The 101,571-nt window shown below is 37.7% G+C and overlaps 4 protein-coding genes across 7 annotated transcripts; 2 read left to right on the top strand and 2 right to left on the bottom strand.

Annotated features, from left to right (window-relative positions):
* Positions 1-2,325: 2,325 nt before the first annotated feature.
* qrfprb (pyroglutamylated RFamide peptide receptor b) lies at positions 2,326-10,283 on the bottom strand. 2 transcript variants are annotated; one of them, XM_085416611.1, is made up of 6 exons: positions 9,912-10,283; positions 8,543-8,701; positions 7,269-7,330; positions 6,531-6,766; positions 4,482-4,579; positions 2,326-4,352 (listed from the first exon to the last, which is right to left on the bottom strand). In XM_085416611.1, exons 1-6 carry the CDS (start codon positions 10,276-10,278, stop codon positions 3,955-3,957), a joined length of 1,320 nt encoding a protein of 439 aa, XP_085272737.1. In that variant the 5' UTR covers positions 10,279-10,283; the 3' UTR covers positions 2,326-3,954. The 2 variants fall into 2 exon arrangements, with proteins under 2 accessions (XP_085272737.1, XP_085272739.1); XM_085416613.1 differs by lacking the exon at positions 8,543-8,701.
* A 65-nt stretch (positions 10,284-10,348) lies between these two features.
* Positions 10,349-32,608, top strand: tbata (thymus, brain and testes associated). Of its 2 annotated transcripts, none has more exons than XM_085416615.1 (9): positions 10,349-10,485; positions 22,575-22,793; positions 25,814-25,978; positions 26,096-26,184; positions 26,452-26,601; positions 26,967-27,048; positions 28,116-28,281; positions 28,371-28,411; positions 29,005-32,608. In XM_085416615.1, exons 2-9 carry the CDS (start codon positions 22,601-22,603, stop codon positions 29,091-29,093), a joined length of 975 nt encoding a protein of 324 aa, XP_085272741.1. In that variant the 5' UTR covers positions 10,349-10,485; positions 22,575-22,600; the 3' UTR covers positions 29,094-32,608. The 2 variants fall into 2 exon arrangements, with proteins under 2 accessions (XP_085272741.1, XP_085272740.1); XM_085416614.1 differs by lacking the exon at positions 10,349-10,485 and adding an exon at positions 14,849-14,985.
* Positions 32,609-39,057: 6,449 nt separating this feature from the next.
* Positions 39,058-42,152, top strand: star2 (steroidogenic acute regulatory protein 2). The gene is made up of 7 exons (XM_085416618.1): positions 39,058-39,158; positions 39,271-39,378; positions 39,458-39,591; positions 39,721-39,879; positions 40,150-40,334; positions 41,321-41,414; positions 41,969-42,152. The coding sequence occupies exons 1-7, from the start codon at positions 39,095-39,097 to the stop codon at positions 42,059-42,061; spliced, it is 837 nt and encodes a 278-aa protein (XP_085272744.1). The 5' UTR covers positions 39,058-39,094; the 3' UTR covers positions 42,062-42,152.
* A 411-nt stretch (positions 42,153-42,563) lies between these two features.
* On the bottom strand, positions 42,564-99,770 carry adamts14 (ADAM metallopeptidase with thrombospondin type 1 motif, 14). 2 transcript variants are annotated; one of them, XM_085416617.1, is made up of 22 exons: positions 99,093-99,770; positions 98,260-98,681; positions 84,156-84,312; positions 80,067-80,263; positions 70,582-70,665; positions 64,616-64,763; positions 62,355-62,460; positions 56,898-57,041; positions 56,639-56,771; positions 56,289-56,402; positions 55,942-56,090; positions 52,880-53,052; positions 52,546-52,679; positions 51,617-51,740; positions 51,292-51,372; positions 48,980-49,143; positions 48,727-48,892; positions 46,907-47,039; positions 46,510-46,717; positions 46,265-46,394; positions 45,489-45,596; positions 42,564-45,381 (listed from the first exon to the last, which is right to left on the bottom strand). In XM_085416617.1, the coding sequence occupies exons 1-22, from the start codon at positions 99,169-99,171 to the stop codon at positions 44,819-44,821; spliced, it is 3,717 nt and encodes a 1,238-aa protein (XP_085272743.1). In that variant the 5' UTR covers positions 99,172-99,770; the 3' UTR covers positions 42,564-44,818. The 2 variants fall into 2 exon arrangements, with proteins under 2 accessions (XP_085272743.1, XP_085272742.1); XM_085416616.1 differs by having other exon boundaries at positions 64,607-64,763.
* Positions 99,771-101,571: the final 1,801 nt, after the last annotated feature.

Raw genomic sequence — 101,571 nt, forward strand, 5'->3', positions numbered from 1 at the left:
TTTTCACGGATGGCTGGATGTTAAACTCAATTGTTACACCTGGTAGAGCAGAACGCTGATCATTTTATTAAAGATGAAAGACTTTAGACAGTTTTTCAACTCTCAGTAATGCCACAGTGATTGTTTGATATATGGACCTGCAGCGGAGTTTAGGCCCAGACACGGCTAGTGACGTCAGACTTAAAGACCGGATTGCTCAAGACCACTTTAAATTTTAACATTTGAAATTGCTCAGACTCTTTGGAAGCAAAAACTGGAAAAGATGAAGTGGCACAAGACTTTTTTGCAGTACTGTATCAAAAGTGAGTTTTGCTGTCAAAAGGAATTCTGACTCTAAAAAAATATCCAGAGACCTGGAATTTACAGAAAGAGCTCTTTAATGCACAAGAAATAATTCATGAAATAAGCAGTAATCGATCCGGTCTTCTCGTACACAAATATAGCCTGCTCATGCTTAAGTGATAACATGTCGCAGTGAATTCCCGTTCACTCCTTTAAGCTTCGTCTGGTAACATCCTTCAGTCCAGTCACGGTCTTTTAAATGAACGATGGGTTGATTGTCAATGAAATCTTTAAATCCTGCACAGTTGTAAAAAGTAAAGTCAAGCTATTGTTACCAGCACAGACTACTTACCACAGAGCGCTTTAGTAACCATAGAGAGGAATATTTTACTACATCAAGAGCATAAAATACTACTGCTTATGTGAGCTTTCTCTCCAAGAGCTAAGATTTGACAGACATTTATAGCCTTTTACTTCAAAGCCATAAACTACAGGATAATAAGATATAAAGTGGAAATACTACTGAAAATGAACAGCATATTTCTGATCTCCAAAGAAAAACAGCAGGGGCTTTCTCCTGATTTACTCTTTTATCAATCAGAGCATTGCTCAGTGCTGTGTAAATTTGTAAATCAAGAGGTCCCATGACACAAAGACAGTGCTGTTTCAACAGCTGAAATGATTCAAAAAGGCTGCAGAACACATCAAAATTAAAGCATCATTAGGGCCCAGCTGTTTAAACTAAACATAGCTTTAAGCACACACGAAGCATCATCCAATTACATTTGATAATCCGGGCAATCACAATCAGTCAAAAATCAGAAAAATACTAAAACTGATGCAAAGCCTGAACTTCATGCTCAGAGAACACAAAAGGCACATGCTATGCACCTTTAGGCGGCTATCAATGGGATTCACCAATAATTCATGTAATCTGAGTTTGATAAAAGATTAAAAGGAGCTGAAATCATGTGTTGCTGTATGCTGCTGTAGGAGTCTTTCCTCAGAGTTTAATAAGCGTCTCCAGTTTCACAGATTTAACTACAGCTGACACGTTTGCAAGTGGCTGCAAGGAATAAACACAATTTGAGCTCCTATTAAAACTTTTCTGAAACCCTGATTTGATTCTGGTGAGCACGCTCATATGTAGCATGAAACTTGTGTTTAGGATCGTGGATTGTGCGCATCCTGTCATGCAAAGGTTGTGTGTGTTAGATAGTAGAAACGGGCAGTTTTATATCCAACATGTTGTCAGCAATGAGATAAGAAGGCTGTCTGATTGTTCAGTACCACTGAGGCGGAGAGATGCTGCTTATTTACAGTAGTGCACTCTATTGCAAATTTTAGCATGATTCATGAAAACTCAAAATGCATGCTAAAAGTAGCATATTGATAATATTTTTAAAGCTTCCACAGTTTCACAACAGTACACCGGTAAGTACCGGTAACAGCCATGGTTTAAGAGAAGCTAAGCTCCTCCCCTACCCGGGGCTGCACTAAAGACTAAGCCTGGTCTCGTTGCAGACCCTGTCTATATACAATACCATTATCTTCCGCGCTGACAGGGATTATTTAAGGCTTTGGAATGAAATACTTAAAAACGTGCAAAGCAAATCTAGGCCAAATATAGATAACCTAGAAATATATATATATATATGTATTTTCCCTTAAGCACAATTGATGAGCTCCAAGACAGAAAGTTTAACACCAAAATGAACAGGTACTTAAACTTTAACACTAAAGACATCAGAGTCGCAAAAATATTACACAGACCGACTTTACAAACTCTTCTGTTTGTGTTTTTATAAGAAGTCCACAGTCACAACTTGTACCTCGCTTACTCGCTCGAGTATATCCAGCAGGTTTAGGCTGTTTCACTCTTTTGAACATCTCATTCTTCCACAGTCGGTGATAAAATAAAAGGCAGACAGACTTTCTGTCATGATAACACCTCATTTTGTTTACATTCATTGTTCAGCATTCAGTATGCATTTCTAAAACTCTTCAGACGGTCAACAGAACAACCACTGATCACTTTCTTTGTGTTCGCGTTTGCATTGCTTTTTGCACAAAAAACATCAGCGACTACAGCCTTCACACATTACATTGTGAATAAATGTGGAGTATGTTTTACCCTCTAAATGTTTTACTCTGTCTGCATCACTTATAAATGGAGTCGATTTGGCTTGTAGTCCAAAGCACTTTGAGTCATTAAGAAAGCCTTAAATTTATGACCACCCACTTCCATTCCAATTTTCATTGATGTTGTCAGATGGACAGCCATTTAGGAAATTAAATATGACTGTATGTTTTGTTAAAATACGCTTTGCAAGCTTATTCAAGTGCTATTGTTCATATTTTCATCTATATTCCTGAAAGCAGAATTCTGTTTAGTAGTGGCTGGATAAGATAGAAGATTTAAAATGGCTCACAGAGGGAGACGTGGTGGACAACAGAAGAGAGAACCTTTTAGATTAGGGCAATTATAATGGATCATGGTGTAAACAATGGCCAGTGAGAGACTGAACTAGGGATACAGCCCAGTCTGACTGTTCCACAGTTAGAACAGTTGTGTAAACTGTGATTCATTCTGTAAAAGCATCAAAGCAAACCTTTCCTGCTGTGTTTCTGTGACTTTGTTCCTGTAGGATGCTGGTTTCTACAAAGAGGGGCAGATCTGTGTTTAACACGTTGTGCAGATTTCTTCCAGTTATTAAGACATAAGGATGTACAACTTCAAATGCTGACATAATGTGTTGTGCATGTGTTGGGTTTGCCATGTTTGTGTGTTCTGATTGACGCACCCGTTGTTGTGAGCTCAGACGAAGATTATTTTTGTATGCAGCAGCAACCTTGCAAAGCAGTGTATTAAGACAGCCGACAGTGTGAAGAGGTTTGAAAATTAGTATTCATCCCTTCATGTATTGTGAGATTTAATCTTATTAAACTGTACAGTGGCTATATTTACTTTCTTATGATTTCACCTGCTCAGCTTATGATTAAATAGTCCAAAATAGGCTTACACACATTCTGTGATATAATAAAAATTTGTATCTAAAGGATGGTGACTCATGGAAAGAGGTTAATCTCTGATCTTAAAGGTTTTCAACTGAATTAACCTGAAACGAGGTGTTTTTGCTGACTTGAATGCAAATGCAAACTTAATGCGAATTTAGCTGTCGGTGAAAGATTAGGCATCTCTTCTAAAAGCATAGCTCTGCAACGTCCTCTACATTTTCATTTCCAAACAGTTCCTGCTGTGCCGTAATACAATTTCAGATCATTTGGGGTGACATTGAACACTCATGCATCATTATGCTTTCACGAAGAACTGCTGAATGTCCTCCAGATTTTAGAGACAAGCGGAAATGATTTCTCAGTAGGGTCTGATCACCCTATACTCAGTTTATAGTTAAAGTGTCTCTTTGTGATATTCATTAACAATCTTTCTTCTGCGCTCCTGACCAGCATGGGAATACATTCCCTAACTCCTTGCTCTGCAGAGATAAATTATCAAGCTGTTGGACTTTTGCATCTTTCAGCCACATCAGTGAAACCTGAAATCACATTTGATGGCCTTGCAGCTGCTGGCCCCAAGTGAAAATAATTGACAGCAAGCGTGGCAATCCAAGGTAAGCAGTTAAAACACCTCAGATCCGGGACAGTTCCTTCTCATTTTACTTGAGAGGAGCTGTTTGCAGGGAGCTCCGTTTGAATGGTGGAGATTTTCTCTCCCATTATTTCCAGGGAGCTCTCTCCGTGTGATGACGTCGAAGGGCCCTTCTCTGCTGAGTGCGGCTCCAGGCTATTGCCTTCGTCTGGCTCCAGGAAGGCTTCTCTACTTTGGGGTTTGATGAACTGCACACTCAGTCTAGGCGCCGCCACAGCGCCACTCTGCTGGGTAGGCTTTCGAACGCAGTGGGAGAGGGTGGAAAAGCAACTCTTCTTGAAGTTCTCGTTCATGAAGGCGTAGACGATGGGATTGTTGAAGCTGTTGAAGAACCCGATGGCCTGAACAGTGGCGATGATCATGTTGAGTGTGACTCCGTCGTATTTGTTCTCCAGGTCATCTGGAGGACAGGATAATTACACATAAAGAGGATTGAGGCTTTTAATAAATGGAAATGTGCACTTAAGCAAGATCTTTTTTTATTTACTCCTGAAACCACAGACCCCTTAATGCACCAGGCAATGCTTACAGTATTCAAACAGCATGTGGACTGTGTGGAAGGGTGCCCAGCAAATTGTGAATAGCAGAACAATGGTGATCATCATTTTCACAGCCCTTTTCTTTTTCCTGTAGAAGGTTAAAAAAAAAATCAAAAAATCAAAATCGTTATATAAAAAAATGTAAACTACACAAATGTAACACATGTCTTATTGCAGGGAAAAAGCAGGTGTGACCAGGAACATTAATCATGGCACTCTTCTTGCATTGGAATGTACCAGAGAGATGCAACAGTGAGTCACTGTGGAAGTGAGTCTGTATTTGTGTGAATTTCTTCAAAAGACGTAATCACCTTTAGCAGCAGTACCTCGAAGAAGCTGTTTTCTGAACTCTCACATCTTTGTGGAGAAATTCTAGCCTATTCTTCTTTACAACGTTGTTTGAGTTCATTGAGGATTTTGGATATTTGTTCCTGCACAGCTCCCTTAAGGTCCCACCACAGCATTCCAGTAAGGTAGAGGTCTGAACTTTGTGCATTTGTGACACCTTGAGTAATTTCTATTCTCAGCAAAACTGTTGGAGATTTGCTTCTGTGCTCGGGATCATCGTACTGTTGTATGACCCAGTTTTGGCCAAGCTTTAGCTGTCGGATAAATGGCCTCAAATTTGACTCCAGAATACTTTGGTATACAGAGGATTTCATGGTTGACTTGATGTCTGTAAGGTTTTCTGATCCTGTAGCTGTAAAAAAAAGTCCAAATCAACCCTCCATCACTGTTTTTGAAAGTTGGTATGATGTGTTTGTTCTGATACGCTCTGTTTGCTTTTTGCCAAATGTGGTGTTGTGCATTACAGCCAAACATCTGTGCTTTCTCCTCTGTGCAAAGGACATTATTTAGAAATTTGTGCTTTCTTTAGATGAAATCTTGGAAACACTAACCTAACTTATTTTTAGAAAGATGAGTTTTTCTCCTGGCAACGCTTCTACCAAGCCATATTTATCCAATCTCTTTCTAATTCTACTGTCATGAACATTAACATTTAACATGCTAACTGAGATGTAGCTCCTTGATCTTTTCTAGTTTCCCTGAGCATTGCACAGTCTGACCTCGGGTTTCATTTGCTGTAAAGAAATCGGCACTGTGTTGACACACCTAAATACTTTAGAACACCAAACTGCCAAAACCTCAACTTTTATAAGGTGCTCGAACATAGCTGATAGTCAGTTAATCAAGTGTATTTGATTAGCAGTACTTGGCTGCTGCTTGATCTCTTAATTCTGATGGAAGCTTTAAAGTTTTACTTAGAGTCCTATAAAAGCTTTCTTTTTCACAATACAATAAATCTTTAATGAACTCAGCCAGTATCACATATTGCAGGTCCAAACTATGCTACCTGGTGGCAAAAGTATCTTAAGTGCAGTGCCCTAACGATTCTCCTGGCCCTAAATGTATAAACATATACCCATTTCAGTCTCTGCCTTTCACATGTTCTCTCCACAAGAGCAACAACATTGCTCAAATGACTAATAGTTTATGTCCAGGAGAGTAGAGTGGAGTACAGCGGAGAGCAGGTGTTGCATCTTCTTGCAAACCACCTGTTAATGTTAGTTTCAGTCAGTAAAGATAATGTTCTGTCCTTCCCTTGAATCTAACTGTAATTTCTTTGGATTGCTGTCAGTCTTGCACTGATATTAATAGCGTAAAATGAACAACTAACATGGCATGCAAGTAGATGTCACCTAATCTCCTTATTTTTTAAATACAGGTGTTCTTTTTCTTCTTCTTTCTTTGCTTAACTGTTGAATTAACCAAAAAAATAAAAAATAAAATAAAAGTTTATAGTTTAAATTATTATTATTATTTTTTGAAGAGCAGGTTCATTTCTTTTTGTAAAGATGACTAGACCATGCAGCAAGGGCAATAATGCAACAACAGTGCCCCCATTCTTGACCTTCCACCCTCAACTATTGACAGTTCAGTTCTGTTAATTGGAATGCAAACAAGGCCAAACTGAAACGAAATGTCATCTACAAATAAATATGGCGGTTAAATATCTCCATCAGACTTGTCTAACCCACCTTGATATCTTACTGATCTCCCTGTGGTTCATGGTGCTGAGGACTGAGGCATCACCCACCCTCTTGCGGATCCACAACTCTATGCCAATGCATGTGTAGAGGAATAGCATGGCTGCCAAAGGGAGCAGGAAAAGGGCCACCATGATGAAGGTGGTGTACGCCTGCCTGTGAGTCACCGAGCTCCAGCTCTCCTGACAACACACATGGTAGTGATCGTACAAGAAGTCGTACTTCACCTGAGATATGGAAAAAGAAAAGCTTTTAGTCATGGAAGAACGGTCAAGACAGCTGAAGTAGGTCTGACTGACAGGGTGGTTTTTATCCAATGCTTTACTACATTTGATTCACACTGATGCATTTTTTTTCTGACAGGTTTGGTGTGCCAAGGAGGCCATCTGATAGTAGTAGGCTTCCCTGAGAGGACATAGCATATGGTATAATCATGTTATGCCATCCCACCAACTAAAAATGATTACTTTTACAGCTTTAATAAAACCAAACCCCAAACACAAGATTAAAATTAGGGTAGTTTAAAATTTTAATTAAATCTCAATTAAAAAGCATCTATTCACAACATTTGTGGCTCTGCTGTGAGTGAATTTAGAGCCTGATTCAGGTGGAAAGTTAAGATAAAGCCAACATGTCTTTTCATCTGTTGTGTTCAGAGGGATTACCAGGAATGTGAACCTTCTTCAAGCTAAAAAAGGCAATCTTATGTGTTTTTTGAAGGGCACTTACCTTTAACTGTTGCACAAACAGCATTGGTGAGCCCACTATCACTGAGGCAATCCATACAAGTCCTGCAAGAAACAAACAAGTATTTAATACCATCAAATAGAAAACCTATAACTTTAATACTGTGTCTGCTAAGGCATTTCAAGGAGAGCAACTTTTTAGTGACAAACAGCAGTCGCAGTAGCCCTATAATTAAATACCTCTCTTACGTAATTCATAATCTGTCAATCGTGTGCAATCTCTGTGAGATACCTGCATTTTTCTTTCTTCTTTATTCCAATAATGCAAAGCCCAACCCATAACACCAGACATTGTATGGCATAATGTATTGACTTTTTTAGACATGGTTTAAATTTAAAAGGAGTATTTCTTAAAGAGGGTGGGTGGGGTGGGGTGGGGGGGTTGTTACTTAATCCCACTTACAGACCTGTGACCAATTTAGAATAACCAATTAAGAACAAAATAATGGCAGGCAATACTTAACCTTCACCACTGAATACTTGTGGGAATTTATTTCCCCTAGAAACTATTTAAATTAAACAGTCAGGATGTGATTGGTGTACATACTTTCAGGTTTAACTCAATAGGTTTAAGGAAGGATTTGTATTAACTGTTGCTGAATTACAGATATTTTTATACCCTGTCCCACAGGGTACCCATTTTTAGATATATAGCCTAAGGATTATTTTTTTAATACTTGGATGAAAACTCTTTACAGTCAATGACTGCCAGAGATCTAGAACCCATGGACATCACCAAATCCTGCATTTCCTTCCTTAAGATGCTCTGCTGGGACTTTGCTGCAGCCATCTTCAGTTGCTGCCTGTTTGTGCTTCTTTCTGCCTTTAGTTTTGTCTAAAGTAACTAAACACAATGTCCTTTTGAGTTGAGATAAGGTGAGCCCTCTGCCAATTGAAGAATATCCCATTTTCTGCCTTCATAAGCTCCTGGGTTGCTTTTGCAGTGTACTTTGGATCATTATCCATTTGCGCTACAAAGTGCTGTTTGATCAATTTTTCAGCATCTGGCTGAATCTGAGAAGAGTGTAACTAAAAAGATTTCACACGCATGTTTGCTCGAGAGTAACACTTGCTTTATTTGAATCTCTGATAAGTGTCTTGTCAATTTGGCATGCAGAATTCTGAGCTTTGCAGTGTAGGCAACACGCACATGTAAAACCCCATGTATTTCTATCTGTGAATCAGCATTGCTGCGATATTTCTCACATAACAGAGGATGCATAAGTACAACATGCCACTCTGGTAAACAATCAATACCTAGCATCTTGTATGCTCTTCTGGACGAATACTGCCTCCTCATTTTCAGTGGGAATACAATACCCTGGTATCTCTCAATAGCAATGCAGGTCATTGTTAGGATGCCTGTCACTATGGCTGTAGTCTGTATGAATGGAACAGTCTTGCAAACCAGAACCCCTGCAAGTAAAAAAAATAAAAATATAATAATGAATATAATGCAGCATGCAGAAGAAACATTTTACAAATTATGATGACTATTTATTAAAATGACAAGCTCAGACCTGGCTATGTTCTTGCTATGATAGGTTGTTTGTCAGCTTTTAACAATATTTCTGCAGGTCAGTGTTAAAAACTGTTTAATATATCAGCTCCCACTTAGTAACCACATGCTGATTTTTAACATCAAGCCCAAGAGGTAATGATTCATATAGTGTTTTTAGAGGTTGTAGATTTAATGCTTCATATCACTGAGAGTTAATACAGTTATGTACAAGCCTTAAGATACTATAAGACATTGAAATAACACCCTATCACACTGTGAGGAGACAGCACTTTAAAGACTCTGCAAATAGAATCACCCCTTTTAAAAATAAAAAGCAACAACAACAAATTGTTCTAGTTATATCCATTATCCAGTATTCATTATATTCAGTATCCATTGCATTAAATAAATGTTGATATGAGCATGAGCTTTCATTATCTATGCTGTAACAGAAGTGGACATAACAAGAAAACAGTCTGTAATTTTAGAATAAAACATTATAAGTGTGTTAATTTAATTATTTAAATGTTCACATCGACAGCCACTTATCCACAAATACTTCAGTGCATGGTTTGGGGGACTAAATATGATCAACTGGCAGTCTGGAGCCAGCGGTGCTTCACTTGCCTCCCGCTGTGACTCCCTTCAGGTTTCTGACTCATAACCATCTGGGTTTTTTTTTTTTTTAGCCTTTAAGAGACAGGAGGTCTTTATCTGCCATTTAAAGGCATTAGCTCATGGTGGGGTTCCAAGAATCTCTTTAAAAGTTCATTCCTCCGAGGATGTTTTTCCCACCCTGTACTGACTCTCTCTGGTGCCTGAAATGTGCACATTTCTTTTTTTAATGTGCTGCTGTACTAGATTTCATTCATTGCATTTTTGAAGCTGTACTGTGGCTTATAGAAAGGGACATCTTTCTGAGGTGCAGCATGTGTCATTATTATTCAGCTTGTGCGCTTAGTTAAAGTCATGGATAATCCGAGGTGTAACCTAATGGCACATTGTATCCCCTCACAGCAGCAGTCTCGCGATTTAATATTTAAATCTTATTCTTATCGAGAAAACGATCCTCGTGCCTGACGTACTGCTAAAAAGTTGGTGGCTTAATATAAGTTCATAACTCACCGCCGAACCATTCAGAGGAGATGTTCTGCAGCAAAGTAAACGGTATGCAGAAGAAAGTGATGAGCAGGTCGCTGACCGCCAGAGAGCAAATAAAAATATCTGTCGCCGTCTGTATCGTCCGTTTCTTCACAATTATGTAGATGACCAAACTATTTCCAGCGAGAGCCAAGACGAAAATAACCACATACATGATCACGAAGGTGGTTTTGGCGCTGTACGGTAACTCGGGGATGTAGACGAGCGGCTGGATGTTGTAGGCGTTGATAAAGTCCCGACGGCTCAGGTTGTAGTACTGGAGCATCTCCTGCAGCACTTCAGGAGTTATTTTAGTGGAGCCCTGCCCCGAATTTGTCGAAGCTGCGGCCATCCTGAACTGTGTCCTCAACCTTGAGACGAACTTGGCTGCACGGGGAAAGTAAAATAAAGAAATCAATCAGCGGGAGCTCTCAGCGGAAAGCTGCTTTTTTAACCTACAGGTGCGCATCTGGGTGTTGCTGCCTCGCCTCGTTCATCCACCAGACCCCGATGCTGTTGCTGCTGCTGCAGTTATGTAGTGCTCCGTGTGCGCGTACGGGTGAGTGTGTGCGCCCGCCCTGGTCAGAGGACAAAGTGACAGGCCAATGGACGAAGTTGTACCATAGGCTCTCTAAATGCCTCTATCCTCAGATTAGATCGTTTAGTCCTGTTAAACTATAAATACACGCAGTTTAAAACAATTAACCCGTCTATAACTTTCTCTTTTTAGTTAACACTCCATGCAGGGTGCTAATTAAGAAAATTAACTGGACATTTTTCAAACCATTTTGGCAACTCCATGAAGCAAACTAGTACAGTCATTTGCAATTCAGTGAAACCCCATATTTGCTTGAAAATAGTTCAAAGCCAACACATTCATTGAGAAAAACTGTATTGCTTTGGAAATTTGATGTCAGAAAAAGATTTCAAAAAACTTTAACACGGTCTTGCATCACATGCATGTGTTTTTCTTCACAACATAGTAAAGGCGTTTGGGGATGGAGCAAACCATTTGTTGCTTCTGGAGTCTTTTAAAAGTAAATACGTCTCACCACTCACAAAGACTGCCTGAGAAAATAGCAGCCATAAGACTGCAAAGAAGACCAGCATATATTACTTACGTTACAAGCCATTAAAAATAATGGACAGTTACAAAAAATCTCTGGAAGCAAGGAAAAGAGACAAAAACATTGTTGAATAGCTGTTATCAGTGAGCTCTTCAGACAGCAGTGCATAGGAGACAAACATAGCTGAGTGGAAACAACAGTATCTCCTAAAGCACACTTCTGAGGAGTGTTGTCTGTAAACACAGTTTACCACTGCATTCACAATTGTAATCTCTACTCAAGATTGACTGAGGGGAAGTGATAAGACATTCTAATGGATCAAAATTTAAAATTCATGCTTCCTCCAGGCTAAAGAGGGAGCAGGACTGTCATTAGACACTTCCTGAGCCAGTAAGTTAGGGTGCATCAGTGCGGATGACACTTGTACATCCCAGAATGTCCCATTAATAGCGAAAAATAAATACAGATGTGGGAGCAATATGTGCTGCTATCTAGCTAACATCTTTTCATGGAAGGTCAGGCTTATTTCAGCAAGACAACCTTTTGGACATAAAACAGCAATCTAGCTCACAGACCACAATACTGTCTGCGAACATCAAGGGCATGAGTGTCTATGGACTATGATGCTTGCAGAAAGCATTGTGAGCAGTACTGAGTTTAGGGAGGAGGTGAAAGAGAGCCAGGCGAGTTGGAGGTACTGCATGCTCTGTTGAGAAAGGGAATGAAGCCAGGAGAAGCAAAACAAAATGTGTTTGTGAAGGTGAAGATGCAACCAGGTAGCAAGGAGGTGGATGAGTTTAAATACCTGTGGTTAACCATCCAAGTGTACAAGAGTAGTAAAGAAGAGAGTGAAGGCAGGGTGGAGTGGATGGAGATGACTGTCAGGGGCGATTTGTGACAGACATATAGCAGCAAGAGTGAAAGGGAAGGTTTACAAGATAATAATGAGACCTGATGTATGGTGGCACTAATAGAAAGACAGGAGGCAAAGCTGGGGGTAGCAAAACTAAAGTTCATTTTTAGTTTTTTTGTGACCAGAAAGGACAGAGACAAAATTTAGATGATTTGGACATGTGCAAAGGAGGATAAAGGGGTTTAGTGTTCAAAGGATGTTGAATATGAAACTGACAGGCTGGAGAGAAAAAGGAAGGCCACAGAGAAAATTCATGGATGTTGTGAAGGAGGACATGCTGAGGGCTGGTGCGACAGAAGAGGATCCAAGGGTGAGATGGAGGCAGATTATCTGCTGTGGGAACAGCTGAAAGAAGAAGAAGTCTGGTACAAAACTGCCATAACTAACAGACATGTCAACCATAATAGTCGCCTTATAAAGTGAAAGAGGAACAAGGCATCTCCAAACTGTGAATGAGTCATATATCAAGCAAGAATGGAAAAACATTTTTACTTCATAATTACAGCAATTTCTCTCCCCAGTTACCAAATGGGAGTATTCTTGAAATAAGAGGCCATGTAATACAGTAGTAAGCATGCACCCATCGCAACTTTCCTAATATATCTATATCATGAGTATATATTTAAATAATAATAATTTCTTGGGTTTAACATTTTATATGCTATTGGGCTATTTTCAGTTCAATATGGATTTGAATGATTTTACATGTGATTCAGTGTTTTTGGAAATAGTGTAACTGCTGCCAGGAGGACTTTATTTTGTCTTTAGTCAAAAGGAAAAAAAATCTGCAGCATGATTTGAGATCCACAATTTGCTTCAATACTAAAATGATTGTTACAGCCTGACTTTTCACTGTAAAGTCATATAAAAAGAGATTTGAATGACAATGTACAAGATTGTTTGTGATTTTCAATTAAACCCATTAAGTTACCCATATGGAAAAGATATATATAAATCTTATAAAGTTTGTATCTGTCTTGTGTGAAACTTGTATGTAAAGCATATAAGAGTGAAAACAGATATAAGATCCCTTGAAAAATTATATAATGAAACTTGTATGTTTTGGATACTTACGAAAACAATGTATGAAAGTAATGAGAAAGTGGCCACTTTCATGAGTAAATCATGTAAGCCTTATATGATTTACTCATGAAAGTGGCCACTTTCATGAGTAATCACATATAAGTTTTTACTATTTCTTTTCCATATGGGTACAGCAGATTGTGCGTTAAGTCTGGATTTCAAACCAAATGTATTTTGTTGTCACCCGCTGACTCCACCCCACGCTGTGTAAAAAGCGCATCTACTCTTTTTGCTTTTATCCAATTAAACTGCCCCATAACTGCTCCTGTAATTTCAGAGCTGCATTCATCAGCCATCACTGCTGAGTTTTGATGAGCCTGCTCATCATTTTAACAAGAAATCTGCACTACTTGGCAATTTTCAAGTCTCAGTGTAAGGAAGAATATGAGTTTTTATTCTTTTTTTCACTTGCTGAGCTGTGTTATAGTGGTCTGCACAACATGAAATATTAGAAATACCTTATACATTCGTGGGGTTAGGCCAGTTGGTGAAAATAAATTTGGATGGTACATTTAGAGGCCTATGGTATATGACGTAAAATAGTACTTGAATCCGGTGGTACTAATGATCATCATCATCATCTTAGATTGTTATTATTTTTTTCAGCATGCCAACATGCTAATTATATGCACTGATGACAATGTCATTTATTTTTATTAAAAAATACTGGACAACTAGCAAGCGAACAATAATGACGCTAATCAAAAATGGTGTTATTGCTGGTGGTGTTAGGGGAAAAAAAACTGCTTCCACACTAGTCATCCATGTAGTCGTGCTGTTTACAAGATAAAGCTGACAAAATATAAGCCCGGCATAATTTAAATCCCCAGATGGTAATGATTTTGTTTTATTCATAGAAAAGCAGAGATGCAAGCACCAATAAATAGTCTGATTAAAAAAAACACATCCATGCACGGTGGAGTAATGGTGAAGGCTAAAATGAAAGCGTTGGGTACATGTGGCAAGCTGAGCTTAGAAAGACTAAACTAAAAATACAGTGCAGGTGCTCCTCTACATTCAGCACAACACAAAAACCTGTGTTTTACTACGTGTGAGTAAGAAACAGGGCTTGTTCAAAAGGATGAGCAGTGGATTGTAAATTTTTTAGATGTTAGTAAGCTTTCTGGGGTTTATGCTAACCCAGTGCTACAAATATTACAGCTACAAGCATGTATTTGTTTTACATAACAATCACATAGGTGGCTATGACTGGCAGATATAAAAATGCCTTACCTGAGCTCCTTCTTTAATTTGTAAAGAAACAGCCTTGAGATCAGGGTCTTGGTTCAAGTGTTCAATGCATACAAATATTACATTTGTCTTGTTTTGTTGTGATGGTGAAAAATACCTCATGCTTTACACGCATTTCCTAGAAGTACACGTTTATCTTTAATAACAATCTTTTTTACAACCTTGAACACAAAGTTCGAAAATGCAGAAAATACATAAGGGTTATCAAGATGACTGGTCTCTAGGAATCAAAGACTTTCAAAGACCACTGACAGAGCTGTCTGTTTGCAATCTGTGCTTTTGCTTTTACAGAGTTCCTTTCTTGCCCATCTACTGTCCCTGGGTGTTTAAAGTAAGGGCAGAGCTTCACAAACTTCACAGCATAGTGTAACTCTGCCTTTTATAATCTCCACCATCCAATAATGCCACAGAAAAACATAAACACAGTAAGAAGAGATTGTTTAAAAGAACTGAACGAAATTTATTACAATAAATTATTTGGCAACTAGACACTGATGAAGCAGAATAGAGAATCCCGACAGCAGTAGGAAGTAAAACATGGGGTGGTGATGAAACGGGTAGAAAACTCTAAGCAACCAGATTGGGAGGCGGTTCACAGGAATGAGACACTAAAATCCAAAGTGACAGAACAGCACAGAGAACAGAGACCGATTGACTCTCAGATGATAGGCAAGAAAACTAGTCGACCAGAGTGATGAATTAAACAATGTGGGAAGGTAAAAGCGATGAAATGGAATAGAGGCAGGTAAGTGAAAGCAAACATTCCTTGTTCATTTTGTGCAAAAGTTGTTATATTAATCCTGCATGCCTGTTACGCCTTTTCCCAACCTTGATCTACCGTGGTCACATAGTGCTCATTGTTCTGTCAGCGGTTTGCCCCCCTGTGACACTAACCAATCATACGCGCCATTGTTGACAGATTTTCTAAACATGCTAAGACCACATGCCAAGAAAATCTAAATTCTTGGGCTGTACTTCTGTGATTGACCGTAACAAGCCTTTCCCACCTTCCTTGAGCCAACATTGTCATAACTCACTGTCCAGCTCAGCCACTTGTGTCTTTTTTTAATGCTTTCTTGGCTGCCTCTGTTTCCTGCTGAGGAGCTGGGAATTGCAGCAAAAGTCCACATCCACTGTTGTTGTGGGGATGCTAGTGTGTTTTTTAAATTTTTTTTTAACTTTTTGCTTTACTTAAATAAACTTTCAAATCTCTGATTGGATAAGATTTGATATGTTTTCTATGTTTCATTGTAATTCAAATGTGGCTTTATGAGATTTGCAATTTATTCCATTCATTTAATTCGTATTTTACACAGCTTCACAACATTTTATTTGAAATTCGGTTTGTAATTTAAGTGTGGTTAAAGTTTTTTCATTAAAAAAAAAAACTTAGCTATTTTGAATCTCTTGTGGTTAGATCAACCTTGGTACAACTCTTCTGTCGTCTGCCTGCTTGCCTGCATCCCCTGCACAGCTTTCTCTGATTGTCCCCAACCCCCCTCAGTTTAAATGATCCACTTCAAAGATAAATACCATCCTTCACTCTTCTACTGGATCATTCTCAGTAAAACCTGTATTTTGTTGTACAGTTATTTTATTTTCAACTTTAATTTATATATTTTATCTTATTCTTCCCAGTTAAATTTACCCTTCATTCTAATTTGTGTTGTACAGTTATTTCATTTTTAACCTTAATTTATATTTTATTCCTTCCTAGTTAAATTTACCCTTTTTAATTTTTCATATTTATTTCCTATCTTATTCATAGCCTTTTCCTTTTTTGTTTTCTTTAGGTCACGAGCAGTTGTCCAAGCATTTCACTACATATCGTACTGTGTATGACTGTGTACGTGACAAATAAAAATTTGAATTTGAATTTGAATTTGAATCTTATCTGACTTTTTTGGTGCTGAAAAAGAAATAGGGAATTGTAATGTAAAGAATTTTTTTTTAAACTAAAACACAATCAGCTGCCAGGAAACTAGTATACTTTAATGCAATACTTTTGTCCACATTGAAATATCCCTGAAATTCTAGATGGATTTTGTTGATGGATGGATGCAATTTTCTTTTTTTACAGATCTTTGTGGTTTCAAGACAATGTCATCTAATCACTTGATGACTTTTTCTCTGGCATTACTCTGATCTGCTCACACGTTTCTCTTATTAAATTAGCTTTAAATGAACTGAAATGAAATTTTTTGGTTCTTATTTGTTTCATCTAACACCATTTTTAGTTTCACTATAGTAAGCTTAGTCTCCTCAGGGAACACCACTCAGTACTTTTGTTATTTTTGTAGACTGACACACACAGAATTCATACTACTAACACATTCTTAGATTAGCTTTACTTAAAAGCTTCACTGTGAACAGGGTATTTATCGGACACTGGTTGCCTGTTGCGTCCTGTCTTATTTGTCTTATTTCCAGGGTGAAGACCTTTAAAGTTTTTTGTTTGGCATTGCAAACTTCCTACAACAACGTTTGCAGGAACTAGCTCAGCAGGCTTTTGCTACTTTGATGATCAAGGAACTCTCTGAGTTTCTGTTGTGTTCATTAAATAAAAAATAAATAAATTACATTTTCTGGAAAAATGAGTAGAATTGATTAGACAGCTTATTAAATGCATGAAACCTGAAAACACTGCATCTTATCTAAATTCTCATCAAGTCGTTTTTTACATTACACTTTCAAATTTCATTGCTTTTGAAATTTTCTCCCTTTCATCACACAGTCGGTGCAGACTTGTCAGCTGTACATCCTTTTATGCTCATCCTGTGAGCTATTGTGCTAAGATCTGACAAGGGTAGTTCACTCATTGTCATGGTTAATCACATTATTTTATTGTATGATACCTTGGTGCCACTGGATTTTAACATGTCTCACACTCATACAGTAAGACAAATGGTGGGGGTCTAGTAAGGAAGTTGGGGGAAGCAGACAGCTCCACAGGAAGAATCTTTTGTCTCTTCGAGGACTCTGGTAGGTAGCAAGGGAGTGTGAACCTTAAGGTGTGAAACAGCTGTGTACTGATTTATTTATGATTCTAGATTTAGAGCAGAAGTTTTTTGCACTGCATTTTAAAATGAAAACAATAGCATTTATTTACAATTAAAGACACAGAGCAGAAAGTGTGTTACTGTTTTACATCCACAGACACACAAGAAAAGAAGCAGGCAACATGAGGTCAAGTTATGGCAATTTTATTTGTGTATTTCAGTACATGTATTTAGATTAGAGTTTAAAAAAAAAAAAAAAAACGTCCCAAGAAGAAGGATGGGGTGAAAGAAAGGTGGAGAGAGGAGGAAGAAACTATTGATCTCCTCAAACTTGATGCTGCTGGGTCAGTTCTTTCTCTTCTTCTGCTGTTGTAGCTTATCTGCTTCAAGGTTGAATGAGTTGTGCATTCATTTGATGCTCATTTGCATACTTTGGTTATAACGAGTGGTTGTTTGAGTTACTGATGACTTCCTATCAGCCCCAAGCAGTCTGTCCACACTCATCTGAGCTTTGGCCCAGAGTCAACCGTCTGGGAAAACCCCAGTAAATCAGCAGTTTCTGAAATATTCAGACCAGTTTGTATGGTACAGACATCCATGTTCAAAGTCACTTAAATTGCTTTCTTCCACATTCTGATGCTCGGTTTGAACTTCAGCAGGTCATCTTGACAATGTCTACATGCCTAAATACATTGAATTGCTGCAGTGTGATTGGCTGATAAGATGCTTAATGAGTAGTTCAGTAGATCAGGTGTATCTGACAAGTGAATATATATGCAAGTGAAAAAAAATCATTCACTGAGGACAGCAACTTAATTTGTTTAACTGAAGGCACAGGAGAAAAGGTAATTTTAGAAAATTAGATTTTGATGCACAGCATGCTGTAAACAAGAGGTGCAAAAATAGATATTCTGAGTCTTCGGGTATGACGGTGCATGGCACAAAACATCCACGAGTTACAGGTGTGTGAATAGAAGAAAGGAAGGGCTACAGAAATGATCATCTAGGAGATCAAATAGAAGGAGATCAGTGTAATTTTTCTTCACATTTTCAACAAAAATGCTAACACTCATATTAGTTCTTACATGTTATGTTTTTCCTCCGCCGGCACAGCTGCATGTGCAGGTCAACAGAAAATGACTACACCCGCTGTTGGTTAAGAGGTCAGTATAAAAACACAGTTGGACAAGACAAATTTCTACCAAGGTGAAATGAATCAGCTGAAATAGAGAAAACATATAATTTCCCCCCTTCACTTATTTTTGCACTTTAAAAGAAAGACATATTTAGAAGTATTTCGTGTTTAGTCTAGACAATATTGGGCCCTTATGAGGAGATGATAAAATGCAGACTGATTTTTAAATTATTATTGGTGACTGTCAAGCCTTTGAGTCGCCGAGCAGCTGAATAGGGGAATAATGTTGACGCGCCCGCTGTTTAAAACGTAAGTCAAAGTTCCAGGTTAAAACTCCTTTATTTGTTATCAAATCCTTAAAATCCGTAGAAAAACAGTGATCAAAAACATTCTAAGCTTGAGCGGTCAGCAAAACTCGACTTCCCCCATCACCCACTCATTCACAAAAATACCCTCGGGACGTGAACAGGTGATATAGCAACCACTATCACTATTACCAACACCACGTGACCCAAAGCTACGCCTAACCACAACAGTTATCTTTCAAGGTTCAGTAGAAAAACACAACTGTCCTATTCAAACCAGACAGGGATTAAACAAATACTGATTAATGATTCATTTCTAATCTTGTCTGACTGGATTTTTAACTGACTTGTTGAATATTTATGTAAAAATAACTTTGAGCTCTCTTGACGACTTTACCAACCAGATGATGATTGATGTCTCTCTACAGTTCTGTGAAAAAGTATTTGCCCCCTTTCCTGAGTTTCCTGAGTCATTTATTAAGGGAAAAAAAATTGCCCCCTAAATGTCATAACTGGTTGTGACACCGTTGGTAGGAGTAAAGTGTGTGTGATAAGTGGCAATAACTCTAATTTTGCTTTGGAGGAATTTCATCCGACAGAAAGAAAACCAAATCAGGAAGGGGGAAATATTTGCTCACAGTACTGCATAAAGTCAGTACATGCAATAAAATACTGCATAGTTTGCAAATCAGCCAAAAAAAAAAAAAAGAAATAAAAAATTCAATCTATGAATCTATACCTGGGACTCTTTATATTTGAAGTACAGTATCCCAAGACGTCTCTTTAGAAAAATTGTTTACCTTTTCCACTTTGAAAAAGATCAACTCCTTCCTTCCACATTCCTTATTAAGTTCCATCCTTGTTCCAAGAGTCAGCTTAACTCTTTAACATTAGCATTTTTGTACTACGTGCTTATTTAAATTACTCTACGCAATATTTCTTTATGGCAGCCAAAGCATGCAGGCATGCAGTTGGGGATTCACGCCACGAAGTTAACCATAAACTCTTTTTACCCACCGATAGAAATGAGATTTCTGATTAGATTTTTGAGTCCTAGTTTGGTGTACACCCTCGTTCAACTATTTCAAGGACAGACTTACATAAAAAAAAGATGTCTCAGCAAGTATTGGAGGCCTGTGATGATGAATGCCCTTACCTTCAGAGAGGGATATCTAGTTTTTATTAAGTTCCATCCACCAACCAGACAGGAGATTAACCCATAGAACTGCATCTCTATCTGACGGAAAGCAAACACAAAACCTATACATTAGACAGCAGTGATGTGTCGCATTGTGCTGAGTGATTTGTTGCAGTGGTGGACATTTTATTTGGGATTACATTTTTGTTATACTCAGCCATAAGTTGGCCATATAATTTTTTAATTAATTAATAAATTTAATTTTTAATGTTTCTATAATAGTTACTGCAACTGTATGTTCAAGCTGTGCCAAATTACAGTTATTTACTTGCATTTTTACTGGCATTCCTCAACATAAAAAAATGTTTTAGTGGTTGAATGTTATGCTCGATTAATTTCTGACTTCTCACAGAAATTCAGTGGGCCAGCTCAAATTTGTGCATAAAAAAGTAAATTTGTTTTCTTATTTGTCTGATAACTAAGAATAGTTTTCGGTTTTAAACAATTCTCATGAATGCTTTCTAAAAAAAACCTGGTGTTTTCTTGTTTTTATAACAGGTAGTCTAAAAAATTTTATTGCCAGATTAAGTTCAAAGCACTTTAACTTAATCTGGCAGTAAAATGCAGCTTATACTAAAGCAACAGTAATAGGAACCAAAAATAAATCATTCATTATAACACAACACAATATAGATCGGTAACATTCCCGTAACATGAATTAGGTTTGTAACATGAACATGAACACACCCATCTGAAAGACGAATGTTTCTGCATTTTAACAGTAAGTCAATCTAAAATTGCAAATGGTTTTCTCATCTGCAACACATAATATCATTAAATGCTCCAGAGAATCAATATGTCTGTATGCACGCGTGCAGGCCATTTCTGCTGTCAACTGGTGACCTAAATACTGCTAGGATATAAGTGGTAATATAAATAAATATGGTCAATATAAAAACATTTCCATTGTGTATGAAAAGCATACTCATTCACTATTTGTCTTTTGCCTTATATTCTAAATAAATGAGGATCGCTTGATCAAGGTTCACACCTGCTTTACTGTGAAAACGTCCTACACTCTCTGTATCCTTCCTATTCTATTTTATCTAACTCAATCTTGAAAAGGACATCAAACAGCACCTTGACCCTGCTTCTGGATCATGTGGTTGACCCTGAGTCCAGGAAGAAGCTTAGACATATTTTCAACTGCCTTTGTTGAAATGCTGCCCTGTGTAACCTGGCGAGAATAAAAGGTTGCTGTATTTCTCTTAAAGTTCTTGCAGTGGTATGAATCACTAATGTTTCTGAATACCCCTACACATTGTCTGTGTTCAGTGAAGCGTATCCAAATACAGTTTGCACTGACAGTTGAGATATGGATTGGGTTATATCACATTTCTTCAACTGTTTATTGAAAAGTGAGGCTGCAAAATGACTACTCCATTGATGGATCATTCTCAAGACCTGACAATATATTCACCTAAGTAGTTTAAATTAAGCTAATACAAAGCAAAGCACACAGAGCTATGACCTCACCTACAAACAACAAGAGGAAGGAATAATAAGCATTGTGCACATTGTGTATTGCCTTGAGGTTCACTCTACCTTACTTCTACCTCTAAAAGACGTGTCATATATACAAGAGACTGTGAATTTAAAAGAAGGCTGCTAATTATTTATGGCTATGCAAGATGTTCAGCACTAATAGACCGCACTGGCTGAGAATGAGTTTTATTTTCCAAGAAATAAAACAAAAATGCAAGATTTTAGGAGGGACTGATTGCTGAAAACTCTCATAGCTGTCTAATATTGGCAATAAGCAGTGCCCATGGGATGCCTCTCTAGCTACTGTAAAATAATCTGATGCTCGTCTTATTAGATGCAACAGATTTGCCTGCAGGGGAGAACTGTGCAGTAGAACTGCTAATAAAATATTATTAGAGAAATGAAAGATAATTTAACTTAAAGAAATGCAAGTGGTTTGTCTTTCATGTTGGATCTTTAATGTAACTGTCATGTAACAAGTTGCTATTGTTCCATTTGCAAAACTAAGAGTTTTAGTTTTAGTAATAGTCCTGCAGTCAGATTTCCTGCTGCGCCTACATCTGGTCACATGACCCTTGGCTTGCAGTTCTTTATTTACGAGTGTTGAGAAGGTTGTATACGTCGCAATCTGAATCTAAAGCGAATAGGTTTTTTTTGCTAGAACAATACAGCAAGACCACATTAAAACAGTCAAAGGTAGGAAAGTAAATTCAATTTTGTGGTAAAAACTAAGCGGTGCTTTTTTTTTCTTTTTTTTCTTTGAGATTTGCATAAATCACTGCAGAATAGCATGAATATATTCTGCTTTGCATATGAAAACGGTGTCTGAATGAAGTGGCTCAGTGTCGCAGTGCTCAGACACCTTTGTTTAGTTTAGGTTTCTTGGCAACAAAAACACCACATAGCACTGCAGACCTTAGGCTGTAAGCTGGTGCCTGTTTTCAGAGGTAGGGTGCTTCTTCTGAGCAATTTTCTGGCTAAAGTTGTAATTATTTTCATGTTATACATTTAAGGGCGTGGGAGGTGGGTTTCAAAGGAAAGTTTGGGTTCTAATGGTCTTAGTTCTTGATTTTTGTTTATTTATTTATTTATGTTTAGCATGTATGTTCATAACTTTGCAATCAAAGTAGTTTTGAATGCTGGGGTTTTGACATTCTGTCACCTTATTTCAAAATAGGACTTAACTCAACAACTGTTCCTTCATTCATACAGACTGAGACAAAGCTTTCAGCCCAGACATGTCGAGAGCACACAGCCTGGAATCGAGGGGGATGACAGCTGAAGGGAAATTTGCTCAGATTAACCATTTTCCATTCACTCCTGAATTTACCAATACGCTTACAAAAAGCAGTCCATGTTTTGGTGCCTTGAGTCACCACTCATTCTTCTCCCGGCACAACCCTCATCCACACAGGATGAGGCATATTCAAGGTGAGCAAACAGCTGGGCAAGCGGAAGATATCTATTTATTTTATTAAATGTATTATTTTCAAATAAAGCCCAAGATATGTTTTTTTACATGTGTGTTTGAGGTGCTATAAATAAGAAGCGTCTTTAAGAAGTAAACATAAGACAATACTCTAGCTCCCATCTTGATTCAAATGATCTAACTGTAACACACAAAAATCTCAGCTAAAACTGGGCCTGATGCAGCTCAGGTTCTTGAAGGTTCTTATGTATGTCTCATATTATGTTGTATTTATGTTGTTGCCTTGCAATCACCTGCCAACAGACTAAATTGCAGGTGATTTAGTATTTATGGACTTAAAACAGTTAAACACCTTATGATAAAATCATTTAATTGTAATTAAATATTAAGTATTCATGCTAAGTATTCTGAAATAAAAATGACAACAAGGTACTTCAGTAAAACATGGAGTCTTTGAATCTATTAGCAGTTGTTCAGCAGGAACCAAACACAGGCCCTGGTAAATGACTTCAGCATTTATCAAATAGTTGTGTCTCTTTTTCCTTGGCCAGAGCTGTTGAGGTAAGTCTCTATAAAACAGAATTGGCTCGTCTCCTTTCCTAAGAGCTTCGCTTTAATGCTCTATGAAGGTAAGTGACTTTGGCAAGTGGGGTGAGAGTGGGTCAGACAGGCTGGCAGGTAAGTGGTTATGTCAGGTTGGGAAGAGTGGGTCAGGCTGGTCTGTGGGTATGTCTTACAGCAGCATCCAACAGGATGGATGGAACACAGGGGTGCCTGTCTGGGATTTTCTAAGCCACACCCACCACTGCAAGAGAGGATGGGTTGGGCGTGACTGTGAAAGACAATCACAATAATAATAAAATAATTTAACAAATATGGAATATACAAGTTTTTGATGTAACAATGTCAAATTGTGATTGTTTTCCCCTTGTCAGTATTATTTGTGTTTAGCGACTATATCAAAATTTTAATATAGGATAACTTAGTGTATAAATGTACATAAGGGACCTCATGTGAATTAGTCCAGTCTACAAAATTACCTACATGCCATTTTATATATGCATTTTTGTAGGTGCATGTTGCTGTTAAGCATAGGTAATTAGGCGTTTTGTACTGCGGTACTGCTCAAAATGTTATACAAACTTATTACGTAATGTTGTGGTAAGTTTCGACTTTTAATGATTTGTTCATTATATCTGGTTAAATGTCCCTAAGCATTTAAACATTTAATTTAGACATTTAATCATCCAGATTTTTGTGCACTTAATTCAAGTTTATTAACATTATCAAATATGTATGTTGTGCAATCATTTCACCCCGAATGAATGATTCAAAGAAATCACTTAAAGTCCTTACCAATTTATGCCTGTGATCAGTGGATGTAATCTGACCACAACTGTGCATGGGTGCACCGTATATTCAAATTTTGCATGCCATGTTTTCATTATTGGAGTGGACAGTATCTGGTTGATGAGTCAGTGGACAATTAGACAATGGACAATTGACTTGCCACTTTTAGCATACATAGGTGTAAATGCCTTTTATGGCACAGTGTGTATTTTTGTCAGGTCTTTCCATTGCAAAGTAAAGAGCCCTAATGGGACTGTTGTTGTGATCCATATAAATAAAACTGAATTCTATCTATCTATCTATCTATCTATCTATCTATCTATCTATCTATCTATCTATCTATCTATCTATCTATCTATCTATCTATCTATCTATCTATCTATCTATCTATCTATCTATCTATCTATCTATCTATCTATCTATCTATCTATCTATCTATCTATCTATCTATCTATCTTTAAATTTGTTTCCATTGAGAGGCAGCTTTTATTAAAGCTGCCCTGATAATTGGACACACTATATATAATTTGTCAGTGATATTTAGCGTAATGCTTTGCACTGTTTATGCAAACAAGAAGTAAACAACTTATTGAAGAAATCATAGCAAATAACTGTTTAACTGAATCAAATTAAGTGTGTCCAAGAAAGTATCCATCCATCACTGAAATTCAGTTAAAGTAAGGAGTAATAAAGTCTATGAAGGTAGGAGACTGTGCTGGAATAATTGCTCAAAGATATTTTCACCCAGGAGACTGGAGTTTGTATTTGTTAACTAAAGTCAGTGCTGGCTTATTATTTTCATCTTTTTCCACTTTGATCCAGGTTGTTAGGTTTGGGAAAAAGAAAAAAAAAAAACACATCCAAATTTAGGTTCAGTAAAACCCTTTCCCGTGTCTACCATGTGTTAGAAAGCCTGGCAGAAAGTGCTGAAGGCAAACTTCTCCCACAACATGTTAGAAGTGTGTAGTGGTTTGTGAGGCTCTTTCATAAGCTCGTGTTCATAAGTAAAATTTAGTTGCATCATAAATACAAATGTAATATGATTAAAACAAACAAAACTATACCAAATGATATTTTTTGTGTCTTGCAAGTTAGCTATAGTACATCAGCGTTTTTAGAGTGTATCTCCTACAAACCTTTAAATGTTTTGTTAACATCTTATCCTGCTGTCCTCAATTAGCATTTTCGCTTTGTCATTACCAAATGCTTTTCAACTTGAGACTGCAAAGTCTCTTTGCTGCATTAATTTAGAGGTTATTATCTAATCTACCTGGGACACACTGAATAACAATCTGTTTGCGTACTAATTAATTCTGACTCGAGGTGATTACCTGTCAGAGCTAATTAAAGTTAATATATGAGCTAAAGCCATTAACAAGGTCTTCATTCTTGAAGTCTTCCTTCTTTCACAACCTGCTCTATATGAAATATTTCAAGCAGCTGTTTGGGCACCTGGAATGCTAATATGTAACATGAATAGACAAATTTACTGCACTACTGGTAGAAAAGAAGGTTACATCCCTGAGGTTCCCATGAACTCATCACGTTTATTCTCAGCAGGGATTCTGCTGGCTCCAGTTTTTTTTTTAAATTGTACTGCTTCGATGGATTTGTGCCTCTAAAGCACTTTTCTGTGAGCAGGGTGAATACTGAGCATTTCTCATTCCCACAGGATTCACAGGCAGACCAATTTGCATGGTAAGAGATGATTGGTGTGTCACGTCGTCGTTATTTCCTCATCCACTTCTCAAGAGCCACATAAACAGGAAAGCAGCAGAGCCAGCTTTTCAGCTTGCTCAAAATCTTTATGGAGTCTGCGGAGACAAAACTAAATCAGGTATGTCTACTAACATATATGACACCTAAATGTCTTTATGTCTTTTCTAATGGCCCCCAAAGAAGCCAATTTTGAGTAATGGCTTTAATCGTTTTGTAATTGTTTCTTTTTTCACAGCACTATTGTCAGATGCCTGGAGAGATGAACTCAAAGAAATGGCTGCAAAAATCAGTCTAACTTCCCAAACACAAAAGAACAAAAGAGAGGTATTAATAATTGAATTCTCATGTATTTTTACAGTACTTGACACACAGTAAAAAATCCTTTGTTTGATTATGGCTATCCAGTGCCTGATGGTAAAGGGAATTTAGAGATTGGATGTGACAGTATATGGACAGTATACTTATTAATACCTTCACATTTTTACATTATTTTTTACATATTTTCTAATTTAAGTTAATTTTGTAGAGTTCTTCAGTTTCTTTCTAACTCAAGAAGATTTCATACTGGAAAAATGTATCCATGTACTGCAGGAACAACCAGAGGAAAAGTTTGTCCGACGAAAGACTCAATATTCAGCTCAGACTGGCAGACTTATTCCTCCATCCTCCAAGTCCTACCTGTGCAAATCTCAATACCAGCGCATGAGCCATCCTCAACCCTTCCATGATCAAGAACTTATGGTAAAATACTGGTTAACTGATCCTGAGTTGTACTGTATAATATGAGGTGTTTTTGGGTTAAAACAAACAAACAAACAAACAAACAAACAAACAAACAAACAAACAAACAAACAAACAAACAAACAAACAAACAAACAAACAAACAAACAAACAAACAAACAAACAAACAAAAAGGGTTAAAAAGGCAAGATCCAACATCACAGAGGGTACAGCTTTTGGTCAAAGTTCCACTTAATTAGATATCTGAAAAATATCCTCTGGCAAAACACTGTCACCAAGTTTCTTGAGAAGTTCACTAATAAGTTCAATAAAACTTCATGTGATCTCTGAGCTACTGTTGTGACGGTCTGTCGCTTTCTTGTCAGGTTTTGGAGATACTTTGTCAGATCCTGCAGACAGACTCTCTCTCCACAGTGCAGCAGTGGCTTCTTCTTTCAGGCCAAAGAGGTAAAAATCCTCATTCCACACACACAGCAGAGATATGCACACTACCATTTCCAGTTATAAATAAGCGTTCTTTAAACCATTTCCTAATACATGCACTTTCAAGAGTCTGGCACTGCATCCCCCTCCTACTTTTTTAGCAATTAATTTGTCACTTTGGATTTTTTCTATGCACACTGGCCACTTTTTTAGGTTGCTCCTTTAACTGCTTAGTAATGCCAATATCTCATCATCAGAGTTGGGCAATTTATTTAACATTGAACATGGTATGGTTGTTGGTGCCAGACGGGCTGGTCTGAATATTTCACAAACTGCTGTACTCCAATAATTTCAATAATCACATGACCCTCTATGAGCATTTACTTGATGAGAGGGGCAAAAAGCTTGTTTTAACAGGAATATACTTCTGACAGAACGAGATCAAGGGAGGGGCTGCCATCCACTGTGACCGGTGGGGGGTGAGGGGAAAGAGAGCAGAGAGAGACAGGATGACAGACACACTGTAGGAGAGCTAGAGATGAATAATTACTAATGTTTAAATACAGTAGTGGAGGGAAAGTTAGTTGGGAAGAAATGCTCAGTGTACATTTGGAAGCCTCTCTGGTGGACTAGGGCTATTGCAGCATAGCAAAGGGATTGTTTAGAGTCACATGATCCAGCCTGATGATCAGCTTTAAAAACCTTTCAAATGCCGTTGAAAAAGATTGTAACACAGAACCACCTGGTGCTTAAAGGTACATACATTGTTTTTCTTCGATTCAATTTACTTTTTTTGATATAGTGTTACATCACAACAATAATTGCCCCAAGGAATTTTATATTATATGGTAAGGACCATACAATAATGAAGAGAAAACCCCAACAATTAGACGACCTCGTGTGAGTAAGCACTTGGCCACAATGGGAAGGAGAAAACTCCCTTTAAACAGGAAGAAACCTCAGACAGAACCAGGCTCAGGGTGGGGCAGGAGACAGCACAAAAATAATGGTTATAGAATTACCTTAATTCACTTTTACGGTAAATATTTAAATTTTGTTTTTACTCTTGTTGTACTGTTGATCAACTGCAGAAAAAGATCTGGTGATGGGGATGATCAGACAAGCTCTGGACGGTGTCGACCTCTCTGTCCATAACCAGCGGAACTTCCAGCAGCTACAGCCGTTTCATCCAGGAGCGTCTCCGTCTGTGTATGCAGCATCATTTGAGCAGCCATGGGGAAAACCACACAGGAGGAGGTTAGAGTGAAGTGTCAGATTTTGCCCTTTTTTGGCACAGAAATGTTTCAAGCTAAATGTGTTTTAATCTTGTTTATTCACTTCCACAGTTCACACCAAGTCAATCAAACTGCCATTGATGAAAAACCAGGTAATTTGATTATGCTTGACTTTCTCTGTTACGTATGTATTTTTAAAAATGATTTTAACATGTAAAGTTTTGCACAGTTTAATTTTTCTTGTCTTTCGGAGTATATTTAATATACAGCTTGGCCTTTACATTTTACAAAGCCACCCTAAGCCACACTGTTTATGTCTGTCCTTGGCTTGAATGGCAGCTCTTCTCTGAGCTTCTTTTGCTGGCATGAGTTTTTTGGACTGACATCCTCAGCCAGCCTCTTCTTATAAATGCTCCTTTTCCTCCAGTGATTTTGTCTTGATTGACTTAGGCTTCTTTAAATGATTCCTTTTTGTGAAAGTTAAAAAATAATGCCCTATTTAAAGCAGAACTAACGGAAAGGCATTTGCGGAAATAAGTAATGCATTTTAGAAGGGATCCAATTATTCATATTAATATTGAGCAGCTCAAATAAGAGCAAATTTAAAATCTGCTGTGAGTCAGAACCAATAAATTCAGAAAACAGCTGTGTAACATAATTAGTTTCCACTTTTTTTGATATGTGGATCTGTAGTATGTGGAAAATTACTCTCTTAGCATGAATCTGACATGAGTGTTCTTTGCAGAGCGGATTGGTGATGCAGAAGTCCTGGCAGTCCATTCAGAGGCCGAAAGTGTTCAGGTTCCTTCACTTCAGGAGGGGGATAATGCATAGAGCTCAATAATCTTCCTAGAAACTAGCTATATTGTATTATTTCTGTGCTATGAGAAATGTAGCCTAATACCTAGTTAGCTTATCTTTATTTTCATTTGTTAATCAATAGGATTATATGCTGTAGATGTGATTGTGCAGTGTAATAATTGTGGATACTGTTACATAATTGCTTATTAGCTTTCAAAGGTATCATGGTTAGAAACTGATTGAAGCAACATTTAATAAATAATATATATATAAATTTAGTAATCTGAAGATTTGATCAGTTTTTCCTATTTTACTTTTCAAATAAAGCAATAAAAAAGGAAATGTCTGTGTAAAGAATAACAATTATGTTTACTTTTGGCAGGGTGGCAAACCTCGATAAATGGAGATATAGCAGAAATTATCTTCTTCTTTTTGAAAAAAGTCAAAGAGCTTACCCTAGCTATCCTGATTTTATATATAAAACATATAAACATATAGGAGTGGCCAGACAAAATAATGTGAGTTTTAACTTATACTAAAAGCTTCAGTCTTATTTTAGTATCTTACTGTATATATTTCTACTGCAGCATGGAAGAGAATCAAGAGCAGAACAATGAAGACTGTTAGAGAAACAAACAATGAAAATCAAGCCAGAGTCAGGTTCTGCTTAACAGATGAAGTAAGAAACAAGCAACAGCTCATGAATAAATCAGTTCATTTATGAAAAATAAAAGTACCTATTTGATAAGTGTGCCTGTAATTTTATATATACCAAAATATTTATTGCTGCATTAATGTGCAAAGATCTTTTACAACTACTCCTATGACTAAGTCATTATTATCATAATTTTAGCCCTTAATATATATTACGCTACATAATGTACTGCATTCCTTTTAAATTATCCGCTAATGTGTAGGCCAATACATTTAAGTGATATACAAAACTATCAACTGTTTTTATTTTATTTTTTTGCAGCAAAAAAAAAAGAAAAAGGCAATCGAGTCATAAACTGGTCAACAAAAATTATGACATATAGATATGATAGTGAATACTTTTAACAGTTTATGCTATGTAAGATTTTCTGTCCTGAACCAGCCTTTCTTCTATATCTCTTCTTTTAAAACTAACATAGATGCCATGCTTTTCCTTTTCAACCAAGGACTTTGAAGAAAGTAAATTTCAGAAGCTCTAAGAAGTCAGAGTTTTCACATTCACCATTGCAGCTCAGTGCCGCTGCTTTCTCTCTTCTTTGTGTCTACCAAACACTACATGCGCAAGAATATTGCCCCCTAAGGCATTATTGACGCTGTGTGGTGAATGCCTGCATTTTGTCATGTTTACAAGTTTTTGTGTGTAATGAAGCCCATTATAAAATCTTTCATAATGTTTTCTGAAACCATTAGCAACCAACAAAGTACTCCCTGTTGCCTTAATTTTGTTTTTCATCTGTTATAAACCTAACTGTAACAGCACAGGGAAAAAAACAACAACAAAAAGTTAAGAAAAGAAGAAAATAGATCCCCAACCTGCAAAGCCTTTTTTTTTTTTTTTTAGTTTATGCAGCTAACAGATTAAATGTTTTTTCAATTTAGGTTTCATATTGCTTCCAGAATTACTTCAAAGATCAATTTGTGTAATTAAGTCACTCCGACATGTGATTTAACCTTTAATTTAATCCTCGAAGACAATGGCATTACTAACACCTTATCTGACCAGTGTGGACCAACCTAACAAAGTGGCTGATGAGTGTATGTCTATTTATATATTTAACAATAAGGAGCAGACAGTGTGTTCCAACCTTAGGGAGATCATAGTTATTGGAGTTTAGCCTGCCTGTTTGTCAAAACTGTGATTCAGGAATGAAAGTGTTGCTTCCTTCATGATTGTGTTAAACTGGAAAAGCTCTTTACCCTCTCAAGGATGCTCTGGGGTAGGTGAGAATTAGCTCAACCATATGATGTATAGACTTCAAGAAGTCACCTTTGTGAGGATGATTCAAGAGTAGGAGGCATAGGGCACATTACAGGTTTTTTGGTCCCTGTACGCCTGAAGTGAGAGTTTGGTCTTCAATAACAGCAATAACTCACATCTGTTACGAACTAACACTGGATTCCATCAGGACTGCCTTTGTTCAGAAATTAACTTTTGGAGGCAGCCAAGGGGCAGAAGAAAAATAATTGTGTTTTGAAAACACACCAGAGCAGTTTGCAGCTCAGTGTAAAGTCACAGTGATTAAAAACTCTTGATTAATAAGTAGTGACAATTTGATGGTCAAATAGTTCAAATAAAAACAAAAAACAAAGCAAAACCCCCCCTGCAGTTTCAGTACTTAGTAGGTTAAAAAGACCAATTTTTAACCTACCTGTTACGGCCGGGCGGCCGGTGTGTTTGCAAAGTGGACATGGAAGAAAGAAAAACTAAGTGTAACACAAACCGAGCCATTTATTAGGCTGAATACAAGAAAAGAAAACAAGACAAGGCGAACAGGGGCATAACCAAAACTAAACTAAACTGGGGACAGCTAAACTAAACATAAAAACGAGAACATGAAGCTGAACAGGTACATGTAAAACTTTAGCGTGAAGTAATCTAAACATGAACCTGAACAGCAGCTAAGAAAATCCTGAGACCTAAGGTCACATGAAGCAAGTTGGACAGATAAAGCAACACTGAACAGAAGGAGACAGAGGACTTAAATACACAGGAGGGTAATGAGGGAAGTGGAAACACCTGGAGAAACACCGCTGATACAAATGAACCTGACACCACAGGGAAGTAAAACTAAACACACTGAACATAGAAACACTACTCTTCAAAATGGGACTTTGACAAGACAACACAAGCTTGACAACATGGAACATGTAGACACGAATAAGACTACAGACTGGGGAGACACAAGGAGAGACACGAGACACGAGCAGTGACATAAATCTGCATCAACACTTTAAATTATGTAGCATGATGAGAATTTCTACTATTGCTAAACACAGACTCAAGGACACTTTTGCATGCTGTCAAAGTGATTTATTACATTGCTCATCTCTACAGAGTCTCTGACTATGCTCCAGAGGATGGTCACTTTCTGCTCCAAACCGAGTGCCACATTAAAATAAGGTTCAACAAATTCACAAGTAGATTAAAAGATCATTTATAATATTTTTATTATAAATTCCCAAAACAATTTGTAGATTTCTTTTTACAGAGTAAGTAAAAAAGCTGGCCAGCTGAAAGGGAGAAGTCAGTTCAGTCAACATCTGTATTACTGTACATTTTTCAGTAACCTGCCCTATAGTCATTGAGTTATATTTCAGTCTAAACCTGACTAAAAATCCTTAATGCCATTCCTGGGGCCAAGTCCCTGGCTGAATTTTTAGCCATATTGATCTTTTGCTACATATGATTGACAGCAGTAGGCTGGAGATTAAGTGCATGTTTAAATTCAAAAATAACAGCTGGGATATTTGCATTCTCTTTTTGGCAGAAAAAGAAAGGCTCTAACAAAATCCTGTACAATCACACTTATTGCTTAAAAATTGCTAAAGCGGTATCTTATATAATACAATATACAATATAATATTCATATTGTACGAACTTGATAATTATGTATATTGTAATAATGTGATATTATGTTGTTCAAATGTGAAACGTATATTGTTAGAACAATAAACTTTTTCTTCTATTTTTCTTTTGCCTGGGTGGCAGCTCTATGCTGGAAGCATGTAAATATAATAATAACCACTGCAGCCAAGAAGAGTGCCTGACGAGCCCAGTTGTAAGTAAGCTATTAAGACTCGACTGTACGCTGTGTTCGTGTTTTCCTCCGAAACAACAAGTTCCTTTGGAGCAGCCTTTCAACACCTCTCTCTGTCTCTCGCTAGCAAAGTTGACCCAGACAAAGTAAAGCTAGTTTTCGGCTACAAGCCCGACACGAACCCGATATATTAGCCAGAGGTCCCTTTAGGGTTTTATGCCTTTACAGTTCGGAGCCGCTGACCTGTTTTATATACGCACGGAATAGTTTTCTATATGAGATCGCTGCAAAAAGTGCAGCCTTACCTAATGTCTACCCTACTGTTACTCATTTTATATTAAGATTTAAAAATCTAGTTGGTATTGCTATGGCGAATAACCTTCAGTAAAAGTAATAAATCACACAGCAATAGTACATTAATGTAGTTGTAAAAAGTATGATAGCATATTAAGTAATCCAAAGTATTCAGAATACGTTACTCCCATTGAGTAACATAATGGAATACGTTACAAAATACATTTTGGGGCATGTATTCTGTAGTGGAATACACTCATTCCCCAGTGCAAATGGAAACACTGCAAAAGCGAACCAAATGTTCCTCAAGGTAAATGAAATGGTATGTTATATAGAATATGGTATATTCTTGAGTGGAACAGTCGGTTTATCTAATTTCAACCCATGTAAGCTGGTTTTCAGTTACTGAAGACAAAACTGAACAGAGTATCTCAAGGGAGGAACCGCAGTATTTGTTCCACATTTTAGTCACTGATTTCAAAATATTTCAAAGTATTTTCCTCTTAAATTTGTTATAAATATTAGGAACAATTTTTCTGTTAAAAATTATTAGTTTGTCCAAATGTTTCGGAGCCTCTAAAAATGGAAGACAGTGTATAAAAACATTTGTAATTCCTAAAAAGTACATTTAAAATCTTTGTTAAACCCCTTATTAAAGCTGGAAGTCGCACTTCGTTCGCAGCCTAATATTTTCAAAATCTTCTGCAGTGATGCACAATGGAAAAATGAAAGAGAAAAAAAACCTAACTGTATATGAGTTTCATGAAAAGGAGACGTGTCTCTTTGTGGATGTATCCTGACTGAAACAGACCAGCCATAACCACGCAGAACAGTGGCTTCAAAATTATTTCAAAGCAATTCTAATGGGATCAAAAAATGGAACACATGAATGTAAGAAGACACTCAGAAAATCTAACTTCAGCTTCCTTTTATTATATTAAAATTCGAGAGCTAGGAAAGTGGAACAAAGGCTTCAAAATAAACAGTGCAACTAATGTTTGCATAAATCACTGCTATAAAGCCATACCAATATGTTGCCATAGTTACCACTGGTGAGTCTTGTTTTGTTCTTATCAAGCTGTTTTTGTGCCATAATGTTCTGTTTTCTAAAATTTACCTTTGTTCTTCAATATGCATGACAAGACAAAAAATAGAAAAAACTAACAAAAAAACCCTTTGACCTGAGGATTGAAAGTACTGGTTGGTTGGTAAGTACAGGTCTTATGTGCAGACTGACCATTTATGTATCTATCATGAAAATACGTGTGTAAAATAATAAACTGTGCCAAAAGAGACCTTTGAGCATCGCTTCATGGTCAAAAAGTATCTGAATGACATAGTTTTCTGGCATAGCACACAAATTGTGATGAAGGCCAATCTTGAAAACAAAGTTTTTGGATGTTTTCGGAGGTCATCCATGCAATTTACAACCACATACCTTACGTTTCTTCCCTGGCGGTGTGACTGCAGTTTGAGGTTGCTGGCCTGGTCAACGGGAGAAGTTCAGCATTTACGTCATGAATCCTTCTCACAAGGACACCTGTTGGCTTGGAGTGATAAGAGGCAGCTGTTTACTGGTGCTCTATCAGCAACACTGCAAGGCAGCATTGAGAAGAGAGGGAGGCACTGGGCCTTCTGCCAAATATTTTACAGATATGAAAGCAATTCACTCACACACATCCACACAGAATCCACAGAGACCTCACCAGTGTAACTCATATCATAAGATGAGAGACAGATGCAGCCCCCCTCTAATATGAGATTATGAAGTTCCCACTTTTTTCCAAATGCATTTGCTTTTAACTCTGTAGGAAACGGACATCTTTCTTATTAATTTTATTGTATTTTTAATAATTTTATTGTATTTTTAATTTTGCTAGTAGTTTTGATCTGTGTTGTTCAGCACTTTGGTCTGCCTGGTGTGTTCTTAAAGTGCTATACAAATAAACGATGATGGTGATGATGATGAAATGAAATAATCTCATATTGCATATCACTTAAGCCAAGTCCACTGCATGTGCTCATGCATAGTTATGGTTAATTGCATTTTGCACTTAAAAATATGTATTTTAATGTAAATTATTTGTGGACTAGTCGTGGTGGTTAGTGGTCACAGAAAACTGGCAGGCACAGGAACTTCCACGCCAACCTTTGGGGTCACTGTCTGATGATGAAATTTATGTCATAGGGAGTGGTCTCGCCATCTCGTGGACACGGAAAGCGTTGGAGATCTTTTTGGAGAGCAGATTTTTCCTCCCATCACTGTCATGAACACCATTGTTGTTCTAGTTGTGGATTCAAAAACCATCAACAGCACCATTAGTTAAGTTGAGAGAGGATTAAGTTGATAAAAGCTGCCCTACTTTTGTGACCTCCTCTTGCATACCATTATGTTCAAATCATCTTTGTTGATTGGACCACTTGTGGTTTATCAGCGTGACATTTGTCCTTACAAGGCAGCTATAATCCTTGTGTTTCAGGGACACATTTTAGTGCTCTGGCCAAAGTGAGCTTCGATTTTTTTTTCTTTTACATTCTCTCTAGTCCATTAAAACTTAAACCACCTCTCAAGCATCCCATAGCTATACGCCTTGCCAATTATCCCCAAGGACTTGCACTTTAACTGCATGAGCCAACTTAATCCCAATAAGAAGAGATCATTTGGAAGACTTCAACCTGATTTATTAAGAGACTGAATTGGACTGATGAACCAGTGAACATAACAGATCAGGTAATAATGGTCTGCAGTTCTTTCCATCTTCATTACTTTCCTTACAAAACAGTATTTTATGCCATTTCTATTTTTTTTTTATCCACTTTTAGAAGTTGTGTCAAAATTAGACAATTTTCTAAGTCTGGTTCTAAAAGACTGACAACTAAGTACAACATTATAAATTAAAGTTAAAATGAGAGCTCTTTCAGTAATTCACAAAAACATGCTACCTAACTACTGGCAAAAGCCACATTTTCTCAGAAGACGTTATGGATAGCCAAATGAATGGACTACGGAAGAGACTGAGAAGACCCTCAGTCACAAATCATGTTTGTGTGACGGTATCGCACCTTGGTTGCAAGCTATTAGCCATACAAGAAGAATGAAGAAAACAGCAGGGTAGACTGAAGAAACCTATTATTTGTGTATTCGTCATTGTTGTTAATGCATACATGCATGCACTGGATAGAACTCAACAAAATTAGAAACATACTGTATTATGTTCTTGTGAATGAGCCATAGTCCAGATATGGCTGTGCAAAAAAACCCCCCAACATTTATATAAATACAAACAAGTAGACACTCTTTCAAGAGATTAACTTGTGTTTCGTCTCTTGCACAGAAAAAAACAAAAACAAAATTTTACATAACAAGTCAGTTGTTATGTATTCATAGTGCAGACTGATAGGGAATTGGCCTTTATTTCTCTTTTCTAAGAGAATGTGTTCAGGAACGAATGAACCTGTAAATGAACAAAAACAAAAAAAATCAAGCGGTGCCTGACACGACATGTACAATCTCACTTTTCAGTCTCTATGACATCTAATTACATTTCATCTTACTTTATAGGGCAGAATTTCCACAGTGACAGCAGAGGCCTTCAGGTGCATTATCTTATGTAAAATCTTATAATCTTATCTTTAATCTTATAATAAAGTTTTATAGTAAAGAAGATTTGGAGCGACACGAGAACCAGTAAATCTATATTTTTATGTTGTAATGTTTTACAGTTCAGTTTATGCATTTCTACACTAAAATATATGCATCAGGCTTATTAGAACATTATTAAGCCATGGACATATATTTATATATATATAAGTATATATCTTTTCACATTATCCACTGCTATTCAGTGCAACAGTCGTCCTTACAACAGAGATCTAATCTTTGTCTTTCAGGGTCACATTTCACGGCTCCAACTGAATGAACTGAAATTTCTACGTCCTCTCAAGTATCCTGCAATAGTAGGTCTTGCCAATTATTATAAAGGGCTTGCACTGAGAATCGCTTTTTGGTACTTGTCCTGATTTCTACTAAATTACTAAAGCATTTTTTAAATTTCCCGGATGTGTCATAGAAAACAGATTGATACCTGGGGCTTTTCATTTAAAATTTCATCATCTTTGTGCTACTAAATATTATTGTGGGATTTGTTTTTGTGATGTTGAAATAACACAAAATCAGTTTGTGCAGCTTGTAGAAAAGCATTTATTGTTAACTCGAGTTTAAGCTGTCAGCACACTATTTATTCTCCATAATAGAAGTCTTTTTTTCAATAAATAAAGTATGACATCATGACTGCTGACAATTTAATCTTGTTATCTCTTCATGATGGCACCTGTTAGTGTGTGGGATATCTTCAAAGTTTCTTAAAAGTCGATGTGTTAAAAGCAGGAAAAATGGGAAAGTGTAGGGATTTGAGCGAGTGTGACAAAGGCCAAACTGTGATGTTTAGGTGACTGAGTGAGCATTTGCAAAACTACAGCTCTTGTGGGGTGTTCACAGTCTTTGCCCTCCCAGGAGTGAAGGCTGGCCCATATGGTCTGATCCAACAGACAGAAGATTGCAAGATGATGAGGGGAAACCTCGGGTCCTGCCATACGTGTGGATGTTACTTTGACATGTGTAAGCATTGTTGCAGATAATGTACACCCTTTCGTGGAAATGGTATACCCTGATGGCTGTGGCCTCTTTCAGCAGGATAATGCAATCTGTCACAAAGCAAAAACGGTTCAGGAATGGTTTGAGGATCACAGAAACAAGTTTGAGGTGTTAACTTGGCCTCCAAATTTTCCAACTTTCAATTCAGTTGACCATCTGTGGGATGTGCTAGACAAATAAATGGAAACACAGAGGCTTCACCTCACAACTTACAGGACTTAAAGTATGTGTTTTGCCAGATACCACTGCACATCTTCAGGGGTCTAGTAGAGTCCATGGCTCGATGTGTCAGGGCTGTTTTGAGTTCAATAAGAAAGAGCAGTGTATATTATATATATGGTTAAACTGTTTTTACTGTTAAGTTATATAGATTTTTTGTTTGTTTTAATAAAATAACTCACTAAGGCTACCTTTATTCACTTACAGGTAAAAGAGTGGCTGATTATTCATCAAAGATGAATTGATTCTAAGAGTTGACTTCATTCTGAGTATTTTGAGGTTTTTTTTTTAAATAATCTTTTTATTATCCAATTTATTATCCAATTATCTGAAAGGTTATTAAAAATGCATCATGCACATATGCAATTTCAAGATGACTGAAAAATAAGTTTAATAAACCATGAGTCCTATTTAAAATGCCTCATTTAACTTCCTAAGACCCAAACTCTTCCACGGCATGCATTTTTAATTTCTCTTTGATATTTGGGCTGATTGGGACCTGATTAATGTAAAAACAAAGAATTACCAGATTTTTTTTAACCTGATTTTTGTTTCTAAGAAAAATAAGAGCCACATATGAGGATATTTGTTTAAAATTTCGATAGATCAGTGGCAGTATGATGTCCTCATAAGTGGATATCAGGCCCTTGTAGAGCAAAATTGAGTATTTTGGTCTAAATAACCCAAAATGTGATGTCCACATATGTGGGCGCCAGGTCCTAGGAGGTTAAGCTTATTTTATTCTTATTTAGGCTTATGCATTTAACCAGTGTTCTCTAAATGTGACAGTTTTGATCATGCACTGCTTTTGTCATTGCAAATCTAAATAGGACTGCTTTCCAATTTCCAAAATCTTGCCTCAACATATTTAAGATTAAGTATTGGATACATTAAATAACTGGGTTGTCCTGTGTGGGGTTTTTCTTTCAGAGAATTTCCTCTCTGTATCACACCCAAACCCTTGTCTTAGTTAACAGTCTCAAATGTGGCCTTCAGGACAGAATTCAGAACAGGTCCTATCTTCTTCTCTGGCCCTTATCTCACTGGAGTGTCCTTCGCAGACCATATAAAGATCAGAGACACACTTTACTTTGCTGTCACTGCCAAAGACAGACATGCTGCCTGCTGTTGTAAAGCTCTGCTGTGGAATTTCCTACCCACATATAAAGAACATAGCAGGTAAACCTTCCACAACCCACAGAAGGACTTTCTCCTTTTTATTCCTATTCATGCAAACAATGCATTCTCAGTAAGTCTCCTAAGCTGTTTTATTTTTCATTCAATCATGCAGGACTTCAACGCACTGCCATGGCAGTGATAGGTCAGGAGATCACACACCTGCAGCAGTGGGGACAAATCGAGAACCACGAGAGACAGCAAACTGGTTTAAATCATAATGGTAAAATATAACTGTGTTATTTTCATTAAATGTTTTAGATTGCGTTTCCCAAAATATTACAAACAGCTGTCTTTTGCAGAGGCCAAGCCAAAAGATATAAAACCTGTGCCAGCAAAAGAAGATCAGCTGTACGTACAACATGGACAAGAAGCAATGAGGAAGGCTCTCTCTGTTTTGGAGGAGAAAGAAGGATGGAAGTTGGAGGTTGCTGAGGTAACATCTAATTAATAAAAATGCCATTAAAGCACTTTCATCAAAGTTCATCAAAGGTCACCGCACTCTGAAAAAATCTTGCTTTAAGTAAACAGTGGATCACAAACCTGTGTTTTTTTTCCTCTTTAGAGTAATGGCGATATGATCTGTAGCAAAGTGATTCCAGGGGGCAGGAAAGTCTTTAGGCTGGAGGCAGTGTTGGACGCCAGTGTGGATGAGCTCTATAACATCCTGTTTGTCAGAGTTGAAGAAATACACCAGTGGAACCCAAGCATACAGCAAATCAAAGTGAGCAACTCACCTTTCAACAACTTGGAAACTGGATCAACTGCAAAACTTTAAGCTATAAAAATACCAGAGTTTAAACATACACAAATACTATTTAAGCTATATTCAAAGTTTTCCAACATGTCCTGTCTGCAAATTAGTCTTTATAACCAACCTATAGTTGTCATGCTGCATATTCACATCAACAAATGCATTTTCCGACTGCTACAAAAAATCTATACACAGGTTTTGCAAACGAAAAGCAAATGCTGTTGGTTTCGTGTGTTGTAGGTTCTAAAACGTATTGGTCTACAAACAATTGTCATCCACGAAGTTTCAACTGGGACAGCAGGAAATGTGATTGGAAAGAGGGATTTCCTGAGTGTCAGACACACCTGCAAACAAAGGTCCAGCGTTTATATTGGAGGAGCAGCAGTTCAGCTGGAGTCATTACCCCCTCAGGCAGGCTTTGTAAGGTACGTCTGCAGACGAGGCACTAATCATTCATTGTCATATCTAAAGTGATACTCAACAGCTTAATTGAACTTTTTCTTATATAAAGAGTCTGAGTTAATCTTAGTCATCCATGAAGGGAGATAAAATAACACAAATGGGTGGGAAATTGTCTTGATGCGCTCTGACGTTTTAATTTTTCCATACAACCTCAGCTAATTTCAGGGGAGAAAAAAATATGAGGAGAGCTAAAGTTAATTTTCATAGCCAATTATATATTAAATGCTGCTGGGATGTGTTTTAGGGAAGCTATGCGGCAGTGATGCCAAACTAAATATTAATACAAGCATGATTACTTGTCTACAGTGATCAGTGATAGAGTGATGTTTAGTAGGTATAACATGTTCCACAAAAATAATAGCTTGGGTTAACTGGGAAAGTCATTAGAGCTGACATCATTATGTATTAAGTAGTGAACAGAATTTAAAGTTTGCTAATTATAAAATGTAGGAGTCACCAGTAGGTGAATTTCATTTGGAGGAGATCATGGCTATTTGTAGCAAGTTTTATTCCAATTGCTGAGATATTTTATTATGTACGGTAATCTTAAATGATCAACAGATGGGTCAAAGTTGGTGGGAAGAGCAAGGTAAATCTTAGTTTAATACATTAAAATACATTTCTGTCTGAGGGCAACCAACTCCTCCAAACCAAACTATGCACATAGATACATCTTAGGCCCCTGAAGGTTGTTATATATATCATATTTTATCATACTATTGCCAATCAAACCACCTAGCAACAGGCTAAAAATGCCTTTTTTTTTTCTTTTTCTTTTTTAGCATTTATGCACCTTTAATAGCTTATAAAAGAAATTTGAATTCCCTGGCCAACAGCATGAAAAGGCCAAAGAACCACATGCATTGTATGATTACTGATAATTAAAATAAAGACAGGCGAGGCTAAAAGAAATTTGAAAACTAAAACACATTTTTTTGCGTGAGTACAGAGCTGAGCATGGACCAACCTGCATCATCATACAGGCCCTGGATGAAGATTCAACGAAAAGTCGCTTCACGTGGCTTCTTAATATGGACGTAAAGGTAAATTCATTAATTAATAAATGTAAATCTGCACATGCAAAATAATGCAGGGTTCTATTATACATTACACGTATACAAACTGGCCATTTCACACTGTATATGTTAAACAACTCATGAACAAAAACAATGTACACATTTCCTCTGTTTCTGTAAAAGTGAAGTAAATGAGAAGATTTTTCTTATTGCATTTCTCAGGTTTTCCTTTTTAAATCCTGTCATTAAATGTAATGCACTGTGTACAAGTCAAAATCTCAGTGTTTGCTTTATCAACTGCATCTCATAGTGTTTTAGAGCTGATCGAGAGTGCTCTTCCCTCATAGAGATGGTTGAGCTAAGAACAGCAAGAAAAGGCCATGAGATGTGGTTCAAAGCTTGGGAAAATAAGTGGACTCTGTGTTAATATTATTCAAAAGCGAACAATATCTACATATGAACAATGCATAATTATTGTACAGCAGCAGACCACCTACCTGCACCTCACTCTCTCTTTTTGTTGTTGACTGACAGTCAACAAATACCATTCAGGCGTCTAATAAATGTCACTTTATTCTCAGGGCTGGCTGCCAAAGTCTATTGTCAATCAGGCTTTGCCTCGGGTGCAGCTGGATTTCACCAGACACCTTCGCAGACGTCTCAGCCTTGGCTGACTCATTCACTCGGTCTGTGTGACACCCACACCACAGTACCACCTTGTCATTGCTCACAGAAGAAGATGGGGGGCACAGTGAATGCCTGGTTACTCGGCGAAATGCTACAGTTTTAAGGAGATAGGAAATGCAGCGTCCTATTTTTACACAGCAGAGCTGGCAGAGATGAGTGCCAGCCTGGCAGAAGAAGACTGGCAATTATTGTCACATTGTGCCACTCAAACCTCATTAAGATTTGATTAAGAGGCATCACTTGTCTCTTGATACACCCTGTATATGACTGGACGTAGTTAATAAAGTGCTTGAATGTGTTTCAGTGCCAGTGATTTATTTCTAAGAGTTAGATCAGGCAGAATGAATGTGTGAACTGGATGTTTTTGATTGAAACACACTTGGTCATGATGAATGCGCACCACTCAGGGGAGTAAAAAAGATCAAAGTAAAATATAACTGCAGTAAATGGATATGAGCAGAGAAAAGAGCAAAAGCAACATCTTTCAAATGTGTTTTACTTTGTTCACCATACCACTTAAAAATTCAATAAATATTAACATTAAAGCTTTCATTTAGGTACGTATATACAAGAATTATACAAAAAAAATAATGACGTTATGAACCGCAATGCAGGACTGGTGTAACAGTACGCCCAACCACAGTGTGTAGACAGCATGGCCTGTATTTTGCAATTGCAACACAACTTTTCATAACTTGAAATTTACACTATATACATTATTATCTGAAAAACATCAGTTACAAAAAAAATATATATCATAATGCGTTATATTCTGAAAAGCATTTTAAAGCATTAATTGACTGACGTCCACAAAAACAGACAGCGGGCATGCTACAGTGGGGATGGCTTGCAAACGGTCATGATTTTTCCTGTCAGTGAGGATAATCAGCGGTATGTCGGACACCAAAAAAGAGCACCAGGGATAGAGAAGCCACTGAGCTCCCTGCCAGGAGTGATGGCATGAGGTTTGGAGGGTACCTCCAGGATAACTGTAGAATTCAAGAGTGCTTGATTGTGATCAGTTAGTAAGGTAATACGATTATACCATTGTCTTGGATGTATATTTAATAAGCATATTCAATTTGTTAAAAAACAAACAAACATCAAGCTAGGAGGAAAAACAGCTAGAAATGTAAGAACATCCGACAATCTGACAGTTGGTTAAATAATAATTTGGTGTAATGACTCTCTGAATTTAGCTTCTATCTTTAAATACTTGTTTTTAATCATTTAAGTTCATTTGCTTTTAGATCATGTCATGTATTTTAATTCCAATTCACTCTTTACCTGAATTACCTGAATGCAGTTTTTACCAGACTGGTTGAGCCGAGATTAGCAGCTCATAACAGATCGAGGGTAAGCGACATGACCACATGGCTAATTAGCATATCTTATATATGCACATTTATCAAGCTATTGCTCTTTTGTTATTAATGGAGCTAAATTGACACTCATAATCTCTGTACCGACACAAATTGAGTTTTTTAAAGTAAAAAAAAATGTTCAGTAGATGCTTAGTTGTATTTCCCTGCAACGTTTGACTAGGCCTTTAGCTAGCAACTTAGTCACAACAGTAGCTGAGGTGTCAACTGATCATCACCTAGTGGTGAGTTGGATCCTGTGGCAAGGGAGGATGCTTCACAGGCCCGGCATTCCAAGATGTTTAGTGAGGGTGCGCTCAGAATATCTGCTAGAGGCCCTAATATATGACATCTTCCTTTCCCACTCAAACTTTGACAACGTTCAAAGGAGGCAGGGGACTTTAGTCCGAACAGACTGTTCCACATCTCCTTTGCCAAGGTGGCTTTACAGAGCTGTGGCTGCAAGTCGGTTTGACACCTGTTGTGGCAACAATGGGGATAAAGGGAGCTGTCAATTTCAAGAAGGAGCCCTATCAGGATGGGTTATCATCTGGGACTCCAAATGAGCTCGAGTAGGGGGCCAGGGAGGTTTGTGATTAAACTACTTCTTCTGCAACCCGAACTTAGAAGAGTGGAAGAATATGGATGGATACTGTATCAATAAATGGAATTAGCATGGTATTTGATAGAATACGCCAGGTTAATACATAAGACTTTTTTTGCCAGGGCTTTTTGAGTTTAGACCAATAACTATTATGTACAACATAACAGCTAACCTGCCAGTCCTGTAGCTACTTCTTGCATTTCATATGTGGGTAAAGCTGTCATAAAATGGCATCTGGCAGAGAGAATGACACTACACAGGGATAAGGATTTTTTTGTCTTTAAAAAATGTAGCTCTATATTATAAATACAGTATAAGGTTTATAATTATTCTGGTGGCACACTCCAGACCCCATAGCTGGCACGTGCACCTCCAAAACCATAGTCTATGACCTCCTTATGTTCACGAGTTTAATAGTAGTTCTAATGCACTTGAAAAAACAACAGGCTTGCACAACTGTACACAGATAAAAACATGAATGTAGCAATGCAGTCATCACATTTTGAAGTCATTTTAGTTTACAGCACCTTTGTTTAAACTTTTTTTTCCCATTTCATATTTGAAGCACACACGGCCGAGCGACGCCGTGCACCAGATCGCTCTGAAGTTTTGATGAGGTAACCACCACTGGGCTGGTCTAAGTTCACTATCATGGACAGAAAAATAATAATAATAATAAAAAAAAAAAGAAAAACTTTGAGTAAATCACATACTGCAAAGGGTGTGCTGATGTTTGAGACCATTTCACCGAACAGCACATTCACAACACTGTTCACTGTTCATTTCTGAGCCGACAAGTTTCTGTGACTGGAGTCCCTCTCTGATCCTAAAGTGTCCCTTCTTGATCTTGCAGCAGCTGGGCCTAAAGTGCTGTTTGGGCTGTGCTCTTTAGAGGCACCTCCACTTGAGTCTGCTGTAGGCCGTGGCGGCCCCGGAGGTAGAACTGGCCCAGCATCTGAATCTCTCTTTCCAGCAGTGAGAAAGGATTCGCTGGTGGGATGCTGGGGCGGAGCAGCATTTGTCTGTGGTGAAGTTTGAGAAGTGGCAGCTGTAGTTGGCACCGGGGTAGTGAAAAGACGCCGTCGAGTGATGGCTTTAGTGGTTTTTGGCGGGGTCTGGGTTGTGGTGACATGAGGTGGCTTGGAAGAGGCAGGATGAGAAAGAGCTGAGATGTCAGGTTCAGCTAAGGCTACTGGGGTGTGAAAGTCAGGAACATGGGTAGTGAGGCTTTCTTTCTTGTCACAAGACTCACAGCAAAGCTTATAATATCCAGGGATGGAACAATACCGGGAAAGGACTTCCATTTGGCAGAAAATCGATTTATCCCCCAGACATGGCTCATCTAGTAATAACAGGACAGAGAACATCACTAAAAACTGCGGTGAAATGAATATTTCTACTTCTACTCTGTTTATATTGATTTCAGAAAAAAATTGCATTGTAGCTTACTTGAAGAGATTTTTTGGACAGGGTTTTCTGGAACTCTTAGATAGACAGCTTCGTCTTTTATTGTAGAGTTTTCCATTATTTGTTCGTCGAGAGAAGACCCTGGATGTCCTGGAGAGTGTAACAGCAAAAAACAAAACAAAACTGGGGTTAAAAAGAAGCCATGACAGAAAAAGCTTCTGGGAATCTGTTTCTTTTACAGGAAAACAGAACTTTGTTGTTCACAGGACACGGAGTGCAAACTGGAATTCTTTGTGTTCCTTTGTGTATTTTCAAAGCACATAGTTTTCCACTTACTACCAATGCAAGGAAAAAGAAAAGAACTGAAAGAACTGGAGGCACTCAGCTCTTTGAAGAGGAAGCAAAATGAGAAAGGCTGAGGAAGGGCACTGGTGCAGAAATATTTAAGGTCTTAAAGAAGTGTCTTTGTGTGCACAGGATATTTAATACAAAGAGCATTAACAGAAAATGTATTCAGTCCTGAAAAAAAGTGTTTGCCTATGTGGGTCTCAAGGGTCTTATGCAGCAATCTTGTAACCATTAGTGAGACAAAGTTGTTTTTGGAAGATTTCTGCTCAGTTCACGAGGCAAATCTTGTGTTACACTACACTTCTCTAAAATCTACTGCAAGGATTATGATAACATGTGCAAGACTCATAATGCCTTTACTTGTCACAAGTCAGAAGCAGAAGCAGTGTCCTTTTAATGGTGTATGTGAGACTAGTAGCAAGGTGGCCAAATCTCTCCTCTATTAGCACGTACATGCATGTGCATCTCACCTGAACATGGTCCCAATTTGCAAATGAGGATTGTTTCCGGTTTCTCGCCCTCGCATTCTCCAATGGTGTTGTCACTGGTCTTGCATACCACCTGCCTCTGCTGAATGCCTTCGCCACAGGTCACTGAGCACTGCGACACACCCAACGCACACAAACACACACACAAATATGTTTTATTTTCATCAGCTTTCATCGAGAACACTGAGAAGAAGAAGAAGAAGAAGAAGAAGAAGATCCTGTCTCACCTGAGACCATGCCCCTGTCCTCCACTGGGCAGGACATACAGTATGGTTGCAGGCTTTCCTTATCTCTGGACGTTCATCAGTGCAGTGTTTGCTGTGGACCACTTTGTTGGTACCATTGTGAAGCGCCTGCATGCACTGCACCACCCTGGTTTGGTACCCGAGTTTTCCACAGGTCTTACTGCAAGGACTCCACTCTTCTACCACCCACCTATCAAGAGAGCATTGTGTTTGAATAAAACTATCCCTCTCATTCCAAAATTAAATAACCTTTCTACACTAGTTTTTACATCCTCACTAAAATGGTAAAAGTCATGTCAGAGTGGACATACGGTATGAAAGCAATTTTAAAAGTGCTCATGCTGATAGAGCTGCAGTGCTGTAGTTTAAAGTCACTCACGTGGGCTGGCTGCAGTCTTGGGTGTTGCAGCGTTTTCGGATGGGTTTGGGCTTTTTGCTGGTTTCACAAAAGTTACGATGCACCAAACGGCTGTCACTCTTCCTCCTGCATCCATATTTGGTGTACTGTATGCCTAATGGATATAAAATTACACAAGGAATGTACCAGCAAGACTATAGATCATATACCATGTGACCTCCATAACTTTGTAAAAAATAATTTTATATAGAGTCCCAAATTTTCAGAGATTCAAAAGTAATTGGACAAAGAAATTCAACTTGTAAAAAATCGAATTTGACGTTCTTGTTCTTAAATGTGTAGCCAGTAGTTTGCAGCTTGTTGTAAACCGTCTGCATTGATTTCTTGATTGTAGTCTTTCACAATGATACCTCCTTAAGGTGCTCTTAGTTCTTCTCCTGCAGAGAAATAATTCTGCAATCATGCATTTTTGTTGTTTTCTGCAGTCTTTCAAGCCTTTTGGTGATGCTGAGTTGGCTAGTGCATTCATTCTTGTAAAGACTAGAGTCTCGATTTAGACAATCCCAAAGTTTTTGCTCTCTGTCTGAGGGGTTCATTTTAGTTTTCCAATCTAATGATGACCTCCTTTACTTGCATCAATGTCTCTTTGGACCTCATATTAAGAGTTTCAGCAGCTAAAGAAGTTCAACAAGTTCAACACTCAGAATCAACTCCAGATCCAGAACACGGAAACAGGCTTCATCTGGCCATGACGCTTCTTATCAGTCAGTTGTACAATTAGCTTAGAGCCTGTGAAAATAGGGGACTGTGTATAAAACTAGTGGTAATAATAAACAGTTATTATTGAATTAAAGCTGAATATCTCCACTTCAATCACATCTTGATCGCTTGATTTAAAATTGCCTGTATGGATGCACAGAGGCAAAAACACAAATATATAGTAGAGTCCAAAAGTCTGAGACTACACAGAAAAGCTGTCAAAGCTTAAAATAATCAAAAAATGTGAAGTTGAATGATTCTGGACTCTTTGTTGGTAACTATATCATCCCATCAGTGCATTTAGATAACACTTAGGCGTGTTTGATCAGTGCATCAAAAGTAAACCCTCTAGCAGCAGTTTGCTTTTTAGAAATATCAAGTTTTAAGCTTAAAAACCTGCTTATTAAGAGACATTTTGGTGGGAGGAAACATGAAATCAGAGCTAAGTAAAAGCTTCAGAAACTAAAGTCTCAATCTAAGTAAGGTGGGGCTTTCTCACAGTCAAATCTAGGCTTGATGCAAAGTTTTCTAAGAGAGCACTGCATGACAGTCTACGCCACTTTGAAGAAACTGGATCACTTTATCTAAAGCAAAGGTCAGGCAGACCAAAAGAGATCACAGCACGAGGAAATCAATGCATCCAGCTTTGTTCCCTAAGAAAGAAAAGCAGCTGAAGAAACGAAGACTTCAGTCAACTTCAATCAAAGTGGTCTAAATTAAAAGGCCAAAGACTGAACTAATCGTCTGCAAAGACAATAAATGCTTGGACTTATATTTCTGTTATTTTTTCATGTCTCCCCCCCAAAACAGATATTCATAATTCATAATTAATTCATTCACAATTGTGTGTTTTAAGTTGGAACATCAGAAGCAAATTAAATGCAAAAATATAAGAAATAAAACTCAGGTGGAACGGGTTTATTATTGTTATATAATTATGGTATATAGTAAGCTATTAAAACCTTGAACTGTTGTGAGTCGTTTTATTTCTTTAACTCATTAATTTCTGTAGTTGCCCAGATTTATCTTTACTTTTGTTTGAGCCTACGCAAAAAACCCGCAGCTTCAGAACATTCACTGACCTCCCCCACAGGGTTTGGAGCACTGAGACCAGCTTTTTAGTGCCCACTCATATGTGTCCAATTCGGCGAGAAGAACATTATTGTTGGTAATAAGTGGTAGCAGGTCCTCATGTATGATGTACTTATATGTTAAGCTAACTTTTGCATCTTCTTCCTGAGGAATGATCTGCAGCAAAGTGAACAAACGTTATTAGAATAAACAGAAATTTGGAAGGACAAGCTGAAGCTCGGAAAATTTACTTGATACACTCACCAGGACTATGATCCCTTCATGCAGAGGGCCAGTTGTTTTCAATGTCTCCCTCTCACCCTCAATGGAATACTCCCACTGTAAACCATTTTCAATGAAGGTCTTTGATTTGGCATCTTCACTTTTTTCATTCAGTATGAAGTTTCCAGTTACTTGATTCTTCACAGCTGTCAGTAATGAAGAAACAGATATTTTATGGAGGCAGAGGGAAGTCCAAGGGAAGGGATGTACAAATTCAAAGTTGGGATTAATCCATTCCCATCACAGAAAGTTTGCTCTAAGCAGAGAATGTGTCAATATGCCATTGTGGCTTTCTGACACCAGTTCTTCCAACTTGTGTTTTGTTTTGTCAGAGGAGAGACGAGTGGCCCAAAAAGGAAGATGGTTGGCTTGGCTGAAAGCTGTTTGAACCTGACTCATCAGTCACCCCAAAGCTCATACTAGGATAAAAAAAATGATTACTCTGTTATTTTGTCTCCATAACTGAAGACATTTCAGAGTGTCCTCCTTTTTCACATAGAGCTTCACACTGTAAACTGCATGCAAGCAATTTGAAAGTCATTCGCTTTGAAGTAAGGCATAAAAAAAACATCTGCTGTTTTCACATCACTGGAGTTGCACCTACGATGTGACCTGTCAGCTGTGCTAATTGCACTTTATATTTCACTATAAGAAATACACTTTTTCCTGCCAAAGTTTATCTATAAGTAGTGTCTGATCCTCCTCTTAACATATATTAATGTCAGTAGAGCTGAGTCTCCTGCCATTCTCTTTAATGTCATATTTCATTTTAAAATGTACATTTCGAAACATCAAATGGGCTTTTAAAACTCCAAAATTTGCTCTTCAAAGTTTGAAGTTTGCTCTTTCAAAAATGTGGAGTCAAGATCTTTAATCTCTAAGGCAGTCGATGTCAAAACATTGTTTATAAAAATGTAAAAAAAAAACCAAAACTTTAAAGAGAAACATCTCAAACTCCTCCTGAGGTTCACTAAACATAGTCCCTAAAAATGGATAAACATGCTATTTCATGTGGTAGGCTACAGAAGCAGAGGGCAAAACAGAAGCAGGATATTTACAAATGGGGAAACAACAGTAAAACCAACTCCCTAACTATGCTCTCATTACACTTGTGCCACCAAAACATATCTGAGTCACAAGATCACCAGCACATGAACTATGGGGTGTCCTGTTGTGTCTGGTACCAGGAAGTTGGAAGCAGATGCTTGACTAGACAGAGAATCCAAAGAGTCTGAGGCTGGTACAGCATCATTGGCTTCTTATTGTGTTTTCTGAGCAGTTCCTGAGCAATTTGTGGTGGGGTGTGCATGCTATAGGAAGCTATATGAATTATTATTATAACATTTTGTAGTTCCTGATGCATAAGTGTTATTAAACTTGCACAAACAAAAATAAAGTCCTTCTTCTTTTAGGGGTCGCTACGCCAGATCATCTTCCTCTATCTCATCGTAGCATTCTCTTCTGACACATCAGCACGTTGCATATCTTCTTTTACTGCATCCATGAATCTTCTTTGTGCTCTTTGCTCTTTTACTCCTGTGTGACAGCTCCATATATTCACACCCTTCCTCTGCACATGTCCATACAATCTCAGCCTTGCCTCTTTAACTTCACCTCCAACCACTCAACCTGAGCTGTTCCTTTGGTGCACTTATTTCTAATCCCATCTCTCCAAGTCACTCCCAGTGAAAATTCTCCTATTCTCACACATCACGCCTGACACTCATTTCCACCCAGTCCACCCACCCTACGCTCTTTTTTCCACCTCTCTTGTGTACTGTCCATTGCACTGTATGTTTAAACCCACGTATTTAAACTTATCCACCTTCACTACATCTGTTCCTTGCAGTTTCATTGTTACTCTTGCCTCTTTCTCCTTCATATGCATGTATTCTGTTTTGCTTCTGCTGACTTTCTTTCCTCTTCTGTCCAGCACATACCTCCACCTCTCTAGGCTCATCCACCTGCACACCGCTCTCACTATAGATCGTGAAGTTGTCTGCAAAACCTATAAAATCCCTATAAAGTTTCTATAAGATGCTATTAGGTCATATTATTCCTAATAATTCCCCCCTTATTCACTTAATCACTATTCTGTAAATTTTACTTCCATCAAAGAAACCTCAGATACTTTCTGTGAGCTGACTCTGAAATCTCTTTCTTATTAAGAAAATATGTTGCAATCTGGTTTACAAACCCCTTGACTTCTAATTCTGTTCACAAACCAGCCCTATTATTTTCAGTCAAAAGCATCAGATGTTTCCACACATGACAAAAATGTGGGACGCACTCACCAATTATATGAGGGGAGGTCTCGTTCTCCTCAATGACTATGTGGCGGGCCCCTATTGGGATGTCAAACATTTTCAGCATTCCTAACAAGGCAAAAAGAAAGAGCACAGTTTAGCCCGGCACTTTAAACAAGTTGTATTTTTGGGGGGCTTTAAAGAAGCCAATTATTTCTAAATCAAGATAATAAGACAGGGTTTTGATTGATGATAAAGGCTGGTACATAGGTAGACTGTGGCTAAAATATAGAAGAACTAGTCATTAAATTCATTCTTAGCTAAGGGTTAACATCCATTTCACGGCTGTCCTGCCCCTGCAGTTGATAGTTACCGTTCTTTTTAGGGGTCTTGGTGAGTGTCAGCTTCACAGTGCGGCAGTGAGAGTTGTCTCCTTCACAAACTCCACATTTATCCTCTTGCTTGTAAGACCCAACTTCCTTGTCACAGCCTACATGCTGTAAGGAGAAAAGGCACAGCCAGTCAATCACATCAGTGGAACACTGTGACTGACTTTTACAGAGACGCAGATTGTTTTGCTGGGAGAATGATGCCACGGAAGGACAAAGCACATGTCTGATTTGGACGGTGCCTTGTAAAATATACTGCATATTGGAAACATGTCTAGACATAACAAAAGAGTAACCAAAACACTGACTGTCTTCTCTACAACGCTGCCACACTGGGCCTAAGGTGAAAATGGAGCCAAAATAAATACCATGTCAAGGGGCAAAAGGTGATGTATTCTATTCAATTCACTTACACTTCAGTAATTAAATATCTATATATAATTTTAAACAACATTGCCATCATTAAAATAGAATCTACTAAAGGTCACAGCAGTGTGACCTCTGGTGTAAAGCAATGCATAGATAGTGCATTAATAAAACATAGGATTTATTTTGAGGTGTGAAAACAGAATAAAATTGCTCTTATATATAGCTTTTAATTTCTTTATTTTAAAATTGATAGTGTACTTTAGAAACTATTGTTAAAAAAGGCAAAATACTCTCAAAAATTTGCCAATTATGAATTTCAAACCCTAAGACAAAATCTATTCCATTTAATTTAAAATGTAAACAGCTTACTGCTAATTGTATCTTGGATGACCGACCTTCCCAGTGCAAAATGATATAAATGCAAAGTCTGAAGACTTAAGGTCACTGACTTTTTTGTGTGTTGTAGTATAAACCACAAGACGTGCCTGATTATCTCATTATGTCTTAAATATGTCAAAGTTTATGTTTTTGAGCAAACGCTTACCAGGCACTCTCCTCGAGCGCAAACACTGAATGGGTCTAAGTAGCTGCATCTTGTCCCATCATGCATCACCTGGTTCATAGATACCACCTCTCCCGTTTCCTTTGACTGACAGCTCAGCTCACATTTACGGGCCTCTGAAAGCACATGAAAACACATTCATACACACCCTGATTATCAAATGTGATAAAGACATCCGCAAGCTCTGACAGTCTGATAACACCTCCATGACTCTTAATGTTCCTGTGAAAAGCTGCTAATGCAACTACCATCTGTCCTCTTGCTGCTGTGCAGAAAACTTTCAAGCTCACCAATGAAGCGGAGAGCCAGCTCTTACCATCTGGGTGCTCATAAGGCAGCCAGGTGTGCTTGATGTTTTTATGGTATTTGTTGCTTCTCTGGACGCACTGCTGAGCACGGAAGTCCTCGTAAGGGCCTGCACACTCCTCTGTGTTGCACATCTGGTAGTCAAACGCAGACCCGGGGCAATCTCTACCACCGTAGGCAGGTCTGATCAAGGACAAAAACATGATGCTGTTGAGCAAACTTCCTTCATAATGTTCCCAAAGATTCAAATGTCATTTTTTTTTGGGCTGTAATTGAACAAGACTAAAATTAGTCTGTAACTGAAGAAGCTTCTTATATGAGAGGAAACATCTTCAAGCAACTTAAAGAATTCCAGACGCTTTTCTGTCCAAGCTCCTTAGGCTAAAATCATTTGTAAGTGTATTACTATTAAATATTTGAAACCTGATCCATCCTCCTAGCTTTAAAAAAAGAATATGGATATTTAAAAAAGCCTAAAGAATATGTTTGAATTCTGTAATTGAAATTGTAATACACCAAAGCTGTATGCAAATTTTTGACCTAGAATAGACACTTTGCTTTTGTTTGTTTTTTTCAAGTCAAACAATACAAATAAAATCACTTTAGCCAAGAAACATTAAAAAGAAACGTGTTGAAATCTTTAAAACATTTTTAAAAAAATTAAAAATGTTCCAGGCACAAACGTTTAGGAACCCAAAAGGTGAATACTTAGCATAACATGCTCTGTCGCTGATATCACAGCACACAACTACAAAATGTTATAATAATAATTCATATAGCTTGCTATAGCATGCACACCCCACCACAAATTGCTCAGGAACTGCTCAAAAAAAACACAATAAGAAGCCAATGATGCTGTACCATGTTGTTCTGAACACACAACATGCTAAAAATCACTTTTCTGTTTGACTTTCTGGAAGGACTGCAGGAAACTTTCCAGTTTCCAGTGCAATTGGCTGTCGCACATCAGTGGGATTGACTTACAAATCCTCAGCCAGGTCCACAAAGTTAATTTATTTTCATTTCATCTAAACATAATAAGTAATAGTGCACTGACTTTTAATGAAAGACAGATTTTCACATCTTAAGTTAACAAGATATTATTTTCTCAAGGGTATCCAGATGTTTGCATACAACTAACCATTAACACTTCAGTGCTATTTGTACAGTTATTGTCTTTTATTGTAAAAGTTTAATTTGCCAGAGGTTTGAGTTACTGATGTCAGAACACCTGTAAGAACACCTCCAATTCATTCAATGAGCCCCAATGAGCCAGAACTATATCTAAGGGGACAACAATGTCAGAAATCTCTAACTGAAACATCATGCTGTAAATAATGTCACGATTTACACCAGTACCTTTCCTGCAATGGAAAATCAAACTGTCTGCTGTGCTAATCAATCCCATATATCAGCAGACTACATTATGGCCTACATACTATTTGTCACGGTATGTTGTTGTGCAGTTCATGCAAGAAATCAATCTGCTTTACTGACAAGCTCTGATTAAAGCACTGAGTGACAACTTTTCTACCAGTTGAGTATAAGAAAAAAAGAAAGTAAATTTTTTGAAGTTGAAGCTGTCTTGTTATTATCTGCAATTTCCTTTAGTTTTTACCTTTTGCTTTTGTATCATGCGAATCACATGTTGCACTCTCGAAAAAGGATCATCCATGTAAACTTTTTGAGTTTACATGGATGATTTAATTTACTCCCAAACTCCAGATTTAAAATTCCAGACTAGTTCCTATGTAATTTACACAAAAGGCCAACACAGAGTGCATTACGCGTGAACAGGTCATCTGATTTTAGCCTTAAAGTTGGTTAGGAATGTGTCTTTATTACAGTTAATGAAAGAACATCAACAAAAGAATCTGCACACTTAAATCTTATCTAAAATTAAAACACATTGCAGAGCAGATCAAATCTGTCCACTGAGAAAATTGCACCTCAATTTCACTGTTAAAAGTTTCATTGCTTTAATGACAATAATGATTTTGATTCTGATTCTGAGATCTCAGTAAAATGAAAACCTAAATGGAATGCAGTCACTGATTATGTCAGCTAACCTCAGCTGGAAAAATCAGTGTTTCTGTTGGGTAATGAGTAAATACATTATTTCTAATAACCAGCTGGGGGCAAAGAGCTCTGGCTGCAAAAAGAAATAAGGTGGCAGTGACTGCTACTGTATGTTAGATATGCTCTATGGTCTCAGCAAACACTAGTTTGATTTACCGAAAGTTAGATTTTTTTAATATAACAGGTTGCGTACAAGCTTTGTTCATTCTGTAAGTCATGATCCCATTTAAATAAAATATACAATAAAATAGGGCATGAGAGCCTGTTTTAGGGTTTGGCTGCCTTGTCTTTTACAAGCTGATACTGCATTAGCATCGAGTATGTGTAATTCCTTTCTTTGTTTCTGATTAAAAACAAACAAACAAAGAAAATCCTAAAACGGTAATGGCCAGAATGTGAAAGCTGACACTTCAAAATTTAACTTCAACAAACAACGCGTAGTATTAGAGATGCAATCATAATTATTGTAAGTTTTTTACTCTAGTTAAAATGACTTACATCCTCCTTAAAATCATTTTCATTATCTTTTGTGTCTCCTTTCCTGTAAAATGCACCACTTAACTTCTGTACTACTTAAAATTACTTACATTATAATATTTCTTCTTTCCTGTAAACAGCTGTTGTTGTTAAAGTTACACTGTTAAAATACAATGAAATCACATTTAATTCTATTACACCATCATAACACCTCACTTTGACCTTTCTCTTCATTAATAGTATAAACGCAGTATGAGGTTTTTATAGTTTTATAAATAAATTAATGAAACCAAATCTAAGTCAAGCTTAACAAACCCAGGACTGGATTAAAAAAACGTCCCTGAAGCTCTTCATTTACACTTATATAGTACATTAACATCTTTTAGATGAATACTGATACTGATGATACTGTGTGATCAAATACTATTTTTTCACTATCTGTATAGCTGTTTTATTTTCTGTTTTTTTCTTAGTTTTGCTACATAGATTCAGCTTCCTTGTTGCTGTAGCACTCACGGAGGATTGTTGCACAGTCTGCTGCGGGAGCGAATTCCACCTCCACATGTTCTGGAGCAAGAGCCAAACTTTGACCAGGAACTCCAACTTCCATCATGGCCCTGAGGCTCCTGGCTGGTTCGCCAGATGCAATGACCCTTGAAGCACCACTGAAAATCAGTGTCCATTAAAAATGAGAGACAGGTGGAAAGGAAGAAGAAAAGAAAGGTCAACAAACTGATGACATTTGGCTTCTCTGAAAATATTGCTCCGAAACTTTATTTCCGCTTCCTATTTTTAGAGAGTTCCACTTAGCAATTATTGTAAAGAAAAAATAAAATTACAGATGATTCAGAGACATTTCCTACCTTTCCTGGTGCACACTCTGTTCCATCCACAGGAGGACCTTTTTTAGTTTTACAAAAGTACTGGTTGTCAGGGTGGCTGCACCACAGCTGCTTGCAGGGGTCGTAGGTTCGAAACTAAATGAGCAATTAAACAGCAAATCTGAGCACTAATTCTTTTTGGAAACATAGATAAGCAAACACAGTTTTTCCCTGTTAAAAAACAGAACTTACTCCTTTGCAGCATTAAAAAATACTGATTAAAAATTGTTGACTATTCTAATTATTTTAATTATGTGGTTATTATATGGTAGAATAAATAAATAATTCAAATGAATAAATATATATATATTGGGGCCACAAAGCTTACTTACAGCAGTGCACATTTTATAACCAACACCAAAATCAAAGCGGCACTGTTCATCCATTGAATAATTTATTCCAGGGAGCTCAGGAAGCTTGGGCCACTTATGTTCAAAGGGATCATCCAGCAAGCAGTCATAGGAGCTGAGGAAGCAATAAGAATAATAAGGACATAAATGTTATATGCAATGCGAGGTCAGGAGCAGACCACATATGAAAAGAGAAGGAACAAATTAATTTACACAACAGCTGTGCAAAGAGCAAACATACTGGATGTATCTGTTGAGCTCCTGCTTGCTGCAACGTGACCAGTGATAGCGGTGAAAAGCTGCTTGGACAAGTGGTGCCATGATGCTACCCATGCTGGTCTCATCAGCACAACGATTCCCTTGGCCATCATGCTCCATACCCAACCTGAAGGGCAAAAGCACAGAAGAGCATAGATTGTGATCACGGCAAGAGATAAAGTCACAGCAAACAATATTTTCTGAATTCTTTCTGTTGTTATGCACTACGAATACAACAGGATTGTGTAGGAGTAAGCAGAGTTGTGTACTGCACCTCTGCACTTTCTAAACACTGATTGAAATTTGGAAACTGTCAGCTATCATAATTCTTTTAGTTCTTTTCAAAATTACAAGCTTGTTCGATTTTATCTAAGTCACAGCAGGTTCCCCAGCAATACGCGTGTGATATTTGAAGCAGTTCGGATAACAGCTGTCAGTATAGATGAAGAACAAACACAGAAACATCAATTTATAAAACATTAACGTCTACAAATTAAACAATTTAAAAAATAACTTCAAGTACTCTTTAATTATTATTTACATGGAATAAAATCTGAATTCACTTGTCTATATGCTAATTATGAAGGTACAGGTAGCAGACAGCAAATATAGATTTGCATGGAGAATGGCAAGAGCAACAGGCTCTTTCCCAAAGGTAGAAAAAAAAATCAGCCTACACACACATTACTGAGTCACTACTATCACACTAATGCTACAGCACTTATTAAACTGTTACATACTGTTGACATTTGATAGCATTAAAAACATCTTACTATTTTATCCTAAAAATTGATGACTTTTCCCAAAATGAAAATATTAAAAATGCCATAACATACAAGTTATACAAGTTTTTGTGAATTGACAATATTATGGGTTAAATTTGACTTGAACTGTATCCATTCAGATGGATTTTAGATCTATCACCGTGTGTCTGCTTAAGAAACTTTTGTGGTTTTAGGAAATCTCGATACTGTGTTGTCTCTGTCTCCGTGTGGGGTTTTTTTTCTTTTTTTTTCCTGTGATTTTTGATGTTTTATTTTGTTTGGTGGAATACCTCAAGGGGAACCTTGACACTGTCTGTATTCCCACAACCACTGCATAGGTCCCCATAGAGGTTATAGTTAGGTTTATTTTATGTTTTTAAGTTTTGGGTAAAACAGGACATGATATTTTGTGATAGTAGATGTTTTCCCAACTAAAACAAATGCTGTAAAATCAAAAAATTATGGTCTCCCTGCTGTAAATGAATTCATTAATCATCTGTTTATTAACGTCAGATGGAATATTTATACGTCTGAATAGATTTGCAGTTCAAAATGCGGAACAAACACTTTTTATGAGAGAATTCTTGACCCAGCAAAGCTGACTGGGACAATACTGTGAAGAATTAAAATGTGAACAGTATGTAAGAGTTAAATCATACAAGTGTAAAAATGTCACTTTGCTATTTTATTGCACCAGAATCTCTAACCAATAATCTCCTAGAAGCTCTGCTGCCTGGAAACTATAAAACAGCCATATTGTTTATACGCTTTGATTATTGTATAAAGTTATGGGGGTGGCTGCCAGTGGTAGATAAAAATTTATCATAAAAACAATCAAAATGTTGTCTTTTAACATTATGCAACAAAGAAAAACTATTTTCTAAAATGTTGAAATATTTCTTTGAGCGATAAGTTAGTGGCTTAACTGATAGAAACTGGACAGATAATGCTTTACAAAAACAGGCATGGTCAAAGCAGGCTAAATGCTGGACAAGTGAGATTAGAGGAGAGTGCATGTGCAGGTGGTTATCAGCATCGGACTTATGATTCCCTTAGACATTTTTATGGAAGCTGTGCTTTTTAAATGTTAAATTTTTTTACTGTTGTTTATTTGATATAGAGTAATTGCAAGCCTCATTAAAGCTGCGCTCCAGGAACACCAACCTCCAGTAAGAAAGTACAGAAGCTCGATTAACAGGGGAGGTAAGCTCTAAATTGAACTATCAAGTTGGTGAAGCTTTGTGGACACTGTATTTGAATGCCAACAAAATAATTGCCTTCTTTTCTTCTTTTTCACGAGTTATTGAAACACTGAAAATGCAGCATCACAGCAGGATATCCACATGTAGTTTAAGACAAGTGGACAAAACCAAAGGAACAGTCTTCAGCTGTTAGTTAAGAATACATCAGTTGTGTCTTGCTCCCAACAAATAACTGAAATACTGCCTTTAAGGGGTTTGAAAATAATACCTAATAATATATCATGGCAATATTACTGCTGTCAGTGACAACAATATTTTTTGATATATAATATATTCTTTCATTTAACTTCTATTACCTTTATTAAAGAGTCACAAAAAGCTTAAGCTGGTCCCTGTGTGCACTGGTCATAAGGAAGAGAATATAGTGGAGAGGTTGCCAGTCTTTTACAGAGCGCAAACTCATATTCACACCTACTGGAAATGTGTAGCTTTCATTTCAGCTAGCTCTCATGTGTTTGGATTGAGGAGGCCACAAATAAGCCCACACAGCCATGAAGACACAAACAGGTCGCAGATGATTAGATGTGATCTTATCCCATGATGACTGCTGTGAGGTCAGCAGGTGTTTGAATCGCAGAAAAACAACGATGCTGTAAAACTAACTAAGGTCAAACTAAAAAAGAGGCAAACTTGGACTCAAAACAAGAGGTTGTTTTTAAACATATCTGATAAAAGGCTTTGCCGTGTAATAAATCCATGCCCAATATGCAAAAAATAAATGTATTTCAGACGAAATGCTGCTCAGATCTGACTGCTTCTGGCAGGAAAATACAAAGAAAAACAAAAGAGAAAAAAGAAATCAAGTGGGTTTCACTTTCTACAGGTGTTGTTTTGCAAAGCAACGATAATTGCACCTGCAATTAACTGGTGCAATTAAAAACTCTGCAGGGTGCAATGACACCAATCCAACTACCTCTGACTATGTCTGTTGCAGAATAGTTCTGCATTCATAGGCTCGTGCCTCACGCCTCAACCACTTACTGAAGCAGAATATAAAACTTCAATCAATCATTTTCGATAAAAGAAACAGGCAAAATATATTCAAACCATTCTCGTCTAAATTGTTTGAATTTTTTAAAAAACAACTTGACATTCTGAGTCATGATGAATAATTGAGTAAAACAATCACATTTTAATATCAAACACTAACAGTGTAAAATATATGATGTATATATTGCTCGGTTTTAACATGTTTTCTAATGGGTAGGTTATGAAAAAGCAAAGAAGACTTTCATCCTGAGCTTTCTTGTCATGCGTTGTTGCATGCAGAGTCCTGTATATCCTGTTGGTTGATGAGTCAGCTGTGGAGAGGGTTTCAGGAGATTTTTGACAGAGTCAGTCCATCTGCTGAAAATATATCATGTGACAATCTAAACTGTCTGGTTTTAAATTTAAAAAATAAATAAATTATAAATAAATTTTAAAAAAGATCCTGGCACTCAAACTATTAAAATTATTTTAAAAAGCATTGCACATTATTATTATAGCATCTGTGTTCCCCCGTTTTATTAAGTTTTTCAGTCACTGACACAGTTATAAATGCTGTGAATGCAGTTCGCTCCCCTAATTCACATTAAGGACCTTTTTCGTTTTTTGCTCGTCTATTTTTTTGTTAAGCTACATGACACTGACCTACGAATAAATCAAATATGAAAAAACCTTGTGTCCTTGGGCACTTTGTTACTAGCAGCCAGTTACAAAAATACATGATTTTTCCCCCTTTTTGTTTTTTTAGCTGAATCTACAAAAATGCCAAAAGTGACACAGTGTGACAGGCATAAAGTTTCTGGATTTTTTGCACCAAGAGGTTCCCAAAGAACTATTAACTGAAAACTTGGCATATTTCAGCATGGTGTGCAGTGAGTCCTTAAAAAATTTGAAGAAACTGGACAAGTGGAAGACTAAAGAGGAAGTGGCAACAGAGGAACATAAAGTCGTTTTTCTCAGAAATAGGAAGAAATCCAGCAAATAGATGACACAGGACCTGTCCCAGTGGTGTGATGGATGGGAAGAATCCTAAACCATGAAATAATTGCCAGAACATATATGGATATTCACTCAAAATTATTTCGGCCAAATCTTTCAAATGGTGTCACTGCACACACATTTCGAATTCATTTCAATCGCACAAATGCAGAAATAATTAGTTGCAGTATTTTATCTGATTTATTATGAGAATGTCGTGCCTGACCATTTGTCTTTGGTGCTTAACTTAAATGTACCACAAGCATTTATCCTGTTTTGCCTTCACAAGTCATAGTATGATTTGTCTATCACATAAAAGTGGTGAGCATACTGCATGCCTCGACTGTACATTTAATTCAATTAGATGTGAGGCTCAAATGAGCACAGACCGTTTAGATATTACATTCCTATTTCTTGAATACTATATTCAGCCACAGCTTCCACCTGGTGCATCTCTATTTTCTATAGTTCTATAATATGACAACCTGCCCAAGTATCTTTGTCACTAGTTTGCTTGCAGTTATTTTTATTCATTAAATCAAGCAAAAAAGCTTGTTTTCTTCACTATTTTTTTTATACCCTTTAGATAAATAGAGATTTATTGAACTGAGAAACACTCAAATAAACGCTCAAGTTAAAAAATATAAATATCCCCATTCCAAAATGTCATGTGACAAGCTCATTGGTGAGTGTCAAGTGTCAAGAACCATCTGTGAAAGACAGTGGAGGCTCTGTCGTGGTTTGGCATTTTAATCTGTGGTGTTGGGGAGTCTCTATCTAAAATTTATGGAATTATGAACACAGAAAAAAATGTATTCACTGTGTTCTTACAAGAGTTTGTCTAAAAGAGTCTGTTTTGAACAATAAAGGTGGTAATGCCAAATACTAATCTTAAAGCTCATTAAAGCTGTACTAACTTTCCATGAGTCTGCGTTTTTTCACGTGTTTCAATAAGTCAGTGCACCTATTTTCCATTTTCCCTCCAACATATTATGAGGGGTTACTAAAGACTTTTGTATAGCACTATAACTGTTAATAAGCAGCTCCATACATTTATTGAATACATTCAGCCTGTTGCTACAGTAACTTTTAGCCTGTTGCTACCTTAGCAACCATTGACCTTGACAGCAGGAGTAGATGTATTGATCGCATAATGGTTAAAGTATATACTGGTTAACCACAGGTTAACTTAAGCACAAAAAATGAATTCTTCCCGTTCTCATGTTTTGTGTCTACACAAAAGGCACAGAAAGCACAATGTTAAAAAAAATACTGCTTTCATATTTATGTGTAAAACGCAGCTGGAGATCAGATTAAATGCTTTTTCACAACAACAGATCACTGTTTATGTTCACAAACTACAATCACACAAAAACTATTAACTTAAATGCACACAGAAAGATGTTGTGAGTGGCCCTGCTGGGCATTCATCATGATGCCATTACTCACACATGGCCGGTTTCATGAGCAACCACAAAGGCAGAGGAGAAGCCATCCTCATGGTTCAGAGTGCAGCTCCTCAGTGGGTGGCACATCCCCGTCACTGGAGCATACCCTGAGCGACACAAAAGACCACACAGCCCTGATAATCAAGAATGAAAGTGGTGACATTCTCATGAAGTGCAACGAAGTGGAAAAAGATTTCTAAATATGGAGTAATTGCATTCATTGTGAAGGTTTTAATCTCTTTTTGGTGAGCAGCTGGCTGTCACACTGGCTCTTGAGTGTGTGTGAGTTATAAAGAGAGTGATGGTGATTGCTCAGCTTCTTTCAATGAAAAAAAAAGCCCCACATATCTGTGTGTTTACATTGTGATTTATCAGAGTAGGCTACATTCACACAGTGGCACTTTCATTCATTTAAGGTGAACGAACCGAGGTAAAATACTTCTAGCAAATCCCTCAATAGCAGCAGTAGCTCTACACAGCTTGCATATCAAACATAAAGAAACTCCCAAAGCAGTTTCAGAAGCCTGCCATCATTATTACCCAGCAGACACCTGGTTGGTACCACAACATTTCACACAGCTCACGAGGACGACAAACTTTTAAGCAAAGCACAGACATCAAACATAACTCGATCAAGAGGTGTGCAGCAATTCAGCTTAGTGCGAATCAGCTTGGATCAGAAGCACGCCCATTCTGGCCTTCTTTTTTGCCACAGCTTTCAGATAATTTCCATGCTTTCTAACCATCAGAAGACTGTTTTTTTGGCATGCAGGTAAAAAAGCAGAAAATGCAGCAGGCAGACAGCTGGTGATAAAGTCACGTGTACATGTCAAGTTATTTGAATGTCTGCAGTGGGTTATTTCAGTCACAGCAGAGTGAGCTTTAGCTACAGCATGATGACGATGCCTTTATGAAGAGAATGACTAAAGGCTCTATTCATGAATGAAAACAAAATGGACATATTAACACTGAAAGTGAAGTTGCAAAACATGAAAGCAGATGAGGAGCATGACCCTTTATCTGAAAGGCAGATAAAAGGAATTCAGGAGAATGCTGATTACATTCCCATGAAAGGCCATTTGGAGCTATGCACACTGAAGCAAAAAGGTGCAGCAATTACTACAGTAATAAAAAAAAAGTGTTTCTCTATGGCTGATGTGAAGATTGAGGAGAGAGGTGGTGTCCGCCATCTGGTTGATAAACTCAAACACTGAACATCTTGGGAACATCATGTTAAATCTTTTGGTGCCAAGGAGACCAGATCAAAAACACTTTCAGAGGATTTAATCGGTAACATTTTTAAAACGTGGCAAACTCAATATCACCTAATGACACCATTTAAGACAACTTTCTGCATCTCCTGTTGCTCCATTAACTTACTCTATTTACCCAACAGCCCATTACTTGTTTGGACACAAAATCTACCATCTCACCGCTAAACTTTCACAAGAATGTGTGAGGTCTGCTTGTGACCCTGAGATGCAGCACAGGGTTCAGCCCAACCTAGCTCAAGGTATCATAGAAACTAGGTTTGTTATGAACACAACACAACTGCAGCTATGGTAACACCTAGAGGTGTGACAAGCAAACCAGGTAGCCCCAGGCTGTCCTCGAAACATGACACGTGTTCTATAAAAGTTAAAAATATACACAGGTCAGTGCAAGATATCGAGTGCATGCAAGCACAGAGGTTTGTTCATTCGGGACCCAGTGTTTTCTGCAGGTTTGGCTGTTCACTTCAAATTTTGTTTTGAAGGACTGAAAAGAAGAAACAAATGGTGAGGCATAAAACTAGGAGAACAACATGTATAGCACAAATTTGCTGCAAAATGACTGCATACATGTACAGTAATATTTGGATTGACAATAATCTACTGAAAGTACAGAAAAGTTCAAACTGAACTTTCCAACAGTCACTGAGTAAAAAAAAAGAACAATTAGTTTATATAACTGGCAAACTAACAAACATGTTCTGTTTTTTCTCTACATGCCAAAAACCTTCTTCAGTATCTCAATTTTTCATTTTTCCAGGGTGGCATCAATGTCAAGTCAGCAAGGTTTTGGAAACAACTCAGCAGTTATTTTCTCATGAGGTTGCCATTTCCGGAATTGGGTTCAAGACCTCAGCTGCAGCCCCCACTTTTATATTTCCAGCAACCTTACCTGGGCAAGACTTGAAGCCAACCCCTTTGTGAATGGAAGCAGATATCAGCACTCAGTCTGCACAGGCCTCGATCGAGAAAAATACAGTACCTTGCATACCTGCGGGACCAAAATCTTGCCTTGTGAGGAAGATGGCGTGATCATGGTACTCGGCATGGTCAGGGTCGCGGCGCTGCTGCGTGTTGGCCCATCGGCACACCTGCTCCAGGCTGCGAGATGGGTTGCCACGTTCGATCAGGCTTATGGACTGCAGAATGAACAGGACCAAGAAAAAAACGTTAGCAGACTGTAAAAATAAATAGGAGGGTAACCCTGCCGTTCGCCTTAACAACGGTTAAGGTTCTTTCTAAGATGAAAGAAGACTCATCACCCTTTTACCTTTACATCAGTGCAGTAGATGTACTGTCATTTGAAAAACTGTCAAAGAAAATAGCTGAAAATAAGTTGTATTTTTTGTGCATTTGAGGACAAAAAGGGACATGTTGGTTAGAAAAACAGGGGAACCTTTAGGATTACAGGTATTAGTTTTACTTTTTGCTAAATTGCCAGTGATTATGAAACAATTAATAGGTTTGTAACTTGTAACTTGAGCTGTAGTGGCTAACAAACCTCTAGTTGATACACAACTTGAGACAACACAAGCCCACAGGCAGGTACACAGCCTGTCTGCTCACTAGCAGCTGAAGTAGCTGAGTCTGCAACACTGAACAACTTATGAGAAATTTCAAGAGATCAGTAGCTGAGAAAAGTCTACCAGCGACTAGACAGAAATAGTAGCAGGCTATACCACCAACTCTATTTGATAGGCTATGAAATATGTCACTAGAAACACAGCACTATTCAAGCTGTGTTGCACTAACTATATACTTTTAAAAAGACCTACAGTGGGGCAAAAAAGTATTTAGTCAGCCACCGATTGTGCAAGTTCCCCCACCTAAAATGATGACAGAGGTCAGTAATTTGCACCAGAGGTACACTTCAACTGTGAGAGACAGAATGTGAAAAAAAAATCCATGAATCCACATGGTAGGATTTGTAAAGAATTTATTCGTAAATCAGGGTGGAAAATAAGTATTTGGTCAATAACAAAAATACAACTCAATACTTTGTAACATAACCTTTGTTGGCAATAACAGAGGTCAAACGTTTACTATAGGTCTTTACCAGGTTTGCACACACAGTAGCTGGTATTTTGGCCCATTCCTCCATGCAGATCTTCTCGAGAGCAGTGATGTTTTGGGGCTGTCGCCAAGCAACACGGACTTTCAACTCCCGCCACAGATTTTCTATGGGGTTGAGGTCTGGAGACTGGCTAGGCCACTCCAGGACTTTCAAATGCTTCTTACGGAGCCACTCCTTTGTTGCCCGGGCGGTGTGTTTTGGATCATTGTCATGTTGGAAGACCCAGCCTCGTTTCATCTTCAAAGTTCTCACTGATGGAAGGAGGTTTTGGCTCAAAATCTCACGATACATGGCCCCATTCATTCTGTCCTTAACACGGATCAGTCGTCCTGTCCCCTTGGCAGAAAAACAGCCCCATAGCATGATGTTTCCACCCCCATGCTTCACAGTAGGTATGGTGTTCTTGGGATGCAACTCAGTATTCTTCTTCCTCCAAACACGACGAGTTGAGTTTATACCAAAAAGTTCTACTTTGGTTTCATCTGACCACATGACATTCTCCCAATCCTCTGCTGTATCATCCATGTGCTCTCTGGCAAACTTCAGACGGGCCTGGACATGCACTGGCTTCAGCAGCGGAACACGTCTGGCACTGCGGGATTTGATTCCCTGCCGTTGTAGTGTGTTACTGATGGTGACCTTTGTTACTTTGGTCCCAGCTCTCTGCAGGTCATTCACCAGGTCCCCCCGTGTGGTTCTGGGATCTTTGCTCACCGTTCTCATGATCATTTTGACCCCACGGGATGAGATCTTGCGTGGAGCCCCAGATCGAGGGAGATTATCAGTGGTCTTGTATGTCTTCCATTTTCTGATGATTGCTCCCACAGTTGATTTTTTCACACCAAGCTGCTTGCCTATTATAGATTCACTCTTCCCAGTCTGGTGCAGGTCTACAATACTTTTCCTGGTGTCCTTCGAGAGCTCTTTGGTCTTGGCCATGGCGGGGTTTGGAGTCTGACTGTTTGAGGCTGTGGACAGGTGTCTTTTATACAGATGATGAGTTCAAACAGGTGCCATTCATACAGGTAACGAGTGGGGGACAGAAAAGCGTCTTACAGAAGACGTTACAGGTCTGTGAGAGCCAGAGATTTTCCTTGTTTGAGGTGACCAAATACTTATTTTCCACCCTAATTTACGAATAAATTCTTTACAAATCCTACCATGTGGATTCATGGATTTTTTTTTCACATTCTGTCTCTCACAGTTGAAGTGTACCTCTGGTGCAAATTACTGACCTCTGTCATCATTTTAAGTGGGGGAACTTGCACAATCGGTGGCTGACTAAATACTTTTTTGCCCCACTGTACCTTTAAATGAACCAAAACACAATTTTAGTATTTTTGCCTTGTACGACACCAGTATGAATTGTACATCAAACAAACAATATGTGACCAAAGACCTTCAGCAAGACCTTTGTAGCCAATCACTGCCTGAAGTCTCTTTACTGCTGCCAGCTTTGTTTCTGGGTCTCTCTGCATTCACTGCATTTGGAAAAGCATGCTCTGTTGGGTTGAGATCAGACAGACTGACTTGACAATTGAAGACTATCACTTTCTTTACCTTCAGAAACTCTTCAGTTGCTTTTGCAGTATGCTTTGAATCATTATCCATTTGCACTACTTGTTGAGGTTGCAGCATTTGGCTGAATCTGAGCAGAAAGTAAAGCTCTGTACATTTTATAATTCAACCTGCTACGTCTACCAGCAGTCACAAACAGACAGACAGTAATGTAACAAATTATTATGTTACTGTATTTTTTCAGTTGTTTAGACAATTTAAAAATAGTGTTGCCACTGATGTTACTCTTTGTATTGTTGTAATTTTATTTGTCTTTCTTGACACCATCGTGTCAAAAATGCTATCAAGATATTTAGATAAACCTAGTATGAGCTCATCTGGCTCCTTTCTATTGTGAGTCAAACTGCCCACATCCATGTGGCACGAGAGGTCACTCGCTGGTTAGATCATTAAAAAATATATATTGTGAATCATATGTTCTTGCATTTGTTGGCCAACAAATATAACCCAAATGAAAATCTTGACTGAACAATTTTCTCCAATATTATCATGAAAACATGAAATGATGGCTTTGGTGTTCCTTCCCTCCAATGAGGCTGATCTGACAGCCCAACACAGTAAAAAAAACACTGTTTCTGTTTTTGCCAGTGTCCCCAGTGTTTTGTTTTGGGTTTTTTCTGTAAAGGAGTATAAATGCATTGTGGTTTGTATTTCGTGTCATAAATATACAGAAAATTTCTCAATAAGATTCAGCTCTGGATGAACTGCTCTGGAGACTGATAACCCTACTACTATTACACACACCGACACACACAATGTGAGGCCAGGAGAAATGAAAGCACCCAGGAGGAACTGGCCAAACTTTGTCTTTATTTTCTGAGTGGGTGCTGCAAGCAGGGCCAGTGACACACAGAGCATGTTGGACCTCATCTAATTGGTGTTGGGTAAACAGCATCTCTCTGCTCTGACAAACAGACAGAAGCTGAATAAAAATGCAAATGACTCACTAGCATCTGCCCCCACATGTATAATATACGATATTTCATACCTCATTATAATGTGTTCAGCTGATAACGAGCAAATATGCCAAGACTGGCATTAAGTGGCGAGAGGTGAACAGAAACACAAACACATACTGATGTACAACTCTATAAACTGAAGATATGGAAGATCATTTGACCAGCTAGCATTGACCAGTTTGCTTTTTTTTTTTTGCTTGTTTATTCGATGTTATTAATATGTTACGTGAGTATTTATCACATGGTGCAAGTACATTTAAATCATTCATTACACTAAAGAAAGCCTGAGCAAAAGTGAAAGTGACTGAGCTTTTGTACAATATTCATTCGTCGCTTTCTTTCATCAATCATGTTAATATAATATGTACTCATTTATTTCCTCACTATTTATGTATGGTATGTGCCGGTACTGGGCTTTAATATGTTTTTGCATCAACTTTAGTGTTTTAATGGGGGCTTTTTAAGGTTACCTTTTCTTATAATCAGGCAATCAGTTCTGTATTGCCCAAAAGAAATACAAAAAACATCTATTTTAACCAGACAACTGAGCTCAATTAAATGCTAATATCACACCGACTATTTTCGCACACGTTTTGTTAAACTCAGCATCTGAGAAACAGCCTTTCTTTCATCTCAGCCTGACCCCAATTTATGATCTTAAACTGATATTTTTCTCTTTTTCTCACTGTACGTCTTTTTTTCCTAAGAAGTTGTTAGCTAGAAGAAACAAAAAAGCAGCTGTAAGCTCCAAAACAAAACTTTGCTTAGTTTATAAATTACTGCATATATAAATCTCAACTGTTTTTCATCTTCACTGCTCTTCCTGATTCTCCTGTCACTCAAATACTTGAGAAGATTGTTTTTCTAAAACTGGTTTTTTCTTTTCTCTCCAAAGGAAAGTTGAAGAGAAACAAGTAGGATTAAAAAAAAATCTGATGAAAAGAACTTTCCTCCCGTGACCACATAGGGTATAATCAATTATTCGATTCTACACTTCAAGTCGGTTTAGTGGAGCAGTAAAGCTATGAACTCTCATTTTTTATGTTAGTTTCATAATTTAACTTCACTTAAATTATGTACTCAATCAGAATTACCAATCATTATTGCTGGGAGAGATTCACGGTCGCTATAAATAAGTTAATAAGCAAGTTAACAGGTACTAGAAAGTAGAAGAGCAGTCAGAGCTTATTTCAACCATGGCCTTGCTCTGTTTAACAGTTGTAAAGAAAACAATTTAAAATAATTTGGATCTGCATTGAAATGTAACAGGTTCTTCTTTTCCCCAAGCTTCATCTGTCCACTAAGCTTTTCAAAATACAACCGGGTAGTTTCAAATGCATCATCTAAAACAGACAAAGAGAAATGTTTACAAGCCCTAGCTCTCTCCTTGGTTGAAGTATCAGCTTATTCAGAGAAATCAGATCATATGATACCAAACAGATCCTTTCTTTTAAACTGCAGCATAAAGGCACTGGCTTTGGGGAAGGATCCACTCGCTTAGAGCCATTCTAGTTTTAACCAGTCTATTGTTAGAATACTCTGCACTAAAAATCTGTTTTTTTGTTGTGTGCACAAAAATTTTTTTTAAAATTGGTGTAAAATAAGGAAGCTGTGCTACATGTAGTGGTGTTTTCTTTTATCCTCATAAATGATATCTTCTTGACAAACCTACACTTTACCCATCTCAATTTTTTATTGTGTCGAATATGCAGTAATGGCCCAAAACAACTCTTTTTCCAAGTAGAAACCAAGCCACAAGGCATGAAACTCAGCTTTCCATATCATCTTAAAGTTAGCTTGTTACTTTGGTGCCTCTACTGTGAACTCAGATTTAAATAATTTGTTTGACATTATGGGAAAAATCCTTATTCACCTCACTGCTTGGACTTAGAAAGATAACACCACTCTCATATCTGTACAAAGGACTGATATTTTAGACATCAGTGGATTAACTTCTCTTAGCACCTGCTCTTCTACCTCCCAGTTTTGGGTATAAGGTCGAGTGCTACTGAATACGGTTTCAGGCCATAACAATACTTGAGCCTGCATTCAGTAAAACATGTTTTTTTCACTGAAAATTCTAAAAGGGTTTGCTGCCTTTCTCTTATTTTCTCTTGAGTCATGGTGGTGAGTTCAGCCCTTCTTGTTTTTATTCCAAATAAAATTGAACACAGTTAAAAATCTTGCTTCCTGTAGGCAGTATTACAAAGGCTGAAATCACAGGTGTATTCACAGACAGCTCAGACAATGAGAATATGCCTTTTACACCAGCCCTGTGGTATAAAAACCTTAAAAGCTCATTTGAAATGCTGCTTGCACAGACACAAATTGTGTGGCATGGCTCACCTGCCGGTACCCCACCATTATCATGCGGACAAGGACAATGTTGATGTTCGTCCCCAAAGATTCATCATGGTAGATTTCATCAACCTGAAAGGAAATTAACAGCATGTGTCAGTGATCTGAATGACAAAGGGCATAGAGTGCTTTTGATGAAAGTGACTTGTGATATCAAGTTGAGCACCCAAAGGCCAATAATACAATCATGAACATGGTGGTTTTTAATCCAGAACTTTAATACAAAAACAGTCTGCAGGAATAAAATTACACTCGAGTCTAAAAGCTAAAAGTTGTGTGAAAAGGACCTTCGACTGACCATTACAGAACGATAGTTTTCGCTCTAGCTTCAGGAATTTCCGAGGGAAACTTCACTGCTCTGCATTACTAATTACTTAATTATGGCTGCTCTAAGTATGCAAATCAGAGTCACAACTGTCAAGAAAGGAAGTGAAGTGACACTATTTAAATGCATAAACTGATGCTTTCCGCTGAGTTTAATTAAAGCCAGGTAAACAATATAACTTTGATAGAAACAGCCTCCACAACTGCTGCTGCTGCTCCTTTCCAGGCTGCTAGGAAAACATTTAGGAGAAGATTAATGTTTGTAGTAATCCTTTAGGAAATAATAAAGTTTAATCAGTAAATCAATATTAAGTGAAAAACTTCCCCCCTCCCTTGAAATCATCCTGCTCTATCTAAAATCTTACAAACCAAGAAGAAAACAGTTGTTTTAAACCACTGAATTGCACTAAAACTCTTGATCCAACCAGTTCTCCTTTTTATGTCTGAGGTGCAGGGCCTAGCAGCGAGTCCTCAAACCATTTTTTAATCTCTTACGACAATCCTAGAATCATGATGAAATATGTTATTAAGACTGGCAACTATTTAGTGAAACTAGTGCTGTTATGCAATGGCAAAGGAGCCTGACCCAGAAATATGTGGACTGCTATTTGGCTTCGTAAGAATGCTGTGGTATGTAGATGCATAACCCAGGACCAAGCTAGGATCCCGTTCAAACCCAAGTCCAATTTCCACTCGAGTGTGTTTTATTTTCATCAGATGGTCGCTACATGTCAGCACTCATTCCGGGCCTCATAAAGTCAACCATCTGCTTTGCTTTGTGGTGGATAAATTAAGTTCAGAGCAAAACAACGGGTATTTATTTTTCCATACATGATTCATTTAAGTTTTGGATTGCAATCAAAAAATAAGCAATTTGGCTTCATATTTCTCCATGTGACTTCAGGGAAAAAGCTGTCTAAAACTGGATTTTTAAAGCATGTGGTTGACACAGGCTCATATTAAATTTTGTATTTTATGTTACAAGCTTGCATAACGTAGCTTCACTTTCCTCACGTAAGATTTTCCTGAGAATGAACACTCTTATACTCCTAAAACTTTGAACTGATTTGACCAAAATCACAAAATGCACGTCTATTTTCTCAGTGCAAAATGAGAGGACATCATAACAAGTGCATTCAGTAATCACCATTAATACGAGTTATAATATTCTAAATTGCTACCTTATGAAACCATCGAAGAAGAGTATCTAAGATATATTTTGATTTCCTTCTCGAAGTAGGCTCTCTTCTTTGGGAGGTACCTTTTCCTCCCAGTATTGATACTAAATGTTTTATATGCAACTTCTCTGAGAAGGTCTGTGAGATTATTTGATAAACTGTATTGAAAAGATGAAACCGCATCAACTTCCCGTCTCCCTACACGACTTAATTGAACTTTTTTTTTCATTCATCTGTCTCTAACCATCCTGCAACTGTTTTCATATGGTTTCCAATGTTTCTGTTGCTGTTGTTAGGTACCTCTTTGTTTAGCCCATGACAGCTCTACACACGATCTAGCTTTATTAATCAACAAGAGGTAGTTACAAAGCAAATATTCCAAAATAGTGAACAATATCTGACAAATTCTCATTTGTTTTTCTGTCAACAGTGCCACACTTTAACTGCCTTACTGTAGGCCACTAATAGTAATTATATGAGTGCAGCATGTGGTTGTCACACCACTGTAATAACACTGAGTGTAAGTATATTGACTCCCTCTCTGTATTTAAGACACAGCTCAAAACACATCTGTTTAAACTGGCTTATTCGCTTTAATGCTGATTTTATCTGTTGTCACGCTCTGTTTTGTAATTTTAACTTATTTTATGTATTTTATGACTATTGTTCCTTTTATTAATTGTGTTTTTTGTAAGGTGACCTTGGGTTTCTGAAAGGCGCCCTCAAATAAAATGTATTATTATTATTGTTATTATAGCCCCTGATGGTGTCATTTGCACTTGAGAATCAAGGCGCTGTGTGGGCTTGAATGAGACTATTTTCTCTTTTGTTTTTATCAACTGTTTGTTTAAAGTGTCAACTGGAAATTCGAGGTTTAGCATGATCTCCAACAGCTAGGCATAAGATATAAGGCTTAAGAACTTAACAATACGTGTCTTCATTTTCATAGTTTTATAGCTTTTCCTAATGAAGACATCCAGAATTACCACACCAGTGTACTAATAGATGAACAATGAAATAGCTTTTTCACTGCTATAGAAATTTCAGATTTTCTGTAAATTAATAGAACTTTTTGTTTTATAATTACACAGTGAGCAGTGAGCTACCCAAAAAATTTCTGTATTTACACATGAAATTCTTATCATTTAAACCCAAAGAGTCTTCCTCTCAAATTTCTTTCACTTAATACAGCAGTATTTACTTTACACGTCCAGTCATCCACCCATTCACACACACATTCATACACTGGTGATGGCAAGCTACATTGTAGCCACAGCCACCCTGGGGCGCACTGACAGAGGCACTTAAATTAAAGAACATCTTGTTTTTTTAGAGAGTACCAAAACATCAATACAAAATAGTCTAATAGGTTTACTAAAAGTTAAAAGCTGAAAGTATTAATTGGCTTGATCAGTGATTTACTCTGAGCCCTGTTTACTGTCCATGCTTCACTGTATCTCCCCATCCCCCCACCAGATGTCCTCAGACTTCCATTCTCTTCTGAGTCCCTAGTCTGCCACACCCACCTCACCTGTCCCCCATCTACCTACCTCTGCTGTAGTCCAATAAACCAAAAAAGTTATCTCCTAAAAACTTTTCCTAATCGCTATTCCTCGATCTGAATAGAAAATGCGACAGGGTCAAGGAAAGGTGCAAAACAGAATTTATAAAGAAGTGTGGCACGCAGAGAATCCACTTACACCAGGTTCCGTAAAAATGTGATTGGATACGTTATTGATCTGGGTCTACTATGTTGAAAAGACAGTGTCACAGAGATGGACAAGCTACTTCATCCAGCATGTTTTTAACTTTGTTGTTTAATGCAAGTCATGCGAAAAAGAGCCTGTGAAAACAGAAGCATGAAAAATACCAATTCATTACCAAGGCTGTAATTTTAAATTGGAAGAAATATAGTCTATACAGTAAAATGAAATGCTTGTGATAATGTCATTAGTTTGTCATCCTGCCTGCTCATATTAACCCAGTCTATCTTCTGCTTTTATATATGATAACTCTAAAGCCTGGCAGTACAGCAATGGACATAGCAAGAGGTGGCAAAAGTACACACATTCATTGGATAAGTAGAAGTACAGATTTGTACTTGTGTGTGTTGAAGTACTGATTAACCTTGTTTATTCAAGTAAAATTGAAAAAGCAAATTGAACTTTATGTCATATTAATACCATAATGGAATAATATAAATACAAAGAAATGGAAACAATTTAACTAAAACTCAAATTGTAATTATCAGATTATCTTGAACACCTGTTATGTAGAATGCATAGAAACACACAAGAGAACTTAAAAAATATGTCTATATCTGCCAACGTAGTAGTTGGGTAACAGCACAGATGAGCTCATCTGTATTGTTGCTCTTAGATTCAGCCAACTGAATTCAACCAGATGTAAGCAGATGTTACAATAAGCTATAATACATTAGCTGATTTCCAATACCTGGACAATATAAAAATAGTATAAAGGTGGAATTAAGTGACGGAATCTAATCCACATCATTGGCTTAAATTTAATTTGATGTCTGTTCCTCTAACATTGACCATGAACATCACAGCTGCTCCACCGGTCCAAAACAATGCACCACTGTAAACTTCACAGTACTGCAAACTAACCAGTGTTGCTTTCAGGTTGTTTATGCAACCTTTGCATAACTGAAAAATGTTCTATTTCAATTGGTTGTGCAGGATAATTCACAATATTTAAAAAACCTAACTTCATATACAACTGAATGATGAGATTGCATGTATGCTTTAAAACGTCCAGTTTATCATATGACTGAGAAGTCCTTACCTTTAAAAATAATCTCTCTTCTTCTACTTGTGTCCTTCCTGACTTTTATACATTTTTCTCTGTCTCTGAGTTCTTTCCTCTCCCTTAGAAATCCAGCAGCTGAACTGTTAGCTAACAGACACACTGTGTGACATACTGCACAGAAAAACTTTGTCTATTTGCTGATATTTGTCGAGCTATTAGAAATGTTGCATTTGAGATTACCTGCCACTTCACTGCTTTTGTGCCTGCTGCTCTTCTGTTGCATTAACTATAGAAGCTAAAGTAGCGTGACCACAACTCATTAGCACCTGTACTTTTAAAGCTAAAAAATTAATTTATTAAGAAAACAAGTAAAAGTACATTTGTGTTAAATTTTAGGAAGTAAAAATTTGTCAGAAAAGTAAAATAAAAGGTTAAAGTACAGATAACTGAAAAAAGTTTTTTTTTTTTTTTTTTTTACATCCATCTGTAAATAACTAATGCAAACTGAATTAATTGAGAGAGATTTATGTATACATTTCTAGATATGGCCTTGTTGACTCCTTCCCATAACACAACTTCATGAGAAGCAGATTTCGTCACCGCAGCATAATAATAATAGTTCAGCAGTGGATTTAACAGCCTGTCATTGAAGTTCCCAAATTTATCTACAAGTTTTGGCATGAATAGTGCGTCATTGTGGATTATGAGGTGGCATTATTTGCTTTACCTTTATAAAGGATGGGCCTGTGTACCGTAAAGAAGGTAATAAAGGAAGCATTGAAATGCCTTTCCTTTGTATTACCTCACATGGTCTGGAACAGTTCAACCCATGTACTTTTTTAGCTTATCCAGTTCAGGGTCATGGAGAGTCTAGAGCTATCCACCTCTTAAGTCTGACGTCATTAGTCATTTCTGGGTCCAGACTCCTCTTTGGTTCCCAAACTCAAACAAACACTGCGGCATCACTGAGAGTTAAAAACGGCTCAAATTCTTTCATCTCCAAGAAAATGTTCAGTGTGGCCTCTCTTCCAGGGGTTACAATAAAGTCTGACATTCAGGCATCTGTGAAAAAAGCGGATTTATGAAGTTTAGGAGAGTTAGATGTTAGCAGGAAGTTAGCTTGTTAGTTTCTATTTAAAGCTGACTGAGGAATACCTAAAATAAGAATACTTACAGTTCTGAGGGTCAGAGAAATGCAATCATGTGGCAGAGAACAGTCTTTGAAAAAGGACCAAAATTCAGTCAAGAGATCACCTGATCCTATGCTAACCAATCCTATTCATGACCCTATGGCCACACTGACTCTTACTTAGTTCACAGTGATTCTTTTCTGAAGCACTGAGATATTTGGTGTCTGGCAAACCGTGAGGCCATGACTTGTAGTTACATAAGGTTTTAAAAAGCTTTAAAGAGCTTAAAAATAGTGCAAATAAAAAGCCAACAAGGCCAGCAATGACCACTGATTATTTTAGAGGGTTATTTGTATTAAATAACACCAGACACAATGCATTACAACACGTTAAAAAGCCACAGCCTTAACTTGTTGTAATGCATTGTATCAGTTGGAGCTCGCACTGGCAAGCAGTATTGATACGTCATTACTTAACAAGCAGATTCCAGCTGACACGGAACAAAAGATTGGGACATGCTGCCAGTCTATCATAGGGCTAACACATACAGACAAATACTCACATTCAGACCTATATCCAGTGTACATCCAATGTAGAATCAATTTAGAAACATTATGAGAGATTCTGGAGGAAGTACCCAGATAAATGCAAAAAACATGCAAACTTCACATGAACAAGTTCAAGAAATTTGCTGAAAATTTATACTTTTAATAAATGATTGGTGGAGTGGAGTCTTGCTCCATGGTGGACAAGGACCTAAAAAAAGGCGTAATGCACTGTGGTACATCATACTTTAAGATGCAGAGTAATCCAATTCACAATGTATTGAAGATACTGTAAGATATCCTTAAGCATTTAATTTATTTTCTTTGTTAACCCAAGATAACAACAAGCTGTAGCTTAACATTTCCAGGAAGAAATTGGATTTCTGGGAAAGTATTTTTATTCCAAGTTAAATATTTGTAGCATCACATTGACCACCGCAACTCATTTAATTTATCTTCAAAAGCACATGTGAGCCTTTGGCAGAAGTATAAGGACAAATTTTACTTCTCCATTTGGCCTTTACTCTCTAAAAATGAATTTCAGCTTTTTCCATTGCCCACATCACCATACAGTAACATTTTATCAGTTCAGTGGGTTTGTTTCTGGATGCTTTTCTTTAAATATGCCTAAAATTGTGCAATCAGTGTAGTAGCTAAAACACATTGAAACCCAAGATTTTAAAGATATTGTCAAATTAAAGGTAACTAACAAATGAATGAGAATTGTGTTAATTCTTTATTTTCTTAATTAGAAAAGTGTCATATAATTTGCAGTCCATTTGCCATATTTACTAACAATGCCTTACCCTGTTCCTACCTCCTAATGTCATACAGCACTGATCTACAAAAGGTCATCAATGATTGGTTTCACTGGACACTGAAGCTTGCAAGAGCCCTGAGGTGAAGTCCAACGATTTAACTGATGCAACAGCAGCAACCCTCTAAAATAGAACAGTATATGAGCATAGAAAGCTACAAGAACCAGCTACCCAACACAGGATGAACAGGAAACGTAGGAAGCAATTAGATGAAAAAGAACTGATAAAAGCTTTCACTGCCAAAGCATCAGCTTTTTTTTTTGTGTTTTTTATGGAGAAGTTTCCTTTCTACATTCAGCTTTAGAGTGTCTTAATTACCATGAGCACTGATGTCCACACTACAAGTAGAACTTTCCACTTTCCAGATACTGCAAACAGAACAACAGAGTGCCACTCCTTTGCTAAGAAAAAAAAAACCCAACAAGTATGTGTCAGTAAGCTTTGAGCAGGTAAAAATTATGACCATACACAACAAAAGCTCCGTCAACACAGAAAGGATATCCTCCAAGTCCAAATTTGTTCAGGGACACAGGGTTACACCCAAGAATTTAAGCAAATATTCTATTCACAGAAGTGCATGCAGGTCAATAAATGCAGTAAAGAACCCCTGAATGACCCCAAATTCTCTTGGATTCATTACAACAGAACTGAGACTGGTCTGTACTGACCTATATATTGTACTGTATGTGTGTTTATAGTAGATCAAACTGAGGACTTATTAAAGTACTGGCATGAAGTTATGACATTTGTAAACACCAAAGATGGTTTTCATTTATATATATCGTTTTACTCATATCTATGCAAAAGGGTTTTTTTCTGCCACGGGGATAATTACAAAGCCATGAGGAGCACAAAGAGGACTGACAGGACTCTTATGGCCAAAAATGAGAGTAGCAGCTGTTGGTTAAATGCACTAGGTGTCCCTGGCTTGTGTATAGCATCACATCAACATGGACAAAACCTGGTTCATGGTTAAACAACCCGGCCATTGTGTAGCAGGCACCTCAGCAGTCAAACTTGGCTTTGTGCAGACAGGATGTCCAGTAATCAATCCCTTAGGGAGAGTTTCTCCAGGTGGTACTACACATTCTGCAGCCATGGACCAGGGATTCAGAGGGATTTTAGTGAGCTCTTTCAGACACAGCAAGCTTGTGGCTTACCATTGGAACCAAAGAGTTTTGACCTTCGTTTGTTTAAACTGCTGTTTTCTTGCACATTTCTCTCATCAAATTTTACTCAGTGGGAGATGGAGTATATGGATACTACATTTAAGACCTTGACTTGATTTCAGTTTGAGGTTCAGTCAATTTTAGCTTTAAGGACTTCCTCAATTTCACTACTCCTGTCTGTGATGTGAAATACCCTTAAGTGCTAATCAGAGAGTACTAGACACCAAGGACTGATAATTACAGAGGGAATTACAGAGTGCATTTGCAGCCACTTCACAGTATAATCACCTAAGGTCATTAAAAGTCAAGCATTTCTTTCTGAAGAAGACATTTGGGAACAGAATGTGAATATAATATCCTAATTAAATAAACACATCATTCCATGTAAGCAGAGTTTGGCAGTATGAGTGGACGTCTGGCGCTGGTTTCCATGACTGCCCTGTACAGCTCCCAGTCAACTTTCTAATTGGTCTAGCACAGCTAATCAGACCACCATGCAGGGTCCAAATGGTAACTGTTACAGAGTGAAACCAGCACCCTGTGAAAATCTGACTTGAGGGATTTGGGCCCAATAAGTAGATTATGGTGGTAGGAGCTGGTGGAACCCATAATGAATGAGCTGAGAGTTTCTCCCTCCCTCCTCTTTTCTTATTAGTAATCCATGAACAGCAAGAGAGTGGGGGTGATGGGGAACAGTGTGGCAAGTTCTGATATCAAAGAGGACATGGGGAAATTATTGCAGACTTAGCATAATTTAATCTCAAGAAATTTGATATTTCTATTGTCATGCTTTTAACAACTATGCCTCTTTATATGGCTATTTGGCTTTTTTTTTTTTTTTATCTGTTTTGGAATCATTTTTGAACAAAAATGGCAAAACTATAATTTATTTTAAGGTTCTTAATGTTATTTTGTTGTTTATATTGTCTGAGTGACTGCACTAGACCTAGCCAACAACAGTATCCTTACAAATTAGTTACAAATGACATAACACATAGACACTCTGTGTTCCAGCGCAGGCCAAGAAGTCAAGCTTAAACCCAATCTCGGTATATCAGCTCAGAACATCTGTGTTTCTGCCCCAGCAAGCTGGTTTGGAACCTACCTCCAACCCAGTTCCACCTTTTCATGCTGTCTTATTTAATCATTCTCTTTACTAGTCAGTATTCTTGATTTATTTGTCCTCTGTATTTGGGATCCTGCTGCTACTCTTCCCATACGCTTTCCATGCATGTACATGGTTCCCAAACATCTACGCTATGAAATATTAATGACTACAGATTTAAAATAACAATCTGCCAAATTTCTTACTACAGTGGTCTATACAGTACAGTGTTTGTTTTACAACTGTAACTGTAAATTTTATTACAATTTTTGTCTCAGTTTAAAGTGTAAAATTAAACTATACTTTTCACAAATTATTGATATGTATTTTGATTCATAAATATGAATCTGAATAGAATTTTATGGAATTCTCAGTCCAAATGTTATGCATATTAGTCAATGCTGCAGCCTTAAAATTCTTTATAATAACACTTACTATGTTCATGAGTGTGAGAACGTAATTCTGGACATGCTCCTTGCCGTGGAAACGGACCACCGAGTCATCAACAGCCAGCAGCACCTCGATGTTGTAGTCATCTTTCTTCGCATGCCTCCTCTTGCGCTCAGACTCAGAAAGTTTATGTTCAACAAGATCCAGAGCTTTGGGGAGGTCTGCAATCCCAATGTCTGCCACTGCAAAATATGACAAGGATGAGCAGTTAATGAAAGCCAATGAACAGATGGTGTCAAAGTGACATAAAGCAAATGCTTTTCTTTGACTCTAAGCGATGATCAGATGGAGTCCTTTGGGATTATTGACAGGGGTAAGGGCTCTACATTTTTCTAGCACATCTGTAGTTTAAACTGTTGATCATTCGCATCTCATAGATAGATAGGTGCGTGTGTATGTGTGTGTGTGTGGGTGTGCATGTTAAGACATCTTTGTGATTGGCACTAAACTTGTGGGGACCAACAGTCACTTGACAAAACGCTCATCCCCACCAGTATATATGGTATTTTTGAGACTCAAAATGTGGTTTTAGTGCCAGGGTTACAATTAGGTTATGATTAGGATTAGGCATTCATTTTTGATGGATAACACAAGCGGGAAAGCATTATGTAAATTAGATGTCCTCACTAAGATACGAAAATGAGTGTGTGTGTACAGGATGATATCTTTCTGTGGCTGACATTGTTAGAACTGTAATACTAATTGGTAAACATAAACAATGTGAACATGGATTTCACCACCACAGAGGCAATGAACACAAAGATAATATTCAGAGGAAATGTTCCGGTGCTGAAGCTGCCAAAAATGCCAAAGCTGCACAAATATTTCAGATATTTCTATATGCATGAATTATTTTCATCGGCAGATCTTTTGTAAACATTAATCATGTCTTATCATTTTGTCAGATTTCACAAACATATACAGGCTTTTAAAGCATGATAGCTACACCGAAAATCAAACAAACACTATGTTGAAAAATTTGACCACGTAAAATCATAGCAAGGTCTTTCAAAATATCAATTTGATTATTTTGCAAGAGTCCACATTTTGTAATTTCACACCTTAACTGGTGATATCTCAAGCCTTTCAGGTGCAAATGCAGACATTGCATATAATTTAACATAGCAGGAAAGGTATTCATAGGAGAACAATGCATATGACAAACAATCAGTATGCTGCTCTGCAAGGCCTATTTTAACAGCTGTCTCCAGGCAAATCTCTTGGAGACACAATTTATTCTAAATTTAAGATAAAGAATTAAATAAATTAACAATAGATGCATCAAGCATGATAATTCATTTCCACCAGATGTAGCTGATTAACTTGAATTAAAATAATTGAATTAAATTGAAAGGTAGACGGCAATAAGATAGCATTTAACAGACCTTTTATTTTTTTTGCACTTCAATTTACTACTGCTAGGAGTTGGTTACACCTTTATACACCTATTGGCTAGTTGTAAAACCTAGTGTGTTTTGATTGTTTTCACTAAGAAATTAAATCTGCTACTAGGCAGGAAATGATCAGAAATAAGACTCTATTTTGAAACTAAAATAGGAATCTCATAGAGCCTTTTTCCCCATGAGAGCTATTGATAGCCTTGAACAGGAAGCTACATCAGGAGGCAGAGTAATGATGGGAATTTCTCTAAAAATTGTACCTGAGAGAGGTAAAATGAGCCCCCCTGTCAGAAGTAAAAAAAAAAAAAAAAAAAAAAAAGTACTTTTAGTGTGAGCTTAGAGACAGCTTTTTATGTCATGATCATGTGTCTGTGTGTGTGTATAAATACTGCTGTCTTTCCTTTGTCACAGTGTCCACTTATCCTCCCATTGTTTTCCAGTGTTATGCCTGTGTGTGGGTTTAATGCATATATATATATAAATAGATAGAGCAAAAGAAGTGGATTTGGACCAGAACCTCTGTTGCCTTTTTTTATATGCACTGTAAAAAAAGATCCTAAAAAAAACAGTAATATTCCGGCAGCTTGGGCGCCAAAATAATACTGGAAAATAACAGAAAATAAAGTTCTCAAAAAAATCCGGTTATTTTCAGTAATGACAATACAGTTTGTTGCCCTAATTTTACATGGGATTTTGCCTTTTTCAACTGCTTTTAAACATTAAATTAGGAACATTTTAATGTGATTAAACAATGAAATTACCTTTAAACAAGGTCAATGAATGTGGCAACATGAATAATAATACTTAAATGTACAGAAATATACAGTTATACAGTTAACAGTTGGTTTAAATAATAATAATAATAATGGATTGAATTTATATAGCGCTTTTCGGGGCCCTCAAAGTGCTTTACATTTCCACTATTCATTCACTCTCACATTCACACACTGGTGGAGGCAGCTACAGTTGTAGCCACAGCTGCCCTGGGACAGACTGACAGAAGCGAGGCTGCCATATCGCGCCATTGGCCCCTCTGGCCATCACCAGTAGATAGGCGGTAGGTGAAGTGTCTTGCCCAAGGACACAATGACCGAGACTGTCCGAGCCGGGGCTCGAACCGGCAACCTTCCGATTACAAGACGAACTGCCAACTCTTGAGCCACGATCGCCCTAAATAACATTATTTGATGTTAAAAAAAAAAGTTTATATGAATCATTTTTTATATATTTTTCAATAGTATTACATTTGAATTTAACAGTTCAATCTTTCAAATAACGGACAAATATTTGTGAAATTATGATACATTTGTGAATGTATTTTAACAATCTAAATATGCATATGTACAGACAAATATATTTAAAAAACAAGAAAATTATGTTTTATTACATTTACAGTGATTTTATGTTATTTTACATTTGAAATGTAAAACCACAGTCTATTTATGTAAATTTAGTGATATCCTAGAAAAACAGTACAAAGCTGTAAAATACACAGTAAAATACTTTTATATTACAATTTTTTTTCCAGTGTGTGTTAAAATACAGATTACAGAATGAATACAGACATCAAATAAAAAAGCATATATTTTAATTTTGGTTTAAGTTAATTTTGACTCTGATCATATGATTATTTTATGTATGTGATAGTATGGAAATCAACATCAATGACAGATATGCTACTTTATATGAGAATGCATCTACAGTGAAATTCACAATGGCATTTAAAAAAGAGAGGATTGGGACTGTAAATTTGTGACTTGACAGTTGTTACAAAGAACATATGCACTAGAGAGCAACAGATTAAAAGTAAACCATAGAGGCTTATAGCTACAGAAAATTTGTGAGGTTAGTAAGAGTCTCCCACCAGATGCTGAAGCTATTTTTCAGGAAGAAAGGAATAGAGAAGGAATTCATGATGAAATTGAATCATTTGGCTGCAAAGGAAAGGTCACTTCCCACTCTAGCTTTCTTAAATTCCCCAGTCCCTAATAATACCACCAAACCCCAGCTTTCCTCGTTTTACCAGCTGGTGTATTGAGCACTGCCTCTGCTGATAGGTCTGTATGGAGGTGCAAGATAAAGTGAAGCAGTTTATGTGAATTTCACTGTGTTGACAGCAACAAATTAGTGATTTTCACAATTTATCACCATTTATCACCAAATTACCACAGAGTGAATCTAATTGAAAGAAAAACTTAATTTATTGGGCAGTTACATACCATTACTACACTGTAGCACACTAAGAAAATCAAATTTAGTTTCAGTCAGTGGACAATAACATTAATAATGTTCACTAACAGGAAATAACAGTCAGTGAGTTTCATAATATATTACTACACAGATACAATAGATACAATAATGAATAGAAACTAAAATGATTAAAAGTTCATGTAATAAATAGGTCAAAATATGTTGGTTTTTTGCTCTTTATAATTATAATTATGTATGACGTAGGTACTTTCATTATCCTCTGTTATTCTGTCCATTCTGTGACTAATGCGCCAACCTTCAGGACATCAATTTTGCTGCTCCTGGTATACAATGATGTATTCAGTTCTGCACTTACTCATATGTCCTTACTTGGCCGGAGCACACAGTTGTTGCACTCAAACCTACATATAGGTTTGGGGTTTTTTTTGTTTCCACTTACGTCACACTCCCCCTCCTTGCCTACCTTCATTGTGGAGGTCTTCCCTTCGCTGGCCTGTCTCCTGCTTTATGGCTGATCTGCGGTAGACCACATGGACACGCCCCTTCACTTCCACATCCTGTTGGCCTTTCTCAAGGGGTTCAATGAAAAACTCCCCATTATCAGTCCGGATCAGGCCTGCCTGGAAAAAGAGAGCTCAAAATGAATGTACCACTCCTCCTTGAAAGTACAATTCTTCCACTGGAGCCAGTAATTATGGAGTGCCTGATCAATTGGAAGATTTAGTAAAGTGCTCAATAAGCGGAATGACGCAGGTAGACATAATTTGGGGCCCTTTAAGATTCATTGAATGTCAGTCTTCTTTCACCCTGTGTTAAATGATGAGTGGTGATGTCAGTGTTATATTTCCATCTGCTTTAAGTTTTTCAAAGAGTTTATAGAAATCCTTTCAGCTGGATACTCTTACAAGCGTTGATGCCAGTCTGGGATGCTCACAGAATTCGAAGCCTGTGGTAAAGTTTACAGTTTGCTTTGTGATATACTCAACTGTCTCAACCTGGATTTTTTTGTGTGTTCTGCTTGCATTAGAAAATACCAATATCCAATCATCAGCTACCCACTGAGAGGAACTCTGACCTTGCTGTTTACATTCAAAGGTAAGTATAGACCAACAAGAATAGTAGAGCAGTAACTTTGTCCACACCAGCATGGAAATATTGACTTATCATCCTCTTTAATCAACACTCACCATTTATTTTAGCAGCACTGAATTATAGGTTTGGAAAAACAGTCGTGTTTGTCTCTTCGAAAGTGGATTTCTTTGTGTGGAAAAGTGGGAAAAAAAATATTTGATTCAGTGGGTAAGCAAACCTGATATTTATTTGTATAACTAGAGTAGGTCTGTTGCTGTACTGGAAATATTATGTTTAAAACAAACAAAAAACATAGCATTTCTCTCTATTAGCATAATAGTATCTGGATGTGACTCTGAGAAGGGAATAAAGGAGCTTAATTTGCAAGTAGACAACAAGGAATTCAAGACAGGTTTTTGTTTCTACTTCAGGTTTCTGTTTGTTGTATACCTATTGCAACTCAGTACATATGCAGAGTGAATGCATCACTTCTGTCGGTCATGATAAAAGTAAGAAAACAGAATCAAAGGTGTCTTTTAACTATAGTTTGTGTTTCCATACTGGCTACCTTGTTAAGGTGCATTTCTTGGGAATATTGGTTGGTTCATTATAACAAAATACCATCTGATAGGTTTTTAAACCTTTATTTAATAATGTTTCTGTGATTGATTTCATTTTATGATTTCATGAGCAGTAGCAAACCTTCAATAGTGTATACTGTCACTTCCCAAAAGACAAGTGTTGAGGACAGAGGATTTTTCTATGGAAACCTTTAATGAAACCTGCAAAAACTATGCTTTGGCCAAGAACAACCGACACATAAACAGAATGAAACTAGACAGCGCAAACTCTAAAACCAAACCGAAACGAAAAACACTCAGGTACAAAGGAAAATTCTGAAAAATTACATAGTGGCAATTAATGTATTTGTGACTACCAATATGTGGCACTGTCCTAGGCTTTCATTTGTCTCTTTAGTTGCTAAATGAACATTAAACTTTAAACATTCAAAGCTCAAATGCAAATTCTGAGCTTTTAGCGCAGTTTAAACACACCTGCCTGGAATGAATCGAAACAGTAAAAGACCTGAAAATCAGTGGAAAGTAGTGTTTGTAGATTTGTATAGATGCAGTCGTGGGGGAAAGAATGAGTTTTCACACAATTCCATACAATGTGCAAAACAACTGTCATCCTGACAGCTAGTATGAGGTATTTGCTGTGCACTGTGGCCAAATATCTCCACTCATCTGTCCTTTATTTGGTTCTAGAAGTCTCGTGGTGTGTTCAGACGCATCATTGCTGCCATGTTGTTTAACAGAGGAGTCTTTCTCCTGGCAACCCTTCCAAACAAGCCGTACTTGTTCTGTCTTTTCCTATTGTTAGGAAATTTGAAATTTAACATGCTTGGCCTGTTGAGTCTGAGATGTACACCGGCAGTCAAATATTTTGATATCATTAGCAAATTTCTTTTTTTTTCCCAAAGAAAAGCAAAATGCAATTCACAAAGAATTTGATCCATTTCACAAATAATTAAAATTAATCAGGTGATTTTTTTTAAGAGTGATCTGCATTTTTGTATATTATCAACAACTGTGATACTTCCATATCAATCTCCTGATATGGATCCATCCATCCATCCATCTGTTCTTTTCCGAGAGGGGGGGTGGAGCCTATCCCAGCTGTCTTAGGACGAGAGGGGTATGGGTCCTAATCCAAGTTAATTATTTAACAAGGCTCATTGATTAATAGAAAACAATTTTGCAATTGTGTTGCACAGCTGAAAACTGTTAAAGTAATAAGGGAGCAAAAAAAAGGAAGTATTGCTTTCTTTACGGTTAGATTAGTGTTGGAAGGATAAGCCGTTGTTTGCTTGTTTACAGGCTAAAAATGGCCAGAAAGAAAGAACATTTTTTTATAAACCTATCAGCCTATTGTTGGGCTTAGAAAGGAAGGCTATTCAATGTGAGAAACTGCGAGGACACTTTAATTCTCTTACCATGCTGTTAACTACCCCCTTCAGAGAGCAGAACAAACTGGATCTAACAAAGACAAAAACAAAAGAGTAATTGGCCCTAATACACAACTGTGTAAGAAGACAAAAATCTGAGTGTGTCATTTAAGACCAAGATGCCTCACAGGTTGTCAACTGACAGCTGCAACTTCAGGATGCTGGACTTCATGGTAGAAATGTCAAGAAAAAGCCAAATCTCAGATGAACAAAAGAGCGCAGACATTGGACAGTGGAAGAGTGGAAGAAGGTGTTCCGGACGATTGAGTTCAAGTTCTTCGTAACGTCTTCGTATCAAAGAGAAGAACAAATGAATGACGTAACATGTAAGAAGTACTTAACACTATCAGTCAAGCATGGTGGAGGCAGCTAAGTGTGCTGTGGAGGTGGTAAAGTTATTGTGCGACCAGCTTGACCATATATTACAGAGGGAGATTCCACCCAGCCAATCCATTTTGTGGAAGATTATCGAGGAAGCATTGGGTGAAAGATTAGCCAGGCTGGGCAAGGTTTGAAGAACACATTCGTCATTTCCATTGAAATTATTATTTCTAACTCTGACGATGTCTGCATGTCCTATTCGTTTGCTAATTTCTTATTCAGACTAATTTCATGTGTTACTTCTCAGACTATTGAACAATCTGGCCTTGAGGTGAAATTTTTAGAGCATCCAGTCCTGGAACGATTGTGGCACTGTGTAAACACACCCCTTGATGCTCCAGACTAGCAGACTACCAAAACTTTGGCTTTTAAAGAGACAGCCACACTTACTGATCATCAGTTAATGAATTGCATTTGATTAGCAGCTCTTGGTTGCTACTTACCTGCCTAACATTGTACTTAAGTTTTCACAGGGCTGCATAAAGTCTTGTAAAATCTTTTTTCACATCGCTGTAAAATGAATAGCAGAAAAGTGACAGTTCTCAGATGCTGTTATTCAACATCAAAACAGAGGAGAAGTTCATCAGTGCAGTAGGTAATCGAGACCATACTATAGGTATAAGCAATCACCAAACATTCGCATTCTGCATGCATTCACATCTTGTTACTTACAGATGTGCATGGATCACGTCACCCAAGATCCTATGCAAAATTAATTCAGGGTCTATACTGAGTGTGCAATCATTTTGGTGCTCAGGACCTAAGAGATATTTGCTTGTTTTACAGCACACTTCACAGGCTTTGCTTTTAACTGAGACAGTTTATTTGACTGAGTCACACACTAATGGGACACGGTACTGAATAAAAGCAACTGGAACGCCTCCTTTGTAGAATTGCTGTAATACTTTTCCTTTAAAAGGTGAGTTTAGCTCCATTTTCTCTCCAACCCATTTATTTGTATATATACCCCCCCCCCATTCTGAACCAGATTCATCTGGCCTGGGGCAGACTGACAGAAGCGAGGCTGCCATATCGCTACATCGGCCCCTCTGGCCAACACCAATAAGCAGTCTTACCCAAGGAGACAACGACCAGGACAGAGAGCCCGGGGATCGAACCGGCGACCTTCCGGTTACAGATGTGCTTCCCAAACCCCTGAACCACGGTCACGGCTGTGTCTTTTGGTAGCAAAGAAAAGCAAATATGAAGTTGACACTTTGCTTCTGTCTGATTTTTATTAAGCCTGTACTCCCTCTGTGTGTGTGTGTGTGTGTGTGTGTGTGTGTGTGTGTGTGTGTGTGTGTGTGTGTGTGTGTGTGTGTGTGAGAGAGCACGCTGTATTTTTCATAATTCTGCCCTTAACGAAGAGAATAAAGCTACCCAGCCTATCATTATCCTTCTGAAGAAGGCACACCAACAAGACTTTGGCAAGAATGTGTGTATTTACAGCTGTAAAAAGAAATCTAAATACAGAGCTGTAAATAGAGCAGTGTGCCTACAAAAAAACAGGAAGAAACAAAGTCACTTAAGACAGATGATACAAAAGCCATGACTCTAAGGGTGGACATGTGACAGTTAAGCCAAAGAGGAGTGAAAGAATCTCTGCAGCCCCTGACCAGGAAATGCCAAGTAAGACATGCTCCAGTACTTCCTCTGTGGTCTCTTATTTCAGCAGCGGGTAAAAAGTGAAGTCAGGTCTGTTCGGAGAGAGAGAAGCAGCATCTGGACCTGCCTACAGAGACACACCAGACATAAACATTTGTAAAATCTATGGTCAAGGCGGATCTAGGCAATGACATAAGTTTTGTTACAACATCTATGAGCTACAGTTGTCATTTAAAGAGCAGTTTATCAACTGTGCCGCTAATATAATACTTCCTTTTTCATTTATTTCTGAACTTTTCTAAAAAGTTATTTTCTCGTGACTTGAATGAAGAAGTATACTTAGCAGCGACACTAATAAACAAAACACAAACACAGCTTTTCTATGTCAAGTGATACAGTGGTTTAAAAGCCTGTTCCACATGAATAAGTGTGCATTGACCTCAGTGTGCGGTTTGGCTTGCTATGCCTGCCTAAGTAATGAAAAACACTCTGAACTTGAGACATTCAGCTGTGTCACAGAGACCACACGAAACAGGTAAATATTGCTGACCCTTAAGCTCACCAGTGCTCTAAATTCCACACATTGGTTAGAGCAAATTTGAAGATGGATATTTACTGTATGTAATTTCTTAGTAACTGTTTTTGGTGAGTCACCTGCTCAGTTAGTACAGGTGAAAAAACTCCACTCCTGGAAGATGGTCTTGTTTAACAGCAAATGTGTGATTCTACGGCTAATTTGATTGGTTTAAAAACTGTGAGTGCACACAGTGAAGTAAAAAAGTTCAATATTATTAACAACCACAAGCAAACTCCCAAAAACTTGATTTTAACATGACAACTTTGCCTGCATTGCCTGTGTGCCTGTTTGGTATTCGTGGTTTTCACATGCATCTCTGATATAAAGACACATGTGTTTTACTGAGTGATGGTCAATCTATATCAGTAGAGTCCAGGAACCAATTTTTGAAGCTAAAAATAAGCATAACAATCGTGCTTTCAAAATAAAAATAAACTTTTGTTCTTATCAAAAAGTCATCCGTGGGACATTTCTACAGCTATCAACAGTATCAGCAGATACTGCAATAATTTCAGTCTGTCTTCAACAACAAGCAGTCAAAGTGAAAAATGACTTTTTGCTGCAGAGTTGCAGAGAAACTCTCATTGAAAATCTAGTTGACTACACTAATAACTAAATGCATAGCACTGGAAAAGATACTTTGGTCACACAACTCATATATGTTTCTGTCTTAATGAGTTACGGCTGTGTATTAATAAATAATCTAATATATTTAATGCTAATTATCTTCCGCCTTATTGAACTTTGGTTCCAACCACTGAAAGAGAGATAAGCAAAAACAGGATCCCGGTCCAGCGAGTGAGACATGTCCCCTACAATCCTCAGAGAAAATTGGGCCTCACTTAGAGAAATTACAGCCCGGGCTGTTTTTCAGTTAGTGCATTACATATGAATAGAGACATGCATGCTGCACACAAAGGCAGTGTCACAACATGCTTCTGGGATCATTCACAGCAATCTTATCTACTTAGATAATCTGATGGAGGCATGTCCATGAAAGGAAAACGCAATCTAAAAATGGAGCAAGTGCCAAGGGCTGCCGATGCTTGTGCTGCAACGTGTAAGGAAATCAAAATCCAGCTATCATTCCTGTAGCTTAACCTGTAATTAGAGAATGTTTATATAATTTTGGTTTTACAATCCTTGCCCCCAGTCTCTGAGGGCAAGTTAAGTCCTCTTTTTATCGTGAGGTCAGGCGGTTCATTTCATGAACAGGCCAAAGCGAGATGCATAACCTCAGCGTTGTTGATGGATAGAAGAGATGGGACTTCTGACTCAATATTCATAATATACTGGCAGCAACAGCCATGTCAGTGACGCTGGATAAAAGCTTTTGTGGCAAAACCGGGATGATCAGTAAGCCAGCAACTAAATCGTGGCTCAGCAATGCTGGACTCAGCAGAGTCGAGGGTTTGAAATAATCGTATAAGACAGGTTGTGGGAGCTGGGGATTACTACATGATTCCTTATATATCAACTTTCACATTTCACTGTGCTGAGCCAGAAAGGGCACGCATACCATGTGATCAAGAAGATAACTATGAAGAAAATTAGGGGTATAATCGCCATAAGTCTACATGCTCTATATTTACATGCATGCACAATAATGTAGGAATAGATCACTTAAGGAAAAACAGGCTGATTTTAGAAGCAAACTCATTTGAATCTCCTTAAAAATTTACATAATCTATTAATATACTTCTTTTATTAGTATTTTAAATATTCTTAATGGGAGTAGAAGGAGAGGTAAGTAGCAATAACAGCTTCTTCAAGAATTAGAAGAATAAACTTTGTAGAAGGAACAGTTGTAGAAATAAGCATCAAGGTAAAATTGGTACACAAAGAAGTAGCAGCAGCGGTAAACGTAACTGTGTGTGTCCTGGATCCCAGTGTGTGTTTGAATGAGCACCTGTTTATGCAGACATAACACAGCTGCTACAAATAAGGATTAGAGTGAGTGGAAATAAATCACGTTATTGGCTGAGATGTTGGGCTTCCACTGATGGAGCTCTTAATTTAGTGACTTTACCTCAGTGCCAGCAAAGTACTGGAACGCCAGAGAATCCTGGAATACTGGAGTGGGAAAAGCTCAGAACAGAGTCCCTGCAAAGATTCATGAATAGAACAATTTATGCAAGCATTTTTCCATTCTCAGTGGATGGAAAACACCCGAACCCCACCACCACCACACCTACCATCCCCAACCCACCACACAAACATACACACACACACAAGTAAGCCAACTCCCAACTCACTGACTGTTGCCGGGTGGCTCACCCTCTTTTTAACTGATGGACACAGAAATAGCGCTTTTCCTCCCGCGGTTATCTGGCACTCGTGTCACTATCACACATGTAATACAATCAGCCCATCATCTTCGCTAATTCCCAACACATGAGCAGGACACAGTATCATCATAGCCATCACTCATCGCTTCGCAACAATAGCTCATGCTCTTCTGGAGCGCACAGCTGTTGCCGTCTAGCAGGAGCCAGATTCAGAGGATGACATCACAGATTCTGGCAGTCAATAGATGCAAAACACCTTCAAATGAAACTGAAAGTGTGGATCTGTTTTTGTCAAATACTTATGAAGTTATGTTGAACTTTCTATCTTTGCAAGTTCAGCTAAAAATCTGCGGACCAAATATATTCAAGATTAACAAGCAGCTTTACTCTGCATATTGTAATGAGATTCAAATGCCATAAATCTTGCACATTTTAACACAGGGTAGGAGACCAGATAGTTGAATATGTTTGTAGGAGTCATCTTTCTTGGAGCAGCCTCACTGCAGAGGAAAAACTAAAGAGGTTTATCACTGAAATGCAGCTGCAGTAAAGAGAATGAAACTGCTGAAAAATTGTAAGACAAGAACTATGATGACTACTGATGAGTTCCTCACCTTTTAGCACTTTGTTGTCATGAAAATTAAAAAACACACACTCTAAAACTGTGCTATCCACTTCCCATAATTCAGGCTACACCCGCATTACTGCAATCTCCATCCAGATAATTATTTAGCACAGTGTGTGTGAGTCACTGCAATTGGGCTGTAGTCAACTACGGGTAAAATACAAAGTGAAATTACAAAATTTTTGGTCTCTATTGAAGTCCATCAAAAAGCTTTTGAAGATTGAGTGCTGGTGGTACATTAAGACTTAGAGTGCATCTTAAAGATTTGGCCCGCATTTAACAATCTAAGCATATGACTCGCATTCTTATCCTTTTCAGACTGGGTCCTTTCATCATACTTGATCTTCATTCTACGTAAAGCAGACACATCAGACTAAATAATTTGCCTCCAAGCTGTTTGTGCAACTTCAAAAATGCATCTTGAAAATCCCTGCATGCACGAACAAGTCCATGTTTATGTTGGCTCTGATGCAAGGAAACACATGTACTATATTGGTAACAGTCTGACAGCAGCCTTTTTAAAGGATAAGTTCACCTAAACGACAAACAAAGCATAGTTTCCCACATGTACTTAGTGGTCTTTAGTGATGCAGATAGTTTTGGTTTCCTGGCTGAGTTTAAGACTTCTGCCACCGTGACCGACGATAAAGTGCTATATTGTTCGTGGAGATCTAATCTCAGAGATTAGCAGCAGCATGTTTTTGTTTTGTTTTTGTTTTTTTTCCTGACACAAAGTGACAAAAAAAAAACCTTTAAATCACATGCAGATTTCAGTGTTAGGATTTTTATTTACTGCGTGATTTGATCACATCAGTCTGTCAAAATGTAAATTTCTGCCTCATAACAATTTGCCTTTGAAACAATGAATCAGACATTTGCTTCAGAGCAAGAGCATACTCAAATCTTACCTAAAAATATATACAAAATGATGTTAATTTGATGTTATCTTTTATTCTGAGCCTCATATATCATACTGCTTTCCCAATGGTTTATGTTGTGAAGGACACTCCTTTAACAAAATTTTCTTATCTGCTTTTATTATTTTGTGGCAACCTCCAGTTGCTAGGGAATAATGTGTATTTCCTGACCAGTTGGTGAGCGGTTACAGGAGGTTGCTGACTCCTCGTGATTGCTTCAATTGCTAGCAGATTTTTAAGACTTACACTGATATTTGGTGATTTAAATATCCAATCTATTAGTCAATTTTTTTCTGTCAGACATAAAAAAAAACTTAAATAGATTTCCCCAACATTTGTTATGTGTAGTTTTTTTTCACTAAACCTAAATGAGATATTACGAGATATTGTCATAAGTTACTTATTTACCTCCTACCTTACTTGGCTCAGATGAGCTTATTGTGGTGTTCTAAACACTTTTAGCCAAGTTGTATAGTGCCCTCTGGTGGACAAACTGTCCATCATCAACACTTGTAAAATGTTTGAAGGGTGTTTCTAATATAGTTTCTACCTTTGGAAAAATTTGTAAAAAAAAAACAAAACCAAAACAAAATGGTTATAAATCATAAATAGCTACCTGTAGTTTGCATGGAGGTTGTCAACTTATTTGAAAAGACTCTCCATTTACTCTCTGACCTGTAGAGAAATAATAGATCGCCTTTGACAATTCAAGTAAAATGCAAAAAGTGTGACACAAACCAGAAATGGAGAATATCAACACATTTTCAACACATTTCAAAAGATTCAACTTTTACTCTGAATGCAAAGGGTCTTTTCAAATTTCATTTTTAAGAGTTTCACTCTTGCCTGGCAAGGAGCTTGCATGAGTCTGCAGACAAGTTGGCATCTTCTAATAAAACTACCTCTAATAAAACAACAACAAAGTAATGAGCAAAGTAATGAAAATAAGATTTTTGGGTGGTGCACAGCATATCTCTTTGCGACTAGTTTCACCCTAGTGACTGCCAGCAACCTCCATCAACTATTCCCCAACCAGTTGCAAAATACACAGATTTATCTAGTAACCAGTGGTTACCAGGGGGCTCTTGCATCCATAGGCCTATGTGAATGCAGTTTTAGTGATTGATTTCACAGCAACTGCCAGCAACCACCAGGAAGCACTCAGGAAATACACATTTTCACCTTGATTTCACTCGGTTGCCAGGTCTCTAGGCCTTTGTGACTGAGGCCTAATATCCGTATAACAAAATATAGCAGGTCTAATGCCTGCAGAACAACTTTAGCTAAAAACTGGTTGGTAGTTCCTCTCTTTCTACTACATACTGTAACCAAGATGGGGACTTTTAAAGCTCACAAATGCAGTGCATTCCACACTTAACTTGTTTTGTCATTATAAATAGACCATCCAAGGAGCGTCCAGTGCAGTTTTAAATGTAAGATTTAAGACACAGCAATAGTATCACATTAACCTTGTGGACCAAGTCAGTTGACTAGCCTTAGGTGACAAGTTAGTGAATTTAATCACTTCTGGCTTACAAAAGCAAAGATGAACACAGCCCAAATGCCAAACTGGAGGCTTCAAAATGAACCACATAAACCATATGCTTGTGTCTACTAGTTTTAAACCCAGGGTACAAAGAGGAGCTTGGAAAACAGAAAACAACAAAAAAGTTTCTACCAGAATGGAGTTAGTTTAAGAAAGCTAGTAGAACAAAATGTAACTGAAAAAGCACAACAGAAGCTTTCAGAACACAAAATCAGAAAATAGCTAAGAAAACATGGTTTAAACTAGAAAGAACCACCAGGATTGGTCTCTCTTAAACTGTGCTTTATAACAAATCAGACATTTCTACCATGTTTCTAGGTGAATAGGACAGTGTTCTGCATAGGGCCAGTGTGTCACTTGTTGCCACTGAAGGGTACACAGTTGGCTTTCAGAAATAACTTGTGATTTCTATGTGAACACTGCATTTCATTGTCTGTATACCGCTCACTATCATTACATTCAAAAAGAAGAGAGAAGTGTTTCTATCTACTTTTTTCTTAGTTTCAGCACATTTTCCTGTGTTAATAATAATAAATACGTGATGGCGTAGTGATGGCAACCAGTTAAATACATTAGGACCCCTCTATTGTTTCTTCGAATTGTGCGAGACAAAAAGCTCAGCTGTTTTGACAAACAAGTCTGGAAGCAGAGTTGAAATATGGCTTAGAGTCAAAACAGGGTTAATTGCTGTCACCTGCAGACTTGAATCAGTATATAAAGGGTTTGTTTGTTTGTTTTCAATTGATGCATCTCTTTTTTTCGTCTTTGCTATTGTAATTAACAGATGATCACTGAAAGGAGAACTGCCCCTCAATGATCTTTCAACTCAAGGTTGGATGAACTATTTAATCAGTGTTTCACAATATGTAGTCATTTACAAAAGGAATCCTAAATTAAACATTACATGCATCTGTCTCCTGTGAAGGATTTCAAAAGCTTCCAGGTGACTTTATCTTCACTCTACTTCCACGCATGCTGTTTTTGTCAGAGGTAGCCTCAATGTGGTCAGCCTGCCATTTCAAATGTCACATGCTTGTTTGGAAATTCACTCTAATTTTCCCAACTGCAAACATCCATTAGCGTCTCACCTCCCATCGCTCTGCTCTGTCAGTATAACACAGCTTTATATTGGTGATACCAAGAGACTGTGTTAGTGCAAAATGAGTCACATAGTATTGGTAATGGTGGAGTACAATGCTGCGGAGACAGACAGGCCTCTTGAGAATGTGCTCTTTCATTATGAACTAAGCCAAACCTAAGAATGTTTTATACCAGTTTCATTGTTCAACTTTTTTGGTGATGGGGTCCAGTAGCTGTTTCCTTTTAGGACCTGACTTTTAGGATCTGGCAAAGGGGTCAAAAAAGCTCAACCAAGCCTTACTTAAACACTTTTAATTTATACTCCCTAATTTTTTTATTAGCAAAGTACAAAAATATTCAAACTGCATGTTTCAAATATTAAGCCACCATTAACTGTCACCTGTATAAGTTGCAGCTAATTAACTCTCACTCACAAAAGCTACGCTAAGCCACAATTTCATACTGTTAATGAACTAAACAACTACAGCAATGTAAAGCATGGATGCCCACTGAGAATTACCGCCTAAATGTAGTTCTCGCGAGCTCTAAGAGGCATTAATACACTTTGGAGATATGTAATATTGGGCAACACTTCACTGAAATAGGTGTGCACAAGACTGAGATGAAGGAGACATTCTGAATATTTATGACTGTTTTTAGTAAGTGTAATTCTTTCAAGTATATAAGCTGAATTTTTTCGTTCTAATTGGATGGCCTATACCATCTCACCTGGCTCCTACGCCTACATATTAAAAGGAGTCATTGGAACACAGGAGACTTAATTGCTAAGTTAAAAATTAGCTTTATTATCTCAAACTGTCACATGTGGCTGGTTTATAATTAAGTCAAAGCATTAAATAAAACAAGAGATTTCCCACATGTCCTATGCCCTATAAAAGTATACTGCATGAGTAAAAGCATGTTAAGTCACAAATATTAAAGTTAGATTAAAGTATATTTAACAAAATATACAGTATATGTTGGAATATTGAAGGGAAAATGCACTTTTACTTGGTTGAAAAATAAAATCTGGCGATTTTTAATCTGGATTCTACAGCGTAGTCATTTACAGATCAAATGGCACAATAAGACCAATGGGGAAAAGATCCCCAGTTCAATCCTGGAAGGAGATCAATCAATTTTTACATTGTTTTACACAGTAAATAAGCGGTAAACCATTAGTAGAATGCTAACATTTTATGAGCAAGAACCCTAACCTATATAAACAACGGCACCGCTACATGTGCAAAAACAAGAATAGGAGTAAATAATGTTGTATGCTGTACAGATCCATTCACTGCTACCTATGGAGCATCACCTCAACTCTTCAAGTTAATTACAGTCATTTGTGCTACAGTGACTGTTAATAGGGTGTACCAGTGACAGCTGGGAGAAGCTCTAGTACCCCATGAACCTGTACTGGATATTAACAAAATGGATAGCTAGATGGATTAGTGGCTTTAATAGGAAGTAAACAGACCCCTTGTTCTTTAGTTCTCTCTTGATTCAAATTTGTCTTTACAGCTTCCTCTGAACTAGCTTCCTGTACACTTACTCTCATAAAGTCCAACTGTGCTGTGTAACAACTAACTATAACTTTTTTTTCAACCATTTTACAGAAAATGTAATTACATTATGTTAAAACTACACTACCACTAAATAAAAAATACAATACGAGTCTTAAGAACTGCCTAACAACTTTACCAACTTACCAAAGGTTTAAAACACTCACACTTTTTCCACTACACTATGGAAAAGTTTGACCAAGGCATCATTATAATGTCCTGTGGTTGGTTCAGCTGTTCAGTTATCAGACCTTTGATGTTATGCTTATGAGAGGTTATGTTGTCATGTCAACCCTGCATAAAAACAACATTCAAAAATAAGAAGACATCCCTGAAGCTCACTGATTTTGACATTTTCAAAGGCTAGGCTAAAGCCTGCTACATGAAGTTACGTCTATGTTATCAACACTCAGATGGTCATCAGCAGAAAGAAATGCAATCAGGCTCATCCTTTATCAATTTTTGAGATGTTTGTTCTGTAATTTTCCAAATTGGTCTGATCTAGCCGGGAAAATGAGTCTAATAACAACAACAAAAAACAGCATTCAAACTAGCCCACACAGAGCCTAGTGGGTGGGATGTTTTGGAAAATATATACAGATGGGCAGCATTGTAAAGATGTTGTGAGAGACATTTTGTAAATAACGCTGACATTTCTTTAATACAATGCAAACATGTTATTAAGTATCCATGCTGACAAGATGACAGCAGCCTTTTAACATCATCAAAGGATTTCAGATGATGTAACCATTTTTATCTAATGTGATGATGTTATGTCGAACAAGTGCCCCGGGAGACTTTCTGGATATGAAAAAATACATGTCAAAGCATATTCTGGCTGACACAGTGTCAAAGAAGTGAAAGCATCATACTACTATTTCACGCCTGCAGTAGTGGTACTTACCAGTCCATCACAATTGCTGATAGCCACAGAAGCATCTGGCATGTCAGTCACATCTCCACTGAAAACACAGTCTCCTTGGATTCGTTCCTTGGCCTTTTCCTTAAAGTCCTCTTGCCATTCCACAAAAGCCCCTGGGGCTACCAGCCTCCTGTTGGCCCTCAAGCGGAGGTGCAGTTCTTTCCCAAACACAGTAACATTGAAAAATAAGTGCTGAGCCGACGCTGAGGTGACTGAGGGCATCTCAGAGGCACTGCGGGCCACCCTTCTTCTGCTGCCAAAGCCTGAGACAGCATCAACAACAGGAGCAGCAGCACCTTTACTTCCAATTCCAGCTGAGACCACATGAGAAATGTACCGGCCATGGGAGTCTGTGCTGAATGGCACGATAAGACCATATTCACTTAACTTTCCAGAGATTTTTTCTGATGAGACAGACAGTGTCAAGTGAGAATGACAGTAGTGACCTATGCAAAGCAAGTTCCAAAGGAAATGACAACTAAGCAGTTTAAACAGAAACTACACATGCACGATTGAGTAAAAAAGAGAAAATATAGACAAATAATATTTATTATGACATAATGAATTATCTTAGCATTAATACTGTCTTTATGAAACAACTATATATAGCTGACAGTGGATAGTCACAGTGGAAATACAGCAACACCCTACATTGATTGAACAGCAAGGCTGTCAGGTTTAATGTATGACCCATCAATAGATGCAGGGCTTCATTCTTATCATTATTCCCCCCCACTTTATAAACTTTACAGTGCATCTCTCTGCACCGTAAAAACATGTGTAAAAAATAAAGGGAAACGGAATGGATAACTCACCATGCGCTTTTGCTGCGAAAATACACTCCAAAAATACTTGACTGAGTGAAAAGCACATCAATAAATACATACAATCCATAGCGAGGACTATAATGTGAGAGCTGCCACTTCAGCGCTAAGTTTTCCTTCTTGCTGCAAACTGAGAGCAGAGTTCTCCCTCCTGGAAAAGCACAAATGCAGGAGAAAAGTCCTCAGAGTTGAGCTCCAGCGAAGCAGCCGGGCATTTCTGAGCGTTTCCCTCTAGACGCCAAACTGACGGATACTCACAAGTTGTTTCCAATCTTTTGGCCTGCAATGAGCTGCATAGACCAAGACTGCCCTATCCATTCAGGGAGCAAAGGAGGGGGGGACATCTGTGGTATTGATGACGACAACTCCCCGGTAAAAACCGGGACGGTTTGAAGAGGTTGTCCACTTTTTTCCCCCTTCCTCTTTCTCTCTTTCTTCTTAGGTAACTTTTAAATCGCAAGGAGACCAAGTTAACACACGCCTACGCTAAGAAGAAAAAAACTCAGAAGGGTTCAGATAATGTGTGCAGAGACAGACTGTCCCGGTGGTGAAACATCTGCCGTCCAGTCGTGCACCATTACGCACCAATGGCTCGGCTGCGTAAGTCTCAACTGCTCGACTTGAAGCCACAACCAGCCAATAGTGGGAGCGCCATCTCTGCCCTAGACGACCGCATATTTAGCCTCGCGACTTTTAAACTTCTAAAAGTTCTCATTCTGAAGACAAACTCAACCAGAAGCTTTGTCATAACTGCTAAGTGTTTACACACGAGTCCGCAAAAAAAAAAAAAAACGCATAGGATAACGTCCATGAATGGAAAGGGGCGCTTTAACTGTCGAAACGTGGCATGAAAAATGAATTTAAATCTAAAAAACGGAGATAAAAGAAATTCAACGCGGCTACAGTCGTTTCTTGTTTATTTCAAGCAAAAGCTATAAAATGCAACCAAAGTTCTGAAGCTTCAGTTTTTGCCAAGGCAAATAACGTTAATTACCTTATGTATCCTTTTTACTAACATAAAGAAAACATTGCACATTAAAACTGGTTTTACCATATGTAACATTCTACCTTCGTTTTTTATCTGCCTTCAAAGATCCTTTAAATGTAGAGTCAAAGTACATGTTGGGGTAACGTGCAGGTGTGCCTTTTGAAAACTCAGGCCTATCATTGGCTAGAGGGATAATAAGCGATTTGATATAACTGCACGTTTTCCATGTTCTGGTATCAACAAAATACACACTGCATGATCCGATTTAATGACCTCAAGTGGTTTGCGTTTAAAGTTAAATAATCATGGCGAATCCTGCAGATGTCACTGCGAGCATATTGTTCCATTTTGGAGAAAAGGAACAAATCCAAAGCCATCATTTGAGGCTTAGGATGTGTGAAAACTGTGCAGCAGATTCCATCGGTGGAATGACAGCCTATTAAAATGCTGGATCTGCTCGGGCAACCAGGATTTTGTTGGCCACGGCTCAGTCTGCTGGAGTCCAGACTTAGTCAGACATGACAACCAGCCTGAGACTGAACCAACAACTCTGCAATCCTTCTCAAAGGAAGAGAAGGGGGCTGGGCTAACATGAGTCTGACTTTCAGGTACTTTTTGAGAAAGGGGGGGAAAGTGTCTAGACAGGACCTTCTTTTTCCTCCCCAGTTCCTCGACTGCGTCTGGGCCTCAGATAAGAGTACTCTGCCCTTAATTTTGGGCTAATTAAGCTACCAGGATGGTCAATGCAGAGCAGGTGTGGGTTTAGAGCAGTCATTCCCCCAGGGCAGCAATGAGAGGATTTTGGATGGTGATCCAGACTTGTGCATTAATAAGCAATGGAAACTAACCGCAGCATTAAGAGATGGAAACCATTAACTGCCTTGTGAGAAGATTTTATGCAGTTTTTCCATCCATACTGTTTGGAGGATTTTTTTCATGTGTTTCCAAAAGCCAGAATGACATTCCACAATATAACATAGTATTCAATTAGAAGTCTTGTTTTTCCCCTCTAAAATGAATAGCTCCACTTACAGTCTGTGGTTAAGTCCACACACCAGAACAATTTTCTACTACAGAACACTCTGTCCTTTACAACAGGAGTGTAAGATCAAAACTTCGGTATAGGTTTGTCTCCAAATCTGGTTTTCAAGTACAATTAGACATGTAAGAGTCAGTTTTTCTGAAAAAAAGGAGAGAAAAAAGATATTAGCTGACAGATTTCCCTCTCATATTTCACATAGATGGGCTTCAAAGCCTAAACCATGCCTAAAATCTGGCGCATATAATTTCTTTACAGTGCCTGGTTTAACTTTGTCAGGTGGAGCTGCAAAGAATCAAACGTCTTCTCCCACACTGTGTTTTCAGCAGAGGGGGAAAGTTGCAGTATAGAGTGTGGAATTGTGGATGCCTCAATGTGTGCTGTAATGTGGTCTAGCCATGCCAGTGTGCTGAGAAAATATGTGACTTTTCATCTCTGAGATG

Source organism: Rhamphochromis longiceps, linkage group LG8 (assembly GCF_057381845.1).
Source record: "Rhamphochromis longiceps isolate RC_006_pf linkage group LG8, R_longiceps_female_GT1.1, whole genome shotgun sequence".
In the NCBI taxonomy this organism is placed as follows: Eukaryota; Metazoa; Chordata; class Actinopteri; order Cichliformes; family Cichlidae; genus Rhamphochromis; species Rhamphochromis longiceps.

Coding starts and splice junctions, on each gene's coding strand:
- star2 (XM_085416618.1), top strand. CDS start 39,095: ATGCTGCCTGCTGTTGTAAAGCTCTGCTGTGGAATTTCCTACCCACAT. Junction 39,159..39,270: donor ACATATAAAGAACATAGCAG/GTAAACCTTCCA, acceptor TCAATCATGCAG/GACTTCAACGCACTGCCATG. Junction 39,880..40,149: donor CAAGCATACAGCAAATCAAA/GTGAGCAACTCA, acceptor CGTGTGTTGTAG/GTTCTAAAACGTATTGGTCT.
- adamts14 (XM_085416616.1), bottom strand. CDS start 99,171: ATGGATTGTATGTATTTATTGATGTGCTTTTCACTCAGTCAAGTATTT. Junction 84,313..98,259: donor TCAGCAATTGTGATGGACTG/GTAAGTACCACT, acceptor CTCTTTTTCCAG/GCAGGCCTGATCCGGACTGA. Junction 56,091..56,288: donor CAGAGTGTGCACCAGGAAAG/GTAGGAAATGTC, acceptor ACTGATTTTCAG/TGGTGCTTCAAGGGTCATTG.
- tbata (XM_085416615.1), top strand. CDS start 22,601: ATGTCGAGAGCACACAGCCTGGAATCGAGGGGGATGACAGCTGAAGGG. Junction 25,979..26,095: donor CGGAGACAAAACTAAATCAG/GTATGTCTACTA, acceptor CTTTTTTCACAG/CACTATTGTCAGATGCCTGG. Junction 27,049..28,115: donor TCTTCTTTCAGGCCAAAGAG/GTAAAAATCCTC, acceptor GATCAACTGCAG/AAAAAGATCTGGTGATGGGG.
- qrfprb (XM_085416611.1), bottom strand. CDS start 10,278: ATGGCCGCAGCTTCGACAAATTCGGGGCAGGGCTCCACTAAAATAACT. Junction 8,702..9,911: donor CTCCTCTGAATGGTTCGGCG/GTGAGTTATGAA, acceptor TTTTACTTGCAG/GGGTTCTGGTTTGCAAGACT. Junction 4,353..4,481: donor CCACATGCTGTTTGAATACT/GTAAGCATTGCC, acceptor CCTGTCCTCCAG/ATGACCTGGAGAACAAATAC.